General features: G+C 34.8%; 11 protein-coding genes, 2 long non-coding RNA genes and 1 pseudogene across 22 annotated transcripts; 4 read left to right on the forward strand and 10 right to left on the reverse strand.

Annotated features, from left to right (window-relative positions):
- Positions 1-15,550: 15,550 nt before the first annotated feature.
- LOC112728724 (uncharacterized) lies at positions 15,551-18,028 on the reverse strand. Its single transcript, XM_025778995.2, has 4 exons — positions 17,791-18,028; positions 17,033-17,134; positions 16,449-16,609; positions 15,551-15,954 (listed from the first exon to the last, which is right to left on the reverse strand). The coding sequence occupies exons 1-4, from the start codon at positions 17,882-17,884 to the stop codon at positions 15,829-15,831; spliced, it is 483 nt and encodes a 160-aa protein (XP_025634780.1). The 5' UTR covers positions 17,885-18,028; the 3' UTR covers positions 15,551-15,828.
- A 4,390-nt stretch (positions 18,029-22,418) lies between these two features.
- LOC112728726 (RING-H2 finger protein ATL70) lies at positions 22,419-23,286 on the reverse strand. The gene has a single exon (XM_025778997.3). It carries the CDS (start codon positions 23,064-23,066, stop codon positions 22,515-22,517), a length of 552 nt encoding a protein of 183 aa, XP_025634782.1. The 5' UTR covers positions 23,067-23,286; the 3' UTR covers positions 22,419-22,514.
- A 4,166-nt stretch (positions 23,287-27,452) lies between these two features.
- LOC112728725 (uncharacterized) lies at positions 27,453-29,786 on the forward strand. Its single transcript, XM_025778996.3, has 3 exons — positions 27,453-28,335; positions 29,070-29,174; positions 29,281-29,786. Exons 1-3 carry the CDS (start codon positions 28,000-28,002, stop codon positions 29,590-29,592), a joined length of 753 nt encoding a protein of 250 aa, XP_025634781.1. The 5' UTR covers positions 27,453-27,999; the 3' UTR covers positions 29,593-29,786.
- A 9,824-nt stretch (positions 29,787-39,610) lies between these two features.
- LOC112728728 (nuclear transcription factor Y subunit A-10) lies at positions 39,611-45,199 on the forward strand. 6 transcript variants are annotated; one of them, XM_025778998.3, is made up of 7 exons: positions 39,611-39,715; positions 39,839-39,909; positions 40,301-40,671; positions 43,198-43,307; positions 43,400-43,468; positions 43,802-43,942; positions 44,247-45,199. In XM_025778998.3, the coding sequence occupies exons 3-7, from the start codon at positions 40,362-40,364 to the stop codon at positions 44,670-44,672; spliced, it is 1,056 nt and encodes a 351-aa protein (XP_025634783.1). In that variant the 5' UTR covers positions 39,611-39,715; positions 39,839-39,909; positions 40,301-40,361; the 3' UTR covers positions 44,673-45,199. The 6 variants fall into 6 exon arrangements, with proteins under 6 accessions (XP_025634783.1, XP_072066075.1, XP_025634784.1 ...); XM_072209974.1 differs by having other exon boundaries at positions 39,616-39,715; positions 39,839-39,917; positions 40,425-40,671; XM_025778999.3 differs by having other exon boundaries at positions 39,616-39,715; positions 39,839-39,913.
- A 382-nt stretch (positions 45,200-45,581) lies between these two features.
- LOC112728729 (putative disease resistance RPP13-like protein 1) lies at positions 45,582-51,261 on the reverse strand. Of its 3 annotated transcripts, none has more exons than XM_025779004.3 (4): positions 49,750-50,848; positions 46,413-49,630; positions 46,123-46,215; positions 45,582-46,018 (listed from the first exon to the last, which is right to left on the reverse strand). In XM_025779004.3, coding segments are annotated over exons 1-3 (3,297 nt in total). In that variant the 5' UTR covers positions 49,828-50,848; the 3' UTR covers positions 45,582-46,018; positions 46,123-46,214. The 3 variants fall into 3 exon arrangements, with proteins under 3 accessions (XP_025634789.1, XP_025634790.1, XP_072066077.1); XM_025779005.3 differs by having other exon boundaries at positions 46,413-49,556; positions 49,750-50,793; XM_072209976.1 differs by having other exon boundaries at positions 46,413-51,261.
- A 1,503-nt stretch (positions 51,262-52,764) lies between these two features.
- On the reverse strand, positions 52,765-59,117 carry LOC140177159 (uncharacterized). The gene is made up of 2 exons (XR_011868974.1): positions 58,327-59,117; positions 52,765-53,118 (listed from the first exon to the last, which is right to left on the reverse strand). It is a non-coding gene; the product is annotated as an uncharacterized lncRNA (long non-coding RNA).
- A 7,461-nt stretch (positions 59,118-66,578) lies between these two features.
- LOC112728734 (putative disease resistance RPP13-like protein 1) lies at positions 66,579-71,199 on the reverse strand. 2 transcript variants are annotated; one of them, XM_029290960.2, is made up of 3 exons: positions 67,346-71,199; positions 67,035-67,150; positions 66,579-66,947 (listed from the first exon to the last, which is right to left on the reverse strand). In XM_029290960.2, exon 1 carries the CDS (start codon positions 70,962-70,964, stop codon positions 68,097-68,099), a length of 2,868 nt encoding a protein of 955 aa, XP_029146793.2. In that variant the 5' UTR covers positions 70,965-71,199; the 3' UTR covers positions 66,579-66,947; positions 67,035-67,150; positions 67,346-68,096. The 2 variants fall into 2 exon arrangements, with proteins under 2 accessions (XP_029146793.2, XP_072066078.1); XM_072209977.1 differs by having other exon boundaries at positions 67,266-71,199.
- Positions 71,200-72,185: 986 nt separating this feature from the next.
- LOC112730704 (uncharacterized) lies at positions 72,186-74,400 on the forward strand. The gene is made up of 3 exons (XM_072208467.1): positions 72,186-72,230; positions 73,347-73,414; positions 74,037-74,400. Exons 1-3 carry the CDS (start codon positions 72,186-72,188, stop codon positions 74,398-74,400), a joined length of 477 nt encoding a protein of 158 aa, XP_072064568.1.
- Positions 74,401-75,751: 1,351 nt separating this feature from the next.
- LOC112728733 (putative disease resistance RPP13-like protein 1) lies at positions 75,752-80,202 on the reverse strand. The gene is made up of 3 exons (XM_029290959.2): positions 76,456-80,202; positions 76,166-76,237; positions 75,752-76,061 (listed from the first exon to the last, which is right to left on the reverse strand). Coding segments are annotated over exons 1-2 (3,630 nt in total). The 5' UTR covers positions 80,085-80,202; the 3' UTR covers positions 75,752-76,061; positions 76,166-76,236.
- A 211-nt stretch (positions 80,203-80,413) lies between these two features.
- On the reverse strand, positions 80,414-81,767 carry LOC114924883 (uncharacterized). The gene is made up of 3 exons (XR_003812801.2): positions 81,702-81,767; positions 81,441-81,517; positions 80,414-80,702 (listed from the first exon to the last, which is right to left on the reverse strand). It is a non-coding gene; the product is annotated as an uncharacterized lncRNA (long non-coding RNA).
- A 19,602-nt stretch (positions 81,768-101,369) lies between these two features.
- LOC112728731 (putative disease resistance RPP13-like protein 1) lies at positions 101,370-105,062 on the reverse strand. Its single transcript, XM_025779007.2, has one exon. It carries the CDS (start codon positions 105,060-105,062, stop codon positions 101,370-101,372), a length of 3,693 nt encoding a protein of 1,230 aa, XP_025634792.1.
- Positions 105,063-116,551: 11,489 nt separating this feature from the next.
- LOC112730705 (putative disease resistance RPP13-like protein 1) lies at positions 116,552-121,115 on the reverse strand. Of its 2 annotated transcripts, none has more exons than XM_072209978.1 (3): positions 117,309-121,115; positions 116,998-117,113; positions 116,552-116,910 (listed from the first exon to the last, which is right to left on the reverse strand). In XM_072209978.1, coding segments are annotated over exons 1-2 (3,621 nt in total). In that variant the 5' UTR covers positions 120,929-121,115; the 3' UTR covers positions 116,552-116,910; positions 116,998-117,112. The 2 variants fall into 2 exon arrangements, with proteins under 2 accessions (XP_072066079.1, XP_025636552.1); XM_025780767.2 differs by having other exon boundaries at positions 117,229-121,115.
- A 1,189-nt stretch (positions 121,116-122,304) lies between these two features.
- Positions 122,305-124,485, forward strand: LOC112728736 (nuclear transcription factor Y subunit A-10-like; annotated as a pseudogene).
- A 515-nt stretch (positions 124,486-125,000) lies between these two features.
- On the reverse strand, positions 125,001-129,189 carry LOC112728730 (putative disease resistance RPP13-like protein 1). The gene has a single exon (XM_025779006.3). It carries the CDS (start codon positions 128,900-128,902, stop codon positions 125,183-125,185), a length of 3,720 nt encoding a protein of 1,239 aa, XP_025634791.1. The 5' UTR covers positions 128,903-129,189; the 3' UTR covers positions 125,001-125,182.
- Positions 129,190-133,469: the final 4,280 nt, after the last annotated feature.

Genomic DNA, 133,469 nt, shown 5'->3' on the forward strand with positions numbered 1-133,469 from the left:
CAAATTTAATTAATACATTGGAAACATAAGAAAAAGAGAGAAGATTGATTTGATAGCTATTATGACACTACACGCTACTCAACAAAGGGAAGTGGGAAACTTGAATTAACTTTTACATTCTCTCTCTTTGTTCATTGATTATTGTTCAAACCCATTGAATATTTTCTCTTTCTTCTCTCTCACAACTCTTTCTCTCTTCGGTCTTTACTCAGAAAATATTGGCAGCCATGGAAGCAAAAGTAAGCTACCGAGATGAAGAGAAAGCAAGCCTAAAGACCATCACAATGATGGCAAGAAAACATACTAAAATAAAAATGAGCTGTGGCTAAGATATTCACCAAATGTGGTTAGATTTGGTGAGGTTATCTTGAGTCTTTCATGCTCAAAATGGAAGAAGAAGATTCGGCCAGCTGGAGGAGATTCTTGAAGCATGGCTTGTCTTCGATTCTGCTCAACCACCACAGGAAGTAGCTAGAGTGGCGAAGTGATGGTTGAAGGCAGAGATTGAAGCAGATGAAGTCATCATCATCATGAAGCATCAAGGGCCAGAATTCCATCTTGGAGAGCAAGCCAAGGATGGAGAGCTCGGATTGATGAAGGGTGATGATCAAGAAAGGACTAGAGGTAATTGCATGTTGGTTAATGCATGGTTATCTCTTCTCTCTCTATGTGGCCGAACCGGTTTTGTTGAAGGAAGAAGAAGTTGGTTCAGTTTTGGCTTCAATAAGTGGAGGCTCCCCTCTTCTATATTAAGGGTGGACAGCCACTGTTTGAAGCAAGGAGTTAGAAGTAAGCAGTGAGAGTGCAAGGCACAGGATTCTCAGAGCTACCTGAGCTTACAGATGTTCTTCTCCTTCAATGTATTCTATTTTGTATTTTTCTGTTTAATTTTGTCATGTCTTGAGTCTCATGGTAAAAGGCAAACAGTGAGGTTTGTAATGAAAAAGCCATAGAGCGGAAAAAGGCAGAGAGTGCAAAATTAAAAGAAAAAGCCATAGATGTCTTAGAGTTCCTTTGTACATCTGTGTTGTGTTTCATGATTCTGTGGGAATCCCCTTGTAAGTTGGGTTAGCACTTTACAAGTTGTAATCTGTTTGATTATAGTGAAATTCCATCATTGTTGTGATGGAGACTGGATGTAGGCTGCACTGCACTTAGCAGCCGAACCAGGATATATCTTGGTGTAATTTTCTTCCTCTCCTACTCCATTTCTGTTTTCTATTGCACAGGAGCAAAAACCGAAAATGTCTCGTGCCAAGTGACGAGACAAAATGAAAATGTCTCGTGGCTAGGGACGAGCTAAAAACAGAAAAGTCTCCTCTGAATCCAGCAAGTGTTAGCAAGCGAAAAAGGGGCTAAGATTCAACCCCCCCCTTCTCTTAGCCACTGAAACCATCAATTGGTATCAGAGCTTGGTCTCAAAGAGATCAAGCTTTGCAGCTTGGAGTAAAGATCCTCATGGCAGAAAACAGTGGCGCAAATGTGGTGTCTTATAATCTAACTGAAGGACAATCAAGCAACAGACCCCCTCTTTTCAATGGGAAAAACTATACCTATTGGAAGGAGAGGATGAAGATATTCGTACAAGCAGTGGATTACAGACTTTGGAAGATTATCCTCGAAGGGCCTAAATTTCCAACTACCACAAGTGCAGAAGGAGTTGTTTCTATCAAACCAGAAGCAAGATGGACCGAGGAAGATAGGAAGAAGGTGGAGTTAAATGCCAAGGCAATAAATCTGCTCAATTGTGCTATCAGCTTTGAGGAGTACCGACGGGTATCAAGATGCACAACGGCAAAGGAAATCTGGGACAAATTGCAAATCACCCATGAAGGAACCACCATTGTCAAGAAGACTCGGGCAGATATGCTAAACAGAGAATATGAAACGTTTGCAATGAAGGAAGGAGAGTCCATTGATGAACTCTTTGAACGTTTCAATGCTATCATTGTTGGCTTAGATGCTCTGGGAATTACACATTCTGATTCTGTGCTAGTGAGAAGAGTGTTGAGATGTCTCACAAAAGAGTGGGAGACTAAAGCTTTAATTATTTCTGAGAGTAGTAGCCTAGACTCCATAACACTTGATGATTTGAGAGGAAATCTTCTTGCTTTTGAAAATACCTATTTGAAAAAAGATACAAAAAAGAAAGGAATTGCATTTTCTTCTGTGACTAACCCCCTGGATGATGAATCCAGTGATAACTCTTCTGAAAATGAGTTTGTTTTATTTGCAAAAAAATTCAGGAAAATGGCTAAGCTCAGAGGCAAAGGCAGCAGCACAAGGAAAGTGAAGAAAGACCTCAGCAAGGTAACTTGCTACAATTGCAAGGAAATGGGGCATTTCAAATCTGATTGTCCCAAGCTGAAGAAGGAGGAAAAGCCAAAAAGAGGAAAGAAGAAAGGACTGATGGCCACATGGGAAGACTTGGAGAATGATTCTGATGATGATGATGAAGAAACCGAGACCAAGTCACAAACATGTCTCATGGCAGACCACATAGATCAGGTAGTCTTTCATAACCCTAACACTGAAGATCTCCATCTTATGATAGACCACCTTTCTGAAAAAATAAGATGTTTTCTGCTGGAAAATCAAGAACTTGAACAGCAAATTACCATTCTTAAGGCCGAAAACAGTTTTCTAAAAGAAAAAGTGAGAGAGGCCGAAACTGCTTGTGATCTTGTTGAAGAAAATAAGCAGTTAAGAGCCCAAGTTAGGAGCTGTGAAAGTAACCATTGTGTTCTTGCATATGTGGACTGTTTTAAACAAAATGAAGAGTTGCTTAAAAAGGTTAAAAGACTTGAGGAAGACTTAGCCAAATTTACACAAAGTTCTGAAAGTTTAAATCACATCTTGGCTAGTCAAAAACCTCTTTATGATAAGGCTGGGTTGGGGTTTCATAAATCTGAAAATTCACATTTTGAAAATATTGCTTCATCTTCTAATGACATAAGATTTCAAGATCCCACCTACTTTAACAAAAAGGCAACTCCAAGATTTTGTAGACTATGCAATCGGAATGGACACTTTCCCATTCAATGCTTTTTCGGTGAAAGAATGGTTGGTAACAAGGTTTATAAAATTGTTTTTGATTACAATGGCTTAGGACATAGAAGATGGTTTAACGTAAAAGGATCCAAAAAGATTTGGATACCTAAGGTTACTTAAGCATTGTTTTGTAGGTGTGCCTAGCATCCCAAAGGAAAGAAAATGTGTGGTATATGGACAGCGGATGCTCTAGGCATATGACCGGAAAGGCAACCTTCTTCATAAAGCTTGATGACTATGATGGAGGACTTGTCACTTTCGGTGATGATGCAAAAGGAAAAATTGTGGCTGTTGGGAAAGTTGGTAAAAACTTTTCTTCTTGTATAAATGATGTTCTCCTTGTACATGGCTTGAAACATAATTTGCTTAGTGTTAGTCAACTTTGTGATTTGGGTTTTGAAGTTATTTTTAAGAAATCTGTTTGTTTAGTTGTGTGTGAAAAAACTGGGAATGTTCTTTTTGAAGCTAAAAGATGCAACAATGTGTATGGATTAACTCTTGAGGATTTAAAGGAACAAAATGTAACATGCTTCACATCTTTTGAATCTGAAAAATGGCTTTGGCATAGAAAGTTGGGACATGCTAGCATGTATCAAATCTCTAAGCTAGTTAAAAGAAATTTGGTTAGAGGGATTCCAAACATCAAGTTTGATAAGGATCTTACTTGTGACGCTTGTCAATTGGGCAAACAAGTAAAATCCTCTTTTAAATCAAAAGATGGAATATCAACCAAACGGCCATTGGAAATGTTACATATTGATCTTTTTGGTCCTACTAGAACTCAAAGTTTAGGAGGTAAACATTATGGTCTTGTGGTGGTAGATGATTACTCTAGATTTGGTTGGGTACTTTTCCTTGCTCATAAGAATGATGCCTTTTATGCTTTTTCCACCCTTTGTAAGAAAATTCAAAATGAAAAGGATTTGAAAATTGCCCATTTAAGAAGTGATCATGGAAGAGAATTTGAAAATCAAGATTTTGAAAAATTCTGTAATGACTTAGGGATCTCTCACAATTTTTCATGTCCTAGAACCCCCCAACAAAATGGAGTGGTTGAAAGAAGGAATAGAAGCCTTCAAGAAATGACTAGGGCTATGTTGTGTGAGAGTGAAATTCCTAAATTCTTATGGGCTGAAGCTGTGAACACAGCATGTTATATTTTGAATAGAACAATCATTAGAAAAGGGTTAAAGAAAACACCTTATGAGCTATGGAAAGGAACCCCTCCAAATCTTAAGTATTTTCATGTTTTTGGATGCAAATGTTTTGTGCTTAATAATAAAGAAAACCTTGGAAAGTTTGATCCAAAATCCTATGAAGGAATGTTTGTTGGATATTCCACCACAAGCAAGGCCTATAGAGTTTATCTCAAAGAGCATAGGACAATAGAGGAATCCATACATGTTACCTTTTGTGATTCTAACTTAATTCCCAGTATTGTGAAGGATATTGATTCAGATTGTGAAGAGGCTGGAACAAGTAAAGAAAATCCCAAATCTGTTCAAATTGAAGAATCTGTCAGCCCGGTTTTGTCTCGTCAGATTGTAGGAGAAACTTCCAATTTATCTCCTGAGCAGACACGAGAAACTGAAACAGTGAGACCATCAGAAGTTCATCAAAGTTCAACACCTGGCCGAAAACCTAGAGAATGGAAGTCTATGAGGGGTTATCCTCATGACTTCATCATTGGTGATCCCTCTCATGGTGTAACAACAAGATCCTCTACCAAAAGGCAAACCGAACCAAGCAACTTTGCTCTCTTGTCACAAATGGAGCCCAACAATGTCAAACAAGCTCTTGAAGATCCATCATGGGTCAAGGCTATGCAAGAGGAGCTGGCTCAATTCGACAAGAATGAGGTTTGGACACTAGTACCTCATCCGGATGGTAAGAAAGTTACTGGTACTAAGTGGGTATTTAAAAATAAACTTGGTGAGGATGGACAAGTTGTTCGTAACAAGGCTAGATTAGTGGCCCAAGGTTACGATCAAGAAGAGGGTATAGATTTTGATGAGTCTTTTGCTCCGGTAGCTAGAATGGAAGCAATTCGGTTGCTTCTTGCCTATGCCGCCCATAAAGGTTTCAAAATGTTTCAAATGGATGTTAAGTGTGCTTTCCTTAATGGCTTTATTGATAGAGAAGTGTATGTGGCACAACCCCCCGGTTTTGAACATAAAGAGTTTCCAAATCATGTTCTTAAATTATCTAAGGCTCTTTATGGGCTTAGACAAGCTCCAAGAGCTTGGTATGAAAGGCTTAGTGCCTTCTTGTTGGAAAATCAATTTCAAAGGGGTACCACCGACACTACTTTATTTATTAAAGCATCTAATGATGACATACTTCTTGTTCAAGTTTATGTTGATGACATTGTATTTGGATCGGCCAACATTTCCTTGTGTGAAGAGTTTGGAAAACTCATGACTAGTGAGTTTGAAATGAGTTTAATGGGAGAGCTTACCTTCTTTCTTGGCCTCCAAATTAAACAAACTCCTAGTGGTACTTTTATTTACCAAGGAAAGTATGCAAAAGAACTTATCAAAAAGTTTGGCCTAGAAAATTCCAAAGCAATGAGTACACCAATGCATCCCAACACAAAACTTGAAAAGGATGATGATGGTCAAGATGTGGATGAAACAAGGTATAGAGGAATGATAGGTTCACTCATGTACCTTACCTCCTCTAGACCAGATATTGTTCAAAGTATGGGTGTATGTTCAAGATTTCAATCTCACCCAAAAGAATCCCATCTTACGGCTGTTAAACGCATCATTAGATACATTAAGGGAACTTGTGATTATGGCTTGTGGTATCCTAAATCTGATGAATTTTGTGCAGTAGGGTTTTGTGATGCAGATTATGCGGGAGATAGAGTGGATAGAAGAAGCACGTCAGGCATGTGTTGCTTCCTTAGAAGCTCTCTCAACATGTGGTCAAGCAAGAAACAAGCCACAGTGGCTTTATCCACCGCTGAAGCAGAATATATTTCCGCATCTGCATGTTGCACTCAATTAATTTGGTTAAAAACACAATTGGAAGATTACAAATTAAAAATCAATAGTATACCCCTATTTTGTGATAATATGAGTGCAATAAATATTTCAAAAAATCCTGTTTTGCACTCAAGAACTAAGCACATTGAGATAAAATATCATTTTATTAGGGAACATGTGCAAAAGGGTACTATTGATATTCAATTTGTAAAATCAGAAGACCAAATTGCTGATATTTTTACAAAACCCCTCTGTGAAGACAGATTCTGCACCTTGAGAAAAAGATTGGGAATGTTTGATTTAAGTTTTATTGAAAATTTGTGAATATTTGATTCTGTTCAGTTTTGTCTCGTAGGTTTGGACGAGATAAAAAACGCAAGCTTGATGGAGGAGCTCTGTTCAGGGGGAGGCAACACAAATTTAAATTCTTCTGGGCCCCACCTAATAAATTCTGACCCCACCATAGCAGTTTAGTTAGTTATTCCTTCCTTGAAAAAATAAAATCACAAAATTTTTTAGATTGTCTTTTCAAATCTAGTTGGAAGATACATGTTGTCAAATCATATCTTCTCCTTCCAACTAAATCCCTTGATTCAAGGAAAAACTCCCTCTTTATCACTTTTTGAAACTCCCATTTGGATAATAACCGTGCCATTATGGTCATTAACCTCCCATCATCTCTCTCCAATCCTCATTTATTGCACCTCTAACCTCCTTCCATCCTCCTCTCATTCGGCCATCACCCCTTCATATTCAACCCCTCATTCATCCACCATGAAAAAGAAAACCGCTGTTAGGCGAAGTAGCCGAACCCCCATTCCAAAAAACCCACCTTTCTCATCACCTCCAACCCATACACATATCCATCTCCATTCTACCTCATCCTCTTCTCAGTCACCACCCTCCAAGAAAACCGAAACCATGCGCCGAAAGGTTATTGCTCAGAAAACCTCAGGGAGAGGCAAGACAGGGAAGAACAAGCAACCAAGTGTTGAAGAAGATGAAGAAGCATCTCAGACTACTCCACCTCCATCACCACCAAAAAGATCTACCTCTCATGCGAAAAGCTCTCACAAGAAACAGAAAACCTTTACTCTGCATGACACAAGCGAACCTCCCAATCTGGAATCTCTAGAGTTCAAAAACAAATTCCACAAAACTCATTCACATTTTGATCCTTCCCGCTTCCACTCATGTGCCTTCTATGAATTTCACAAAGACGTTCTTCTGCAGCGCAATCTCTGCCCCTCTTACTTGGTGAACCTTCCAAATCTTGCCACCAAAGGAATGAACTTTTCGTCTTTGTTTGATGCTCTGAAATGGACTCCTCTGACTCACATTCAGAAATTGGTATACCCGGGGCTGGTCCGGGAATTTTATGCAAACATGCGCCTGATTGGTGGGTCAATCCACTCTTATGTCAAGCGTGTTTACATAACCCTCACTCCTCAAACCATTGGTGCTGCCCTTGGGTATGAAGATGAGGGACCAAAGGTTTATATGGTTGATAAATGGGATGATCAAGTGGGAGTTACTCAACAAACTGTAATGCAACACATCTGTGCCAACCTGTCCGGGCTTGATGGATTAATCCCAACTCACAAATCCCTCGGCCCAGAGAACTCTCTGTTACACCGTATCATCACTCATATCATCACTCCTCAAAGTGGTTCTCATCATAGAGTAACAGTTTCTGACTCTATCATCCTCTTTGCTCTTATTACTTCCACTCCAATTTCATTTGCTTATATTATGACACGTCATATGTGGGAAGCAGTAAGAAGCACAAAAAAGGCTAATCTTCCTTATGGCATGTTTCTTACATGTATATTTGAATATTTTAAGGTTGATTTGTCTAATGAATCTGTTGAGAACAAAGTGTCACAGATTAAAGGAGGAGGAGTTTCGAACAAGAAAAGCAAGAAATCTGTTGCCTCCGAACCCTCTCTAAGCGATTTGGAAAGCCACCCTGAACCCTCAAAGGTGTCGGCATCCATCAGGGAGACTCTCAGTGAATTCCGCAATATGTCCAAATTAATGCTTAAGTCAAGCAAGGCTGCCCGGAAACTGGCGTATGCAAATGAGAAAGCCTGGAGGAAGTGCTATGAAAGGGTCGGTTTCATGATTCAAACCTTTGATGATGAAATGGGAACAGGAGATTCTGAAGATGATTCTGGTTCTGAGTTCAATGTTTCTGATGATTAGTGACTATTCCTCTACTTTTATTTGATATTGGCAACAATAGGCTCAATCCTTCTTTTGTTTTTTGTAAAGGCATGACTTGATACTCCCTGCCGTATGATACTCTGAACAATTACTGCTTTGTTATAAATATTATGTATTGCTCATGTCTCTTGTTGCAGGTTTTTATGCCCCTTGATGCCAAAAGGGGGAGGAAATTTAGATTCCAAAATTGAAATTGGAATAAAACAGGGGCTGGAAAAACAGGGGACAAGGGTTGAAATTTTCAAATTGAAAATTCATGACTATCCTTGTTCAAAGAATGCATTTGTTCTATTATGATCCTTGATATATGAACTGCATTTGATGTTTGATTTATGGTGATGCCTGGCTAATGGTTCATATTTGACAAACTTGTTGGTTTGAAAATTTATTTTTGGCAGTTCCTTTAAACTGTGTTATCTAACATCTGCCATGCTTTGATGTGCTATTATGTGTTTCAAAAATATTTTCCTTATTTTGAATGACATTGCTCTGATATCTGGACTGGAAAATATTTGGAAATTTTCTGAACAACACTGGTTTGTGTTCTGTTGATATGTGTAAGTTTGAGCAGAAAATCAAATTATTGATAACAAATGAGTTTTGATTATCATCCAACTCTGCTCATAAATCAAGCATTTAGCATCATGTAATAAATATGCTAAATAACATTGTTATTTGAAGCTTGATTAAAATTGTTACAGGTTAATGCTTCCCTTGGTAAAAACAGCATATATTAAGGGGGAGCAATGTGACAATTTGAAAGGGGGAGAAATACAAATTTAAAGGGAGTACTCTTACTCAATTTTAAATTTCTTTCCATTTCAATTTTAATATTGTTTGTCATCAAGGGGGAGATTGATGAGTTTGGAAAACTCTAAATTAATATGTGTGATGACTAAACATTATTAAAATTAATTAATTGCAAAATTATTTGATCTGAATTTTTATTCAATACATTGATGATTATAATTTTGCTGCAGGTTTAATCATGGGCCGGAAATAAATGTATTGTGCTAAGCCCAATTTACACTCAGCCTTGGTTTTAATAACAAAAATAAATGTGGCTGTTTTAATGTTACTTGGGCCCAAATAATTTTCTGATCTAAGCCCAAGTGGGTTACATGCTTTCCACTTGCTTTATGCATGTTCCAAATTTTATCAGGAAAGCAAATGTTATTAATGGGCCAAGATCAAATATTGTTGCTACCAAGCCCAATGTTGATGAATGTTTCCATGCCTTATTCGAATCCATGAAGCAAATGAAATGCCTAAATGCTTCCAACGGATTCCACTTCATTATTTTGAAGGATTTCAAATTTAATTAATACATTGGAAACATAAGAAAAAGAGAGAAGATTGATTTGATAGCTATTATGACACTACACGCTACTCAACAAAGGGAAGTGGGAAACTTGAATTAACTTTTACATTCTCTCTCTTTGTTCATTGATTATTGTTCAAACCCATTGAATATTTTCTCTTTCTTCTCTCTCACAACTCTTTCTCTCTTCGGTCTTTACTCAGAAAATATTGGCAGCCATGGAAGCAAAAGTAAGCTACCGAGATGAAGAGAAAGCAAGCCTAAAGACCATCACAATGATGGCAAGAAAACATACTAAAATAAAAATGAGCTGTGGCTAAGATATTCACCAAATGTGGTTAGATTTGGTGAGGTTATCTTGAGTCTTTCATGCTCAAAATGGAAGAAGAAGATTCGGCCAGCTGGAGGAGATTCTTGAAGCATGGCTTGTCTTCGATTCTGCTCAACCACCACAGGAAGTAGCTAGAGTGGCGAAGTGATGGTTGAAGGCAGAGATTGAAGCAGATGAAGTCATCATCATCATGAAGCATCAAGGGCCAGAATTCCATCTTGGAGAGCAAGCCAAGGATGGAGAGCTCGGATTGATGAAGGGTGATGATCAAGAAAGGACTAGAGGTAATTGCATGTTGGTTAATGCATGGTTATCTCTTCTCTCTCTATGTGGCCGAACCGGTTTTGTTGAAGGAAGAAGAAGTTGGTTCAGTTTTGGCTTCAATAAGTGGAGGCTCCCCTCTTCTATATTAAGGGTGGACAGCCACTGTTTGAAGCAAGGAGTTAGAAGTAAGCAGTGAGAGTGCAAGGCACAGGATTCTCAGAGCTACCTGAGCTTACAGATGTTCTTCTCCTTCAATGTATTCTATTTTGTATTTTTCTGTTTAATTTTGTCATGTCTTGAGTCTCATGGTAAAAGGCAAACAGTGAGGTTTGTAATGAAAAAGCCATAGAGCGGAAAAAGGCAGAGAGTGCAAAATTAAAAGAAAAAGCCATAGATGTCTTAGAGTTCCTTTGTACATCTGTGTTGTGTTTCATGATTCTGTGGGAATCCCCTTGTAAGTTGGGTTAGCACTTTACAAGTTGTAATCTGTTTGATTATAGTGAAATTCCATCATTGTTGTGATGGAGACTGGATGTAGGCTGCACTGCACTTAGCAGCCGAACCAGGATATATCTTGGTGTAATTTTCTTCCTCTCCTACTCCATTTCTGTTTTCTATTGCACAGGAGCAAAAACCGAAAATGTCTCGTGCCAAGTGACGAGACAAAATGAAAATGTCTCGTGGCTAGGGACGAGCTAAAAACAGAAAAGTCTCCTCTGAATCCAGCAAGTGTTAGCAAGCGAAAAAGGGGCTAAGATTCAACCCCCCCTTCTCTTAGCCACTGAAACCATCAGGAATTATTTTAATGAAAAAAAAAAAAAACCACGGATTCACATTATAGATTTTCTTTTACAGCTGTTATTCAAATGAAAAACAGTAAAATGTTTTTCCCTTAGGGGTTAAATTTAATTTCCTTGTCCATTATTTTAACTCTGATGAAAAGATAGACCATGTGGATTTGTTTTGTATGTGCCAATTATTATTTGTCTGCATTATGCAATAATTAACCACTAATTAAATCAGGGTATGGTATTATAAAAATATGCCACTCATTTTGTTTGCATTGGTTAGTAAGTTAGTTTGATATGTCTGATATCCTTTTTGCATCAGAACTTGTTATCAAAATCATTTGGCTAATATTTCCACTTCCTAATATCATTAGGTATTTATCACATTGTTATGATTATTAGTAGGTTCTGAAATCTTCTAAGATTAAGCAATATTACATAAGAGATTTTTAAGGTGGAAATGCTTTCCTAGAATTTAATTAAACTTGTGCTTCTATTCATGTTCAAGATTATTGTTTATCATCTCAACCAACCAGCACTTTAGAGAACAGAACAAAAGCTATATTCTAAAAATGGAGACTCAAATGTAAATTAAACTCAAAAGACATTTCTTTGAAAAGCCCCCACCATTATTTATATATATATGATGATGACCTTTACTTGTACAAATCAATACATATATTTTTTTAAATTTTATTTTTTAAATTCTAAATAAACAAAGGCAAGTAGTGCATGCTGCAGCAATCAGAAGATATAGCTAATTATGGCCACAGAATAATTTCTCTTTGCTTCTGTTTTGATCATCCTTACCTTTTACTCCTTTAGATGACCACATTTTGTGCTTTCACTTTTCAGGCTCCATCTAACTCCTTTTTTCTTTTTGATGTGTACAAGGACAGCAATAATAATAGCTACACAAATTTCTGTTTCAAAATCCATAGATTCTTTTCCTATATTTACAATTTATTTTTCCATTGAAATATTTAGCACAAATTTCCATTTAATATCAATATCCAGAAACAAATCATAACTAACTAACTTCTTGTAGTTCTTACATCTATAGGACTATAGTACAATGTTGATTACTAAAGACTCTATCAAATGATAAATTAGGTTACATTTGAACCAAGACAGAAGAAAATAAATATGTTCCACAAAGAAGAGGGATCATAGAAACTTAGTATTAGAAACTAAAAAAGGACAGCTCAATGCATGAGACATTTGCCTTGTAGTTGCACCAAAGCTTACTACCAGAAACATGCGATATATCGACTTATTTTATGTTTATAAATCTGTCGATAACTTGCGTGTTTCTGGTAGTAACTTATCATTTATAATTGTAATTTGCTCTTGTTTGTTTGGATCAAATTTCTAGCAGCAAATTGGGCATTTGACAAGTCCATTCTCATTGCATTCAGCACATCTAATGAACAATTCACCATTGTTATTGTCCCCATTATTCTTGGTGAAGACCTTGCAACTTCCATTACAATTAGAGCAAATAGCAAACCTCATGCATGCACATCCATTGCAATGACCTTCACCAAACTCAATTGGTGTTCCTTCTAGAAGCTTCCCAAGCCAACCATTCTCATGTAATCCTATAACTTCATCAACTCCTCCTATGTACCTACCCTTAATGAAAAGCTTAGGAGGTAACACTTTTCCACCCAAGATCTTACATAGTTCTTTTCTATATTCAAGGTGTAGGGATACATCCCTTTCATGGTAGATTACCCTAAAGCTTCTCAACAAGAATTTGATTGTGTTGCAATCTCGAAATGTTTTCCTTATACCTCTCAAGCTTGTTGTGTAGAGAATCACTTCTTGGCTTCTTCCATTTGGTGGATTCATCTCTTCAAAATCTGTTAGAGATGGATATTCTTTGTTGCATGCAACTTTTTGCACTCTTTCAAACCCTTTATTCTTTATGTTGGTTGTGACATCCTCCATTTCTTGTTGCTCCTCAAAATGCTGATCATTCTCATCCCCATTATTGAGGTATTGATCACCATAGAGTGGTGGTGGTGGAGTTGAACATTTCTTGATGAAGAATTCATCATCTGAGTGGTGGTTGAGCTGAAGAACTAATAGACTTTCTTTCAAGTTGTTTATGCTTGGAATGGTTTTAAGTTCTCTATGAAGCACTCTTTTCATTGTTGAGTAACTTGTGATATTTTTCTACATACTTATGGATTGAGGAAAAAAAGAGAAGAAATGAATGAATAGAGGACAACAAGGTTTGATTAGGATTTGGGAGAGTTTCTGTTTTCTAAGTTTTACAAGCCTACAAAGTGGAAAATGAAAGCTAAGGTGTGATATGTTGGGGATGCTTTATTACTAATCTATTTTTCTTATACTAAGCGGACATGTATTTCTCAACTATTAAATGAAGTATGAAATTCATATAAAATATGTTATATAATGTTAAATTTAATTTTGATGCTGCCAGTATAACATAGTTTTACGCATGCATCTAATTATTGAATTCATATTAGCAAAAATAACTACAGTTCACATTAACTGCGTGAATGGTCATCTAAAAGAATAGATGTAATTACACGATTATGTAACACGTATTACACTATCAGCGCATTAGCATTGAACTCATTTAACTGTAAATAAGTATATACCAACAAAATGAGATGAACTAATAAAAAAGAATACACAAAGTATTTCTTTAGCAAGATTTGAATGACTACTCCATGTTTTGGGGGATAGGGTTAAGTCCCCACACTCATTATCTGTTTTAGAGTGCACTGACTCATTACCTACCATATAGTGCCTCAATCATGGTATGACTATGAACAATGATGGATATTTATCAGCTACAAGACAATGTAGTGGGCTAAAATTTACATCATTTACTTAGTTGATGTGGAAGTATACCTAATTGCCAGCCTTAATCTCAATTATAACCATATGGTTCACTTGGTTTGGTACCAACATTACTTTTTAGGGGGGCCCTTGACCTAAATATTACCTAGTGAAACCAAGTTGTCCTCATATATTTACACTGAACTCACTAATCACAATCCTTGTACATGATATTTGTCCCCCCCTTTTTTTGGTCCCCTATGGATACCAAACTTAATTTAATGATGAAAAGTAAAAAATTTAAATATAAAAGTGAAAATCACACTAAATTTAATGATGATAGAGTAATATAAACAAAAATGCAAAATTGAGTGTTTACAAATATTTTTGATAATGTTTTGATTTGCAACAAATGAGAAGAGAATACTCATAAACATGCTTATGAAAAGTAGAATTACATCAAATAACTAATCATGTAGCTTAGAATGCATCATTTACAATATTTTTTTCACATACGTTGAAGCCAAGTTTCCAGTTTTGAAGTGATTGAAATGTTGGTACCAATCACCCTAATGTAATATACTTTCTAGTGATTTATTTTCAACTTATGATAGAATAAAGGGTAAAGTATTATTTTGATCCCAATGTTTGGACTAAATCTTAATTTGATCCCTAATGTTTTAATCGTCCTATTTCAATTCTAAAAAGTTTTAAACGTCTTATTTTAATTTTAGAAAATTTCAAACGAGTTTAATATTATCTCACCATTAAATTCAACATAAACAATTAGCATATTGAATCAATAACGTTTGATTTTAGTACGTAAGTGAAAACGACCCACCAATACGTAAAAGCTATTTGGAGCTTATTTACAAGAAAGAGATTGAGAAGAAGTATTTTAAAAAAGTTTTGGTTATATTTTTCTAACAATAATGTTTACATCATTTACCCCGTTAACTATTTGTGTTAAATTTTAACGATAGAACAACGTTGAAGCCATTTGAAACTTTTTGGGATAGAAATAGAACGTTTAAAACGTTAGAAACTAAATTAGAATTTGTTTCAAATGTTGGGGACTAAAATAATACTTTATCCTAAAATAAATTTCAAACTTATCCACATTTTCAAGGTTACTCAGAATTTCCCACTTACATTTAACTTTCCAACTTTTGACTGAAAAATCATTCTCTCCATTTCATCCCCTACATGAGTGATCTTTTTCGCTAGAAACACACCAAACAATCAATCCCAAGCACAATCATATGCACTCACCATGCACATAAAGTTGCCAGACTCAAAAAGATTGTTGCATGCAAAACATCAAAGGAAAAGCACTATATATTGCATCCTATATCATATCTTCATTCTAGAAAGCACATCTTTTGTCTGCCAAGAACATTATACCCCTAAAACAATTGCCACTTTCCCATGGATTTATACTACTACTCCATCCATTTTCTTTTATTTGTTACTGTCATTGTGTTAGTACAAGTTATAAACTATATCTAGACATATTCATCTTGGAATGTACTAAAATATAACAATGATAGTAACTGATAAAAGAGAACGGATGGAGTATAAATTAACCTTAATAATCATACCAAACTACAGGGCCAAGTAGAGTAAATGTATTGTGCAAGTGCTAGCTTCTATAGCACATACAAAAAAAAAAAGGATGAAATGAATGAAGAAGGCACAAGTTGTTAAACTAAATGCATGTGAACGAAAGGGATATACAGTTATACAGCATTAAACTACATTATGATCTTCAAATCATAGGCAGAATAGATATATAGATCCCTTAGCTTGGTCAGAATATACAAAAAGATGAGAGGAAAATAGCGCGATTCGAATCGCATATCTTGGGATATTAATAACAGGTCTCAACCTGTACAAGCATACTTCATGATTGTTAATCCACATTCTACTCATGATGGATTGTAATACAAGAAGCTAACTACTAAGAGGGTATTTTAGAGTTTGTACAAGTAATGCATTTGGATCTAAGCATCAGATTTGACAACCGATGCTTCAGTCCAATTAGCTATCGGCAACAGAGGAAGAGGAAGAGAAAGAGGAACCAACCCCAATATCAAAACCAAATGTTATACAGCTCAGCTCATGTTTTCCTCCATCATAAATCCTCATCTTCAGAGTGTATGAACCCTGCAAATGCAGTACATGCATGATCAACTTCAAAAATAGTTTCAAAGAGAAAAAAAAGAAAAAAAAAAAGATAAAGGAAGAGATAGACTTTTATTAAAACTAAAGGAGGCAGCACCATATAATTACACTATGGATTTCCATATGAAGAAGTCTACATGACATTAACAAAAAAAAATGGTTTTCCACCCAACTTCGAATAGATATAGAAGTTTAGAAAGTAGTTTCTGTTTTCTTTTCTTGTTTTCATTTCAATGTTTTTTAATTTCAGGATTTGGTAAAGGGAAAATTTGGTTTCTATTTTCTTTTGTTTTTATTTCCAAAGTCTTCTAACTTTAAGATTTTGTGGGGGGTAAAAAAAAGATAAAAAATGAAAAATATGAATGCTTTTCAATATTTTCACTCTTTTTTTCATAAAATCTAGAAACAGAAAACATGAAAGAACAAAAGCCTTCTCACAACCTCTTCAAGGAAAGAGAACAAAATATTGAACTTACAGGTGGAGTGTATCCTGGTAAAACCTGCGAATGAGCGATCACAAAATCACCAATCGAGATGGGGCAAGTTGTTTCTCCACAAAGGTCATGAGTCTCACTATGTATGTGCCATCCAAAATATGAGACATCAATGATTATTTTCCCTCCAGATAACTCTTGACCTGAGTCATGAAATGCTTGAATTTGAGAAAACCAAGCTAGCTAACTGTTTTCGATCATCAAACCCACATTTATCCCTACCTAGAATGTGATCACTATACTACACTACCATTCAGATTTCCAAATGATACTATTTACCATTCTCAGATTAAGCATACGAACTACGAAAATAACTCAAAAACACCGAATTGAACTTGGTGTTTGGTGCACCAAGATGATCCAATGGTGTAGGTAAACAATAGAATTATATAAGTTATCCATGCTAAGTTATGTGAAGATCAATATCATTGGATTATCTTAGTTCATCTCACTGCATCACAGCATTGTTCAAAATCATGAATAAATTATAATCAACAAATTTCTAATTATCCTGATCATAGAGAAACACCAAATACATAAGACAAGCATGTAAAATTAAAGAGCACCTGTAGTAGCAGCAATGCTGAATGTAGCAGGTTGGCCTCTAGTAACTGGATTAGGGATTATTTCAACTCCTTTGACCTCAACATCATAGTCAGCTTTCTTATCTGTCAAAACACATAGATAAATATTAAATAATATAATGGTCAATAACATGAATATACAACAAAACATTTCGCATCTTAGAAAACTTAAACAACAAACAAGCTAATCTACATTATGATTATTTTAACATTAAATTGCTAATTCCACTTAGCATAGCTGATTATTCAAGCAACTTGAACTCAATTCAAATTCAACTCTAATTATACATTCAAAAAAATGCTCTTCAACGGTCACCTCTAAGATTAAATAGATTTTTTTTCCTTTATTTATTTTTTTTTTTTTTTGCCTGGTTGATTAGAACCGAAGCCACACAACAGACAAGATAAGCACATATATAATTTATAATATAATATCCAGGCATGATGATCGATGTAACCTAATAATGAATGAATGAATAATAATACTGAAACACTGCTGGAGGGTCATAAATGCTATTTTTCTAGCTGTGTAATAATAATGATAATAATTTCTTTGCACATAAGTCAATTGTTTAATCAACAGAAGCTACAATTTTTTTGGCCAAGTTCAAATTTTGATAGTTGCCCATAAAATATTCAGGCAAGTAGATAACACAAAAACGTTAAAAATCAGAGCTTGACGAGATCAAAGCAGAAAGTAACCGAAAAATTAAAAGAGGGTTTAAGGAGAGAAACCGCACTGCAATATTGAACGTCGGTGGCGGTGGCGAATGCGCAGAGAAGAAACAGCGTTGAAGAGAAAAATATGAACTTTAAGAACATTTGGGTCTCCATTGAATTAAAGGTTGTTGCTTTGAAATGAAGAATGAAGAAGAAGATGAAGATTGGAGAATGATCGTAACAGTGTGTGTTTTATTTCATTGACAAGCTGGGTTTGCTTATTCTAGTTAACCTCTTAAAGGAATCTCTTTTTTCTTTATTTAAACTTTCAAAAAGATAGATATATTTAAAAATAAATTATATTATTATTCAAGGATTTTTTAGAATTTTTTTTTCAGTTTTAGGGAAAAAAATTAATTATAATGTTTCTTTAATTTTTAAAATCTATTTTCTCATTAATTATAAAATAATTTAATTAATAAATAAAAATAAAAAGAATAAAGTATTGATATTGCACAATAAATTATATTATTTATATTTTATTAATAAATAAACTTATAAGTATAATTTACATTAAGAAAACCAATTAAAAATAATAAAAGATTACTTTGATATATATCAATAAAAGATCCAATTACTAATGATAATTTTAAATTAAAATATTAATGGAATTTACATATTCTATATTTCTCTTAGTAGCATTGAATGTAACATGATAACAGTTAAACGTGGCTTTTCTGGATTCACATCACATGATGATAAAAGTTCTAATATTTTGCTAAGAAAGGAAAATGTATTTTAGAAAGAACTTAATGAAGATGTTCAAAAATGCAAAAGAGTTGCACATTTATATTTCATTATATTTGTAAGATTTTTAAGATGGAGATTGGGGTAAAACATTTTTGTTAATTATATGATAACGGATAATACATAATTGAATTATCTTTACTTGTTTAATTAATTATCTTTACTTGTTTAATTTATTTTCCTTCAATAATCAACTTCATCCCTTTTTTTTTTGCTTTATAAATTTATTACTAGTCATTGTTACTTATTTGAAATTCTAATAATCAACAAGCCTGAATTTTTCTTTTCTTTTTCTTAACGGCAGCATGCATTGACCTATAAATATTCGAGAAAATCTCTACGTACAAGTGTTTTGCGATTACAAGTTTTATAAGTTTAAAGAGAACGAAATTCACTAAACGTACTGCTTATGTGTCTTTTAACAGACTTTTAAATCATTTAATGCGCAAATATATAACTTCCATTTTTTCAAAAAAATTCGTTTCTTTTTTCGAGTTTCTTGCCAAATTTATTGGATCTCTTTCATGTGTTCTCTCTTTGCTTCGTTTTTTTTTCGATTTTCATGGTTTTTAAAATCAAGCTTTAAAATCGTTTTGAAGATAATGGAACTTCAGAAATACACCCAAACGGTTACAGAAATATATCCAAAGGATTACATAAATATACCCAGAGGATTTAAGAAATACACCCAAAACAGGGGAACAATATATTTCTTCTTGAAATCTTTTAATGTTTTGCTGGTTAAGGATGAGGCACATGACAGAGACAATCTAGAAAAAAAAGCCTAGAAGAACAGTAAAACAGTACTTTGAATAATGTTTCTTCGTTTTTTTTTTGTGATTTTTGATGGAGATTTGTATCTTTTCTTCTTGATTTCTTCTATTTTTCGCGAGGAGTTGGAACGTTTCTGCAGAATCGTAGTTTGTTTCGAATGTCGCTTGAATCTTGACAGTTTGCGTTTTGATTGAGGAAGAAGAGGAAGAGTGAACATGTTGTGAAAGAGTGATTAAGGCGTGTGCATAGGACGCTTGATTCTAAAAGAGTGATGTACGTATTTTTTTCTTGGACTTGAAACAACTTGTATAGCTTATAAGCCAAAAAGACTTGTATATATAATAGACCTTTAAATATTATCCTTGTAGCTTGTAAAGATAAAATTTGGCATGCTCTACTTATATTCTTTGAGTACACACGATTGTGTCACTTTCTTTTGGCTAATATAATAATGCATAATTTATAGCTAATTTATTATAATAATTAATTAATGTGGCTACATAATGAATTTCTTATGTATGCTTGTAGAGTGCTCAAATTTGTGACAATATATTAGCATTTTTCTAGCTTTATGTGCAAACATGATTACATGTCTTACATTTAACATAGACATCATTTTCTTACTTGTTTGTGGGAAAAAGGTGCATTTTCCTTTATTTTGTACCATTTAGTGTTTGCCTTAACAACAAAGGCATCCTTAGATGTACTACCTATTTTTGTGGTGCACATGTTACAACATTTGTAGAACATATATAATGTGCACATTTTAAGATAAAATGGATAACAAAATAGTTAAATAGTTTTATATGTTTTCAATTTTGTAGCTCATTACAAAAGATAAATTTAATTTTGATACACTGTCAGTATAAAATAGTTTTATACGTATATTTAATTACGTAATATTATATAAGTAAAAATAACTATATTTTACATTTATCGTATAAATAGTCATAAAAAAAATAGATGTGATTACATAATTATATAAAACGTTTTACAGTTCATCAAAATTAAATTCTACAAGAAATTTACTAAGATATCTTTTAATTATTGATTGAAAATAGGTTCTTATCAAAATCTAAATACAATGAAAAAAGATTTTCGATTAAAATATTATCAAAATAGGTTCTTATCAAAATAAAAAACTTATTTATTTTTATATATTGATGATTTTTTTAAAAAGAAATTGATAAGGTATCTCTAAATTTACCCACAATCCTAATTATAATATCACATAATAACATCATTTGATTTATATAGTCGATTTCATCTAAAAATAACATACATAATATTTAGATTTATTCTCCGCCGGCCCATCCAATTTTTCAAAAGTTATTAGATTTAAATTGCAAGAGCAAAATGAAGCACTCTTTTATGCATTTGGAGGTTTCTTTCTTGACATTCTATGTGGGTTGTCTTAATGTGTTGTTTGTGGTCATGAAAGGTATCATAAATGTTGCTCATTATTGTTCAAAACTTTCATTTTCTATATTGCTGTCTTGTCTGGACTTGTTCCATTTTCCTTATTAATTAATAGCCATAAGATTTGGGAAAATGGGTGTCCCATGCACAAACCTCCCATCATCCTCTATCATATGAATATTTTTCTAAACTTTCATTTACTATTAGATTGATTTTGATTTTGTTTTGAGAACCATTTTTCAATTATAAAGTAGACAACCAGTTTTCTTCGGTATATTGTAAATTAAAAATATTATTTGTACATTAAAATCAGCCACTAAAATTAACCACTAAATACTAATGTATTTGTATATAAATATATATATTATTTAATTTATTTTCAATATGTATTTATATTTTAATATGTATTAGTATTTCATACTAGTGGCTAATTTTAGTGATTAACTTTAGTATACATCTAACATGATTGACTATAAAAATATTATGATAAATTACATTAATTTTTTATGTTAAGACAATATTACAATATTATATAGACATTTTTATAAATTTAATTTTGATACATTAACAGTATAAAAGAATTTTATCTAATTATTCAATCAAATATATGTGGTTAAATGACTTTTAAGATAATAAATTTGGAAATTAATTATTTTACTTTTATGACAATACACAATTAGTTGTATCATGTATGTCGTATAACATTCTTTCAAATTATATATATATATATATATATATATATTCATCTTCTCTTTTTAAATTTAGTTTTTTTTTTTTTTTGCTTTCTATAGTATCCTCAAACTTGGCAGGACAAGGACTAATTCGTCGCAGTACTGAACTCCATTTAAGAGTTTGCTACTAGCCAATAAATTACTACATACATTTTTAAATTTAGTTAATACTATAGTCGATACCTTTATAAAGTTGAAATTTAGCAAAACGAAATCTATTAGAATTCAAGTCACCAAACAAAAAAAAAAATCTATTTGAATTGTATGGCTGCTGAAATTAAGAGTAGGCTGCTGAAAATAAATATGGTATTAATTAAGGTATGCATAGCAAGCAAAAGAAAAGAAATGTCTTAGTTTGGCTATCTCTTTTCATTTATTTCTCTTTCCGAGAGTTAGGTAAAATATGTGACTAATTTAACATACATTTCATCATCAATGACATTATTCTTAGACCAGCCATATATTTTGCTGTTTCTTTGTTTAATAACTTAAAGTTTCTATCAAATTTGCCCCAAAAGAAAAGAAAAAAAAAAGTAAGGAATTATTGCAAGAATTTATACACATTGAAAGAAAATGTCAATTCTCAACATTTTCTGTTCTAACTTGAGAGGTACAGAACAAGAGTTTACAATATAGAATCAACAATAAAGTTCTTTAAAAAAATGACAAAAAAAAAAAAAAACAGAGCTACCTATGAATCTCTTTTGGTTTCTAATGGAACAATTTATCTTCAATTTCCAACAATTCTTTATTTTTCTGACTAAAGATATTGCATAAGAAGAATTTACAATATAGAATCGAAAAATTTTCAAGTGTGCCGTCGTACCGGTATTTCACTGATTTTTAATCGTTGATCTTAATTATAAAAAGTATACTTTTTATAATTAAGATCAACGGTACACTTGAAAACCTTCCTATAGAATCAATCAATAAAGTACCATAAAGGAGAAAAAAACACAAAAATAAAAAATACCCTCTAAGAGATAAATGCTTCTTTAGTGATTAGTATGGGCAAATCTGACAATGATGAGAAAAAAAATTAAATTAAAAAAAAAAACTACCTATGATATGAATCAATCTCTTCTTGTTGCTAATGGAACAACCTCAGCAAGAGGAGTAGAAAGTGGTGTTGGAATTGGTGATGTTCTGCAAAGAGGACAAGTTGGATGCAATCTCAACCATGGATCTATGCACTTCAGATGAAAAACATGTTCACAATCTGGTAACACTCTAAGCATATCACTTCCCTTATAATCTCCAAGACAAATTGAGCAACATGTTGATGTTGAATCATCAGATTTCTTGTTGAGTTTCTTTGATTCTGAGTAAAGCATCTTTGGGTACCCAAGAATTGTTGCTTCATCTAGTCCCACATCGACCACCGTGTGTTGCGGTTCGAGGAATACTTGGGTGCTCCTCCTTGAACCTGGAGTAGGATTACTCCTACTCCTACTGTTGTTATTGTTTGGAACTTGTGTTCTTGTGCAAAAGTATGAGGTGAGTGTGATTGTTGTGATGAGTAGAAGAATCCCAATTGAGATTCCAATGCCATAGCCAAATCCACTTATGTCATTGGATCCAAGGAATCCTGAAGAAGAATCACTAGTTGTGTTGTGGTTGCTCATGATCTTGTTCTTCTTGTTCTTGCTGTTGCTCTTGGTTATTATTATGAGGGAAAAGAAGAACTACTAAAAGGTGGTGGGATAATGAAATAATGGGTAGTAATTGAAAATTTTTCTGTGGCTTTGTTTTTGTTAGCCATGTTGGTTATGGTTTGTGGCAAAATGAAGTTATGGCCATTTGGGTGTTGTGTGTGGATGAATGGATGATCATATAAAAAGTCAACGGTTTCATCATGAAAAAGAAGGGGGGGGGGGAGGTTTTATTTGTAAAATAAATAAATAAGTAAATAAAAATAAAATAAAAAGGGCTTGCTTTTGATTCAAGGAAAGATTAATTTGTGATTAAGTAAAGAAAGAATGTACAAATAGTAAGGGACTTGCATGTGAATACATTGCTAATTTTCTCAATGTTTACATTAATATTGTGTTAAAAGATTTGTTAAATGGTATAAAGTTTAATTTTGATATTACTGATAGTGTAAAACATTTTACATAATCGTACAATTATATTTATTTTTTTGAATAATTATTTACGCAATTAATGTGACGTAATTAAATCACGCGTAAATTATTTTATACTAACAATACATTAAAATTAAATTTAATTGTATATTAAGATAGAAATATAAAAATGTTGAAATAAAGATAAGATAGAAATATTATGTATATATGTTTATGTTTAGGGTTTAGTTGAATAAAAAACTAAACAAATTTTATGGTAATATATAGAGATATTTTTATTTATATAATTATTTATATTTGAAAATATTACTAAATAGGATCATAAACTATTAAGTATATGCAAATTAAATCTTATTTAAGCTAGATTCAGAGTTATATATAAAATATAAATTGATAATAATATCCAAAACCGCCACTGTTGATGTAATCATGTACCAGAATTATGTGGGATTATAGATCATCACAAGTTATATGTGTTTCAAGTCAACTCTCTGAATGTTACAATTGTGTGTGCTGATTTAACACCTTTCTCTTGAAAGGACATTAACAAATCTTATCTGTCATAATCAAACGTTGAAAAATGCCACGTTCCATGCATTACTAGGATACTTGTTCATGGAGTTCAATAATTTATTCCTTTATGGCTGGCTGCCTTAGCGAGTTCCATAGATTACTGTGTAGGTTAAACATCTCAATTCATCGAACAATAATGGTGGATACAATAAAACTAAGAGAAAACGATAAATAGGTTTTTGGTTTTTTAATTTAAAGATAAATAAATTATTAATTAATTAAAAATATAAAATATTTAAAATTTTATAAATAATTTATTTGTTTTTATATATTTTAAATAAAATTAAAGAACGATATGTTATATTTTAAAAAATAAATAATATTTTTATATTTTTATTTAATCGGAGACTTGTTTATTTTAGAATTAAGAAGTGAGAAATCTATATATATTTATCTTTTTTTCTAAAACATATATGTTAAACAAAAATATTATATATATAAAAATTTAATTATTAAATTAATTATTATATATTTATGTATATATGTGTTATCTTAGATTTAATGTATATTTTATATACTAATTAATTTTATAACTGATTTTTAGTATATATAATATGATTGATATTAAAATATCAAAATAGAAAAAAAAAGAAAGAAGAACATGATGCTAAGATTTAGTTTCTTTTATTTATTATTATTAATCGTTGAGAAAATGACAAAGTTGTTAAAATTCACTTATGCTTATAGTTATACATTTCTTTATCTCTCTAACTTTTTGCTGTAATTAGTTGTTCCCCTTTTAAACTTTTTGTTTTGTTTTAATAATTTCACTCCACTACTTCTGATAAAAGTGTTCAGTAATAATAATGAAAATGATGCAAAAAGAAGAAAAACTATTTTTTTTTTTTTCATAAAAAACCTCAATAGCTATAGGATTTGAATACAAAGTGTATTCTCTGTCATGTAGAGAGATGGATCCATATAAACTAGTTTGAACAAAAATGCAACGCAAAATAGGCCCAAGTCCAAAGTCCAAAAGACCAAAAAAAAAAAATCAAAAACAAAAAAATAAAGGAGGCACAGGGGGATTGTGGATCGTCCAAGGCACCAGGGAGTGATGGTATAATATAAACTTCATAAAGAAATGTTGGGAAGACATTGGTCCGGAATTCATTGCAGCTGTATTAGAATTTTTCCAAAGTGCTCAGTTACCTACGGATGCGAATGTAACTTGGGTGACACTAGCCCCAAAATTTGAAGGGGCAAAGGAGGTGAAGGACTCTAGGCCGATTAGTATGGTGGACTGTTTGTATAAAGTGATTTCGAAGGTGCTGGTGAGGAGGATGAGATCCGTGATACCGGGGTTGGTAGGATAGACTCAAACGGTGTTTGTAAATGGTAGGAAAATTCATGATAGAGCACTCATAGCTTGTGAAACAGTTCATTGGCTAAAGGCGCGAAAAAAGACAACGGCTATCATCAAGCTGGATTTTCAAGAAGCATATGATAGAGTAAGATGGAGTTTTGTTGATATTGTGCTACAGAAGATGGGTTTCGGCCAAAGGTGGAGGAATTGGGTAAAGGAGTGTGTTACCACGGCTACTATGTCAGTACTGGTAAACGGGACACCGTCAAAGCCGTTCAAGATGGAAAGGGGCTTAAGACAAGGAGACCCCCTATCTCCACTTCTATTTGAACTCGTTGTTGATGTTTTGCATATGATGCTGGGGGAAGCAGTCAGGAACGGGCACATTGCGCCGTTATTGGTAGAGGGAGATCATGTGGAATTGTCGCACCTACAATTCGTAGATGACACAATTTTATTTTGCCCGCCAAAGACGGAAACAATTGTAAACTATAAAAGGTTGTTGCGATATTTTGAGCTGATGTCTGAGATGAGCATTAATTTTGATAAGTCGAATCTGATCCCCGTGAACTGTGAGCAAGGATGGATAGATCGATCATGCGTGTGGCCTACTGGGGTGCCAAAAAGCAGAGTTGCATGTTCGATACCTTGGGGTTTCTTTAGGAGCTATTCCGCGCTTGGTGAAGACTTGAAAACCAATCATAGATAAGGTGGAGCAGAAGCTCAGTTTATGGAAAGCAAAGGTTTTGAATAAAGCAGATAAGCTTGTTCTCATCAAATCGGTACTGAATAGCTTGCCCATTTATTACCTAAGTTTGTATAAGATGCCACGGACGGTGGCGGACAAGCTAATCGCTTTACAAAGAAACTTTATGTGATGCAAGGAGGACAAAACCTATAGTATACCGTTGGTCAAGTGGGAGTTGGTCCAGGCTCCGAAAAAGGCTGGGGGCTTGGGGGTGGGAGATGCAGTGCTTAGGAACACCGCACTATTATTTAAGTGGTGGTGGCGGTTTTCAAAGGAAGAATGCTCGTTGTAGAAAAAGATTGTTTTTTCTTGCAACAAGTTGGCCCCTAATGTAATGCTAGCATCACAGTCTTTACCGGTCAAAGGGGGCCTTGGAAGGACATATGCCAGCTGAATATCAAAGAACAAAGGGTGCGGGATAAAATGGTGAGTGGGCTAGCAATGGAAGTCGGCAATGGTAGGAAAACCCGATTTTGGGAAGATAATTGGGTTCAAGGTGGTCCTCTGAAAGTGAGTTTTCCAAGACTCTTCTCTATTTCAAGCCAACAAGGAGCTGTAATTGGGGACTGTAGGTTTTAGGATGTATTAGAGTGGATATGGAATTTTCAATGGAGGAGGGACTTGTTTCAATGGGAGCTAGAACTTGTCCATCAACTTCATGAGCGGTTAAGGCCAGTGAAGCTGTCATCTGAGAGTGAGGATATTGTTGTGTGAAAATTTGATAATACAGGTGTCTTTTCCACGAAATCCTTTCTGCAGGTAATCCAAACGGAGACGTTGTCGGATGAGATCACGAGCTATAGCTTCACAAGTGCACTATGGAGAGGTCTGGTACCCCCAAGAATTGAGCTTTTTGGATGGTTTGTGCTAGTTGGTAGAATTAATACTAAAGAGAGGTTGACTAGATTAGGAGTTGTCATTAATAGTGATAATATGTGCGTCCTGTGCCACAAGGGGATAGAAACTGTTGAGCATTTATTTCTTCAGTGTGAGGTAACATGGCAGGTGTGGTGCTCTTGGTTGCGATCCTTTGGTAGAGCATGGATTATTCCTGGAACCATGAAAGAACTGTTTGAGAGTTAGATTGGCATGCACAACAGAAGACAAGGGCAGAAGCTGTGGATGACGGCGTTCTTTGCAGTGATTTGAAACATCTGGTTGGAACGTAATGCCAAAATTTTCAATAATAAAAGAGCAAGTATTGACTTCATTCAAATAAGGACGGTGTTGAATTACAAAGAATGGAATGGTGGTGATTCTTTCGGTGGTTAATAGCATTACAGGAGGTGACAGGAGCTTGGTTTATTTGTCTGCAATTTTATGTATTTATGTTTGTTTGTTTGCTCCACTTTAATGTGTTGAGCTGCCTTTGTTTCAAAAAAAAAAAAGTATTTGTTAGGGAAACCAAGGCGAGGAGAGGAGGGAGTCGAGCCCTGTGAAGTCGACGGCGGTGGAGGTGCCGAGACCGAACTGCGGAGAGAACCAGAGACAGCGTGCTCGATGCGGGAGGAGTGGCGCTTCGATTTCTGCAGCAGTAGGGAGGCTAATCATCATTCACCATTCGCAGCCTGAAGCCGGGTCGGGTGGATCTTCTGTGTTGTTTGGGTCTGGGCCTAGCTGTGGGCCCGTTGCCCTGACCGAGAAAAAGAAAAGAAAAATAAGTATTTGTTGTCACTACTCACTAGAGTTAGAGTCGTTTAACCCGAAACGCAAACAACTTCACGTAAACGACATCAATTCTTCAACAGAATGAACAGCAAGTAAGTTTAAACTCAAAACGCGACAAAACCGAACCTTACTCCACGTTCTTCTTGGTTGGCTGGCATAGTCTGTTTTCAGAATCTTCCATGGCGGTTCTTCGAACACTATCTTCAACACGGGCGCCGTCGGTGGTCGCGGCCGCGATCACAGTGGTGGTTCTGGCTGTTGCTGCAGTTCCTGCATTCGCCGGAGACACGAACGGAGCGTACTCTCCCTGTACTGACACGCGCGTGCAGAGAAACGATGGTTTCACTTTGGGAATAGCGTTTTCTTCGAAGGATAAGTTCTTCAATGGAAACGTTCAGTTGTCTCCCTGTGATTCGAGACTTTCTCTTTCGAATTCGAATTCGCAGATCTCTGTGTTCCGACCTAAGGTCGACGAGATCTCGCTGCTCACCGTCAATTCCTCATCCTTCGTTGCGGTTCGTTACTCTTTCAATTTTCCGATTTTGAGTTTTAACTGTGGAACTGTTCGATTTTGGATATTCTGGTTTGTGCTGTAGTAACTGAATTCAATTAGGGCTTGGTTGAAGTTTTAATTTAGGTTAATTTACCTGCTATTGAATTTTATTTCAATATTTGGAGTTTTCAGGCTTTTGAATATGGATAGTGGAATTATTGGTTTAGATTTTTGAGTTTCAAGTTTGTATAATTGGAGATTGAAGTAACTGAATTCCAATCAGGGAAAGTTTTTCCTTTCTTGCAGAATTTTTTGAAAAATTTCCCCTACTTTCATATTATTTTGGATTGTGTTGGCTTTCATAACAATGCAATTGTTGTGTTCTTTTTTTGTGTGCATATTCTGATATGGAGAACTAGAAAATTGTTGAATTGGAGAATTTGGAAGGAAAATTACTGAACATTTGTTTGAGGCAGCAATGGTGTGAGAGTTAGGCTTTGAGAATTTGAGTGAATATGAAAATCGAAATATTTGTTTCACTCCACTTTCAATTAGTTTCTGATTTTAAATTTTCCAGCTTCATGATTTCTGCATTCTCAAACTAGCATTGCTAATGTTACAAGCAAAACATAAATATCTGTGGCTCCTTGATTGATCCCATTTGGTTCATAATACCATGCCCTATTGTGGATTGACCTGTATGGCATTGTTGTTGATTTTGTTGTCTCGGATCTCATACTAGTTTTCTCGGTCCAGGATTCTTATGGCTATATGGTTGCATTTGCTGGCCGGAAATACGCGGCAAGGTCTCCTCCTGCTTTTATTGCAAACAGCTCATTCACCGTGACCAGTTTCACTCTTGTAAGGAGATTCATTTTGAGGCTTATTTTTTCAATATTTGCGTGTTTTATTTGATTTCCATGATCATAGATCCTCACTAAGAACCAATTGAAATGCCATTATGCAGGTCCTTGAGTTTCAGAAAGGCAGGCTGCAAAATTTATATTGGAAAAGAGATGGGTGTGCTAAGTGCTCAGGTAACTCCAAAGCTGTGTGTCTAAACAATCAGGATTGCGCGCTGCAAACTTCAACCTGCAAGAGCCATGGAGGATCCGTGGATTGCAGCATAGGAATACAATTGGCATTCTCCGGCACAGATGAACACCTTAGAGCTCTCAACTCTTGGTATGAAGTGAAAAACCTTCGCCAGTATTCACTCTATGGCCTTTACTCGAATCTCAGAGATTCCCTCACTAGCCAGTATGACAAGTTTTTCTAATTCCCTTCTAGTTCTTTTATTCATTTCGTTTGTAGCAATATATATGTTTAGTTTGGTTCTCTATCAACTGGATACGCTTGCTGATCATTCCCTTCTAAATATATCTGTATGAATCTTGAACAATGGCGTGTAAATTTGTATACCAAAGGTTAAGGTTACTTTCAAATACTGGATAAAGTAAAGTACTTCACTAATATTCCTATACCAGTACTTATGAAGTTAACTGCAGGAAACTATGCTTCACATCCCTATCAAATGTTGGAAGAGAGTTAGCTGGTTTGGTATATATGAGATAAAATGAGTACAATATTCATTTTTGCCAATACTATATTTGAACCTTCAACTCAATTACTCAAATCATGTGGATTTGTTCATAACTTTACATTTGATCAATATACAACCAGATAGCCTTTTAGTTCTAATTGAAAAAAGGGTGATAAAATATTATTTTGCATCTAATCATTGGTAAGGGGCGATTGAATAAGGAATCTTTTAGTCTTAGTTAAAGAGGAGAATTATCCTTGAAGGGGGAAAAAAAAGAAAAACTCAAGAATCAGATGAGTGATGAAGATGGCAAACAATGAGAGAGTAATGGGTTTGCATGATGACAGAAAGAATAATGGAACCTTAACAATTATTTTCAACACAAAATATGATTAACCATTCCATCATCTTTCAACTAGTGATTAGTGTATATGAATGTAATGCTCTTAAATCACTTGTTTAACTACTATGTATCATTATTTTTTGTCGAGTTCTGTGGCAGTTCTTGTACTAATACATAACACAACTTTGAAATGGTTCCATTTTCAGCATGCGAAAAAAAAAATAAACAAACAAAGAAAGCATTTTCCACCATGTCCACTTGGGTGATGCAATCAAACCTTTTACTTTTTAGCAATGGAGGTCTTTTTCTCCACTACCACAAAACCTTTTTATATGTTAAGAGACAAAAGCAATAAAAGCACCATTGACATATCCACATACAATTGAACCCAAAGGGGGTGGTGGTGTCTGCTAAGATCTTTTTACCAAATGCAAAAAGGGTGTAGATTAGTATGATTATTATGATGTGGATTACAAATCTAATAGCCGAAAAGATAAAAATGCATAGGTCTTTTTTTTCCTACGTGCCCTTACGATAGATTTCCACTTGGATATATTGTCCTTGTGCTTTCGGCTATATGGTTCAACAACACGCGGCATAGGGGTTAGATCCCTCTATTCAAGTTTTCTTTAAGTTTCTGCATTGGAGAGTTGGAGTTATATATGTGAGTTTATTTATTTATTTTATTGACCGTCTAATCAAAGGCTTTTTTTTTATTTAAATAAAAAATTTCATAATTTTTAATTTAAATAAGAATTTAATTTTAATGCATTAATAGTGTAAAGCATTTTATTCTGCCGTGCAATTAAATCTATTTTTTTGGATAGCTATTTACGCGATTAATATGAAAAATAGTTATTTTTATTAATATAGTATTATATAATTAAATGCATGTGTAAAACTATTTTATACTAATAATGCATCCAAATTAAATTTTTTAAATAATGGTAAGAGAATTACATTTTTGTACATTATATTTCAACTTCGTAGACAGCATAATTTGACGGTTAGTGTGAGTGAAATGACAAATATATATATATATATATATATATATATATATATATATATATATATATATATCTTAATTTGCCGACAATACTAGTGAAAATTGAGGAAGAAAAAAGTTATATCATAATTTCGCTAACGCTACTAGCGAAATTAAAATAGAAAACATGATATGAACAAATTACATTAGCTCCGAAATGACATTATTTCTTAATTTTGCAAGCTCCTTTTGCTATCATAAATTGGGAAATACAATTTTTTTTTATTTAAATAATCAAATGTTTTTTATTTTTAAGATTTCTTAGTTGGTGATCTTTTTAAATGTGTATTGTCATTATTGTAGGGAAGAAAAAAGAACCCACCCGGGTGGGTTGTTTTGATTTGAGAACGGGTGGTTGTTTTGATTTGAGAATGTGGTGCAATTCTCTAATTATTTTCTTAATAAGAATTACAAAGTGAAATGCTTAGTTTATCAATGGTTTAAGTTTAATGAAAGTTGCAATGCAATTCGCATATAAGCGGAGCTGCTGATTTAGGTTATATATAGGTTCATATCATAATTGGTCTTACAAAACAAAGTACTGTCACATTTTTATAGTAAATTTAATTTCGGCTTTAATAATATCAAATACATCCTTCTCTTTAAATTTACTTTTGTTTATCTTTTAATGTAATTTTAATTTTTTTTAAAAGAGTAATATATGGCGAATAAATATTATCATTTTTAGTGAGTATTTAGTCAGCAATAATTTATACTTAAATTTATAAAAATTTTACATACAAAAATATATAATTTGTATATATATTTATAAGAATTTGCATATATAAATGAATACCGTTTATACTTATATTTTTAAAAATTTATATATATAAATTAATAAAATTTATTTATTAAAGATAATTTAATATTTATATTAATTAAATAATAACAAAAAAATATTAAAAATTACTGACTTTTAAGACTTTTTCTATTTAAAATAAACATTATAAACTATAGGGTAAAGTATTAAATTGGTCCTATACATTTGGGTATAATCCTGTTTTGGTTCTTAAGGTTTAAAGTATCCTATTTGAATACAAAAAAGTTTCATTTAGCTTCAATGTAGTCCCATTGTGAGATCAAAATTAAATAATTAACGAAATGTCCTACATGACAACAATACAAGAACAAGGTCGATAATATAGAGAATAAGCACAAACTCCAGAGGCACAAAATCAACCATGGATGCATCAATACATTTATTTATCATTTTCCTTAATTGTATAGAAAATATTTCATTTAAATTATAAGAAAAATGATAAATAAATGTATTGATGCATCTACGGTTGATTTTGTGCCTCTAGAGCTTGTACTTTTTCTCCAGATTATCGACTATGTTCTTGTACCGCTATCATATAGGACATTTCGTTAATTATTTAATTTTGACCTCATAATAGAATTACATTGAAATTAAATAAAACTTTTTTGAATTTAAATAAGACATTTTAAACCTTAAAGACTAAAACAGAATTACACCTAAACGTAGGACCAATTTAATACTTTATCCTAAACTATAAAACACAAGTATGTCATACTCGATGCAAAACCCAACAAACCTAAAAAATTTTCGGAAATATAAAGGAATCGGACAAGTATATATATAGTTGTTTTTCTTTTTCTTGTTTTTCTTAATACCAACCTATTGATGAATGTGACAAGTAAGTGGGACATATATGTAATGGAGTAAATGATATGGACAATACTGTGTGACATTATTATTATGAGTAGAATTTGGAGATGACAAATGACTAGGTATCAATTTCAATGAAAGACCTAGGATTCTCCTTAAAATTTTAGATAAATTAGAACATAACCTTTCACCCTATAAAAGAATCAACCAAGAGTAGAAAAACAATTCTACATGTACAGTAAGTAGGGGAGTAATATATACCTTCTAAACTATTAACATATATTCGGTGCACTATTAGTATCTTTTTTATATAATAATTGAAAGCAAATTAACACTAAAATATCTATTATTTAATCATACTTGCTCCTATCATTCACCTCATTAATCTTGTTAACGTTAGGGAGATCTAGTAGGTAGGTTTATATTTGATTTTTTAAATAATTTTCTCCAACTTGATTAGTAGTTCCAGTTCATACTTATCTAAAAAGAAAACAAAGTAGAATTTAGCGAGAAAGAGGAAGAATAATTAAGATCCATTCTTATCTCTTTTGACTCATAAGTCATAATAACATTCATGTATAAAGGTTAATTTGGATTGACTTCTAAAAAAATAATTGAATTTTTTATTTTTAAACAAATTTTGTAAATAAAAAATTATTTTATATTTAGATAATTTTTTTTTTAAAAATTGTAATATAAAAAGTACTTATAATTATTTAAATAAAACAAAAAAGTATTTTTTATTTAAATTATATAAAAAAATCAAAACATAAAATATAAAAATGACTTGTAGTATTTTTAAACTTAGTTATCATGTTTTTTTTTAATTTTTTTTATTAGAATATGTATGAGACTTTTTTAGCAATAATTTTCTTCTCACATACAGTAAGAACAATTTTAGTAGTATAATCATTCCATCTAACTTTTTCATTTATATTTCAGTTGAATTTTTTTTATTAACTCTTTTAGAAATTAATTTTGGAGACAAGCTATTTTGTGTAATAATAAAATAAGACAATAACAAAATTATATCTAAAATTTAGAAAATTAAACTTTTTAAAAGAAAGAAATATAATTATATGATTTTGTACAACGTTTTACATTATCAATATATTAAAAATTAAACTCTATTATCTAACAAAATTTTAATTTTCTATATTTTTTCATATATTTATTATGAATTTAATTTTAATATGCGAATAAATAAAAAATTTCATCATCTAATTAGATTTAATATTTATGTATTTAGATAAATTTTTAAATAATAAATATAAAAATCAATAATAATATATATTTTTATATTATTCGGATATTAAAAATTAAATTTGTTTATTATATATTTATAACAGGTATAAGTATAATAAATCCCATAAATTAATTAGAATATTAAAAATAAGAACAGCACAAGAACAAGTTAATAAGAAAGATAAATTCAACACTATAGGACTATAGACCCGAGGATTAAACAATAAATAAATAAAGACCTATGATAAGTCCAATTCATCGATATTAATGAGTGGTCTTTTTATTCTACCTTAGCTTTCTCTCTTTGTTCTCTTTTTAAACTTTTCTCCTTCTTTATTTATTTATATTTCTTCCTTTCTCCTTTACTTTAGGGTTATTTTCTTTCACGATAGTTTTCAACTTAACAAAGTTAATAATTAGTTTATTATTAATTAATAAATTACTACACATACAATATAAAATTTAAATCTCGATACTTATTTAAATAAATAAATAAATTGATCATTCGATTAATTTAAATTGAATTTTTTTTTGTTAGTGGTTAGTTGATTATATTATAGGAAGAGTTTTAAGTGTACCAGAAACACAAGTGTTATAGTTATTTTAACCGTTGATCTGAATTATAAAAAATATATATAATATATATTAATTGAAATTAACAATTAAAACAACTGAACACCGGTGTTTTTTCGGTACACTTGAAATTTTTCTTATATTATATTGTTCTGAGTTTATATACAATGCCATTATTATTAAGTAACAAAAAGGTACATATACACCATATATAAAGCAACCAAGGATGATGGAGAAGCCAATTATGGTTCGATAAAAAAAAGATTTTTTTTTTTGCTAAGTAAAAAAGTTATATTAGCCAAATGCGTATTACGAAATATTTGTGTCACTAAGATTAAAAAGGATTAGCCGGCATATGAAAATAAATGAATCTAAAAAATGTAGGTCTAGCTAAGGCAACACAGAATCTTCATATGAGTGATTAAATTCCAATCACTCGTAGAGCCAACTAAAAATATCTTATAATATATAAATCATTTATTATTTTCTAAGTTGGCATTATTATATATATTTTAATACATAATAATTGTTGTTATGGCCGGCTTCAACAATAAAGCAACCCTAACTTGAAGCCTGAAGGCAAATTAGATTTGCATTCATATATAGTGTAGTTACTTTATAACAAAGGGCTAATTAAAGATTAATTGACTTGTGATTAATCCTATAAGCATATATATACTAGCTTAGACTTAGTTTCTCACCTATATAAATTATTATCTCATTATTAAAAAGTTTAAGTTACTAATAATTATTTAATCAATATATAATCAACAATTTTATATTTGTTCTCACTCTTTCACAAAAATTAAAAAAAAGTAAAGTATTAAATTGATCTTTTATCTTTGGAAGTAATTCTGTTTTGGTCTTTAAAGTTTAAAGTGTCTTATTTGAATAAAAAAAAGTTTCAATGTAGTCCCACCGTGAGGTCAAAGTTAAATAATTTACGAAATGTCCTATATGACAGCAGTACAAGAACAAGGTCGATAATTTGGAGAATAAGTATAAGCTTCAAAGGCACAAAATCAACCGTGGATGCATCAATACATTTATTTATCATTCTCCTTAGTTTCATAGAGAATATTTCATTTAAATGGTAAGAAAAATTATAAATAAATGTATTGATGCATCCACGGTTGATTTTGTGTTTTTAGAGCTTGTACTTGTTCTCGAGATTATTGACTTTGTTCTTAACTGCTGTCACGTAGGACATTTCGTTAATTATTTAATTTTGACCTCACAGTGGGCTAAATTGAAACTAAATAAAACGTTTTTAGATTCAAATAGGACACTTTAAATTTTAAGAACCAAAATAAAATTACGCCCAAATGTAAGGATTAATTTAGTATTTTACCCTAAAAATTTTTTTTTTATTATATTAATTGTATGTTGGATATTCGTATAAAAAAAATTGTTAATTATAAAATTATTAACTATGCAATATGACTCAAGTAAATTTAAAATTCAAAATTCAAATACAAATTGTGAAGTATAAAATATTAACTGAATCTAACTCTTCTTTACCCTAAAATGATTCTATGAATGTGACATAACTAGTTTAACTAGTATAGGCACTTGTGCTGCTGCATCAAAGTTCCTTAGACTAATTAAATGGCCATAAACTTTCCGATTAGTCTCTTCCAAATTAATATAATTACAATCAATTATGTTGGGTTTTAGTTGCATGTCATGAAACACATGCCTATGCGTATAACATTTATTTTATTGTATGTTTTGTATGTGTGTGTATATATATACACATTACGTATTCAGTTATCTAGATCAATCACCAAAAATTTAAATATAATAAATATACATAAAAAAGTAGATATAAATTATCATAGAGAAATGCCAAAAACTAATTATCCATCACTAATATGCTTTGTATAAATCATGTCTCAAATAAAGGGATAAATATGTATTTGAAATAATATATTTTCACTAGATACCAAATATATTGCTAAGATATAAAATAGTAATACATATGCTTGTTGGAAATTAAACTACTATAATAATTAATACTACTACTACTACTACTACTACTCCTACTACTACTACTACTAATAATAATAATAATAATAATAATAATAATAATAATAATAATAATAATGAAACATGAAAAAAAAATGAACGAATTGTGGAGGAAAGAAAAAAAAAAATGAAGAGTAGAAGGAAAAAATGAGAGAAATTAAGGCTGCGTTTGTTTATAAAAATAAGACACTGAGACAGAGATATAGAGATACAAAATCGTGTTTACCAGACATGGATAGAGTCCATGTGTCCAGAGACATTGAATTAGTGTATTTTGTATCTATCCTGACAGGAAAGACACGAAAACACTAACAAGGGACACAATTTATTTTTTATTTTTTCTTTTATTATTTTTGTTAATTTTTTATAATTATATTTTTTATTATCATATTTTTCATCTCAAAATTTTTGAATAAAAAAAAATGAGAATAAATTGAATTTTCATAATTTGTTCTAATTTATCACTAAATAGAATATAAGAATACAAAATTTTGTGTCTCTGTCCATTAGTATCTTGTCCTATCATATTCTTAATATGTTGTCTTATCCTATTCTCAGAAACAAATACAGCCTTAAGCATGTTAACGCCCAAAGTTCTCTCTCATAAAATATAACATGTATACAATAAAAATAAATATTTAAAAATATTATTTATATATTAAAATTAATTATTAAAATTAATTATTATATATTTATATATAAATATATATGTTGTTTATCTTATTTTTAATATATATTTTATATTAGTGATTGATTTTGGTGTATATATATATTACTCATAGATATTATATACAAGTAGTGGAATTTCCGTATGTGAAATTTGATTGTTCATAAGCCGAAAAGGGTAAACACTAAACAGTTATTATATATATGATGTACTTTGTATTGATTTTTAATTTATTATTAATTAGGACGGCTATAAGTATAATTTTCAGTCAAAATCATAAGATATATATGGTAATTAGATCTTTAAATTCTTAATATGTTTGGTTGAATATGATCACTTGATGACATTTTTAGCCACTAGTGTACGATTTTTGAGACTTAACTTTTAAGTGATAAATATAGTCATATCTTCAAATTAATTGTAATTAAACAAAACCATGAAAGCTATATATGATTGATGGTAACACAATCTACTCTAAGAAGTTAACACATGCTTCTTTTCATTTGGAGTCACAAGTTATAATAATAATCACTGCTATGAAAATAGGTAACCGTTAATCACTCCTAGAATTAATATTATATTAAACATATTTATTAAGATTAAATCTATATATAGTAGAAACTAGAAAGAATCTTGAGATTCTTGAAGAACCAAAAGTATAATATATGCTCAATAGAAAAAACGTGTTGGGTGTTCCAAAATAATGCTACTCACCTCTCTCATGAATTGATGGGCCAAAGCCAACTCATTAGACCTATACACTAAGAATGCAAAGATTAAAACTTAGCTTAGGACCACATTTCAAATTAAATATCTACAACTTATAATGAAGATCCCACTTCTTCTTGCACTAGTGTGAATATATTATTATGAAAACAGTTAATGAACACTTGCACAATTAGCTATATATGGATCTTAAAATATTGTATCTTTTAAGCCCAAGTTGGGTTGATTATTGATTGGTTAGTTCATTTTTTTTGGTTAAGTAAGTATTGAGAATTTGAATTTTATTAATTAATAATAAAATTTTAAATAAAATTCGACTTTATGATAGATTAATCTTTAATTTATCATGTTGAGAAATAACGTAACAAATTAAAAAAAATAGTGTTTTAGGCCAATTTCTGATCCTATTTTTATTAGTTTGAAAAAACTTAAAAGAAAAATCAAAGACAAAAGAAGAAAAAATAAAAAGAGTAATATAAATAAAATTATTTATTCTAAAAATTTAAATTAATTAAATAAAGATGAGATATAAATAAGAGAAAAATATCTTACTCTATCTTTGTTTTTCTGTCTCTAAATTCTAAAGAAAAATTAAATAAAATGTATCCAACGTTTTAGATATTTCTATGCGTATCTTTTTAATTATTTCAATAAATTTGTCTCTCTTAATGTACATATTTTCTATCATAAAATTGTTACTAAATAGGAATAAAGACATCACTTTTGAGCAGTCAAATATCATTTTTTTTTTATTTTTAAATCTTTCACTGATCACTTGTAAGCTCTTTCTGTTTCAAACATATAATAATCCAAAATTTGGCACTAATTATTTATGTTATTCATATCCTTGTTGTATTTCTCTTTTTATCCATTTAAATTTTTTTAGATAAATAATTTTATAATATAATATCAAAACTCTTATAATTAAAATTAAAAGTCTAAATTCAATTTTTATTGATCACTAAAAAAAACATAAAATAAATAAAAAAGAAAATTTTACACAAAATATATTCAAATCCAATTTTTTTTTTGTGAAACACATATTAAAAATATAATTATTCATATGTCTACACTAAAATAAGCTAACATATAATAAATAATGCTATACAAGTAAAAAAATTTTGTCAATTAAATTTAATTAAATTAGTTTAATATTAACAAAAGTTATCTTTATCACTCTTATTCACCCGCTATCCAAATTTTATTGTTGAACTTAATTGGATTTGACTAAAAAAATTTATACGTGTAGTGTTTTTCATATATATAAAAAGGTGAAAATTCATACGCAATCGATAGCTAAGAGTCGTTAAATAAAAATTTAGTTAAATCATTTAACAGCCCTCAGCTATCAACTTCACGTGAAGTCGGCTGCATCTGAATTTTCACAAAAGTAGAGTAATTGTTACACTTAAATTCATATATAAACTATATGCTAATTTAGAAGTTCAAAAATGATTTATATCAATATATAAGAAATTAGATTTACATATATAATATATAGTAGCTAGATATAGTACTAAAGGGAGGAAGGGTCCTTGCAATGCATGAAAGCCAATGTCCATTATTGGTGCTTTTTGGCTTCTTCACCTTCCATTCTCACTTGTAAGCCCTTCTTCAATTCATTTTCTCCCTCTCTCTCTCTCTCTCTCTCTCTCTCTAAATTTAATTTAATTTGCTTCCAAGCAAATGGGGTTATTAATAATATACATGCTATTTCTTTTGCAGAAGTTAAAGATGCTTCCATGACACTATCTTTAATTTCTTCTTCATATTCTTCTTCTACCACTAAATTTCAAGTAAGTAAGTGCTCTTTTCTTCTTCTTAAGGGAACTTAATTAAGTAACTTGGTCTAGTCAACTCATCAATCTTATTAATCTTCACTTTTATGCTCTTTTTTGTTCACTTTTTTTTTCTTCCTTCTCATATTACTTTTGTCTCCTTATCCTCACTTTATATTTGTTCCATTTTCTGGAATGACCTAAAATTAAACACTTTTTTTTTTTTTTCATTTTATTTTCCTTTATAGATTTCACATGATAAAGCCATACAGAAATTGAAACTTTATTTAGTGATATATGAATTACTATGATAATCTAGGTTCTCTCTGATTTTCAAGGTACATTATTTAATTATTATTGTTTAATTCTGTTGGTAATTTTAAATTTGAATTATTATTTTTCCTTGCAGGAACTCTGAATTAGGTTGGTTTTACATAAAATCATATATCAATTTAAGAGAATTTAATTATATGGGTATGGAAACTGCATATCTGAAAGAACATGAAGGAATTGTTCACAATTCTGTTGGACAGCTGTCATCAGCAGCAGCAGGTTCTTCATGGTGGAGTATTAGTGCCTTTGGATCTCATCAAAATCAATCATCAGTTTATGGAGACTCTTCTAATTATAATAATAATAATAATAACCAAATTATGAAACCATTTTCATTGGAGCTTCATAATAATAATAATTACATAGACCAACTTGCTTCTTCTTCCACTAATAAGCAACAACAATTCTTGGATAAAGGACCTACAACACAATTTACCATCTTTCCAGGTACTTAATAATTATTTTTTATTTTATAATATAGTAGTATTATTTATCATATTTAATTTGTATCAATTTAGAAATTTTTATATGAATTGTTTGAGTTAACAAGATATAGTTTTGATGACTATTACCATATATAATTAAAAGAATTGATGACATCTTATATATAAATACTAGATTGTCTTAGGATAAATTAAAGGGTAAAATATACTTTTTTTTTTTTTTTCTGAAGTTTGACAAAAGTTTCAAAAATACTCCCTACGTTTTATTTTGTTTTAATTTTGTCTCAAAAATTTTCGATTTGCATCAAATATACTCCCACCGGCTAAATTTTCAAAAAAATTAAGACCAATCTAATAATAATGCATGAAAATTATGCTTGATTGGCTTGTGTTGAGGGTTGTTTTTATAAAATTGTTGTTGAATCGGTCTTAAATTTTTTGAAAAATTAGCCGTTAGGGGTATATTTGATGCAAATCGAAAACTTTTGGGATAAGATTGAAACAAAATAAAACTTAGGAATATTTTTAAAATTTTTGTCAAACTTTAAAGACAAAAAATATACTTTACCCTAAATTAAATAAATATGTTTATATATGTGTTATACAATTCACTTGTTTTGGGGAAATAGTGTGGAGGTGGTTGGCTTCCACTTATTATTTATTTATTTTTTTTAAAGAAAAATTAAAGTACAATAAATAGAAATGAAAATTTCCTTCTGCAAATTTATTTCGAGAGTTAATATAATGTGGATTATATATATAAAGTAATTAAAGATCTCTTATTATGGCTGTGCACAGTTTGGTAGTTATAATAAATCAACAATATTATTCTATGGTGAATTCTTGGATCTTTTAGCAAATAGTATTTTTGTATTATTATGTGTATGCATCTAGCTATAGCAAGCTAAAAAAACACTTGGTGCATTGTTAGGTTAATGTTCAACATATATATCAGCTTTGTGGGTTTTCCACTATAACAATATTTTTAACATAATTGTTGAATTTAGTGAGCACATAACATAAGAGCACTAACTTTTGCAGGTAGGTTTTTATTTTTGTTTTGTTTTGTAAGAAGCACTTAAAAATATTTCAAGAAAGATATACAAATAACGAGCTTGTTTTTCCCCCCTAACCACAAGGAAATTAACTGATTTATATTTATACAAAAAATATCTAAATTATTAACAATGTTAAGTGTATATATACTAAAATTAACTATTAAAATAAGTTATTAGTATAAAATAAATATTAAAATATAAAATACATATTGAAAATGAGTTGAATATGATATGTATTTATATACAAATAAATAATTTTAATGTACACATAATTTTTTTTAAATTATATATCCTTAGCTAAGATACTTGGAGAGGAAGTCACATTAAAAATTTAGAATAAGTAATCTTTCAACGCCAATCAAATGGTATGTAAGATTTAAGAGCATTAGGTGAAATTAATTAGATTTTATTTATAAGGAAATTATTTGAAACATGGTACATAACATTTGGTAATCCTTAGGAGGAAACCATATCACTAAACTAGTGTTTGTTTGCAAAGATTGAAATTAAAATTGAAGGACTAACTCGGTATTATATTTGGTGGTCAAAGATTGGAATTAAAATTTCAGTTTCAGAATATAAAATTTGAATTTCTTTATGCGTTTGAAAAAAAGATAGAGATTAAGAGATTGATAGTGAGAAACAGAGACTGAGAAACAGAGACTGAGAGACTGAAATAAGTATCAGTATTGTGTTTGGTATAAAGTGGGAGACAGAGACTGAAATAAAAATAAAACTCTAATTTAATTTGCATAAAGGGTAAAGTTAGAATTAATTAATTGAAATTGGAGTATTTTAAGTATAAAATGTTATTAAAGTTTCAGTCTCCGTTCTAAAAAATTTCAATCCTTTGTATCTCCACTTTTTGGAGGTATTGAAATATTGAAATTTTGAGGACAGAGACTGAAATTTTAATACTAATTTCTGAACCAACAAATATGATACTGAGTTTCCGTCTCCCAATCTCTGTCTCAGTACCTCAAAACAAACGCTAATTAGTGTCTCTAGAAAATGAGGATAGAAGAGACTGGAGACTGAAATTTTTAATAACATTTCTTTTCAAAAAATACTCTCATCCTTCCATCTTCATATTTATTTTAAACCAAATATAATATTTAGACATAGCTCAATCCAGTACATTTGACACCAAATATAATATAGAGATTTAATTTAGTTTCAGACTCAACTGCTCTTTCAAACACAACCTAAAAGACAGAGAATGAAGAAAAACTTACTTAAATCTTAATTAGGATTTAGGATCATTTAAAATTGAGATTATTATGCATTACTCTACCACAAGTGATAGATTATAAACTAGATACAACTTTTCCTTGTGATTCTAAAGTTATATATGCTCAATCCATAGTAAAATTGTTGATTGAATGAAAATATATTATCAGATATCAGATAAAATGGCCTATGTTATTGTGTTATTATCTTTAGCAGCTAACCAATGAAAAAAACTTCTCCAGAAGATTGCAAAATTTCAGGGGAATCCCAAAAGTCTCAAGCCACATTATCTTTGCAGCCATCAAATGCTGACCCTAGGAACCGTTTTGAGCTTGGATTCACTCAGCCTATGGTACAAAGTTACAAATTCTCAAAAATAAAAGAAATTCATGTTCTTGCCTTCTTGATAACTTAATTATTCATTTCTTGTTTTTTCCTTTCCAGATATGTGCAAAATATCCTTACATGGATCAATTTTATGGACTCTTCTCAGCTTATGCACCTCAAATTTCGGTTTGTATTTTATCTCAAATCTCAAATCTATATGTCTATATATAAATCATATCAGTGTTCTTGTAATGCATGTCTCTGCATACAAGAATCTAAATTATAGTTATGAATGTGGAAGGTAACAATATTAACACAAAAATAATAACATTGTAAATGTAAACCCGTAAATGACTGAAACTTATAGCTTGATATTAAATTATAGTATAAATTACAAGTACCTCTTCTAAAATTAAGTCTGTTGTTGCAGTGTGTGTATGTATGTATGTATAGATATATGTATCTTCCAGTATTTATCAATGGATCTATGTATGGATGTAACATATTTGAATAAAGCAGGGGCGTATAATGCTGCCACTAAACTTGACATCAGATGATGGACCAACTTACGTGAATGCTAAGCAATACCATGGAATCATAAGGCGTAGGCAGTCACGTGCCAAAGCTGTTCTTGCCAATAAACTCATCAAACGTCGCAAGGTTTGAGCATTTATTAAATAAAACAATTCAATTAAACTGAAACTCAGTGTAGTTAACTTCAAGTGAAGTTGATAGTCGAGAGTCGTTAGATGACAACTTAGTCAAATCTATCAAATCAATTAACGATTCTCAACTATCAACTTCACACGAAGTTAGCTGCAACTGAATTTCCATCGTTCAATTAATAAGGCAATTTAAGCCGAGAATGTAAAACATTCTGTATTAGAAAAATAGCTACAGTTTCTTAAACTGATTACTAGAATTTTTAGTATTAGAGTTGTGTTATAATTCCTTTGTGTTGCAGCCATATATGCATGAATCGCGCCATCTCCACGCGATGCGACGGCCAAGAGGATGTGGTGGCAGGTTTTTGAACACAAGAAACTCTGCCACCAACAATGGAAATGGTAAGAGTGGAAGTGAAGCAAACAAAAAAACACTTGGCCATCAACTACATTCTAGTGGTTCTCAGAGTTCTGAAGTCCTACAATCCTCGGCCGGAACCTTGAATTCGTTGAAGGAACCAAATGGAAGCAGTCCAAACATTTCATTAGAGGTGACAAGCATGTACTCATCAAGAGGAGGAATTGATGGATTTGCCATCAATCACATTGGAACTCCTATGCACTCCCTTGCAGATATGATGGACACTGGACATGGACATGGCATGATCATGCCCCCGAAATGGGTTTCAGCTGCGGCCGGAAACTGCTGCAACCTTAATGTTTGATCTGGCAAGGATATTAAGCGAGTTTTGGTGTAGCATTGCACCAAAATCCTCGTATCCTTGTCAGGCCAGATGGAAAATGCTATTTTCTTTTCTGGTGCTCAGGCAACTCATCCTTGGCTCAATTATATTCTCTATCAATTTTAAAAATATTTGTTACTTTAAAAATTTTGCATATTAACAATTCAGTGTATCTGAATACAATTTGCATCAAGATACAATGAGTTATTAATATATCAAACTTCGAAAGTTACAAATTTTTTGAAGTAGATGGAGTATATAATTATAATATTAAAATATAAATAGTAATGTAATTGTCTTTCTGCAGAGGCTTGATATTCTGAAGCAGAAAGACTAATGAATTATGATGTGTGTATTGTGTTTAAATAACAGCGTGAATTTGTAGCATTTTTATGTGTGTGCTTTTTATTATCATGTCTAGGTTTGGTGTTCTATTTATGAATTTTTGACTTTGTCAAGTAATGTATAATGTCTTCTTTGTTAGAAATAAAAATAAGATATTTGACAAATGCATATTATAACAACTGGTTTCTTCTCCGTTGCTACTTTAGTTATACTTTCTGCATAATTAACAAAAACACTTTAAAGTGAATTATAGTATTACACAGAAATTTCTAATTAATTAATCTTACTATAATAGCATACATATCTTCTATATAATTAACAGAAACACTAAGAATTGAAATGGATTGAATATTTGCAATGAAAATCTTGTATTTTTACACAAAGCTAAGGTAATGTTTTGGTTTTTAAATTTTTTTTATACTGATATGTTTATAATAAGTTTTTAATTGTTTATTGTTGTTTAGTTAAAGTGAGATCATTTGATAATTTCAAATTGACATTGTCATGCAAAGACTTTTAGTTTCATGAAAGACTAACAAAAGAATATGAGAAAACAATGTTACTAATTAGAGGCAATTCTTTGTCACCAATACACAATAAAACAGAGAAAAAAGGAAGGGGGAGGGGGGCAAAAATCATAGATCAGAAAGGCTCAATGGTGCAACACAATTAATCACACTCCTCCAATACATAAACGCCAAGGTAAGTCACCAATATAACTGACATGACACATCTAAAGAAAATTTCAAAAATTCCAAAAAGTAAATATATGTCTGCAAAAGAATGTGCTAACATGAATCTTCCAAAACGGAGCATCACCATGAGGTTTCTAGAAAGTAGAAACCAAACCAAAAGTCTCAATCTTCAAAAGGGTAGGTTCCAAAAGAAGATGAAGGAGCTAAGGAATTAAATTTTCCAATGCAATGGTCAGTTTGCTCAATTGTGTCCATGATTATGGGTCTCCCTTGTTGCTCAGTTGCTTTCTGCATGAAAGTTTCAGTCTCACGTGTTACCACCACATATTAGTTATCATATTTTTTGAGTAATCAATGTTATTCGAACATTATAAAGTATATAAAAATCTTACTGTTACTGTCTTATTTGTCAGCAATCATCCCTGGGTATTGCAATGATTGAAATTGTTCATGGAAGAAGTTGGGTTGTTGGGTGGATGGATAATCTGTATGAGAAGGTACAAGTGTTAAGTAAGGAATGGTATAGCACATGTATAAGAATGATTAAAAATGAAGAATAAGAATATTGTAGAGAGAATGAAGAATGAAAAGTCGTGAGTCACTTTATATGCAGAGTATAAATCATGATGAAAAACATAAATATATTGAGGGAATAAGAATAATGTTGAAGTTGTTGGATTACCAAATCCATTTGTGATCAACTTGAATGGCGGGGATGTGGGAGATTTTGGGCCAAAGCTGTGGATCCTTCATCTGACATCGTTTGCCCAGCAAAGGGCTTCCCCAGATGATGTTGAGTTGTATTAGAGAGGCTGGCAGCTTTTCTCCCTCCATATTTTTCAACTTGGGACATTCAGTAATGGCTAAATGTTGGAGGGAGGTGAGGTGGGCAAGTCCCTTGCATTCCAACGTCTCCACACTTTCAATGCGAAACAGTGTGAGAGACTCAATGGAGGCAGGCAGCCAACCTTCTTTTGGCAGGGACTTCACACTCTCGCCGTATTGACCATCAATGATAAGATGAGTAAGCCCACGAAATTGCGAATTCATGAATGCTGCAGAGCTCACCAGTTTCTCGCTGTAGCTGATTTCAAGAGATCTCAGGCTATGGTGTGGATCCCCATCCCCTGTAGGAGACAAATCAACAACCTCTGGGCAACCCAGTAATGTGAGATGCTCTAGTTGACGTGCTGCCACCCATAGCGTTGACACAGATTTCAAACTCCCACAATAGCAGATATATAAATAACGGAGACAAGAAAGAGAGCGTGACACCACAAGAGACTCCATCTTTTCGCAATCGGCGATACGAACACGCACGAGATTTGGAAAGGCATCCAATAACGAGAAGGATGTAAGTGAATCACAGCTGTTCTCTATTGATAGTTTCTGCAGCGAGTGATGTTGCCCATCCATTTGGAATTCTAATTCTCCACAACTCTCGATCGTCAACTTTTGTAGTGATGGGGGAATAGCACTCACTGGAAAGCATATGTGGGAGGAACAATCTGAGATGGATAAAGAAGTGAGGCAAGTCAGTTGCGTGTTGGTAATGGCCTCCACCACAGACCCCACTAGATGCTTTCCTGAAATTGAAAGAGTGGTAATCGCAGGACCACTTGGAACACAACAACTCAGCTGCTTGCAATTCCTAATCTCAAGTGATTGCAAAGATGGAAGTTGATTCGGCAAATCTCCTCTCAACATCGGACACTTCCTTATGGTAAGCTCCCTAAGTCGAGGAAACGCATTGAACTCCAATGAACGCCACTCCTTCCAGCGCCACATTGCCTCAAACATAAGAATTTCAAGCATTGGGAATGGTGGTGTCTCCAAACAAGATTCACCATTCTGGTTAAAGTAAAACTCAGCACCCACACTTTCTAGACTTTCAAAATCTGAAATTTCCAGGTGCTTCAAAGAGGGCAACTGTCCAAGTGAAGGAAGCATACAGCAACTCCTGCAACCATCCAGTGATATCTTGGTGATGTTGTGGTAGGAAGAATGTCCCACCCAATCTGGAAATGTTGTACCCCTGTAACCCTTGATCTGTAACTGTTTCAAATTAGTGTGAGGTCGTAACTTGTCAAGTATATCTCTTTCCATTTTGGAATCAACTGTATCCTCGTCTACTTCATCAAACGACCAACCCAACATCATAGAATCAATGCCATCCTTATCAGACATTCTTGCCATCAAAGCTTCACTGCCGTTCACCACATTCTCCAATTCGCAAATGGAAATTGATTGCTGTAGATTTGCAAGTGCTCCCAGTTCTGTGATCTTGTTCTCTTCACGCTTCCCAACAACATAGTCGCTTAAAAACTGCAAATTTTTCAACTTGCTCATGCCTTTCGGCATCTCACGTAACTGAGTCACTCTAATATCAAGATGGCGCAAATTTACAAGGTCTTTCATGCCAACAGGTAGCATTTTCAGCTTTCTACAGCCAAGCAACTTCAAGGTCTGCAAGTTGTACAGGTTACTCAATGACTCCGGCAATGCCACGATGTCCGTCCAAGAGAGATCCAAATAACGCAGATGAATCAACTCACCTATTGAATCAGGCACTGACTCAAGAGGAAACTTTTTGAACGACAAAGCTCTCAGGTACTTCAACTGTGACAACATGATACAAGGTGCATTTTCCATATTGAATGGAATCCACTCCTTCAAATTGATTTCAAGAAATGTCCTTGTATGTTTTACTCTATCACAAACTCTCAAAAGATTTGACATTGGATAATTGCCTTTGGCGTTATGTGACAAATGACGAGCTTTAATATCAATCTCAACTGCATTCAGAAGCTCTTCAGCTCTGAAATAGAATTCTCCAGCACATGTCATTGCTAAATCATGAACAAGATCATGCATCACAAATTTATTTTCCTCGGTACTATGAGGTTGCAAAAATGATCTCGCAATTAATTCATCAAAATATTCACCACCAACTTCTTCCATAGTCTTTTTTTCTACTGGTTGCAAAAAATCCTCTGCCATCCATAACAGCATCAATTCATCCTTGCTAAATTCATAGTCCTTGGGATACAAGGAACAATAAACAAAGCACTGCTTCAAATATGAAGGAAGAAAATAATAACTTATCCTTAACGCTGGAACAACATTTATTTTGTCATTGGAGAGTTCCCAGATTTCACTCTTCAGTAAATGATTCCAATATCTGACATCAGTATTTCCACGCAATATGCCTCCAAGGGCTTGAGCTGCCAAGGGCAATCCATCACACTTCTTTACGATATCTCTGCCGATTTTTTCCAGGGTTGGATTCTCCACAGAAACAGTTGACAGACGTGCATGCTTTGTAAACACCAACCAACAATCTTCATCGGACAATGATCTTAGTTCATGAGGTGAAGCAGTCTGTACTAAAGAAGCCACATTTTTGTTTCTAGTAGTTATGAGAATTTTACTTCCCTTAACCCCTTTTTGAAAAGGTTTTAGAAGCTTATCCCAATCACTATAATTTTCATTCCATACGTCGTCCAAGACAATGAAGAACTTTAGCCTCGACAACTTTTCCTTTAGATCAAGCTGAAGTAAATTCAAATCTGTCAAGTTACAAGAGCTTGAAGTTATTGCCTCGATTACAGTCTTGGTGACCTTGACAACATCAAATTCTTCTGACACACAAACCCAACCTCGAAAATCAAAACTCTCCTTCACTTTGTCATCGTGGTAAAGCAATTGGGCCAAAGTAGTCTTTCCTATTCCGCCCATGCCCACAATGGGAATGACAGATAAATCACCATCAGCAGCAGCATCATCATCTAACAACAGTTTCAGTAGGGCCTCCTTGTCTTCTTTCCTGCCACATATCTCCGATGGTTCAACAAGACATGTTGATGGAATTCTCCATGACATGTCCACCTTGGCACTCTCCTTCAGACGAAGATAATTTTTGCGTCTTACAACAGACTCTAGTGTGCCAACTATTTTTTCCATGTCACCAGTATCTTCAATATATGAATCAACAAGGCAAGACCAGGAGGAAGAGTTACCTGGATCCCTTTGAGTAGCAGCAATAGCGGCTTTAGTGGAGAGTTCGTCGAGCAAATCATCAGCGAAATAGAGAGCATCTTGGAGATCAAGAAGCCACTTCTTGACTCTCTTGTCAGTGAACTGCTTCAGCTCAGCATCATCAAGAACAGGTCCAACATCATACAGACAATTCTGCAACCTTCCAAGCAAGTTGTTCCTTTCGAGGAAAGAGTCGTCTTCTTCAAGTATTGAAGTCAGGTTGTCCAAAACAGCATCAACAAAGGGAGAGAGGTAAGCTCCACCATAAAGTTTTTCAGCCATGGTTGAATCTCAAGTGAAGCAGATCAGATGGGATCAGAACAAAGAAAGAAAGTCAACGGATGAGGGAAGTGTTTGCTTTGTGTGGTAGGTGAACTGGTGAAGTTGATTTGACGAGGTTTATGGTGTTCGGACAAAATGATGGGATGGTGTTGTGAAAGATAAACAATTGGTTAATGTATTGGTGAGTGTGCTAATCACATGCTTAAGAAAGGAATCACGATACTTAATGCTGCCTTCACATGGCTTCTTTTTTTTTTATTGGACAAACTTCGTTGTTATATTAATTTAGTAATTCAAGAACAAGCTGTAACGCATTACCAATTTGTAAACTAAAAAAAACTAGCTGTGTTTCCAATTTATCACACTCACTGGTCACTTGATGATATAATTAGAGTCAGTTTAAAACTTAACTCACTCAATTTTATTTAGCTTTTTTAATTTTTATTAGCTCTAAGTGATTTATATGATAGAATTTCACTTCATGTATTCTTTCTCTTTTTGTCAACAGATTTAAAAGACTATATCAAATATCAATTACTCTACTGTATTATTAGAAAGGGACAGAGCAATAATGACTTTCAAATATGCATGTAGATAGTATTTTTGGTAATTAAAATGATTGCTAACTAATATTATCTTATTGTCTTAAACCTTATTTGTTACTTATTTGTGCCTTTTTCTTTTACGTAAATTATGGCAAGACAAAGCGTTTTATTATTTACATGTAAATCATTTTATTCCAGGAAGATTTACATAAAAGAAAAGAAAGACAAATATATAACCCGTTTTCCTTTAGCTGACAGAAGTATCTCAGACTAGAACTGAGCTTGGTGGAATCGAAGAAATGATGGAGAAGAGTGGGGACGTGAGTAGAAGAAGCTGAGAGAAAGAGAGGGAAGCAGAGGGAGTATGAAGACAGAGTCTTTTTGTCATGACCCAAAATGAGCCATGACTGGCTGGCGTTCAGGTGAATAATCCTATATCAAGCTTAACATACTCAAATATAAATTGAAAAAAAATGTTACAAATATTTTACAAGTTCTAAAATAAATAATTATACATTTTTAACAAAAAATTAAAATAATTAAAAATAGTTGAATCCTGTCTGTGACATAGGAAGCATATAACATCTAGGAATTTGACAAAGAACAGGAATTCAGTGCAGATCGTTACTCTTGAATAGAAAGTCTCACATAGTCAAGTATTTGTTCCTGAATAATATTTTTAGAAAAACGGGGTGAGTTTTGCAACTCAGTGACTAGACAATACATGAGACCATATAAATATTATTATCAAAGTAATTTTAATTAGAAAATAGTAGTTGATAATCATAAGTGAATCAATAAGGGAGTTCTCATACAGAAATCAAATCAAAAGTCCACACTTGGGCAGCTCCACCTCTATGGCTAGCCCTTTTCTCTAGTGTGTTCGTACAGAATAACAGATCAAACATGTGGCCTACACGTTAGGCTAGCAACGCCCCCTACTAGTTAAGGTCTGAGCCAGATGCATCTAGGTTAACGTCATAACGACCGTTAACTACAATTTTCTAATACGAGCCTCCCAAACCAATTCAAAGCATATAGTTTCTAATACAATAAATCTTTGATCTTTCAAATATAGAATATCGAATCAAATCAAATTAGATAATACTTTCTCGTCAGAAATATTTTCCAATCATAAGAACATATATATAGTCTCATGTAAAATTTTTAAAATATGAGATTCATAAAGATAATTATTCAACTATAATATATCAATCATTCTAATCAAATCAAAGTTCTTTAACAATAGTTTTTCTAAATATAATTAAAAACTCAGAATAGTATAAACCAAAAACTTAAAGGTTATAAATGTAAAGTCTACTCACAAAATGCTCCTAAGGGACCAAAGAGATCAAACTCGGAGTGCCGAATTAAAGGGTGAAGATGGTTAAAGTAGAATGGAACGAAACAACACAAAATTTGGGACCGGGGCAATAGCAACAACAATTCTCACTACAGCAACATCAACAACAGCCCTAGTAGCAACATGGGGAAACCACAGTAATAATAGCAGCAAATCCAATAGCTTACGATGGTTTAAAATTGAGCAAAGAGGGAAAGGACAGAGTCAATAGTAGCTTTATGGCAAGACAAGGCAAAACAAGCTTAGTCTTGCCAAAGGAAACAAGGGGATGGAGCATTAGCAGCTCCGATGACCCTCTCGCAGTGAAGCAGAGTAGAGGCGGAGGTAGCTTCGGGTTGCACCAGCGGTGAGCTTTGGCGACGGCAATGTCTCCCTCAGACGCGGCCCCTTCGACGGCGACGACCGTAACTCCAGCAACGAGTCCCAGTAGCGACGATAGTGGTGCTGCCTTCTCTCTATCCATCTCTCTCCTTGCTCGTCTCTCTCTCTCTCTGCCTCTATAACTCGACGGCGGTGACGGTTTCCCATTGCTTTGCCAGTGCCGTCATCTTCTTCTCTTCTCCCCTCGGTGTCTTTCTCACTCCCTCTTCTCTATTTCTTTCTTTTTCTTTTGTTCAGACTTCAGAGTGTGTGTTTGTGTGAGAGTGAGTAAGTGTGTGGGTTTAATTTAGGAATTAGGGTTAGAATTTGGGAAAAAGAATACGCGTAATGTAGGAATTTCGATAAAATTAGAGGGTAGGGTAGTAATAAAAGGAATTAAATATAAAATGTTTTAAAAAAAGCTTGGGATGTTACATTCTGCCCTCTTTGAAAAAATTTTTGCCTTCTAAAATTGATATAATATAAAAAATGTTACATGGTTTTAGCTTTTAACCAAACATGAGAAAGAAGTATAATCGGGTGTAAAAGTTACAAGATAGGTGTGTGTTAAAACGATACGGTTGACATTCACCGACTCTCGTTCCTCTGACAACTCAGATATACATAGCACTCTTCACTTCGTTCGTCAATCTCTTCAAAATACAATCTGACTTCATAATCTCCTTGGTTCTGTAGTATATATCCATGGAAGCAACCAGTCTTGTGTGAAGTCTTAGAATTACAACTTTCTGAACTTCAGCACCGATAAGCTGTGTCCTAATGAACTAACGTATCGCTTGCTATCCGGGAATTGCATGACATCGAAACAAGCACGAATTTAGTCAAAAGGATTCAAAACTTAAGAAGAGAAGAGCAAATATCACATATGGTGCTCACATGAACGTGAAAGGATGCTTAAGATTGCAATTAAGCAATGGTGTACAGAAATAATGAAGTGTGTCAGAAAGAGAACCAATTATATCTTAACAAAAAAATTTGAATCAACAAACTTTGATAGAAATAATAAAAAAAGGTGTACTAGGCCAAAACAAGTTCAGGTTGAATCAAAGAAGTACAAAGTTCACAAAGAATGTAACCAAAGTCAATGGCAATTTTTACATAGATTTAAGAGAATGATTAGGGACACGATCAGGCAAGAGAAGAATCAAATCAAAGACTTTTTCAAAGAAGATCTAGAACAAGAATTCGAGGAGAATACTAGAAGATATGATGTATCACAGTAAAGCAAGTTCAGATTACATCAAGAAGTTATATAGTTCACGTAAAGGAATGAAACGTCAACACCTGTGTTGTTGAGAATTTATGGGATAGCCAAAAGCATGATCAAATCGAGATATGCATAAGATGTAGGACATGAAACAAAATAATCAAATTTCATTCAACAAGAATTGAAACAAGAAACTCCTGACATGAAATATAGAGGAATGAACGATATGTCAAATCACGCAGCACGATTATAACGCATATTTCAACACAAACTATCCCAAGAAGAACACCTAACATTCCCAAACTTAACGATTACCATTACTAAAAGAAACGAAGGAGTTTAGAACTACTATTTCTCGCCGGTTATAATTTCTAGCCCTCTGTATGCATCATGCTCAACAATCATACCACAAGATGTGACAACACTAGATAGAATATAGAATTTTCTTTTTACAACAAAACTAGAAAGCGAACAAAACAAAACAAAGCCCAGCAGAACAATATCACCATAGCATAAGAGCCTTTAGAGCATAAGTAAATGTTGAAATCACCGAAAAAATTTCACCATTTTCCTTATTCCATAACCATTCCTCACATCATCATCAAGACTCTAAAAAGGCCAAAAATTATGAGAATATTGCAAATAACTGAGATAGCATATTAGAAAAAAGACATAGATGTTGCATCTAAAATTAGAAGCTAGGATATATAAAAATATAGTATTACCTAGAGATTTCTACTTCTAAACATCAACAACAATAACAAAACGAAATATTCAAACACAATCAATCAAAGTATAGTAATAAAGGAAAAATTTAAAACGAGCAAATGCAACATATGAAAAAAAATCCGAAATAAATGAACCAACTAAAAATAGGAAACTCATGAAAAGAAAAGAAAATATTGATAAATTTTACATTTCCAAGATCAAACTATGATCAATTCACACCCATCATTCTCAAATTAACAAGTTATGATGAAACAACTCAAGATTAAATCCAGTGACTCAAAATGAACCCATCGGTTTATTTAGAGTTTAGACATCTCCAATTTTCCTACATTGCAAACAAGAACCAAAGCTGTCCAAAAATTAGGAAAGTCAATTTTATTTTATTTTATATTTTTTTTACAATGCCTACTTTATAATAATCCGTGAATATAATAAGGGAAAAAACTCATATAAAGAATTTGTTCAACTTTAAGGAATTAGATATCCAATCTTTTCCATCTGAAATCGCCAGAAATTTTTTTCAATATCTAAGACCTACAATCTCAATCTCACAAACCCAAAAAACCAATCTCCCCAAATTCTGAGAATAAGGACAATAATTGAGAACAGAAGAATTTTCAAAAAAAAAAAAAAGGTCAAGAAAATCTTCAAGTTTCACATCTTAGCCAAAAAGCACGATTTATCTTTTACTCACCAACAAAAAGCAATCATTCACGATTTATATTTCACCTTCACAGAGTAGACCACGTTCCTTCATAATGAATAAATTGAGATCCACTCAAGCAAATATCTAATTTAAAATTAAATTCAAACAACAAAGTAGTAGTACTACTATCACAGTTACAATTATATATTTGAAATCAGCTAATAAAAAAAATAAAAGACAAACATCACCAAAACAAATAAAATTATAAGAGCTGATTCTAACACACCCTCATTCATACATAAACGAAATTTTTGTCATGATAATACACATAAAATAGGTTGTTTGAGCTGCCCTTTAATAAGTTATTCGCGTCTAAATGTAATCCACTGTTGCAACAATGAAATCAAGCATAGCACAGAATTATTAAAAGACACAGACACATTGGCTGTGGTGTGCACTTCTAAAATCAGACCAACCAAACTATTTCAGTTTCAAAATAATGAACATGATCATAAAAATTCACTTGAAAATATGAAGTCATTTCGACATGGTCAAGAAAAAGTATTTCTTAATCTAACTAATGATAAGCCTAAAGAAAGTATAAAGGTAGTATAATAGAAAACCTTTTGAGCTTTACTTCCATCTAACTAGAATGGAAGGGATCCCTAGTGAATAGATGAAAAGTTGTGTGAACTAATAAAATATTATATTGTAAGCATCTAAAAAAGTTAAACAATTTCTCTCCTTGCTCCTCAATTTAAGTCTCTGCAAAATTGGCTCTCACCTTTTTTTTCAAGTGCATTAACAAAGAACAGTTCATATTTATATATAATCAAAAAGGTAGGAACGTGTATGAATTTAGGGACAATGTTTTTGTTTTCCTGCCCTTACAACCAAAGAGAACTTGAAACACACTATTTTGAAATTGACCGCATTTCTATCAATCTATTTTTCTTTGTTTGTGTATTCAACCATTTTTCTTGAACACATCTCAAATATATAATTCCATGAACATGAAACCAGCAAGGAGAAAACAAAACAATATTCAATCAGGACCATACATAGTAGAAACGTACAATTAGAGACAATCACCTAAAATTCAAATAACCCCTTATTCAATCTAGCCACACAAATAGATTCCTAAAAACCAGTAGTTGCTGAATATACTCCCTAATTTGTTGTCATCATTTCAAAAGCCTTAACCTCTTCATTCAAGTATCATATATCTCTTAAAAATCTCTTGAAATAACTAATTTCTTTCACAAGCATCACATTTCGCAGAAATCATCAGAATTAAGCAACAATAGAAAAATCATAGAACTCACAACAATTTCATGACAAAAAAGTCATGTCCAGCATCACAATACCATAATAGAACCAGATCATCAAACTAGAAAAATTCAAATACACTTCTAGATTAGAAAGACCTTTGATCCATCTAATTAATCACCCAAATAATTCATTATACCTAAGCAAATAAAATCATCAATTTGACAAACAACAATAACACTTCATTCATATGTTCATCGCATAATTCTTTTCCTTGAGCAATTGAATAACAGTTTTCAAGGTTATTGATTCAAAAGAAAGAATCACGAGTGGTTCAAAATTATGTTAGTTTCAAAGATCATCAACATAAGAAGAACAAACTTGTTTTATCGAAATCCAGAACAAAGTATCTCAATCAGCAACTAAGTAAATACACAATCCACATATCTAATTACAGTTCTATAAAAGGAATAAGATAATAATTCACAGCAAAAACATATAAAATCTTTTAGATCATGGATGAAATCTTGAAATCGGAAACCATATAAAACAACATAAAGATGAAGAAAACTAAAGCATATATTCACAAAAGCGAGGATGAGTAGAACCAGCTAGAAGATAGAGAATTGAAACCGAAACCATTGTACCAACGCGTTCAAAATAACCTACTAAAGCATAGGTTAAGATTGGGAATAAGAAAATGATAGGAGTAGCAAGAAGTGGCAGAGGACGCAAGATCACAATAACCAAAAGACAACAATGACATAGAGAGGACAAAGATGACATTCCTATAGGCCTCTGATAGTATCACAATTCGTACAAATAGGCGCGCTTCTATTCATACAATTTTGATCCTACTGTAGGACACTTGCTCCATATTTCACAGGTTAACCTAAAGCTTTAATACCACTTTGTCACGACTCAAAATGAGCCATGACCGGCGCTCAGTAGAATATTCTCATAGCAAGTCTAACATACTCGGTGCATATCATTACTCTTGAATTCTCACCTAGTCAAGTATTTGTTCTTGAAAAATATTTAGAAAAAATGGGAAGTTTTGCATCTCAGTGATTAGACAATACATCTATAATCAATATGAGACCATATAAACATTATTATCAAAGTAATTTTAATTAGAAAATAATAGTTAATAATCATAAGTGAATCAATAAGGAATTTCTCATACAGAAATCAAATCAAAAGTCCACACTTGGGCGGCTCCACCTCTATGGGTAGCCCTTTCCTCTAGTGTGTCCGTACGGAATAACAGATCCAACGTGTGGCCTATACGTTAGGCTAGCAACGTCCCTACTAGTTGAGGTCTGAGCCAGATGCATCTAGGTTAATGTCATAATCGCCGTTAACTACGATTTTTTAATACGAGCCTCTCAAACCAAATCAAAACATATAGTTTCAAATACAATAAATCTCTAATCTTTCAAATATATAGGGTATCAAATCAAATCGAATTAGATAATACTTTTTCATAAGAAATTTTTTTAATCATATTTTTTCAATCATAAAAACATATTTCACAATTTCGAAGTACATGAATGACAATAAATACTTCAATACTTCAAACGTATATATTCGAATAAAATCAAATATGATAAAATAATATAAAATTTTATCCAACATATATATAGTCTCATGTAAAATTTTTAAGGTATGAGATTTATAAAAATAATTATTCAATTATAATAAATCAATCACTCTAATCAGATCAAAGTTTTTTTAACAGTAGTTTTTTTAAACATAATTAGAAACTCAAAATAGTATAAACCAAACACTTACCTATTATAAATATAAATCCTACTCACAACGTGTTCTTAAGAGATCAAAAGACCAAATTCGAAGTGTCAAATTAAAAGGTAAAAATGGTTAACATAGAATGAACCGAAAGAACACAAAATTTAGAATAGCAACAACAATTCTCAGTTTTTAACTGTAGCAACATCAACAACATCCCTAGTAGCAACATGGGAAAAGCACGGTAATAATAGCAGCAAATCCAACCGTTTATGATGATTTAAAACTGAGCAAAGACAGAAAGAGAAATCAAGTAGGATAGGACACAGTTAATAGTGGAGCTTTATGGTAAGACAAGGCAAAACAAGCTTAGTCTTATGGTCTTACCAAAGGAAACAAGGGATGGAGCATTAGCAGCTCCGGTGACCCTGTCCAGCGTCAACGGTGAAGGACACGGCAGAATAACGATGGCGGCGGTTCCTCTCCTTTGGCAGTGACTCCCGCAGCAGCACTACAAGCTCTGACAAACAGGGAGACGCAGGGGTCAACCGCAGTGAAGCAGAGTAGAGGCGGAGGTAGCTTCGAGTTGCACCAGCGGTGAGCTTCGGCGACGGCAATGTCTCCTTCCGACGCGGCCCCTTCGACGGCGACGACCGTAACTCCAGCGACGAGTCCCAGCAGCGACGATAGTGGTGCTGCCTTCTCTCTATCCATCTCTCTCCTTGTTCATCTCTCTCTCTCTCTCTGCCTCTATAACTCGACGGCGGCGACGGCTTCCCTTTGCTTCGCCAGTGCCGTCATCTGCTTCTCTTCTCCTCTCGATGTCTTTCCCACTCCCTCTTCTTTATTTCTTTCTTTTTCTTTTGTTCGGACTTCAGAGTGTGTGTTTGTGTGTGAGTGAGTAAGTGTGACCGAGTTTAATTTTGGAATTAGGGTTAGGATTTGGTAAAAACAATAAGTATAGGATAGGAATTTTGATAAAATTAGAGGGTATGATAGCAATTAAAAAAATCAAATATAAAATATTTCAGAAAAAGCTTGGAAGAACGTTACACTTTTGGGAGAAATTAGAAGAGTGAATCCCTTCATTCTCTTCTCCCTTCCTATTTTCTATATATAAAGTATAAACATTCATCATATGCACACCGATTTGCAATGCAATGATTATGTGGCAGCATATGTTGATGGCTCTTGAGAAGGTTTTGAACTAGGCCAATTTGTTGATAGGCACCAAACAGTATCCCATTAACTAAGCAAAAATAAATTTATCTGCAAAACTTTAGTTCATGTGTCCGAAATTTATTATCAAATGGTAAATTATATTTTTTCCATTAATTAATTTGGATGTCAAGACTCATGCAATCAATTTTTCTTAGAACAATAAGAAGGACTGTGATACAATATGAAAATGGTGAATATTATAATTGAAGTGTTTGAATGTATTATATTATAAAATGTACAGGGAATCAGCCTCTTTATAGAGGAATTACAGAAATAGAAATAACTAGAAAATAGGAAAAAAGGAAAAAATACTAGCCTAAAATAAAGGAAAGATTTCTAATCATAAAATCCCTAAAATTAAGCTAAACCCAAAAAGGAAAAGATTTATAATTAATTCTATTTACATAAGATTCATAAAAGGAATTAGGAATCTGATTTTGATTTGATTTAGTCAACACTCCCCCTCAAGCTGGCTTGAAGATATCATTCATTGACAGCTTGCTTATTATGCTATCAAAAGTCTTCTTGAGTAATCCTTTAGTTAGAATATCTGCTAATTGTTCCGTGGTTGGAACATATGAGATGCAAATCTGTCCTCTCTCAATCTTTTCCCTGATAAAATGCTTGTCAACTTCAACATGTTTAGTTCTATCATGCAACACTAGATTATGAGAAATGGAAATTGCAGATTTGTTGTCACAATACAACCGCATTGGTGGAGAAATGGAAACTTTTAGTTCTCGTAGGATTTTCTCTACCCATATTGCTTCACATATTCCATGAGCCACTGCTCTAAACTCAGCTTCTGCACTACTTCGTGCCACAACACTCTGTTTTTTACTCCTCCAACTAACCAGGTTTCCGCCAACAAAAGTACAATACCCAGATGTTGACCTTCTATCCATGACATTCCCAGCCCAATCTGCATCTGTATAAGCTTCTACTTGAAGGTGTCCATGCTTTTTATAGAGTAACCCTTTCCCAGGCGACCCTTTCAAGTACCTTAGGATTCTAAAGACAGCATCCATGTGTTCTTGACCAGGTGAATGCATAAACTGGCTTACCATGCTCACAGCAAAGGCTATATCCGGACGTGTATGGGATAAATAGATTAGCCTCCCTACCAACCGCTGATATCTCCCTTTGTCCATTACATTTTCTGGTTCAGCTGGCTTCAATTTTAAGTTAGGCTCTATAGGTGTTTCAGCAGCTTTACAACCAAGTAATCCCGTCTCTTTTAAAAGATCTAGGATGTACTTTCGTTGGTTCATAAAAATGCCTTCCTTAGACCTTGCAAATTCAATTCCAAGGAAGTATTTTAATGAGCCAAGTTCTTTGATTTCAAATGCTTTGGCAAGCTTCTCCTTCAAGTCTTTTAGCTCCAAAAAGTCATCACCTGTCAGAATAATGTCATCCACATATACAATTAAGATGGCAGTTTTATTAGCTGCTGAATGCTTATAGAAAAATGTATGGTCAGCTTGGCTTTGAGTATAACCAAGTCCCTTCACCACCATTCCAAGTCGTTCAAACCAAGCTCTTGGGGATTGTTTCAATCCATAGAGAGATTTCTTTAGTTTGCACACTTTATTCCTCCCTAGTTCAGCTTCAAATCCAGGTGGAAGTTTCATGAACACCTCTTCCTCTAGTTCCCCATTCAGGAAAGCATTCTTTATATCCAATTGGTATAAAGGCCAATTGTAATTCGCAGCAAGAAATAAGAGAATCCGCACAGAACTGAGTTTGGCAACTGGAGCAAAAGTCTCTCGATAGTCTACTCCATAGGTTTGTGTATATCCCCTAGCTACTAACCTAGCCTTATACCTCTCTATGCTTCCATCAGCATTGCATTTGATGGTAAAAACCCACCTGCAGCCAACCAATTTTGTATTCTGTGGCAGATCTACAATCTCCCAAGTTTCATTTTTCTTGAGTGCATGCCACTCTTCCATCACTGCTAATTTCCAGTTGGGATCATCTAGTGCTTCCTCTATGTTCCTAGGCTCAAACAGATTTGTAATTTTAGAAGTAAAAGCTCGATGTTTTTGAGAGAGATTTTGGTAAGAGACATAATTGGAAATAGGATGGTTGGTGCTGGTTTTAAGTACCTTTTTGGTGCAGGTTCTGGTTTCTTTCCTAAGGGCTATTGGCAAATTATTATTAGAAGTGACAATTTCAGATTTACCTGGAAGTTCCTGAAGTACTACAGTTGAGCCGTCTTCCGGGTTTTCAGATTGGGTTGGTACAGAGATGATGGGCTGGTCTCTAGTCTTCTTGGGATATTTCCGAACATAACACCGAAGCTCCTTTTCTTGTGGTATTTCTTTTCCTGTTTGGATTCCAACTAATTCTGGCACAATTTCAGAATTGGTTTTCATATCTTGTTTTGCAATTGTTTCAGAATTTACTTGATTAGTGAAAGTTGTATCCTCAATATGTAAGATAGGAGTAGGTAAAGGTTCATGCAAAAAATTTTCTTCCCTTAGACTCTCCCCTTGAAGAGAATTTTTTTGAAAAAAGGTTTCATGTTCCAAAAAAGTAACATCCATACTTACATGAAATTTCTTGGTGTGTGGATTGAAACATTTATAACCCTTTTGACTTGGGGAATAGCCAATAAAAATGCATTTTTCTGCCCTTGGATCAAGTTTACTTCGATATGAAGGTGTATGTAAAAACACAGTGCAACCAAATACTTTTAAAGGTGAGTCAGAATGCAATCTACATGCTGGAAAATTCTTTTTGAAAGTATCCAACGGTGTGCAGTAATTTAACACACGTGTGGGCATTCGATTTATGAGATAGGCTGCTGTTAGAACAGCATCTCCCCATAAATACTTTGGAACATTACCCTCAAACATAATGGCACGTGCTACTTCAAGAAGGTGTTTATTCTTCCTTTCAGCAATGCCATTTTGTTGGGGTGTATTGGGGCATGTAGATTGATGTTGAATACCTTTCTTTTGAAGAAATTCACCAAGATTTTTATTAAAGTATTCAGTGCCATTATCACTTCTTAATATTGAAATTTTTGTGTCAAATTGTGTTTCTACCATTGTTGAAAAATACTGAAAAATTTTAGAAACCTCAGATTTTTCATGCATGAGATAGATCCAACATAGTCGTGTGTGGTCATCAATAAAAGTTACAAACCATTTTTTTCCAAATTGAGTTGTTATTTTCGATGGACCCCATACATCACTATGAATCAAGTGGAAAGGTTTAGATGCATGATAAGGTTGAGAGTAATAAGGAACTCTATGACTCTTTGAACGAATACAACTTTCACATTTAAGTAAGGAAGAATCAATATTTTTAAACAAACTTGGAAACAAGTGTTTGAGATATGGAAAACTAGGGTGTCCTAGTCTATTGTGCCAGAGAATTATTTGGTTCTTTATAGGCATAGAACTTATACCACTAAATCCTTGAGCTATTTTATCCTCCGAAATATCCTCAAAGTGATAAAGCCCATCCATCATCTTAGCACTGCCAATCATCTTCCCCGAAGTCCGGTCCTGAAAAATACCATGAGTGTCAAAGAATGTCACAGCACAATTGGAATCCTTGCAGATTTTACTAATAGAGAGAAGATTACAAGAAAGCTTTGGTACATGTAGGACATTTCTTAGGTCAATGTTTTTGGACAGTTTAATTGTACCTTTTCCAGCAATAGATGAAAAACTACCATCAGCAACTCTAATTTTTTCATTTTCAAAGCAAGGAGAATAAGTTTTAAATAAAGGGGAGAGGCTGGTCATATGGTCAGATGCACCTGAATCGACAATCCATGGTGCATTCAAGTTTGAGGTGCAGTTAAGGGACATAGGAATACTAAAATTACCTGTTTGAGCCAAAGAACCACTAGGAGTACTAGACACAGAACTGGAATTTAACAGCCTTATGAGCTGCTCAACCTGTTCCTTACTCAATGATGATTTTTCAGCCTCATGAGCAGTTGGGGTAGAGCGTATTTTGAGACCAGGTTTGCTGCCTTTAAGGTGTGCTGGTTTTCCATGAATCTTCCAGCAGGTTTCTCGGGTGTGACGAGGTTTATTGCAGTGGTCACACCAAAGATTGGAGGGGTGCTTCTGATTTGATGAACTTTTAAGTGCAGCAGGTGCCACTAAAAGTGCATTAGACTCCAAAGAGGTCTGTTCAGTCTTGCCTTTTCCTATCATCACAGCTCTACGAGTTTCCTCTCTTCTAACTTCAGCAAATACTTCTCCAATTGAGGGTAGGATTGCTCTTCCAATAATTCTGCCACGAACTTCATCTAGCTCCACGTTGAGGCCTGCAAGAAACTGGAATATCCTCCCTTCTTCCACTGTTTGTTGGTGGTGTTTGGCATCAGCGGCTGAATTCCACTTGTAGTTATTAAAGTGGTCAAGATCCTGCCACACCCGCTTCAATGTGTGGAAATATTTGGTGACATTGTCACCCCCTTGTTGAATTTCTCTAGCTTTTAGAGTAAGTTCATAAATTTGGGATTTATTCCCAAGATCAGAGTACATCTCCTTGACACTATCCCACAATTCTTTGGCTGTGGTATAGTACATATAGTTACTGCTGATATCCTCCTCCATTGAGTTCACCAGCCATGTCATCACCATGGAATTTTCGGTATCCCACACATGATATTGTGAGTCAGTGATGTTAGGCTGGCTTCGCTCACCGGTGAGATATCTAATCTTCCCTCTTCCACGGATATACATCTGAACTGATTGAGACCACCTAAGGTAGTTTGACCCATTGAGTCGAAATGTGGTGATCTGAACTGAATGGGAGTCACCACTAACTAGTATCCGTTGCTCAGATTTTAAATCTGATGGAGTAGGAGTGGTGTTCTCCTTCTGTTCAGGATTAATGACTGAGGAACTGTCAGCCATAGCTATAAATCAGAGGCACAGTGCAGAGATCCTGCTCTGATACCAAATTGAAGTGTTTGAATGTATTATATTATAAAATGTACAGGGAATCAGCCTCTTTATAGAGGAATTACAGAAATAGAAATAACTAGAAAATAGGAAAAAAGGAAAAAATACTAGCCTAAAATAAAGGAAAGATTTCTAATCATAAAATCCCTAAAATTAAGCTAAACCCAAAAAGGAAAAGATTTATAATTAATTCTATTTACATAAGATTCATAAAAGGAATTAGGAATCTGATTTTGATTTGATTTAGTCAACAATTATGATGGCAATGAAGGTGCATTTCCTGTTCCTGGTATTCTTGTGGCGCTTCCATGCAAGGTGGAGCTGCTGGACCAAAGCAGCCATGTCCAAGAACACTTGATGAATCTTATTGAGACTCCTCTGTATATTAATCACTGTGTTATGCCTCTCTTCAATCTCTTGGATTGTGTCCATGATTGTTGTTCTCCCTTGTTTCTCAATTTCTTTCTGCAACAAAGTTTAACCTTCCCACCACATATATTCCAACATTATAATAACCAAATAATGAAACAATTTTCATTCGAGCTTCCGAATAATGATTACATAGACCAACTTGCTTCTTCCACTAATAAGCAACAACAATTCTTGGATAAACAATTTACCATCTTTCCAGGTACTTGTTATTTTTTATTTATAATATTATTGTTCTTTACAATTTTTGTATATCAATTTAGAAATTTATATGAATTGTTAAAGTTAAGAAGATATAGTTGTGATTAGTAATTGACGATTTCATGTATACAAGTAGTAGTTATGCTTCATCTTTTTGGCACAACAAATTTGGGAGATAGATATAATAATGATGCTAGATTGCATTATGATAAATGAAATAAACATGTAAATATGTGTTATACAATTCACTTATTTTGGGAAATTAGTGTAGAGGTGGTTGTTTTCCATTTATTAATCCTTAGGAGGAAGCCGTATCAGTAAAAGAGACAGAAAATGAAGAAAAATGTACTTAAATTTTAATTAGGGTTGAGGATCATTTAAAATTGGGATTATTATGCATTATGATGCCACAAGTGATAGATTATAAAGTAGAAACAACTTTTCCTTGTGATTCTAAAGTTATATATACTCAGCCGTCGGTGAAATTCTTGATTGAATGAAATTATATTATCAGATAAACATGTCCTGTGATATATTGTAAATTATTTTTGGCTAACCAATGAAAAACTCTTCTGCAGAAGATTGCAAAATTTCAGGTGAAGCACAGAAGCCTCAAGCAACATTATCTTTACAGCCATCAATGGCTGACCCTTGGAACCGCTTGGATTCACTCAGCCTATGATACAAAACTACAAAATTCTCAAAAAATAAAAGAAATTCATTCTTGGTAACTTAATTATTCATGGATACATAAGTTTCATTTCTTGTTCTTTCCTTTCTAGATATGTGCAGAATATCCTTACATGGATCAATTTTATGGACTCTTCTCAGCTTATGCACCTCAAATTTCGGTTTGTATTTTATCTCAAATCTCAAATCTATATATCTATATATTAATCATATCAGTGTTCTTGTAATGCATGTCTCTGCATACAAGAATCTAAATTATAGTTATGAATGTGGAAGGTAACACTATTAACACAAAAAAAAATAACATTGTAAATGTAAATCAGTAATTTTTAAAAATATTTGTTACTTTAAAAATTTTGCATATTAACAATTCAGTGTATCTGAATACAATTTGCATCAAGATACAATGAGTTATTAATATATCAAACTTCTAAAGTTACAGATTTTTTGAAGTAGATGGAGTATATAATTATAATATTAAAATATAAATAGTAATGTAATTGTCTTTTTGCAGAGGCTTAATATTCTGAAGCAGAAAGACTAATGAATTATGATGTGTGCGTATTGTGTTTAAATAACAGCATGAATTTGTAGCATTTTTATGTGTGTGCTTTTTATTATCATGTCTAGGTTTGGTGTTCTATTTATGAATTTTTGACTTTGTCAAGTAATGTATAATACTATAATGTCTTCTTTGTTAGAAATAAAAATAAGATATTTGACAAATGCATATTACAACAATTGGTTTCTTCTCCGTTGCGACTTTAGTTATACTTATAATTAACAAAAACACTTTGAAAGTGAATTACAATATTACACAGAAATTTCTAATTAATTAATCTTACTATAATAGCATGCATATCTTCTGCATAATTAACAGAAACACTAAGAATTGAAATGGATTGAATATTTGCAATAAAAATCTTGTAATTTTACACAAAAAGCTAAGGTAATGTTTTGCTTTTTAATTTTTTTATACTGATATGTTTATAATAAGTTGGTAATTGTTTATTGTTGTTTAGTTAAAGTGACATCATTTGATAATTTCAAATTGGCATTGTCAAGAAAAGATTTTTAATTTCATGAAATACTAACAAAAGAATATGGAAAAACAATGTTACTAATTAGAGGCAATTCTTTGTCACCAATACACAATAAAACAGAGAAAAAGGGGGGCGAAAATCATAGATTAGAAAGGCTCAATGGTGCAACATAATTAATCACACTCCTCCAATACATAAACGCCAAGGTAAGTCACCAATATAACTGACATGATACATCTAAAAAAAATTTCAAAAATGCCAAAAAGTAAATATATGTCTGCAAAAGAATGTGCTAACATGAATCTTCCAAAAAGGAGCATCACCATGAGGTTTGTAGAAAGTAGAAACCAAACCAAAAGTCTCCATCTTCAAAAGGGTAGGTTCCAAAAGAAAATAAAGAATCTAAGGAATTAAATTTTCCAATGCAATGGTCACTTTGCTCAAATGTGTCCATGATTATGGGTCTCCCTTGTTGCTAGGTTGCTTTCTGCATGAAAGTTTCAGTCTCACTTGTTATCATATTTTTTGAGTAATCAATGTTATTGGAACATTATAAAGTATATAAAAATCTTACTATTACTGGCTTATTTCTCAGCAATCAGCCCTGTGTAGTGCAAGGATTGAATATTGTTCATCCAGCGAAAGCAAAAGCAAAGGTGGCGAAGTTGTGTTGTTGGGTGGATGGATAATCTGTATGAGAAGGTACAAGTATTAAGTAAGGAATGGTATAACAGATTAATAAGAATGAGCGAATGAAGAATAAGAATATTGTAGAGAGAATGAAGAATGAAAACTCGTGACTCACTTTATATGCATGAAAAACATAAATATATTGAGGGAATAAGAATAATGTTGTGTGTGTGCCTGTTGAAGTTGTTGGATTACCAAATCCATCTGTAATCAACTTGAATGGCGGGGATGTGGGAGATTTTGGGCCAAAGCTGTGGATCCTTCTCCTGACATCGTTTGCCCAGCAAAGGGCTTCCACAGATGTTGAGTTGTATTAGAGAGGCAGGCAGCTTTTCTCCGTCAATGTTCTCCAACTTGCGACATTTAGAAATGTATAAATGTTGGAGGGAGGTGAGGTGGGCAAGTCCCTTGCATTCCAACGTCTCCACATTTTTAATGTCATACAATGTGAGAGACTCAAGCGAGGGAGGCAACCAACCTTCCTTTGGGAGGCACTTCACACTCTCACATTCACGCCCAATACAAAGATGAGTAAGCCCGTGAAATTGGGAATTCATGAATGCTGCACTGCTCACTAGTTTCTCGCTGTGGCTGATCTCAAGAGATCTCAGGCTACGCTGTGGATCCCCTGTTGCTGACAACTCGATCTCTGGGCATTTCAGTAATGTGAGAACCTCTAGCTGAGGTGCTGCCATCCATAGCGTCGACACGGACTTCAAACTCCTACACTCGTTGATATGCAAAGAACGGAGAGATGAAAGAGAGCGTGACACCACAATACACTCCATGATTCCACAGTAGCTGATTTCAACACGCACGAGATTTGGAAAGGCATCCAACAACGAGAAGGATGTAACTGAATCACAGCTGTTCTCTATTGATAGTTCCTGCAGCGAGTGATGTTGCCCATCCATTTCGAATTCTAATTTTCTGCAATGCTGTATCGTCAACTTTTGTAGTGATGGGGAATAGCACTCACAGGAAACCAAATGTGGGAGGAACAATCTGAGATGCATAAAGAAGTGAGGCAACTCAGTTGCGTGTTCGTAATGGCCTCCACCACGGACCCCACTAGACGCTTTCCTTGAATTGAAAGACTGGTAATCGCAGGTGCCCTTGGAACACAACAACTCAGCTGCTTGCAATGGCTAATCTGAAGTGATTGCAAAGATGGTAGATGAATGGGCAAATCTCCTCTCAACATCGGACAGCCAAATATGGTAAGCTCCCTAAGTCTCGGAAACCCATTGAACTCTAATGAACGCCACTCCTTCCAGCAAGGCATTAAATAAAACGAAAGAGTTTCAAGCATTGGGAATGGTGGTGTCTCCAAACAAGATTCACCATTCTGGTTAAAGTAAAACTCAGCACCCACACTTTCCAGACTTTTAAAATGTGAAATTGATAGGTGCTTCAACGAGGGCAACTGTCCAAATGAAGGAAGCATACAGCAACTCCTGCAACGAATAAGTGTTATTTTGGTGATGTTGTGGTAGGAAGAATGTCCCACCCAATCTGGAAATGTTGTACCCCTGTAACCATTGATCTCTAACTCTTTCAAATTAGTGTGAGGTTGTAACTTGTCAAGTATGTCTCTTTCCATTTGGGAATCAACTGTATTCTCGTCTTTATTCCTCGACCAACTTAACGTCATAAAATCAATGCCATCCTTATCAAACATTCCTGCCATCGAAGCTTCATTGCTGTTGACCACATTCTCCAACTCTTTAATGGAAATAGATTGGTGTAGATCTACGAGTGCTCCCAATTCTTTAATCTTGTTTTCTTCATGCTTTCCAACAAAATAATTACTTAAAAACTGCAAACTTCTTAATTTGCTCATGCCTTTCGGCATCTCACGTAACTTAGTCCCTCTAATATCAAGATGGCGCAAATTTACAAGATCTTTCATGCCAACAGGTAGCATTTTCAGATTGCTACAGGAATACAACTTCAAAGTCTGCAAATTGTAAAGGTTACCCAATGACTCTGGCAATGCCACAATGTTGGTCTTGGACAGATCCAAGTAACGCAGATGAATCAACTCACCTATTGAATCAGGTACTGACTCAAGAGGAAAGCTTTCAAATGACAAAGCTCTCAGGTACTTCAACTGTGACAACATGATGCAAGGTGCATTTTCCATGTTAAATGGGATCTCTGACCCCAAATTGATTTCAAGAAATGTCCTTGTATGTTTTATTGCATCGCAAACTCCCAAAACTTTTGACATTGGGTAATTGCCTTTGGCATTATGTGACAAATGACGAGCTTTAATATCAACCTCAACTGCATTCCGAACCTCTTCAGCTCTGAAATAGAATTCTCCAGCACATGTCATTGCTAAATCATGAACAAGATCATGCATCACAAATTTATTTCGCCAAGTACTATGAGGTTGCAAAAATGATCTCGCAATTAATTCATCAAAATATTCACCACCAACTTCTTCCATAGTCTTTTTTTCTACTGGTTGCAAAAAATTCTCTGCCATCCATAACAGCATCAATTCATCCTTGCTAAATTCATAGTCCTTGGGATACAAGGAACAATAAACAAAGCACTGTTTCAAATATGAAGGAAGAAAATAATAACTTATCTTTAACGCTGGAACAACATTTATTCTGTCATTGGAGAGTTCCCAGATTTCACTCTTCAGTAAATGATTCCAATTTCTGATATCAGAATTTCCACGCAATATGCCTCCAAGGGCTTGAGCTGCCAAGGGCAATCCATCACACTTCTTTACGATATCTCTGCCGATTTTTTCCAGGGTTGGATTATCCACAGAAACAGTTGACAGACGTGCATGCTTTGTAAACACCAACCAACAATCTTCATCGGACAATGATCTTAGTTCATGAGGTGAAACAGTCTGCACTAAAGAAGCTACTTTTTTGTTTCTAGTGGTTATTAGAATTTTACTTCCCTTAACCCCTTTTTGAAAAGGTTTTAGAAGCTTATCCCAATCACTATAATTTTCATTCCATACGTCGTCCAAGACAATGAAGAACTTTTGCCTCGACAACTTTTCCTTTAAATCAAGCTGAAGTAAATTCAAATCTGTCAAGTTACAAGAACTCGAAGTTATTACCTCGATTATAGTCTTGGTGACCTTGACAATATCAAACTCTTCTGACACACAAACCCATCCTCGTAAATCAAAATTCTCCTTCACTTTGTCATCGTGGTAAAGCAATTGGGCCAAAGTAGTCTTTCCTATTCCGCCCATGCCCACAATGGGAATGACAGATAAATCACCATCAGCAGCATCATCATCATCCAACAACAGTTTGAGTATGGCCTCCTTGTCTTCTTTCCTGCCACATATCTCCGATGGTTCAACAAGACATGTGGATGGAATTCTCCATGACATGTCCACCTTGGCACTCTCCTTCAGACGAAGATAATTCTTGCGTGCTACAACAGACTCTAGTCTTCGAACTATGTTTTCGATGTCACCAGTATCTTCTATATATGAATCAACAAGGCAAGACCAGGAGGAAGAGTTACTTGGATCCCTTTGAGCGGCAGCAATAGCGGCTTTAGTGGAGAGTTCGTCGAGCAAGTCATCAGCCATAAAGAGAGCATCTTGAAGATCAACAAGCCACTTCTTGACTTTCTTGTCACTGAACTGCTTCAGCTCAGCATCATCAAGAACAGGTGCAACATCATACAGATAATTCTGCAACCTTCCAAGCAAGTTGTTCCTTTTGAGGAAAGAGTCGTCTTCTTCAAGTATTGAAGTCAGGTTGTCCAAAACAGCATCAACAAAGGGAGAGAGGTAAGCTCCACCATAAAGTTTTTCAGCCATGGTTGAATCTCAAGTGAAGCAGATCAGATGGGATCAGAACAAAGAAAGAAAGTCAACGGATGAGGGAAGTGTTTGCTTTGTGTGGTAGGTGAAGTTGATTTGACGAGGTTTATGGTGTTCGGACAAAATGATGGGATGGTGTTGTGAAAGATAAACAATTGGTTAATGTATTGGTGAGTGTGCTAATCACATGCTTAAAAAAGGTATGTAACTCTCCATGAATTATGATACTTTATGCTGCCTTCCCATGGCTTCTTATTTTTTTATTGGACAAACTTTGTTGTTATATTAATTTAGTAATTTAAGAACAAGCTGTAACGCATTACCAATTTGTAAACTAAAAACTAGCTGTGGTTGCTCTTTATCAAACTCACTCAATTTTATTTAGCTTTTTCAATTTTTATTATCTCCAAGGAATTTATATGATAGAATTTCTCTTCATGTATTCTTTCTCTTTTTGTCAACAGATTTAAAAGACTATCAAATATCAATGATTCTACTGTATTATTAGAAAGGAACAGAGCAATAATGACTTTTAAATATGCATGTAGATAGTATTTTTGGTAATTAAAATGATTGCTAACTAATACTATTTTATTGTCTTAACTCTTAAACCTTATTTGTTACTTATTTGTCACTTTTTCTTTTATGTAAATTATGGTTAGACAAAGCGTTTTATTATTTATATGTAAATTATTTTATTTTAGGAAGATTTACATAAAAGAAAAGAAAGACATATATAACCCGTTTTCCTTTAGCTGACAAAAATATTCTCAGACCAGAACTGAGCTTGGTGGAGGCGAAGAAATGATGGAGAAGAGTGGGGATGTGAGTAGAAGAAGCAGAGAGAAAGAGAGAGAAGCAGAGGGAGTATGAAGACAGAGCCTTTTGGGAGAAATTAGAAGAGTGAAACCCTTCATTCTCTTCTCCCTTCACATTTTCTATATATAAACATTCATCATATGCACAGCCAATGGTTATGTGGCAGCATATGTTGATTGCTCTTGATAAGGTTTTGAACTAGTCCAATTTGTTGATAGGCACCAAACAGTATCCCATTAACTAAGCAAAAATAAATTTATCTGCAAAACTTTAGTTCAGGTGTCTGAAATTTATTATCAAATGGTAAATTATATTTTTTCCATTAATTAATTTGGATGTCACGACTCATGCAATCAATTTTTCTTAGAACAATAAGAAGGACTGTAATACAATATGAAAATGGTGAATATTATGATGGCAATGAAGGTGCATTTCCTGTTCCTGGTATTCTTGCAAGCTGGAGCTGCTGGACCAAAACAGCCATGTCCAAGAACACTTGATGAATCTTATTGAGACTCCTCTCTATATTAATCACTGTGTTATGCCTCTCTTCAATCTCTTGGATTGTGTCCATGATTGTTGTTCTCCCTTGTTTCTCAATTTCTTTCTGCAACAAAGTTTAACCTTCCCAGTTCCCACCACATATAAGTTATCATATTGTTTCTATTCCAACATTATAATAACTAAATAATGAAACAATTTTCATTCGAGCTTCCGAATAATGATTACATAGACCAACTTGCTTCTTCCACTAATAAGCGACAACAATTCTTGGATAAACAATTTACCATCTTTCCAGGTACTTGTTATTTTTTATTTATAATATTATTGTTCTTTACAATCTTTGTATATCAATTTAGTAATTTATATGAATTGTTAAAGTTAATAAGATACAGTTGTGATTAGTAATTGACGATTTCATCTTTTTGGCACAAAAAATTTGGGAGATAGATATAATAATCATGCTAGATTGCGTTATGATAAATTAAATAAACATGTAAATATGTGTTAAACAATTCACTTGTTTTGGGGAATTAGTGCAGGGGTGGTTGTCTTCCATTTATTAATCCTTAGGAGGAAGCCATATCAGTAAAAGGACAGAAAATGAAGAAAAATGTACTTAAATTTTAATTAGGGTTTAGGATAATTTAAAATTGGGATTATTATGCATTATTATGCCACAAGTGATAGATTATAAAGTAGAAACAACTTTTCCTTGTGATTCTAAAGTTATATATACTCAGCCATAGGTGAAATTCTTGATTGAATGAAATTATATTATCAGATAAAATTGGTTCCCTAGCATTATTGTATTGTAAATTATTTTTGGCTAACCAATGAAAAACTCTTCTGCAGAAGATTGCAAAATTTCAGGTGAAGCACAGAAGCCTCAAGCAACATTATCTTTACAGCCATCAATGGCTGACCCTTCGAACCGCTTGGATTCACTCAGCCTATGATACAAAACTACAAAATTCTCAAAAAATAAAAGAAATTCATTCTTGGTAACTTAATTATTCATGGATACATAAGTTTCATTTCTTGTTCTTTCCTTTCTAGGTATGTGCAGAATATCCTTACATGGATCAATTTTATGGACTCTTCTCAGCTTATGCACCTCAAATTCGGTTTGTATTTTATCTCAAATCTCAAATCTATATATCTATATATAAATCATATCAGTGTTCTTGTAATGCATGTCTCTGCATACAAGAATCTAAATTATAGTTATGAATGTGGAAGGTAACACTATTAACACAAAAATAATAACATTGTAAATGTAAATCAGTAAATGACGGAAACTTTTCGCTTGATGTTAAATTATAGTATAAGTTACAAGTACATCTTCTAAAATTAAGTCTGTTGTTGTAGTGTGTGTATGTATAGATATACGTATCTTCCAGTATTTATCAATGGATCTATGCATGTATGTAACATATATGAATAAAGCAGGGGCTTATGATGCTGCCACTAAACAAGACATCAGATGATGGACCAACTTACGTGAATGCTAAGCAATACCATGGAATCATAAGGCGTAGGCAGTCACGTGCTAAAGCTGTTCTTGCCAATAAACTCATAAAACGTTGCAAGCTTTGAGCATTCATCAAATAAAACAATTCAATTAATAAGCCAATTTAAGCCGAGAATGCAAAACTTTCTGTATTAGAAAAATAGCTGCAGTTTCTTAAACTGGATTAGTTGAATTTTTTAGTAATAGAGTTATGTTATAAGTTGTTTGTGTTGCAGCCATATATGCATGAATCGCGCCATCTCCAACAATGGAAATGGCAACAGTGGAAGTGAAGCAAACAAAAAAGGACTTGGCCATCAACTACATTCCAGTGGTTCTCAGAATTCTGAAGTCCTACGATCCTCGGCCGGAACCTCGAATTCGTTGAAGGAAACAAATGGAAGCAGTCCAAACATTTCATCAGAGGTGACAAGCATGTACTCATCAAGAAGAGGAATTGATGGATTTGCCATCAATCACATTGGAACTCCTATGCACTCCCTTACAGATATGATGGACACTGGACATGGACATAGCATGATCATGCCCGCGAAATGGGTTTCGGCTGTGGTCGGAAACTGCTGCAACCTTAATGTTTGATCTGGCAAGGATATTAAGCGAGTTTTGGTGTAGCATTGCACCAAAATCTTCGTATCCTTGTCAGGCCAGATGGAAAATGCTATTTTCCTTTCTGGTGCTCAGGCAACTCATCCTTGGCTCAATTATATTCTCTATCAATTTTAAAAATATTTGTTACTTTAAAAATTTTGCATATTAACAATTCAGTGTTTCTGAATACAATTTGCATCAAGATACAATGAGTTATTAATATATCAAACTTAAAGTTACAGATTTTTTGAAGTAGATGGAGTATATAATTATAATATTAAAATATAAATAGTAATGTAATTGTCTTTTTGCAGAGGCTTGATATTCTGAAGCAGAAAGACTAATGAATTATGATGTGTGTGTATTGTGTTTAAATAACAGCATGAATTTGTAGCATTTTTATGTGTGTGCTTTTTATTATCATATCTAGGTTTGGTGTTCTATTTATGAATTTTTGACTTTGTCAAGTAATGTATAATGTCTTCTTTGTTAGAAATAAAAATAAGATATTTGACTAATGCATATTACAATAACTGGTTTCTTATCCGTTGCTACTTTAGTTATACTTTCTGCATAATTAACAAAAACATTTTGAAAGTAAATTACAATATTACACAGAAATTTCTAATTAATTAATCTTACTATAATAGCATACATATCTTCTATATAATTAACAGAAACACTAAGAATTGAAATGGATTGAATATTTGCAATAAAAATCTTGTATTTTTACACAAAAAGCTAAGGTAATGTTTTGCTTTTTAATTTTTTTTTAATACTGATATGTTTATAATAAGTTGTTAATTGTTTATTGTTGTTTAGTTAAAGTGACATCATTTGGTAATTTCAAATCGACATTGTCAAGCAAAGACTTCTAGGGCTTGTTTGGGTGAGCTTTTAAGAAAAGATCTTTTTTCGAGTTATCTTTTTTTTAAAAGATCTTATAAAGAAGTAAAAGTAATTTTATGTTTGGATATCTCATGTAAAAAGGTCTTTTTATCAATCAATTATGTTTGGGTATAATAATATAAAAGTACTTTTTTGTTTATTTATTATATGAAAAACATCTTTTTTTAAGAAAAAAAGATTTTTTAAAAAAAGATGTAAATTACAGCTTCTCAAAAAAGATCTTTTTTTTATTTTACTAGTACTTTTACTTTTACTATTAGAAATTTGCCAAACACGTTAAAAAATAAAAAAAGATATTTTTTATTGAAAAAAGATTTTTTCTAGTTTCATGAAATACTAACAAAAGAATATGGAAAAACAATGTTACTAATTAGAGGCAATTCTTTGTCACCAATACACAATAAAACAGAGAAAAAGGGGGGCAAAAATCATAGATCAGAAAGGCTCAATGGTGCAACACAATTAATCACACTCCTCCAATACATAAACGCCAAGGTAAGTCACCAATATAACTGACATGATACATCTAAAGAAAATTTCAAAAATCCCAAAAAGTAAATATATGTCTGCAAAAGGAGCATGACCATGAGGTTTGTAGAAAGTAGAAACCAAACCAAAAGTCTCAATCTTCAAAAGGTTCCAAAAGAAAATAAAGAAGCTAAGGAATTAAATTTTCCAATGCAATGGTCACGTTGCTCAATTGTGGCCATGATTATGGGTCTCCCTTGTTGCTCAGTTGCTTTCTGCATGAAAGTTTCAGTCTCACGTGTTACCACGACATATAAGTTATCATATTTTTTGAGTAATCAATGTTATTGGAACATTGTAAAGTATATAAAAATCTTACTGTTACTGTCTTATTTCTCAGAAATCAGCCCTGTGTATTGCAATGATTGAAATTGTTGGGTGGATGGATAATCTGTATAAGGTACAAGTGTTAAGTAAGGAAAGGTATAGCACATGTATAAGAATGATTAAAAATGAAGAATAAGAATATTGTAGAGAGAATGAAGAATGAAAACTCGTGAGTCACTGTATATGCAGAGTATAAAATATAAATGATGATGAATAACATAAATATATATTGAGGGAATAAGAATAATGTTGTGTGCGTATCTGTTGTAGTTGTTGGATTACCAAATCCATCTGCCATCAACTTGAATGGCGGGGATGTGGGAGATTTTGGGCCAAAGCTGTGGATCCTTCTTCTGACATTGTTTGACCAGCAAAGGGCTGCCATAGATGCTGAGTTGTATTAAAGAGGCAGGCAGCTTATCTCCCTCGATATAATCCAACTTGTCACAATACAGAATAGTTAGTTTCTGGAGGGAGGTGAGGTGGGCAAGTCCCTTGCATTCCAATGTCTCCACACTTTCAATGCGATCCAGTGTGAGAGACTCAAGGGAGGCAGGCAACCAACCTTCTTTTGGCAGGGACTTCACACACTCGCCGTATTGACCATCAATGTTAAGATGAGTAAGCCCATGAAATTGCGAATTCATGAATGCTGCAGAGCTCACCAGTTCCTCGCTGTAGCTGATTTCAAGAGATCTCAGGCTATGGTGTGAATCCCCATCCCCTGTAGGAGACAAATCAACAACCTCTGTGCAACCCAGTAATGTGAGATGCTGTAGCTGAGGTGCTGCCATCCATAGCGTTGACACAGATTTCAAACTCCGACAAAAGAAGATATATAAAGAAAGGAGACAAGAAAGAGAGCGTGACACCACAAGAGACTCCATCTTTTCGCAACCGGTGATACGAACACTCACGAGATTCGGAAAGGCATCCAATAACGAGAAGGATGTATGTGAATCACAGCTGTTCTGTATTGATAGTTTCTGCAGCGAGTGATGTTGCCCATCCATTTCGAATTCTAATTCTCCACAACTCTCGATCGACAAGTCTTGTAGTGATGGGGGAATAGCACTCATTGGAAACAATATTTGGGAGGAACAATCTGAGATGCATAAAGAAGTGAGGCAAGTCAGTTGCATGTGCGTAATGGCCTCCACCACAGACCCCACTAGATTCTTTCCCGAAATTGAAAGAGTGGTAATCGCAGGAGCCCTTGGAACACAACAACTCAGCTCATCGCAATTCTGAATCTGAAGTGATTGCAAAGATGGAAGTTGATTTGGCAAATCTCCTCTCAACATCGGACAGAAACCTATGGTAAGCTCCCTAAGTCGAGGAAATGCATTCAACTCCATTGAATGCCACTCCTTCCAGCAAGGCATTGACCAAAACGAAAGAATTTCGAGCTTTGGAAATGGAGTCTCCAAACAAGATTCATCGTTCTGGTAAAAGTAAAACTCAGCACCCACAGTTGCCAGACTTGCAAAATCTGAAATTGATAGGTGCTTCAAAGAGGGCAACTGTCCAAGTGAAGGAAGCATACAGCAACTCCAGCAACCATCCAGTGTTATTGTGGTGATGTTGTGGTAGGAAGAATGTCCCACCCAATCTGGAAATCTTGTACCCCTGTAACCATAAATATATAACTCTTTCAAATTAGCGTGAGGTCGTAACTTGTCAAGTATATCTCTTTCCATTTCGGAATCAACTGTATTCTCGTCTTTATTCCACGACCAACGTAACGTCATAGAATCAATGCCATCCTTATCAAACATTCTTGCCATCGAAGCTTCATTGCTGTTGACCACATTCTCCAACTTGTCAATGGAAATAGATTGGTGTAGATCTACAAGTGCTCCCAATTCTTTAATCTTGTTTTCTTCATGCTTTCCAACAATATAATCACTTAAAAATTGCAAACTTTTTAATTTGCTCAAGCCTTTTGTCATCTCATGCAACTGAGTCCCTCTAATATCAAGATGGCGCAAATTTACAAGGTCTTTCATGCCAACAGGTAGCATTTTCAGATTTCTACAGCCAAACAACTTCAAGGTCTGCAAGTTGTATAGGTTACCCATTGACTCCGGCAATGCCACAATGTCAGTCCAAGAGAGATCCAAGTAACGCAGATGAATCAACTCCCCTATTGAATCAGACACTGACTCAAGAGGAAACCATTTGAACGACAATGCTCTCAGGTACTTCAACTGTGACAACATGATACAAGGTGCATTTTCCATATTGAATGGAATCCGCTTGTTCAAATTGATTTCAAGAAATGTCCTTGTATGTTTTACTCTATCACAAACTCCCAAAAGATTTGACATTGGACAATTGCCTTTGGCGTTATGTGACAAATGACGAGCTTTAATATCAACCTCAACTGCATTCAGAAGCTCTTCAGCTCTGAAATAAAACACTCCAGCACATGTCATTGCTAAATCATGAACAAGATCATGCATCACAAATTTATTTTCCTCGATACTATGAGGTTGCAAAAATGATCTCGCAATTAATTCATCAAAATATTCACCACCAACTTCTTCTATAGTCTTTTTTTCTACTGGTTGCAAAAAATTCTCTGCCTTCCATAACAGCATCAATTCATCCTTGCTAAATTCATAGTCCTTGGGATACAAGGAACAATAAACAAAGCACTGCTTCAAATATGAAGGAAGAAAGTAATAACTTATCATTAACGCTGGAAGAACATTTATTCTGTCATTGGAGAGTTCCCAGATTTCACTCTTCAATAAAAGATTCCAATATCTGATATCAGAATTTCCACGCAATATGCCTCCAAGGGCTAGAGCTGCCAAGGGCAATCCATCACACTTCTTTACGATATCTCTGCCGATTTTTTCCAGGGTTGGATTATCCACGGAAACAGTTGACAGACGTGCATGCTTTGTAAACACCAACCAACAATCTTCATCGGACAATGATCTTAGTTCATGAGGTGAAACAGTCTGCACTAAAGAAGCCACATTTTTGTTTCTAGTAGTTATGAGAATTTTACTTCCCTTAACCCCTTTTTGAAAAGGTTTTAGAAGCTTATCCCAATCACTATAATTTTCATTCCATACGTCGTCCAAGACAATGAAGAACTTTTGCCTCGACAACTTTTCCTTTAAATCAAGCTGAAGTAAATTCAAATCTGTCAAGTTACAAGAACTTGAAGTTATTGCCTCGATTACAGTCTTGGTGACCTTGACAACATCAAATTCTTCTGACACACAAACCCAACCTCGAAAATCAAAATTGTCCTTCACTTTGTCATCGTGGTAAAGCAATTGGGCCAAGGTAGTCTTTCCTATTCCGCCCATGCCCACAATGGGAATGACAGATAAATCACCATCAGCAGCATCATCATCATCCAACAACAGTTTCAGTATGGCCTCCTTGTCTTCTTTCCTGCCACATATCTCCGATGGTTCAACAAGACATGTGGATGGAATTCTCCATGACATGTCCACCTTGGCACTCTCCTTCAGACGAAGATAATTTTTGCGTCTTACAACAGACTCTAGTGTGCCAACTATTTTTTCCATGTCACCAGTATCTTCAATAGGTGAATCAACGGCACGAGACCAGTAAGAAGAGTTACCTGGATCCTTTTGAGTGGCAGCAATAGCGGCTTTAGTGGAGAGTTCGTCGAGCAAGTCATCAGCCATATAGAGAGCATCTTGAAGATCAACAAGCCACTTCTTCACTTTCTTGTCACTGAACTGCTTCAGCTCAGCATCATCAAGAACAGGTCCAACATCATACAGACAATTCTGCAACCTAACAAGCAAGTTGTTCCTTTCGAGGAAAGAGTCGTCTTCTTCAAGTATTGAAGTCAGGTTGTCCAAAACAGCATCAACAAAGGGGGAGAGGTAAGCTCCACCATAAAGTTTTTCAGCCATGGTTGAATCTCAAGTGAAGCAGATCAGATGGGATCAGAACCAAGAAAGAAAGTCAATGGATGAGGGAAGTGTTTGCTTTGTGTGGTAGGTGAAGTTGATTTGTCGAGGTTTATGGTCTTCCGATGTCATGACCCGAATCAAGCCATGACTGGCGCTCAAGGGACAAGTCCCTCAGCAAGCCAAACGACCAAATTTTCAGAAAAACGGACAGAATCTCCTCTGTTTCTAGGACCTTACCAACATAAATGTTAACTCCCTGTATTAATAATAAACCTCCATTTCCAAGACAACAACAATAATATACTCCAAATTATATCCACAACCAAATATATCCAAAATACGCATCATATATATATTGAGTTGATAACTAGAGTATATAGTTAAAACCATAAGTCCTACATAACCAAATCATAATCACTACCTAAACAGTTCAAGGTTCAAAATAACATAACCCACACGAGGATCCTGCCTGTGACATATGGAGCATTGACATAATCTAGATTTTGAGCAAAGGTTCCATTACATAATTACTTAGCCCTTGGAAAGAAGAAGGGCTCACCAAAATGACTAAGATCTACTGAGGGGCAGGTGGAATGGAACCTGGAATGACTCCTGTATCTGAAAAACATGAGAATATAATAGGGTGAGTTTTGCAACTCAGTGAGCAACATTACATCTATAAGCCACACGAGACAATACAGAGTTTACCTTGAAAATTATATTTCATTTCAGAGATGAGAAATTCATATTAATTAATTATACAAACATTAGATAAATAGTTAAGCGGATGAACTGAAATGGGAGTTCTCATTCCAGAAGTCAAATCAAATCAAATATTACACACTTAGGGCGGCTCCACCTCTAAGGGTAGCCCTTTCCTCTAGTGTGCCCGTACGGTATAACAGATCCAACGTGTGGCCTACACGTTAGGCTAGCAACGCCCCTGCTAGCTGAGGTCTGAGCCAGATGCATCTAGGTTAACGTCATAACCGCCGTTAACTACGGTTTTCTAGTCAGAGTCTCCCAAACCAATCCAAACCAAATCACTTATTAAAATCTCTAGTGCTTATAACATGCTACTAAATTCCATAGCAAATCAATATATATAGGATTGCATACTAAAATTTAGTTAAAATTTACATAAGGTCAAATAAGAAAACATTTATACTTTACAAAATATATAAATATCGTCTCGTGTGTATTTTTATAAAATTGTAAGTTTCACAAATCGATATTTATTTTCAAAAAATTCAGAAATCACAATAATAAAATATTTTCAAACTCCAAAATTAATGATTCAACATAGATATTGATAATAATATATTTAAAACAATTATAGATATAATATCCACTCACAACTTGATTCAAAAGAACCGGAAGCAACTCTGAGCGCGTCAACGAGCTACCAAATGATGTCCAATAATTCTACAACTCTAGAAATATGACAATAATGACATTTGTGAGCTACTAATATTGTCAATTAACATAATCTTACTCACCTTGACAAAAGCCCCAAATTTTCTAACCCTAATAACCCTAATTCGGATTTATACATACCCATAAATATATAGATGACAAAAATTGGGAATATGGCTAATTATTGAGTCAAAGAGTTACCTTGAAGCCTCAATAATAATTGGAACTCAAAGTTGAATGCTTCCTTCACTCATTAGTATGAGCTTCTTGATTTGGGGTTGTGAAAAATAAAAATTTACTTTAGATATAGATGATATATTAAAATAGAGATAAAATAAAAGGGTAAAATTAAATCTGGTGTGTTGTGGTTGGGTGAAGATTTTGAAATGAAGAAGATGGAATGGAAGAGGAGATGAAGGAAAAGAGAGGGTTTGGTTTTGATTTGTATGAAGGAAATGAAAATAAAAGAGAGAGGGAGGGATCAAGGAAGGCTCGAGAGAATAAGGAGGGGGAAGGGGTTTAAGTGGGGGCATGTGCCACCCACGTGACTATGCACTTCTGTTTCCTTTTTTTTTTTTTTTTTTTTTCGTGGGTATAACATTCTCTCCCCCTTAAAAAAATTCGGTCCCCGAATTTTGAACTTATATACTACGATAGATGTAATTATTACCTTCAGACTCAAATAAATATGGATATTTGTCGCGCATGGTATCCTCCACTTCCCAAGTTGCTTCTTCTACCGAATGATTCTTCCAAACGACTTTCACAGATGCTATCTCTTTAGAACGTAGTTTCTTTACTTGGCGATCAACTATAGCCACTGGTTCCTCTTCAAATGATAAGTCCTCCTGTAGCTCTATGGCTTGTGGTGCAAGCACATGAGATGGGTCGGGAAGGTATTTGCGCAACATTGATACATGAAAGACTGGATGAATCATAGACAACTCAGGCGGCAATGCCAAGCGGTAAGCAACTGCACCTATTCTGTCCAGTATCTCAAATGGACCAATGTATCGAGGACTAAGCTTGCCTCTTTTCCCAAACCTTATCACTCCCTTCATAGGCGACACTTTCAGAAATACCTGATCACCCACTGAAAACTCTAAGTTACGCCTTCTGTTATCAACATAAGCCTTCTGCCTACTCTGAGCTGCTAATAAACGTTCTCTTATTATGCGAACCTTCTCAACCGCATCTTGTACCAAATTTGGCCCCAAAAGCTTAACCTCACCAACCTCAAACCACTCAATAGGTGACCTGCATCTTCTCCCATAAAGAGCCTCAAATGGTGCCATTTGAATGCTGGCTTGATAACTATTATTATAAGAGAACTCGATCAAAGGTAGATAGCTGTCCCAATTCCCACCAAAATCTAGAACACAACACCTTAACATGTCTTCCAATATCTGGATCGTCCTCTCTGATTGCCCATCGGTTTGAGGGTGAAAAGCTGTGCTAAGATCTAGACGAGTTCCTAACGCTTTTTGAAAAGATTTCCAAAAATGAGAGGTGAACTGGGGCCCGCGATCTGAAATAATGGACACTGGAATTCCATGTAGCTTAACTATCTCATCAACATAAAGTTGAGCATACCGAGCTGCACTGAAAGTTGTTTTCACCGGAAGAAAGTGAGCTGACTTCGTCATTCTATCCACGATTACCCAAATTGAATCAAAACCTTTAAAACTACGAGGTAAACCTGTTACAAAATCCATTGTAATCCTTTCCCACTTCCATTCAGGTATCTCAATCTGTTGTAATAACCCAGCAGGTCTTTGATGTTCAGCTTTAACTTGTTGGCAAGTTAAGCAATGAGAAATAAAAACTCCTATGTCTTTCTTCATGCCTTCCCACCAAAACAATTGTTTCAAATCTTGATACATCTTATTGGAGCCTGGATGAACGGTATACTTAGAATTGTGAGCCTCCTCCAAAATAGCTTTCTTCAAGTCGGGGTTATCTGGCACACATAAGCGTTGACCACAACGCAAAACATCTTGATCAAGAGAAAAGTCTGAGTTTCTCCCATTGCGAACATCTTCCATAAGCTTTCTTAGTTTCGGATCATCACTTTGTGCAACCTTGATCTGTTCTATCAGGGAAGATTGGGTTCGAACATGTGCTAAGAAAACTCCTGATTCTCCAAGATCAAATTGAATTCCACTGGCCTCCAATTGATGGACTTCTTCAACAATTGGTCTCCTTTCAAGAGTGATATGGGCCAAGCTACCCATAGATTTCCTACTGAGAGCATCTGCTACAACATTTGCCTTTCCAGGATGATACAAAATGGTACAATCATAATCTTTCAGCAACTCCATCCATCTCCGTTGCCTTAAATTTAAATCCTTTTGTTGGAATATATACTTCAAACTCTTGTGATCCGTATAGATCTCACAGGTCTCACCATAAAGGTAGTGTCTCCAAATCTTTAAAGCAAAGACGACCGCTGCCATCTCCAGGTCATGAGTTGGATAATTCTGCTCATGCTTCTTGAGTTGTCGCGAGGCATAGGCAATAACGCGGCCATGCTGCATTAATACACAACCAAGTCCTATCCGAGATGCATCGCAAAAGACTGAGAATCCCCCAGACCCAGAAGGTAAAACAAGAACTGGTGCTGAGGTTAGACAAGCCTTAAGTGTCTGGAAACTTTCCTCACAAGCTTTTGACCATTGAAACTTTACATTTTTCTGAGTTAACTTGGTTAATGGTGCCGAAATTCTCGAGAAGTCCTTGATGAATCGCCGATAGTAGCCGGCCAACCCTAGAAAGCTACGAATTTCTGTCACTGTAGTAGGCCTTGGCCACTTCTGAACGGCTTCAACCTTCTTTGGATCCACCATGATTCCATCTTTTGATACCACATGCCCCAAGAATGTCACTCGATCAAGCCAAAACTCACATTTAGAAAACTTAGCATAGAGCTTGTGATCCCTTAAGGTTTGTAACACAATCCTCAAATGATACTCATGCTCCGTAACACTTTTCGAATACACCAAGATATCATCGATGAAGACGATAACAAATCGATCTAAGAAAGGTTTGAAGACTCGATTCATTAAGTCCATGAAAGCTGCAGGCGCATTCGTCAGACCAAAGGACATTACTAAGAACTCATAGTGCCCATAGCGAGTACGAAAAGCAGTTTTTGGAATGTCTTCCTCTTTTATCTTCAATTGATGGTACCCTGAACGCAGGTCGATTTTTGAGAAACAGGTAGCTCCTTGAAGTTGATCAAACAAATCGTCAATCCTTGGCAATGGATACTTGTTGCGAATAGTTATCTTATTGAGCTGACGATAATCTACACATAGTCGCATCGTTCCATCCTTCTTCTTTACGAATAGAACAGGAGCTCCCCACGGAGAAGTGCTAGGACGAATGAATCCTTTCTCTAGCATATCTTCCAATTGAACTTTTAATTCTCGTAACTCAGTTGGAGCCATACGATAGGGAGGAATGGACACAGGTTGGACTCCCGGAGCCAATTCTATAGAAAACTCAACTTCACGGTCAGGCGGCATCCCCGGTAGCTCATCAGGGAACACGTCAGGGAATTCTCTAACAATAGGAACCTGATCAAGACTAGGCACTTCGGCATCAACATCTCTAACAGCTGCCAGAAATCCTTGGTTTCCCTTATCCATCAATTGCATAGCACTCATAGATGAGATGATGCTAGCTAAAGTGGGACAGTCATCACCCTTAAAAACAAAAGGTGAGATACCCGGTATGTCAAACTTCACAGTTTTGGAGTAACAGCCCACATCAGCATGACAAGATGCTAACCAATCCATGCCTAAGATGACATCAATATCTTCCATTGGTTCTAAAAGGATCAAATCAGCTAAGGTTTCAACGGTATTAATTCTAACAACACAAGACCGAAATACGACTCGAACTATCGTGGAGACTCCAAGCGGAGTGCCAACATGAAATGGGTGGGATAACAGTTCAGGTTGTTTATCGAAACGAGATGCAAGATGTGGAGATACATATGAATAATGAGAACCCGTATCAAATAACACTCGAGCATCTAAAGAACAAACTTGTAAAGTACCTGCCACCACAGCATGAGAAGCTTGAGCATCTTGACGTGTTAAGGCATACACACGTGCCTGACCTCTTCCTCTTTGGCTCCCTCCTCTGTTATAAGTCTGACCCCTGCCACCTGCTCCTCTGCCACTAGGACCAGAAGAATTTCCAATAGACATAGCTGAAGATGATGGCATTGGTGTTGTAGGACGTGCAATACCTGAAGCAAAGCCTCCTCTAGGATTTGGACAATCCCTCCTAAGATGACCAGATTGACCACAACCAAAACATGCACCAGTAGCCTTGAAACATATACCGGAATGGTAACTCCCACACTGAAGGCAATAGGGCTGAGCTGGCCTTGTCTGATTTGAACCCTGTGCACTAGATTGAGAGGTGCCCTTAACAAAAGGTCTGGAATTTGAAACACTCATGGGAGCAGATCCAGAAGAAGCAACCCCACCAAAAGATGCTTGAGGACGAGCTCGATACCCCGAATAACCTTGCTGATTAGTTTGACCATGATGAGACTGAAATCCTCCTAAACTAGATCCACCAGAAAATTGTCCCTTCATCTTGGGCTTCTTACCAACATCCCTAAAAGCATTTCTCTCCGCTATCCCAGCTTCAATTCCATAGGCAGAGTTTAGGACATCCTTAAAAGACATGCGTCCGACTTCAGGCATAAGAGTAGTGAACATAGGTTCTGCCAATCCACGAACGAAACGACGAACTTTCATCTCTTCTGAATTCACCAAGTACGGAGCACTCTTAGAAAGTCTAGTAAACTCCTTAGCATACTCAGTCACTGTCATATTCTCTTGCCTTAATCTTTCAAAGGCAATTGCATCTTCTGCTTGCTTGTTAGCTGGATAGAATCGAGCAAGAAACTCTTCAGTAAACTCTTCCCAAGAAGGAGGAGGAAGTCCAGCTGCTTCTTTGCTCTCAAGAAGAGACTCATACCAATATCTTGCTGAACCACGCAAGTTGTAGGATACTAACTCAACAGCCCATTCTTTGGTGCACTTGAGAGCTCGAATAGCTTTCTTTGCATCCTCCAGATATTGTTGTGGATCTTCATCCAATGAATCTCCATTGAAAGTGGATGAATTCAACTTCAAATACTTTTCAATTGGCGGCTCTTGATCCCCAAACAATTGATGAACCCTATGAGGCTGAGGATTTGGCGCATTAGGAAGTCTCGCTTCACCCCTATTTTGATTTGTTAGAACCTGTAACACCGCATTAAGAGTTTGATTCATTCCCCTCAATTCAGCTGCTAAGTCCGGTTGAGCCTCTCTTACTGCGGGGTTCTCTTGAACTCTCTCGCGGGGTATCTCTCCTTTGCGCCTATCAGCTATCCTTTGGCTCCTTGGCCTTTGTCGAAGTGCTCCAAGTGGCGGAGAAACTGCCCTATTGGATTCAGCAGTATCAGGAGCACCAACAGTTCCACCACGTCTTTTCTTAGGTGGCATCTTCCACCTATCGAGTAAGTAGAGCGATTGAATCACCAACGACATATGTATATAGAGTTCGAAGACAATAGGACAGACAGAAAGAATTATGAGACCAAAAGATTGAGGACAACTTCCTATAGGCCTCTAGTAACATCACACTTTGTGAAAATGGGCCGGCTTCCATTTGCACAATTGTGATCTTACTAAAGGACACTTGCTCCATATTACACAGAAAAACCTAAAGCTCTGATACCACTTTGTCATGACCCGAATCAAGCCATGACTGGCGCTCAAGGGACAAGTCCCTCAGCAAGCCAAACGACCAAATTTTCAGAAAAACGGACAGAATCTCCTCTGTTTCTAGGACCTTACCAACATAAATGTTAACTCCCTGTATTAATAATAAACCTCCATTTCCAAGACAACAACAATAATATACTCCAAATTATATCCACAACCAAATATATCCAAAATACGCATCATATATATATTGAGTTGATAACTAGAGTATATAGTTAAAACCATAAGTCCTACATAACCAAATCATAATCACTACCTAAACAGTTCAAGGTTCAAAATAACATAACCCACACGAGGATCCTGCCTGTGACATATGGAGCATTGACATAATCTAGATTTTGAGCAAAGGTTCCATTACATAATTACTTAGCCCTTGGAAAGAAGAAGGGCTCACCAAAATGACTAAGATCTACTGAGGGGCAGGTGGAATGGAACCTGGAATGACTCCTGTATCTGAAAAACATGAGAATATAATAGGGTGAGTTTTGCAACTCAGTGAGCAACATTACATCTATAAGCCACACGAGACAATACAGAGTTTACCTTGAAAATTATATTTCATTTCAGAGATGAGAAATTCATATTAATTAATTATACAAACATTAGATAAATAGTTAAGCGGATGAACTGAAATGGGAGTTCTCATTCCAGAAGTCAAATCAAATCAAATATTACACACTTAGGGCGGCTCCACCTCTAAGGGTAGCCCTTTCCTCTAGTGTGCCCGTACGGTATAACAGATCCAACGTGTGGCCTACACGTTAGGCTAGCAACGCCCCTGCTAGCTGAGGTCTGAGCCAGATGCATCTAGGTTAACGTCATAACCGCCGTTAACTACGGTTTTCTAGTCAGAGTCTCCCAAACCAATCCAAACCAAATCACTTATTAAAATCTCTAGTGCTTATAACATGCTACTAAATTCCATAGCAAATCAATATATATAGGATTGCATACTAAAATTTAGTTAAAATTTACATAAGGTCAAATAAGAAAACATTTATACTTTACAAAATATATAAATATCGTCTCGTGTGTATTTTTATAAAATTGTAAGTTTCACAAATCGATATTTATTTTCAAAAAATTCAGAAATCACAATAATAAAATATTTTCAAACTCCAAAATTAATGATTCAACATAGATATTGATAATAATATATTTAAAACAATTATAGATATAATATCCACTCACAACTTGATTCAAAAGAACCGGAAGCAACTCTGAGCGCGTCAACGAGCTACCAAATGATGTCCAATAATTCTACAACTCTAGAAATATGACAATAATGACATTTGTGAGCTACTAATATTGTCAATTAACATAATCTTACTCACCTTGACAAAAGCCCCAAATTTTCTAACCCTAATAACCCTAATTCGGATTTATACATACCCATAAATATATAGATGACAAAAATTGGGAATATGGCTAATTATTGAGTCAAAGAGTTACCTTGAAGCCTCAATAATAATTGGAACTCAAAGTTGAATGCTTCCTTCACTCATTAGTATGAGCTTCTTGATTTGGGGTTGTGAAAAATAAAAATTTACTTTGGATATAGATGATATATTAAAATAGAGATAAAATAAAAGGGTAAAATTAAATCTGGTGTGTTGTGGTTGGGTGAAGATTTTGAAATGAAGAAGATGGAATGGAAGAGGAGATGAAGGAAAAGAGAGGGTTTGGTTTTGATTTGTATGAAGGAAATGAAAATAAAAGAGAGAGGGAGGGATCAAGGAAGGCTCGAGAGAATAAGGAGGGGGAAGGGGTTTAAGTGGGGGCATGTGCCACCCACGTGACTATGCACTTCTGTTTCCTTTTTTTTTTTTTTTCGTGGGTATAACATCCGACAAAACGATGGGATGGTGTAATGAAAGATAAACAATTGGTTAATATATTGGTGTGTGTGCTAATCACATGCTTAACTCACTAAATTTTATTTAGCTTTTTTAATTTTTATTATCTTTAAGTGATTTATATGATAGAATTTCTCTTCATTTATTCTTTCTCTTTTTGTCAACAGATTTAAAAGACTATATCAAATATCAATGATTCTACTGTATTATTGGAAAGGAACAGAGCAATAAATAATAATGACATTTAAATATGCATGTAGATAGTATTTTTGGTAATTAAATATTATCTTATTGTCTTAAACCTTATTTGTTACTTATTTGTCCGTTTTTCTTTTATGTAAATTATGGTAAGAGAAAGCGTTTTATTATTTACATGTAAATCATTTTATTTTAGGAAGATTTACATAAAAGAAAAGAAAGACAAATATATAACCCGTTTTCCTTTAACTGACAGAAGTATCTCAGACTAGAACTGAGCTTGGTGGAAGCAAAGAAATGATGGAGACGAATGGGGATGTGAGTAGAAGAAGCAGAGAGAAAGAGAGAGAAGCAGAGGGAGTATGAAGACAGAGCCTTTTGGGAGAAATTAGAAGAGTGAATCCCTTCATTCTCTTCTCCCTTCACATTTTCTATATATAAACATTCATCATATGCACACCCATTTACAATGCAATGGTTATGTGGCAGCATATGTTGATGGCTCTTGATAAGGTTTTGAACTAGTCCAATTTGTTCATAGGCACCAAGCAGTATCCCATTTACTGAGCAAAAATAAATTTATCTGCAAAACTTTAGTTCATGTGTCTGAAATTTATTATCAAATGGTAAATTATACTTTTTCCATTAATTAATTTGGATGTCACGACTCATGCAATCAATTTTTCTTAGATCAATAAGAATGACTCTAATACAATATGAAAATGGTGAATATTGCGACAATTGTCACACCCGACTCGGCTATGACTGACGCTTAGAAATGTCATTCCCAGCAAGTCTCAAAAGCAGATTTCACATTAAAAGAATCAAATACAATTTGCTAAATACTATCAACACATACTTAGATATTAGATTTAACTCAAATTCAACATAAGTATAAGAAATTTTAGTTTAAGATTTACAATAAAATATAATCTAATAATTCCATATAACTTTTAAGTTGGTAGAACTATATATACAAATATTTATAAAACAAACCATCTCAAATCATTATGGTCAGACCTTCCTGTGACATATAGAGCACCTTATAAATCTAAAGATTTATCAAGATATATACGCAATACATCATGTCTGTGAACAATAAAAACCCACCAAATCAAGAAAAAGCTAGAGTGAAACTGATGGAACAAAGTTAGGATCAAGGCTCTTATCTAAAAAAAGAAAGAACAGAGTAAGTTTTGCAACTCAGTGGTAAACAAAGCATCCATGGTCCACACCAGACAATGATACAACTATAACGCACTTGACTAAAATAAATCTATTATAGCATTAGTGAATAAAATATATTCAAACACAAACAAATCCACTATAATAATAGGGATAGAAATATATTCCATGTTAGAAACAAGAGACTGAGAGAATAATATGAAAAGTGTATTATTGAGTTGTATTCTGAGGTACAATATACAAGGGGTATTTATAGGTGCTAAATGAATCATAGAAATAAAGACATAGAATCCTACAATTAATGTACAGATATGCTATATAAATATAGACGATGCTAATTGATCTAAATTGATTTATATTGATTTATATTGATTCTCTAACATCCCCCCTCAAACTCAAGTGGGAGCTAAGGATACTAACTTGAGTTTGGATAACAAAGTCCGAAAGCGAGTCAGGTGATGAGCTTTCGTGAAGATATCAGCAGTCTGATCCAGTGTCCCAACAGCAATGAGACGAACAGCATCAATAAGGATACGTTGCTGAACAAAGTGACAATCAATCTCAATGTGTTTGGTGCGTTCATGAAACACATCATTATGGGCAATCTGAATAGCACTGCGATTTTCACAAAAAACATCAGTAGGGGACGACTGAGGAGCACCAAGATCTTCGAGAAGCCAACGAACCGAGATAACCTCAGCAGTGGTGTTAGCGAGGGCACGGTACTCAGCTTCTGTGCTTGAGCGAGCAGTGAACGTTTGCTTCTTAGCACGCCAAGAGATGAGAGCGTCGCCAAGAAACAAACAGTAACCAGTAGTAGAACGACGATCAGTGGGATCACCAGCCCAATCAGCATCAGAGTATGCCTGAAGGGTCAAAGGGGAATGGGCAGAAAAATATAGGCCATGAAATAGAGTGCCTTTGACATACCGAAGAATGCGAAGAACTGCCGCATAGTGAGTAGTACGAGGAGCTGACAAGAACTGGCTGAGGACATGAACTGGATAGGCAATGTCTGGTCGGGTGACAGTCAAGTAGACAAGACCTCCAACTAACTGGCGATAAAGTGTCGGATTATCCAAAACAATGCCATCCATAGGGGTAAATCAAACATTAGGCTCAAGAGGAGTAGACTCAGTGCGACTATCTGTAATTCCAGCGCGAGCAAGAAGATCTGAAGCATACTTAGCCTGAGAGAGATAAATGCCATCATCTGTGGAGATGACCTCGAGACCAAGAAAATAGCTGAGAGAACCAAGATCCTTCATCTCAAAGGTACGGTGAAGTGAGGCCTTGAGATCAGAGATACCATCAACATCATCTCCAGTAATGATCATGTCATCAACATACAAAAGTAGAAGAACAACTCCACGTTCGCTTTTACGAATGAAAAGCGCATTGTCATGAGGACTAGAAATAAAACCAAGACTGCATATGGTAGTGCTGAACTTGTCAAACCATTCACGAGGAGCTTGCTTGAGTCCATAAAGTGCCTTGCGAAGGAGACAAACCTTACTGGAAGGACAAGGATATCCTGGAGGTGGTTTCATATAGACTTTCTTTTTCAAATCCCCATTAAGAAATGCATTCTTCACATCCATCTGACTGAGAGTCCATCTCTTAACCACAGCAATGGCAAGGAGAGCTCTAACAGACGTAAGGCGAGCAACAGGAGCAAAAGTCTCTTCATAATCAATACCATACTCTTGCGTACAACCTTGAGCAACCAAGCGTGCCTTATAACGGTCAATAGAGCCATCAGAGCGAGTCTTGATCTTGTATACCCATCTACTGCCCACAACTTCCTGATCAGAAGGAGGATCAACCAAATCCCAAGTGTGTGCTTTTTCAAGTGCCTGTATTTCTTCCTGCATTGCTTGTTGCCAATTTGGATTTGTGGAGGCTTCTCTGAATGAATTAGGTTCATGTTGATGAAGAATAGTAGAAAAGCAATGATAATCAAGAAGATGAGGAGGTGGATTCCTTACCCTAGAAGAACGAGTGGGAGGAGGAGGCATGACGCTAGGAGCGGGATCGCCGTCCGGACTGGAATCATCGGGAGATGGAGAAGGCGGAGGATCAGGAGCCTCGAGGGGTGGACTTGGGGTAGACCCTGTAGTATCATCACTAGGAAAGAGATCAACATTTGGGTTAGTAAAAAACGGTGACGGAGTAGAAGGAATGGACTCAAAAGAGGAAAAACTAGAGAACATGTGATGCTCCCAGAAGACAACATGACGAGATATACGAATACGGCGAGAGATAGGATCCCAACAACGATAACCCTTATGTTCAGAGGCATAACCAAGAAAACAACACATGCGGGCCCGAGGTTCAAGCTTATTATGTTCATGAGGCTGAAGAAGGACAAAACAGACACAACAAAAAACACGGAGAGAACTGTAATCGGGAGAAGTACGATAAAGACGCTCAAAGGGAGTAGTGTTACCAAGAACAGAAGAAGGGAGTCTATTGATAGCATGAACAGCAGTGAGGACAGCTTCACCCCAAGCATGCTCAGGACAGGAAGAGGAAATAAGCATCGCACGGACAGAGTCAAGAATATGACGGTGTTTACGCTCAGCTCTGCCATTTTGTTGAGAGGTACCAGGACAAGAAAACTCGGACAAAGTACCCTGTTCAGTGAGAAAATTTAAAAGTTTGGAGTCACGATATTCCATAGCATTATCACGTCTGAAAATTTTAATGACCTTTGAAAACTGAGTTCGAACCATAGTGGCAAAGTTAATATAAATCTGAGGCAACTTGCAACGATTAGTCATCAAATAGACCCAAGTGAAACGGGAATAATCATCAATAAAGAGGATAAAATATTGAGCCCCTCCCATAGAAGCGGTGGGAGCGGGTCCCCAAACATCAGAATGAATAAGATCAAAAGGAGAGCATGCAATAGAGGAATTATTATTAAATGATAAGGCAGGTTGTTTTGCAGTGCGACAAGAAATGCAATCTAAAGACTCATTTTGAACTTGACCTAAAACACCCGTAGATATAAGAGGACGTAATTTGCCTAAGGAGCTATGGGCAAGACGACGGTTCCACAAGTGAAGAGTAGATGAAGAGGAAGCAGCACAGAGATTTGTAGAGGGAACATGAAGGTTCTCGAGCTCAAATAAGCGTCCAACCTTACATCCAGTCCCGATGATCTTTCCTGTCCGACGATCCTGCACACGACATCCAGAATTTGAAAAAATGACATCAAAACCAAGTTCAACAAGCTGACCGGCAGAGATAAGATTAAAATTCAATTTTGGAATAAATAAACATCAGAGAGATGAATATTGGACTGTGAAATAACCCCGTGATGTGTTGCATGCAAGAGGGAACCATTAGCAGTGTTAACAGAAGGTGCATTTGTAGTGGGAGACAACGACGAAAAAAGATGACGCAAAGGAGACATATGATTGAAACAACCAGAATCAAATACCATTTTGAATTACCTGGAGGGGTGGAAAGAGTAGCGGGGGTATTACCAGAAAAAGAGAGAAGTTGCCGAAGAAGGGTTTCAACATCTGATGGAGAGATAGAAGGTGTGTTGAGAGATGTGGAAGAGGTGGACTCAGTAGCAGCAGCAGTAGTAGAGGCAGGCACATGCGAAGAGTTGTTGGGACGAGGTTGATACTTGTTCTGATCTGAGCGTGGTGGTCGAGTAGGACAGGTAGCAATCAAGTGACCCGAGAGCTTACAATAATGGCAGAACAGTTTCGGGCAGTTGGAGCCAATGTGGCCTTTTTGTTTGCACTTACGACATTCAATAGAAGGACAGTCGGAGAAGGAATGCCCATGCCGATTACAATTGCGACAGATTTTTCCCTTTCTGTCGGTGGCAGCAAAGACAGTTTCACTTTTAGAACGAAGCAATCCCAAGCGCGTTTCTTCAGACTTAAGACGAGGAAGAGCATCTTCAAGACTAGGCAAGGGATTCTGATGAAGAAGAGAAGCCCTGACCGGCTCATAGTCATCAGTAAGTGCCATCAGAAATTGGATGAGACGTGTCCGGTTCGGATAATCCTCATATGCCTTAGCATAAGTGGGATCTTTAAGAACAGGCTCACAGGAGGTCAACTGATCCCAAATAATCTCCATCTGAGCAAGAAAATCAAAAACTGTTTGGCCGCGTTCTTGCTTAAGACTATGAAGTTCCTTAAGCAGTTGGTACTGATGAGAGAGATCAGAGATAGTATAACGTTTCGCCAAATGATCCCATACCTCTTTAGCAGTTTCAAAACGCCCAAACTGTAAATGAATGCCAGGAGTAGAAGTGTTGCAGAACCAGGTGATAATCTGATGATTTTTACTATCCCAATCTTTCAATTTCTCTGCATAGTCCTTCTCCTTCTCAGCATCCTCCTTGGATTTGGAGGCAGCATCTTTGGATACAGTTGGCTTAACAGGACAAGCAATATCACCAGTCACATATCGCCATAATTTCCTCCCTTTAAGAAATCCTCGCATGGCTTCAACCCAATGTGCATAGTTGGAGCCATTAAGAATAACAGGGATAGGCTGAAAGACATCCGATTTTTCTATAGTAATAGAAGAAATAGCAAAAGGAAGAAGAAAACTGCAAATTCGGGGTAGAAAACGAGAAAACAGAGCGCGGAATCGGAAAGAGCTCACCAAAAAACCTTAGGGAGGGTCCACTTGGCAGCCACGTCAGCGCCACGTCAGCGGTGAAGTCAGTGCCACGTCAGCGAGTGACGACACGTGGCAGCACCTGATACGCGGAAGGAGGCACGCTGGCGACAGGTGGCACGCGGGTCGAAGGGCAGGTCGGGTCGGGTCGTCGCGGGTCAGGGTTGTCCAACCAGCTTGCGTGTGACACGTGGACGCTCCAGGAACGTCCGATCTGCACGAAGATCCAACGGCTGCTGAAGCCTCTGGATGAGAAAAGAATGGTGGTGGACAGCAACGTTCTGGAGGCGCGTGAGGGCGCGTGCGGCGGTCTCTGGAGGCGATCTTGGCGGCGTTTGAAAGCTGACGGAGAGAAGAACACGATGATGCCGGAGGTGATGAACCAAAGCGTCGGAAACAGCTCGAAAATTGCGAGCAAAGAGGCACGGGTGGAGGCTGGAAAGAAGATCAACCTGGTTGTGGCAGCGTCTTTCGGCGGCGCGTGGAGGCGCGTCCGGAGGCGGATGGCGACGGTTCTTTTTGCGTTGGAATCACGGCGACAAGACGAACAAGATGGTTATGGGGGTGACGAACCAAAGCGTCAAAAAGGGAACGAAAAAGGAGGCCAAAGAACACTGCCGACAAGGAAAAACAAAGGGGCTATGAACTAATATTCATCGGAAAAAAAAAAAAAAAACCTAAGCTCTTGATACCATGTTAGAAACAAGAGACTGAGAGAATAATATGAAAAGTGTATTATTGAGTTGTATTCTGAGGTACAATATACAAGGGGTATTTATAGGTGCTAAATGAATCATAGAAATAAAGACACAGAATCCTACAATTAATGTACAGATATACTATATAAATATAGACGATGCTAATTGATCTAAATTGATTTATATTGATTTATATTGATTCTCTAACATTCCAGATCATAGATGATTAACTTTAGATATCAAACATTCAAGCTTTCAATATTCTTTTATGTAAAAATAAGCAGAAGATTATCTAATTCAAAAAAATTCTTAGAACAACAGACAGAAATCACACTTAGGAAGCTTTTTCTTATCATTTTATCTCATATGGTCCCGAAAATATAATTATATTCAATCAAGGTGCACCAAATCCTTACTGTTGCCGCTAGCTGCGATTTCTATCACAAAACCTTCTAAAATCTCTCTTATACATACAAAATATAATTAGGCTAAGGGCGGTCAACAATTTAAAATTGCGGTATCAACCAAGTATTTGTATATATATATATACAATCTTGTCCAAATTCAATCTAAAACTTCATCCAAAATACAATTACAGCAGAAAGTATTTACTTGTAACTAAATATTTCATTGTCAAATTCGATTAATTTCAAAGCAAAATATTATGTTTTATGTGGGAAGTTTATTCTATAAAAATAACTATTGTAATATTGTTCTAATAATTAATTATTTAAATAATTAGTTTTCAAATTAACTTTTATAATCACAAGAACTATACGATATTAAAATTTAACTACATATATAGAGTTTACTCACAATTTGGTTCCAAAAAATCGAAGAGGTCGAACCCGGAGTGCCAAATTATTAAAAGTTGAAATTCCGTGATTGTTGTGGGGATTTTATGGCGAGAACATTAATGCTATGTTTGTTTGAGTGGAAAATGGAAGGAAAGAAAAGGGAGGAAAGAAAATAGGAAGGAAAATGATTATTTTTCATTGTTTGGTTGGAGAAGAAAATTGAGGGAAAAGAAAATGGATGGAAAAAAAAGTGGTGGGGCCCACCAATTTTTTTTCTCTCCAACATTGGAAAGAAAATGGAGAGAAAACTAATGTTTCTCTCTCTACTTCCAATACTACCCCTTCACTTTTTTCAATATATATTATAATATAGGGATAAGATTGTCTTTTTATAACATTTCTTTCCTTCTTATTTTCCTTCCAACCAAACACATCTAAAAAAAATAAAAATCCACTCAATTTCTTTCCTTTCTTTTCTTTCCTTTCTATTTCTTTCCTCTCTATTTCTTTCCTTTCAACCAAACATAGCCTAAACAAAGAAAACAATGATCATCATAGAAGGCGACGATAGCACCACGGTAGTGTTGGACCTTAATGGCTCCACCAGCGGTGTGCAGTTTGGCGGCGAGCTCCAGTTCCGGGAAACAAGGGAGACCAAAGCGTGACAGTGACGGAGCAAAGCAGGAGCAGCCCCACCAGCAGCTCCGACGAGCCTCCTCCCTTCAACCCAACGGCAACACAGCTCTAGTTGGCACCAGCGGCAGCCTCCTTCCACGGCAATGGCAGCAGAGGCGTCAACAGTGGTGGCCGTTGCTTCCTCCTCCTCGAGCTCCAGTGAGACTAGACATCGAGCTCACCCCCTCTCTCCCTTCGTAGCTTTCTCTCTCTCTCTCTATGCTGACGGCAACGGCAACACTCAACCCGCCGGTGTCATCCCCACTTCATCCTCTCTTTTTTTTTTCATTTTTCTTTCTTTCTCTCCTCCGTTCTCCGTCTCATTCTCTTCTCTTTTCTTTCTTTTCCGAGTGTGTGGCGGGAGAGAGAGAGGGGTTTGTGCGCGTGTGGATAGAATCAAGAGAAGGGAGAAAAATATCATGGAGTAGGTCCCACCATTTAATTTACTTATTTATTATTTATTGTTATTATGATTTTTTTTAGTTAGGGTAAAGTACTAAATTAGCCCCTACGTTTGGACGTAATTCTGTTTTGGTCCTTAAGGTACAAGTTCCAGAGGTACAAAATCAACCGTGGATGCTTCAATACATTTATTTATCATTTTTCTTATAATTAAAATGAAATATTTTCTATAAAACTAAAAAAAATGTTAAATACATGTATTGATGCATCCACAGTTGATTTTGTACCTCTAGAGCTTATACCTATTCTCCAAATTATCGATCTTGTTCTTATACGGCTGTCATGTAGAATATTTCTTTAATTATTTATCTTTAACCTCACGCTGGGACTAAGTTGAAGCTAAATGAAACTTTTTTGGATTCAAATAGGACACTTTAAACCTTAAGGACCAAAACAGAATTACGTCCAAACGTAGGGGACTAATTTAGTACTTTACCCTTTTAGTTATTACAGCAATGAAGGTGCATTTCCTGTTCCTGGTATTCTTGTAGAGCTTCCTTGCAAGCTGGAGCTGCTGGACCAAAACAGCCATGTCCAAGAACACTTAATGAATCTTATTGAGACTCCTCTCTATATTAATCACTGTGTTATGCCTCTCTTGAATCTCTTGGATTGTGTCCATGATTGTTGTTCTCTCCCTTGTTTCTCAATTTCTTTCTGCAACAAAGTTTAACCTTCCCACCACATATAAGTTATCATATTGTTTCTATTCCAACATCATAATAACCGAATAATGAAACAATTTTCATTCGAGCTTCTGAATAATGATTACATAGACCAACTTGCTTCTTCCACTAATAAGCAACAACAATTCTTGGACAAACAATTTACCATCTTTCCAGGTACTTGTTATTTTTTATTTATAATATTATTGTTCTTTACAATCTTTGTATATCAATTTAGTAATTTATATGAATTGTTAAAGTTAATAAGATATAGTTGTGATTACTAGTTGACGATTTCATATATACAAGTGCTAGTTATGCTTCATCTTTTTGTCACAAAAAATTTGGGAGATAGATATAATAATCATGCTAGATTGCGTTATGATAAATTAAATAAACATGTAAATATGTGTTATACAATTCACTTGTTTTGGGGAATTAGTGCAGAGGTGGTTGTCTTCCATTTATTAATCCTTAGGAGGAAGCCATATCAGTGAAAGAGACCGAGAATGAAGAAAAGTGTACTTAAATCTTAATTAGGATTTAGGATCATTTAAAATTGGGATTATTATGCATTATTATGCCACAAGTGATAGATTATAAAGTAGAAACAATTTTTCCTTGTGATTCTAAAGTTATATATACTCAGTCATCGGTGAAATTCTTGATTGAATGAAATTATATTATCAGATAAACATGTCCTGTCATATATTGTAAATTATAAGTTGTTTGTGTTGCAGCCATATATGCATGAATCGCGCCATTTCCAAGCGATACAACGGCTAAGAGGATGTGGTGGCCGGTTGAACACAAGAAACTCTGCTATCAACAATGGAAATGGCAAGGGTGGAAGTGAAGCAAACAAAAAAGGACTTGGCCATCAACTACATTCTAGTGGTTCTCAGAATTCTGAAGTCCTACAATCCTCGGCCGGAACCTTGAATTCGTTGAAGGAAATACGTGGAAGCAGTCCAAACATTTCATTAGAGGTGACAAGCATGTACTCATCCAGAGGAATTGATGAATTTGCCATCAATCATATTGGAACTCCTAGCACTCCTTTGCAGATAGGATGGACACTGGACATGGACATCGCATGATCATGCCCCCGAAATGGGTTGGCAGGAAACTGCTGCAACCTTAATGTTTGATCTAGCAAGGATATTAAGCGAGTTTTGGTGTAGCATTGCACCAAAATCCTTGTATCCTTGTCAGGCCAGATGGAAAATGCTATTTTCCTTTCTGGTGCTCAGGCAACTCATCCTTGGCTCAATTATATTCTCTATCAATTTTAAAAATATTTGTTACTTTGAAAATTTTGCATATTAACAATTCAGTGTATCTGAATACAATTTGCATCAAGATACAATGAGTTATTAATATATCAAACTTCTAAAGTTACAGATTTTTTGAAGTAGATGGAGTATATAGTTATAATATTAAAATATAAATAGTAATGCAATTGTCTTTTTGCAGAGGCTTGATATTCTGAAGCAGAAAGACTAATGAATTATGTTGTGTGTATATTGTGTTTAAATAACAGCATGAATTTGTAGATTTTTATGTGTGCGCTTTTTATTATCATGTCTAGTTTTGGTGTTCTATTTATGAATTTTTGACTTTGTCAAGTAATGTATAATGTCTTCTTTGTTAGAAATAAAAATAAGATATTTGACAAATGCATATTACAACAACTGGTTTCTTCTCCGTTGCTACTTTAGTTATACTTTCTGCATAATTAACAAAAACACTTTAAAGTGAATTACAGTATTACACAGAAATTTCTAATTAATTAATCTTACTATAATAGCATACATATCTTGTATATAATTAACAGAAACACTAAGAATTGAAATGGATTGAATATTTGCAATAAAAATCTTGTATTTCTACACAAAAAACTAAGGTAATGTTTTGCTTTTTAATTTTTTTTATACTGATATGTTTATAATAAGTTGTTAATTGTTTATTGTTGTTTAGTTAGAGTGACATCGTTTGATAATTTCAAACTGACATTGTCAAAGCAAAGACTTTTAGTTTCATGAAATACTAACAAAAGAATATGGGAAAAAACAATGTTACTAATTAGAGGCAATTCTTGGTCACGAATACACAATAAAGCAGAGAAAAAGGGGGCAAAAATCACAGATCACAAAGGCTCAATGGTGCAGCACAATTAATCACACTCCTCCAATACATAAACGCCAAGGTAAGTCACCAATATAACTGACATGATACATCTAAAGAAAATTTCAAAAATCCCAAAAAGTAAATACATGTCTGCAAAAGAATGTGCTAACATGAATCTTCCAAAACGGAGCATAACCATGAGGTTTGTAGAAAGTAGAAACGAAACCAAAAGTCTCAATCTTCAAAAGGGTAGGTTCCAAAAGAAAATAAAGAAGCTAAGGAATTAAATTTTCCAATGCAATGGTCACGTTGCTCAATTGTGTCCATGATTATGGATCTCCCTTGTTGCTCGATTGCTTTCTGCATGAAAGTTTTAGTCTCACGTGTTACCACCACATATAAGTTATCATATTTTTTGAGTAATCAATGTTATTGGAACATTGTAAAGTATATAAAAATGTTACTATTACTGTCTTATTTCTCAGCAATCAGCCCTGTGTATTGCATTGATTGAAATTGTTCATGGAAGAAGTTGTGTTGTTGGGTGGATGGATAATCTGTATGAGAAGGTACAAGTGTTAAGTAAGGAATGGTATAGCACATGTATAAGAATGATTAAAAATGAAGAATAAGAATATTGTAGAGAGAATGAAGAATGAAAAGTCGTGAGTCACTTTATATGCAGAGTATAACTCATGATGAAAAACTTAAATAAGAATAATGTTGTGTGTGTATGTGTTGAAGTTGTTGGATTACGAAATCCATGTGCCATCAACTTGAATGGCGGGGATGTGGGAGATTTTGGGCCAAAGCTGTGGATCCTTCTTCTGACATGGTTCGGACAGCAAAGGGCTTCCATCGATGCTGAGTTGTATTAGAGAGGCAGGCAGCTTATCTCCCTCGATATACTCCAGATTCCAACAATCAGTGATAGTTACACGTTGGAGGGAGGTGAGGTGGGCAAGTCCCTTGCATTCCAACGTCTCCAGACTCTCAATGCTTCTCAGTGTGAGAGACTCAAGTGAGGCAGGCAACCATCCTTCCCTTGGGAGGGACTTCACACTCTCGTCGTATTGACCAAGAATGGTAAGATGAGTAAGCCCATGAAATTGCGAATTCATGAATGCTGCAGAGCTCACCAGTTTCTCGATGTAGCTGATTTCAAGAGATCTGAGGCTACGGTGTGGATCCCCATTCCCTGTAGGAGACAAATCAACCTCTGGGCAACCCACTAATGTGAGATCCTCGAGCTGAGGTGCTGCCATTAATAGCTTTGACACAGATTTCAAACTCCCGTACCAGTAGATACGTAAAGAACGGATACATGGAAGAGAGCGTAACACCACAATACACTTCATGTTTCCACAGCCATTGATATGAACATGCATGAGATTCGGAAAGGAATCCAACAACGAGAAGGATGTAACTGAATCACAGCAGTTCTCTATTGATAGTTCCTGCAGCGAGTGATGTTGGCCATCCATTTGGAATTCTAGTTTTCTGCAACACCGTATAGTCAACTGTTGTAGTGATGCGGGAATACCACTCACTGGAAACCATATGTGGGAGGAACAATCTGAGATGCATAAAGACGTCAGGCAACTCAGTTGCATGTGCATTATGGCCTCTACCGCCGACTCCACGTGATAGTTTCCTGCAATTGATACCTCACGCAGTAAAGGAGGTAGCTCCCCAATTCTCACTTCATTCCCGCCTTCTATCCTTAAAGAGGTCAATTCAGGAGATCTTGGAACACAACAACTCAGCTGCTCGCAATTCCAAATCTGAAGGGATTGCAAAGATGGTAGATGATTGGGCAAATCTCCTCTCAACATGGGACAGTTATTTATGGAAAGCTCTCGGAGTCTCCGAAATGCATTGAACTCCAGTGAACGCCACTCCTTCCAGCAAGGCATTTTCTCAAACGAAAGAGTTTCAAGCATTGGGAATGGTGGTGTCTCCAAACAAGATTCACCATTCTGGTTAAAGTAAAACTCAGCACCCACACTTTCCAGACTTCCAAAATCTGAAATTTCCAGGTGCTTCAAAGAGGGCAACTGTCCAAGTGAAGGAAGCATACAGCAATTCCGGCAATCATCCAGTGTTATTGTGGTGATGTTGTGGTAGGAAGAATGTCCCACCCAATCTGGAAATGTTGTACCCCTGTAACCATAGATATATAACTCTTTCAAATTAGTGTGAGGTCGTAACTTGTCAAGTATATCTCTTGTCATTTGGGAGTCAACTGTATTCTCCTCTTTATTCAATGACCAACTCAGCGTCATAGAATCAATGCCATCCTTATCAAACATTCTTGCCATCGAAGCTTCATTGCTGTTGACCACATTCTCCAACTTGTCAATGGAAATAGATTGCTGTAGATCTACGAGTGCTCCCAATTCTTTAATCTTGTTTTCTTCATGCTTTCCAACAACATAATCACTTAAAAATTGCAAATTTTTTAATTGGCTCATGCCTTTCGGCATCTCACGTAACTGAGTCCCTCTAATATCAAGATGGCGCAAATTTACAAGGTCTTTCATGCCAACAGGTAGCATTTTCAGATAACTACAGGAATACAACTTCAAGGTCTGCAAGTTGTACAGGTTACCCAACGACTCTGGCAATGTCACAATGTTGGTGAAAGAGAGATCCAAGTAACGCAAATGAATCAATTCACCTATTGAATCAGGCACTGACTTAAGAGGAAAGCTTTTTAACGACCAAGCTCTCAGGTACTTCAACTGTGACAACATGATACAAGGTGCATTTTCCATATTGAATGGAATCCACTCGTCCAAATTGATTTCAAGAAATGTCCTTGTATGTTTTACTCTATCACAATCTCCCAAAAGATTTGACATTGGATAATTGCCTTTGGGATTATGTGACAAATGACGAGCTTTAATATCAACCTCAACTGCATTCAGAAGCTCTTCAGCTCTGAAATAGAATTCTCCAGCACATGTCATTGCTAAATCATGAACAAGATCATGCATCACGAATTTATTTTCCTTGGTACTATGAGGTTGCAAAAATGATCTCGCAATTAATTCATCAAAATATTCACCACCAACTTCTTCTATAGTCTTTTTTTCTACTGGTTGCAAAAAATTCTCTGCCATCCATAACAGCATCAATTCATCCTTAGTAAATTCATAGTCCTTGGGATACAAGGAACAATAAACAAAGCACTGCTTCAAATATGAAGGAAGAAAATAATAACTTATCATTAACGCTGGAACAACATTTATTCTGTCATTGGAGAGTTTCCAGATTTCACTCTTCAGTAAATGATTCCAATATCTGATATCAGAATTTCCACGCAATATGCCTCCAAGGGCTTGAGCTGCCAAGGGCAATCCATCACACTTCTTTACGATATCTCTGCCGATTTTTTCCAGGGTTGGATTCTCCACAGAAACAGTTGACAGACGTGCATGCTTTGTAAACACCAACCGACAATCTTCATCGGACAATGATCTTAGTTCATGAGGTGAAACAGTCTGCACTAAAGAAGCCACATTTTTATTTCTAGTAGTTATGAGAATTTTACTTCCCTTAACCCCTTTTTGAAAAGGTTTTAGAAGCTTATCCCAATCACTATAATTTTCATTCCATACGTCGTCCAAGACAATGAAGAACTTTTGCCTCGACAACTTTTCCTTTAAATCAAGCTGAAGTAAATTCAAATCTGTCAAGTTACAAGAACTTGAAGTTATTGCCTCGATTACAGTCTTGGTGACCTTGACAACATCAAACTCTTCTGACACACAAACCCAACCTCGGAAATCAAAATTCTCCTTCACTTTGTTATCGTGGTAAAGCAATTGGGCCAAAGTAGTCTTTCCTATTCCGCCCATGCCCACAATGGGAATGACAGATAAATCACCATCAGCAGCATCATCATCATCCAACAACAGTTTCAGTATGGCCTCCTTGTCTTCTTTCCTGCCACATATCTCCGATGGTTCAACAAGACATGTGGATGGAATTCTCCATGACATGTCCACCTTGGCACTCTCCTTCAGACGAAGATAATTTTTGCGTCTTACAACAGACTCTAGTGTGCCAACTATTTTTTCCATGTCATCAGTATCTTCAATATGTGAATCAACAGCACGAGACCAGTAAGAAGAGTTACCTGGATCTTTTTGAGTGGCAGCAATAGCGGCTTTAGTGGAGAGTTCGTCGAGCAAGTCATCAGCCATATAGAGAGCATCTTGAAGATCAACAAGCCACTTCTTCACTTTCTTGTCAGTGAACTGCTTCAGCTCAGCATCATCAAGAACAGGTCCAACATCATACAGACAATTCTGCAACCTAACAAGCAAGTTGCTCCTTTCGAGGAAAGAGTCGTCTTCTTCAAGTATTGAAGTCAGGTTGTCCAAAACAGCATCAACAAAGGGAGAGAGGTAAGCTCCACCATAAAGTTTTTCGGCCATGGTTGAATCTCAAGTGAAGCAGATCAGATGGGATCAGAACAAAGAAAGAAAGTCAATGGATGAGGGAAGTGTTTGCTTTGTGTGGTAGGTGAAGTTGATTTGACGAGGTTTATGGTCTTCGGACAAAATGATGGGATGGTGTTATGGAAGATAAACAATTGGTTAATGTATTGGTGAGTGTTATAAGAAAGTCTTATTTTTTTATTGGACAAACATTGTTGTTATATTAATTTAGTAATTTAAGAACAAGCTGTAACGCATTACCAATTTGTAAACTAAAGTAAAAACTATCTGTGGTTGCACTTTATCAAACTCACTGGTCACTAGATGATAGAGTTAGAGTCAGTTAAAACTTAACTCACTCAATTTTATTTAGCTTTTTTAATTTTTATTATCTCTAAGTGATTTATATGATAGAATTTCACTTCATGTATTCTTTCTCTTTTTGTCAACAGATTTAAAAGACTATATCAAATATCAATTACTCTACTGTATTATTAGAAAGGGACAGAGCAATAATGACTTTCAAATATGCATGTAGATAGTATTTTTGGTAATTAAAATGATTGCTAACTAATATTATCTTATTGTCTTAAACCTTATTTGTTACTTTTTTGTGCCTTTTTCTTTTACGTAAATTATGGCAAGACAAAGCGTTTTATTATTTACATGTAAATCATTTTATTCCAGGAAGATTTACATAAAAGAAAAGAAAGACAAATATATAACCCGTTTTCCTTTAGCTGACAGAAGTATCTCAGACTAGAACTGAGCTTGGTGGAATCGAAGAAATGATGGAGAAGAGTGGGGACGTGAGTAGAAGAAGCAGAGAGAAAGAGAGGGAAGCAGAGGGAGTACGAAGACAGAGTCTTTTTGTCATGACCCAAAATGAGCCATGACTGGCTGGCGTTCAGGTGAATAATCCTATATCAAGCTTAACATACTCAAATATAAATTTCAAAAAAATGTTACAAATATTTTACAAGTTTTAAAATAAATAATTATACATTTTTAACAAAAAATTAAAATAATTAAAAATAGTTGAATCCTGTCTGTGACATAGGAAGCATATAACATCTAGGAATTTGACAAAGAACAGGAATTCAGTGCAGATCGTTACTCTTGAATAGAAAGTCTCACATAGTCAAGTATTTGTTCCTGAATAATATTTTTAGAAAAACGGGGTGAGTTTTGCAACTCAGTAACTAGACAATACATCTATAATCGACATGAGACCATATAAATATTATTATCAAAGTAATTTTAATTAGAAAATAGTAGTTGATAATCATAAGTGAATCAATAAGGGAGTTCTCATACAGAAATCAAATCAAAAGTCCACACTTGGGCAGCTCCACCTCTATGGCTAGCCCTTTTCTCTAGTGTGTTCGTACAGAATAACAGATCAAACATGTGGCCTACACGTTAGGCTAGCAACGCCCCCTACTAGTTAAGGTCTGAGCCAGATGCATCTAGGTTAACGTCATAACGACCGTTAACTACAATTTTCTAATACGAGCCTCCCAAACCAATTCAAAGCATATAGTTTCAAATACAATAAATCTTTGATCTTTCAAATATATAGAATATCGAATCAAATCAAATTAGATAATACTTTCTCGTCAGAAATATTTTCCAATCATAAGAACATATATATAGTCTCATGTAAAATTTTTAAAGTATGAGATTCATAAAGATAATTATTCAACTATAATATATCAATCATTCTAATCAAATCAAAGTTCTTTAACAATAGTTTTTCTAAATATAATTAAAAACTCAGAATAGTATAAACCAAAAACTTAAAGGTTATAAATGTAAAGTCTACTCACAAAATGCTCCTAAGGGACCAAAGAGATCAAACTCGGAGTGCCGGATTAAAGGGTGAAGATGGTTAAAGTAGAATGGAACGAAACAACACAAAATTTGGGACCGGGGCAATAGCAACAACAATTCTCACTACAGCAACATCAACAACAGCCCTAGTAGCAACATGGGGAAACCACAGTAACAATAGCAGCAAATCCAATAGCTTACGATGGTTTAAAATTGAGCAAAGAGGGAAAGGACAGAGTCAATAGTAGCTTTACGGCAAGACAAGGCAAAACAAGCTTAGTCTTGCCAAAGGAAACAAGGGGATGGAGCATTAGCAGCTCCGATGACCCTCTCGCAGTGAAGCAGAGTAGAGGCGGAGGTAGCTTCGGGTTGCACCAGCGGTGAGCTTTGGCGACGGCAATGTCTCCCTCAGACGCGGCCCCTTCGACGGCGACGACCGTAACTCCAGCAACGAGTCCCAGTAGCGACGATAGTGGTGCTGCCTTCTCTCTATCCATCTCTCTCCTTGTTCGTCTCTCTCTCTCTGCCTCTATAACTCGACGGCGGTGACGGTTTCCCATTGCTTTGCCAGTGCCGTCATCTTCTTCTCTTCTCCCCTCAGTGTCTTTCTCACTCCCTCTTCTCTATTTCTTTCTTTTTCTTTTGTTCAGACTTCAGAGTGTGTGTTTGTGTGAGAGTGAGTAAGTGTGTGGGTTTAATTTAGGAATTAGGGTTAGAATTTGGGAAAAAGAATACGCGTAGTGTAGGAATTTTGATAAAATTAGAGGGTAGGGTAGTAATAAAAGGAATTAAATATAAAATGTTTTAAAAAAAGCTTGGGATGTTACATTCTGCCCTCTTTGAAAAAATTTTCGCCTTCTAAAATTGATATAATATAAAAAATGTTACATGGTTTTAGCTTTTAACCAAACATGAGAAAGAAGTATAATCGGGTGTAAAAGTTACAAGATAGGTGTGTGTTAAAACGATACGGTTGACATTCACCGACTCTCGTTCCTCTGACAACTCAGATATACATAGCACTCTTCACTTCGTTCGTCAATCTCTTCAAAATACAATCTGACTTCATAATCTCCTTGGTTCTGTAGTATATATCCATGGAAGCAACCAGTCTTATGTGAAGTCTTAGAATTACAACTTTCTGAACTTCAGCACCGATAAGCTGTGTCCTAATGAACTAACGTATCGCTTGCTATCCGGGAATTGCACGACATCGAAACAAGCACGAATTTAGTCAAAAGGATTCAAAACTTAAGAAGAGAAGAGCAAATATCACATATGGTGCTCACATGAACGTGAAAGGATGCTTAAGATTGCAATTAAGCAATGGTGTACAGAAATAATGAAGTGTGTCAGAAAGAGAACCAATTATATCTTAACAAAAAAATTTGAATCAACAAACTTTGATAGAAATAATAAAAAAAGGTGTACTAGGCCAAAACAAGTTCAGGTTGAATCAAAGAAGTACAAAGTTCACAAAGAATGTAACCAAAGTCAATGGCAATTTTTACATAGATTTAAGAAAATGATTAGGGACACGATCAGGCAAGAGAAGAATCAAATCAAAGACTTTTTCAAAGAAGATCTAGAACAAGAATTCGAGGAGAATACTAGAAGATATGATGTATCACAGTAAAGCAAGTTCAGATTACATCAAGAAGTTATATAGTTCACGTAAAGGAATGCAACGTCAACACCTGTGTTGTTGAGAATTTATGGGATAGCCAAAAGCATGATCAAATCGAGATATGCATAAGATGTAGGACATGAAACAAAATAATCAAATTTCATTCAACAAGAATTGAAACAAGAAACTCCTGACATGAAATATAGAGGAATGAACGATACGTCAAATCACGCAGCACGATTATAACGCATATTTCAACACAAACTATCCCAAGAAGAACACCTAACATTCCCAAACTTAACGATTACCATTACTAAAAGAAACGAAGGAGTTTAGAACTACTATTTCTCGCCGGTTATAATTTCTAGCCCTCTGTACGCATCATGCTCAACAATCATACCACAAGATGTGACAACACTAGATAGAATATAGAATTTTCTTTTTACAACAAAACTAGAAAGCGAACAAAACAAAACAAAGCCCAGCAGAACAATATCACCATAGAATAAGAGCCTTTAGAGCATAAGTAAATGTTGAAATCACCGAAAAAATTTCACCATTTCCCTTATTCCATAACCATTCCTCACATCATCATCAAGACTCTAAAAAGGCCAAAAATTATGAGAATATTGCAAATAACTGAGATAGCATATTAGAAAAAAGACATAGATGTTGCATCTAAAATTAGAAGCTAGGATATATAAAAATATAGTATTACCTAGAGATTTCTACTTCTAAACATCAACAACAATAACAAAACGAAATATTCAAACACAATCAATCAAAGCATAGTAATAAAGGAAAAATTTAAAACGAGCAAATGCAACATATGAAAAAAAATCCGAAATAAATGAACCAACTAAAAATAGGAAACTCATGAAAAGAAAAGAAAATATTGATAAATTTTACATTTCCAAGATCAAACTATGATCAATTCACACCCATCATTCTTAGATTAACAAGTTATGATGAAACAACTCAAGATTAAATCCAGTGACTCAAAATGAACCCATCGGTTTATTTAGAGTTTAGACATCTCCAATTTTCCTACATTGCAAACAAGAACCAAAGCTGTCCAAAAATTAGGAAAGTCAATTTTATTTTATTTTTTATTTTTTTTACAATGCCTACTTTATAATAATCCGTGAATATAATAAGGGAAAAAACTCATATAAAGAATTTGTTCAACTTTAAGGAATTAGATATCCAATCTTTTCCATCTGAAATCGCCAGAAATTTTTTTCAATATCTAAGACCTACAATCTCAATCTCACAAACCCAAAAAACCAATCTCCCCAAATTCTGAGAATAAGGACAATAATTGAGAACAGAAGAATTTTCAAAAAAAAAAAAAGGTCAAGAAAATCTTCAAGTTTCAAATCTTAGCCAAAAAGCACGATTTATCTTTTACTCACCAACAAAAAGCAATCATTCACGATTTATATTTCACCTTCACAGAGTAGACCACGTTCCTTCATAATGAATAAATTGAGATCCACTCAAGCAAATATCTAATTTAAAATTAAATTCAAACAACAAAGTAGTAGTACTACTATCACAGTTACAATTATATATTTGAAATCAGCTAATAAAAAAAATAAAAGACAAACATCACCAAAACAAATAAAATTATAAGAGCTGATTCTAACACACCCTCATTCATACATAAACGAAATTTTTGTCATGATAATACACATAAAATAGGTTGTTTGAGCTGCCCTTTAATAAGTTATTCGCGTCTAAATGTAATCCACTGTTGCAACAATGAAATCAAGCATAGCACAGAATTATTAAAAGACACAGACATATTGGCTGTGGTGTGCACTTCTAAAATCAGACCAACCAAACTATTTCAGTTTCAAAATAATGAACATGATCATAAAAATTCACTTGAAAATATGAAGTCATTTCGACATGGTCAAGAAAAAGTATTTCTTAATCTAACTAATGATAAGCCTAAAGAAAGTATAAAGGTAGTATAATAGAAAACCTTTTGAGCTTTACTTCCATCTAACTAGAATGGAAGGGATCCCTAGTGAATAGATGAAAAGTTGTGTGAACTAATAAAATATTATATTGTAAGCATCTAAAAAAGTTAAACAATTTTTCTCCTTGCTCCTCAATTTAAGTCTCTGCAAAATTGGCTATCACCTTTTTTTTCAAGTGCATTAACAAAGAACAGTTCATATTTATATATAATCAAAAAGGTAGGAACGTGTATGAATTTAGGGACAATGTTTTTGTTTTCCTGCCCTTACAACCAAAGAGAACTTGAAACACACTATTTTGAAATTGACCGCATTTCTATCAATCTATTTTTCTTTGTTTGTGTATTCAACCTTTTTTCTTGAACACATCTCAAATATATAATTCCATGAACATGAAACCAGCAAGGAGAAAACAAAACAATATTCAATCAGGACCATACATAGTAGAAACGTACAATTAGAGACAATCACCTAAAATTCAAATAACCCCTTATTCAATCTAGCCACACAAATAGATTCCTAAAAACCAGTAGTTGCTGAATATACTCCCTAATTTGTTGTCATCATTTCAAAAGCCTTAACCTCTTCATTCAAGTATCATATATCTCTTAAAAATCTCTTGAAATAACTAATTTCTTTCACAAGCATCACACTTCGCAGAAATCATCAGAATTAGGCAACAATAGAAAAATCATAGAACTCACAACAATTTCATGACAAAAAAGTCATGTCCAGCATCACAATACCATAATAGAACCAGATCATCAAACTAGAAAAATTCAAATACACTTCTAGATTAGAAAGACCTTCGATCCATCTAATTAATCACCCAAATAATTCATTATAGCTAAGCAAATAAAATCATCAATTTGACAAACAACAATAACACTTCATTCATATGTTCATCGCATAATTCTTTTCCTTGAGCAATTGAATAACAGTTTTCAAGGTTATTGATTCAAAAGAAAGAATCACGAGTGGTTCAAAATTATGTTAGTTTCAAAGATCATCAACATAAGAAGAACAAACTTGTTTTATCGAAATCCAGAACAAAGTATCTCAATCAGCAACTAAGTAAATACACAATCCACATATCTAATTACAGTTCTATAAAAGGAATAAGATAATAATTCACAGCAAAAACATATAAAATCTTTTAGATCATGGATGAAATCTTGAAATCGGAAACCATATAAAACAACATAAAGATAAAGAAAACTAAAGCATATATTCACAAAAGCGAGGATGAGTAGAACCAGCTAGAAGATAGAGAATTGAAACCGAAACCATTGTACCAACGCGTTCAAAATAACCTACTAAAGCATAGGTTAAGATTGGGAATAAGAAAATGATAGGAGTAGCAAGAAGTGGCAGAGGACGCAAGATCACAATAACCAAAAGACAACAATGACATAGAGAGGACAAAGATGACATTCCTATAGGCCTCTGATAGTATCACAATTCGTACAAATAGGCGCGCTTCTATTCATACAATTTTGATCCTATCATAGGACACTTGCTCCATATTTCACAGGTTAACCTAAAGCTTTAATACCACTTTGTCACGACTCAAAATGAGCCATGACCGGCGCTCAGTAGAATATTCTCATAGCAAGTCTAACATACTCGGTGCATATCATTACTCTTGAATTCTCACCTAGTCAAGTATTTGTTCTTGAAAAATATTTAGAAAAAATGGGAAGTTTTGCATCTCAGTGATTAGACAATACATCTATAATCAATATGAGACCATATAAACATTATTATCAAAGTAATTTTAATTAGAAAATAATAGTTGATAATCATAAGTGAATCAATAAGGAATTTCTCATACAGAAATCAAATCAAAAGTCCACACTTGGGCGGCTCCACCTCTATGGGTAGCCCTTTCCTCTAGTGTGTCCGTACGGAATAACAGATCCAACGTGTGGCCTATACGTTAGGCTAGCAACGTCCCTACTAGTTGAGGTCTGAGCCAGATGCATCTAGGTTAATGTCATAACCGCCGTTAACTACGATTTTTTAATACGAGCCTCCCAAACCAAATCAAAACATATAGTTTCAAATACAATAAATCTCTAATCTTTCAAATATATAGGGTATCAAATCAAATCGAATTAGATAATACTTTTTCATAAGAAATTTTTTTAATCATATTTTTTCAATCATAAAAACATATTTCACAATTTCGAAGTACATGAATGACAATAAATACTTCAATACTTCAAACGTATATATTCGAATAAAATCAAATATGATAAAATAATATAAAATTTTATCCAACATATATATAGTCTCATGTAAAATTTCTAAGGTATGAGATTTATAAAAATAATTATTCAACTATAATAAATCAATCACTCTAATCAGATCAAAGTTTTTTTAACAGTAGTTTTTTTAAACATAATTAGAAACTCAAAATAGTATAAACCAAAAACTTACCTATTATAAATATAAATCCTACTCATAACGTGTTCTTAAGAGATCAAAAGACCAAATTCGAAGTGTCAAATTAAAAGGTAAAAATGGTTAACATAGAATGAACCGAAAGAACACAAAATTTAGAATAGCAACAACAATTCTCAGTTTTTAACTGTAGCAACATCAACAACATCCCTAGTAGCAACATGGGAAAAGCACGGTAATAATAGCAGCAAATCCAACCGTTTATGATGATTTAAAACTGAGCAAAGACAGAAAGAGAGATCAAGTAGGATAGGACACAGTTAATAGTGGAGCTTTATGGTAAGACAAGGCAAAACAAGCTTAGTCTTATGGTCTTACCAAAGGAAACAAGGGATGGAGCATTAGCAGCTCCGGTGACCCTGTCCAGCGTCAACGGTGAAGGACACGGCAGAATAACGATGGCGGCGGTTCCTCTCCTTTGGCAGTGACTCCCGCAGCAGCACTACAAGCTCTGACAAACAGGGAGACGCAGGGGTCAACCGCAGTGAAGCAGAGTAGAGGCGGAGGTAGCTTCGAGTTGCACCAGCGGTGAGCTTCGGCGACGGCAATGTCTCCTTCCGACGCGGCCCCTTCGACGGCGACGACCGTAACTCCAGCGACGAGTCCCAGCAGCGACGATAGTGGTGCTGCCTTCTCTCTATCCATCTCTCTCCTTGTTCATCTCTCTCTCTCTGCCTCTATAACTCGACGGCGGCGACGGCTTCCCTTTGCTTCGCCAGTGCCGTCATCTGCTTCTCTTCTCCCCTCGATGTCTTTCCCACTCCCTCTTCTTTATTTCTTTCTTTTTCTTTTGTTCAGATTTCAGAGTGTGTGTGTGAGTGAGTAAGTGTGTCCGAGTTTAATTTTGGAATTAGGGTTAGGATTTGGTAAAAACAATAAGTATAGTATAGGAATTTTGATAAAATTAGAGGGTAGGATAGCAATTAAAAAAATCAAATATAAAATATTTCAGAAAAAGCTTGGAAGAACGTTACACTTTTGGGAGAAATTAGAAGAGTGAATCCCTTCATTCTCTTCTCCCTTCCTATTTTCTATATATAAAGTATAAACATTCATCATATGCACACCGATTTGCAATGCAATGATTATGTGGCAGCATATGTTGATGGCTCTTGAGAAGGTTTTGAACTAGGCCAATTTGTTGATAGGCACCAAACAGTATCCCATTAACTAAGCAAAAATAAATTTATCTGCAAAACTTTAGTTCATGTGTCCGAAATTTATTATCAAATGGTAAATTATATTTTTTCCATTAATTAATTTGGATGTCAAGACTCATGCAATCAATTTTTCTTAGAACAATAAGAAGGACTGTGATACAATATGAAAATGGTGAATATTATGATGGCAATGAAGGTGCATTTCCTGTTCCTGGTATTCTTGTGGCGCTTCCATGCAAGGTGGAGCTGCTGGACCAAAGCAGCCATGTCCAAGAACACTTGATGAATCTTATTGAGACTCCTCTCTATATTAATCACTGTGTTATGCCTCTCTTCAATCTCTTGGATTGTGTCCATGATTGTTGTTCTCCCTTGTTTCTCAATTTCTTTCTGCAACAAAGTTTAACCTTCCCACCACATATATTCCAACATTATAATAACCAAATAATGAAACAATTTTCATTCGAGCTTCCGAATAATGATTACATAGACCAACTTGCTTCTTCCACTAATAAGCAACAACAATTCTTGGATAAACAATTTACCATCTTTCCAGGTACTTGTTATTTTTTATTTATAATATTATTGTTCTTTACAATTTTTGTATATCAATTTAGAAATTTATATGAATTGTTAAAGTTAAGAAGATATAGTTGTGATTAGTAATTGACGATTTCATGTATACAAGTAGTAGTTATGCTTCATCTTTTTGGCACAACAAATTTGGGAGATAGATATAATAATCATGCTAGATTGCATTATGATAAATGAAATAAACATGTAAATATGTGTTATACAATTCACTTATTTTGGGAAATTAGTGTAGAGGTGGTTGTCTTCCATTTATTAATCCTTAGGAGGAAGCCATATCAGTAAAAGAGACAGAAAATGAAGAAAAATGTACTTAAATTTTAATTAGGGTTGAGGATCATTTAAAATTGGGATTATTATGCATTATGATGCCACAAGTGATAGATTATAAAGTAGAAACAACTTTTCCTTGTGATTCTAAAGTTATATATACTCAGCCGTCGGTGAAATTCTTGATTGAATGAAATTATATTATCAGATAAACATGTCCTGTGATATATTGTAAATTATTTTTGGCTAACCAATGAAAAACTCTTCTGCAGAAGATTGCAAAATTTCAGGTGAAGCACAGAAGCCTCAAGCAACATTATCTTTACAACCATCAATTGCTGACCCTTGGATTCACTCAGCCTATGATACAAAACTACAAAATTCTCAAAAAATAAAAGAAATTCATTCTTGGTAACTTAATTATTCATGGATACATAAGTTTAATTTCTTGTTCTTTCCTTTCTAGGTATGTGCAGAATATCCTTACATGGATCAATTTTATGGACTCTTCTCAGCTTATGCACCTCAAATTTCGGTTTGTATTTTATCTCAAATCTCAAATCTCAAATCTATATATCTATATATTAATCATATCAGTGTTCTTGTAATGCATGTCTCTCCATACAAGAATCTAAATTATAGTTATGAATGTGGAAGGTAACACTATTAACACAAAAAAAATAACATTGTAAATGTAAATCAGTAATTTTTAAAAATATTTGTTACTTTAAAAATTTTGCATATTAACAATTCAGTGTATCTGAATACAATTTGCATCAAGATACAATGAGTTATTAATATATCAAACTTCTAAAGTTACAGATTTTTTGAAGTAGATGGAGTATATAATTATAATATTAAAATATAAATAGTAATGTAATTGTCTTTTTGCAGAGGCTTAATATTCTGAAGCAGAAAGACTAATGAATTATGATGTGTGCGTATTGTGTTTAAATAACAGCATGAATTTGTAGCATTTTTATGTGTGTGCTTTTTATTATCATGTCTAGGTTTGGTGTTCTATTTATGAATTTTTGACTTTGTCAAGTAATGTATAATACTATAATGTCTTCTTTGTTAGAAATAAAAATAAGATATTTGACAAATGCATATTACAACAATTGGTTTCTTCTCCGTTGCGACTTTAGTTATACTTATAATTAACAAAAACACTTTGAAAGTGAATTACAATATTACACAGAAATTTCTAATTAATTAATCTTACTATAATAGCATGCATATCTTCTGCATAATTAACAGAAACACTAAGAATTGAAATGGATTGAATATTTGCAATAAAAATCTTGTAATTTTACACAAAAAGCTAAGGTAATGTTTTGCTTTTTAATTTTTTTATACTGATATGTTTATAATAAGTTGGTAATTGTTTATTGTTGTTTAGTTAAAGTGACATCATTTGATAATTTCAAATTGGCATTGTCAAGAAAAGATTTTTAATTTCATGAAATACTAACAAAAGAATATGGAAAAACAATGTTACTAATTAGAGGCAATTCTTTGTCACCAATACACAATAAAACAGAGAAAAAGGGGGGCGAAAATCATAGATTAGAAAGGCTCAATGGTGCAACATAATTAATCACACTCCTCCAATACATAAACGCCAAGGTAAGTCACCAATATAACTGACATGATACATCTAAAAAAAATTTCAAAAATGCCAAAAAGTAAATATATGTCTGCAAAAGAATGTGCTAACATGAATCTTCCAAAAAGGAGCATCACCATGAGGTTTGTAGAAAGTAGAAACCAAACCAAAAGTCTCCATCTTCAAAAGGGTAGGTTCCAAAAGAAAATAAAGAATCTAAGGAATTAAATTTTCCAATGCAATGGTCACTTTGCTCAAATGTGTCCATGATTATGGGTCTCCCTTGTTGCTAGGTTGCTTTCTGCATGAAAGTTTCAGTCTCACTTGTTATCATATTTTTTGAGTAATCAATGTTATTGGAACATTATAAAGTATATAAAAATCTTACTATTACTGGCTTATTTCTCAGCAATCAGCCCTGTGTAGTGCAAGGATTGAATATTGTTCATCCAGCGAAAGCAAAAGCAAAGGTGGCGAAGTTGTGTTGTTGGGTGGATGGATAATCTGTATGAGAAGGTACAAGTATTAAGTAAGGAATGGTATAACAGATTAATAAGAATGAGCGAATGAAGAATAAGAATATTGTAGAGAGAATGAAGAATGAAAACTCGTGACTCACTTTATATGCATGAAAAACATAAATATATTGAGGGAATAAGAATAATGTTGTGTGTGTGCCTGTTGAAGTTGTTGGATTACCAAATCCATCTGTAATCAACTTGAATGGCGGGGATGTGGGAGATTTTGGGCCAAAGCTGTGGATCCTTCTCCTGACATCGTTTGCCCAGCAAAGGGCTTCCACAGATGTTGAGTTGTATTAGAGAGGCAGGCAGCTTTTCTCCGTCAATGTTCTCCAACTTGCGACATTTAGAAATGTATAAATGTTGGAGGGAGGTGAGGTGGGCAAGTCCCTTGCATTCCAACGTCTCCACATTTTTAATGTCATACAATGTGAGAGACTCAAGCGAGGGAGGCAACCAACCTTCCTTTGGGAGGCACTTCACACTCTCACATTCACGCCCAATACAAAGATGAGTAAGCCCGTGAAATTGGGAATTCATGAATGCTGCACTGCTCACTAGTTTCTCGCTGTGGCTGATCTCAAGAGATCTCAGGCTACGCTGTGGATCCCCTGTTGCTGACAACTCGATCTCTGGGCATTTCAGTAATGTGAGAACCTCTAGCTGAGGTGCTGCCATCCATAGCGTCGACACGGACTTCAAACTCCTACACTCGTTGATATGCAAAGAACGGAGAGATGAAAGAGAGCGTGACACCACAATACACTCCATGATTCCACAGTAGCTGATTTCAACACGCACGAGATTTGGAAAGGCATCCAACAACGAGAAGGATGTAACTGAATCACAGCTGTTCTCTATTGATAGTTCCTGCAGCGAGTGATGTTGCCCATCCATTTCGAATTCTAATTTTCTGCAATGCTGTATCGTCAACTTTTGTAGTGATGGGGGAATAGCACTCACAGGAAACCAAATGTGGGAGGAACAATCTGAGATGCATAAAGAAGTGAGGCAACTCAGTTGCGTGTTCGTAATGGCCTCCACCACGGACCCCACTAGACGCTTTCCTTGAATTGAAAGACTGGTAATCGCAGGTGCCCTTGGAACACAACAACTCAGCTGCTTGCAATGGCTAATCTGAAGTGATTGCAAAGATGGTAGATGAATGGGCAAATCTCCTCTCAACATCGGACAGCCAAATATGGTAAGCTCCCTAAGTCTCGGAAACCCATTGAACTCTAATGAACGCCACTCCTTCCAGCAAGGCATTAAATAAAACGAAAGAGTTTCAAGCATTGGGAATGGTGGTGTCTCCAAACAAGATTCACCATTCTGGTTAAAGTAAAACTCAGCACCCACACTTTCCAGACTTTTAAAATGTGAAATTGATAGGTGCTTCAACGAGGGCAACTGTCCAAATGAAGGAAGCATACAGCAACTCCTGCAACGAATAAGTGTTATTTTGGTGATGTTGTGGTAGGAAGAATGTCCCACCCAATCTGGAAATGTTGTACCCCTGTAACCATTGATCTCTAACTCTTTCAAATTAGTGTGAGGTTGTAACTTGTCAAGTATGTCTCTTTCCATTTGGGAATCAACTGTATTCTCGTCTTTATTCCTCGACCAACTTAACGTCATAAAATCAATGCCATCCTTATCAAACATTCCTGCCATCGAAGCTTCATTGCTGTTGACCACATTCTCCAACTCTTTAATGGAAATAGATTGGTGTAGATCTACGAGTGCTCCCAATTCTTTAATCTTGTTTTCTTCATGCTTTCCAACAAAATAATTACTTAAAAACTGCAAACTTCTTAATTTGCTCATGCCTTTCGGCATCTCACGTAACTTAGTCCCTCTAATATCAAGATGGCGCAAATTTACAAGATCTTTCATGCCAACAGGTAGCATTTTCAGATTGCTACAGGAATACAACTTCAAAGTCTGCAAATTGTAAAGGTTACCCAATGACTCTGGCAATGCCACAATGTTGGTCTTGGACAGATCCAAGTAACGCAGATGAATCAACTCACCTATTGAATCAGGTACTGACTCAAGAGGAAAGCTTTCAAATGACAAAGCTCTCAGGTACTTCAACTGTGACAACATGATGCAAGGTGCATTTTCCATGTTAAATGGGATCTCTGACCCCAAATTGATTTCAAGAAATGTCCTTGTATGTTTTATTGCATCGCAAACTCCCAAAACTTTTGACATTGGGTAATTGCCTTTGGCATTATGTGACAAATGACGAGCTTTAATATCAACCTCAACTGCATTCCGAACCTCTTCAGCTCTGAAATAGAATTCTCCAGCACATGTCATTGCTAAATCATGAACAAGATCATGCATCACAAATTTATTTCGCCAAGTACTATGAGGTTGCAAAAATGATCTCGCAATTAATTCATCAAAATATTCACCACCAACTTCTTCCATAGTCTTTTTTTCTACTGGTTGCAAAAAATTCTCTGCCATCCATAACAGCATCAATTCATCCTTGCTAAATTCATAGTCCTTGGGATACAAGGAACAATAAACAAAGCACTGTTTCAAATATGAAGGAAGAAAATAATAACTTATCTTTAACGCTGGAACAACATTTATTCTGTCATTGGAGAGTTCCCAGATTTCACTCTTCAGTAAATGATTCCAATTTCTGATATCAGAATTTCCACGCAATAAGCCTCCAAGGGCTTGAGCTGCCAAGGGCAATCCATCACACTTCTTTACGATATCTCTGCCGATTTTTTCCAGGGTTGGATTATCCACGGAAACAGTTGACAGACGTGCATGCTTTGTAAACACCAACCAACAATCTTCATCGGACAATGATCTTAATTCATGAGGTGAAACAGTCTGCACTAAAGAAGCTACATTTTTGTTTCTAGTGGTTATTAGAATTTTACTTCCCTTAACCCCTTTTTGAAAAGGTTTTAGAAGCTTATCCCAATCACTATAATTTTCATTCCATACGTCGTCCAAGACAATGAAGAACTTTTGCCTCGACAACTTTTCCTTTAAATCAAGCTGAAGTAAATTCAAATCTGTCAAATTACAAGAACTTGAAGTTATTACCTCGATTATAGTCTTGGTGACCTTGACAATATCAAACTCTTCTGACACACAAACCCATCCTCGTAAATCAAAATTCTCCTTCACTTGGTCATCGTGGTAAAGCAATTGGGCCAAAGTAGTCTTTCCTATGCCGCCCATGCCCACAATGGGAATGACAGATAAATCACCATCAGCAGCATCATCATCATCCAACAACAGTTTGAGTATGGCCTCCTTGTCTTCTTTCCTGCCACATATCTCCGATGGTTCAACAAGACATGTGGATGGAATTCTCCATGACATGTCCACCTTGGCACTCTCCTTCAGACGAAGATAATTCTTGCGTGCTACAACAGACTCTAGTCTTCGAACTATGTTTTCGATGTCACCAGTATCTTCTATATATGAATCAACAAGGCAAGACCAGGAGGAAGAGTTACTTGGATCCCTTTGAGCGGCAGCAATAGCGGCTTTAGTGGAGAGTTCGTCGAGCAAGTCATCAGCCATAAAGAGAGCATCTTGAAGATCAACAAGCCACTTCTTCACTTTCTTGTCACTGAACTGCTTCAGCTCAGCATCATCAAGAACAGGTGCAACATCATACAGACAATTCTGCAACCTTCCAAGCAAGTTGTTCCTTTCGAGGAAAGAGTCGTATTCTTCAAGTATTGAAGTCAGGTTGTCCAAAACAGCATCAACAAAGGGAGAGAGGTAAGCTCCACCATAAAGTTTTTCAGCCATGGTTGAATCTCAAGTGAAGTAGATCAGATGGGATCAGAACAAAGAAAGAAAGTCAACGGATGAGGGAAGTGTTTGCTTTGTGTGGTAGGTGAAGTTGATTTGACGAGGTTTATGGTCTTCGGACTAAATGATGGGATGGTGTTATGGAAGATAAACAATTGGTTAATGTATTGGTTAAAAAAGGTATGTAACTCTCCATGAATTATGATACTTTATGCTGCCTTCCCATGGCTTCTTATTTTTTTATTGGACAAACTTTGTTGTTATATTAATTTAGTAATTTAAGAACAAGCTGTAACGCATTACCAATTTGTAAACTAAAAACTAGCTGTGGTTGCTCTTTATCAAACTCACTCAATTTTATTTAGCTTTTTCAATTTTTATTATCTCCAAGGAATTTATATGATAGAATTTCTCTTCATGTATTCTTTCTCTTTTTGTCAACAGATTTAAAAGACTATCAAATATCAATGATTCTACTGTATTATTAGAAAGGAACAGAGCAATAATGACTTTTAAATATGCATGTAGATAGTATTTTTGGTAATTAAAATGATTGCTAACTAATACTATTTTATTGTCTTAACTCTTAAACCTTATTTGTTACTTATTTGTCACTTTTTCTTTTATGTAAATTATGGTTAGACAAAGCGTTTTATTATTTATATGTAAATTATTTTATTTTAGGAAGATTTACATAAAAGAAAAGAAAGACATATATAACCCGTTTTCCTTTAGCTGACAAAAATATACTCAGACCAGAACTGAGCTTGGTGGAGGCGAAGAAATGATGGAGAAGAGTGGGGATGTGAGTAGAAGAAGCAGAGAGAAAGAGAGAGAAGCAGAGGGAGTATGAAGACAGAGCCTTTTGGGAGAAATTAGAAGAGTGAAACCCTTCATTCTCTTCTCCCTTCACATTTTCTATATATAAACATTCATCATATGCACAGCCAATGGTTATGTGGCAGCATATGTTGATTGCTCTTGATAAGGTTTTGAACTAGTCCAATTTGTTGATAGGCACCAAACAGTATCCCATTAACTAAGCAAAAATAAATTTATCTGCAAAACTTTAGTTCAGGTGTCTGAAATTTATTATCAAATGGTAAATTATATTTTTTCCATTAATTAATTTGGATGTCACGACTCATGCAATCAATTTTTCTTAGAACAATAAGAAGGACTGTAATACAATATGAAAATGGTGAATATTATGATGGCAATGAAGGTGCATTTCCTGTTCCTGGTATTCTTGCAAGCTGGAGCTGCTGGACCAAAACAGCTATGTCCAAGAACACTTGATGAATCTTATTGAGACTCCTCTGTATATTAATCACTGTGTTATGCCTCTCTTCAATCTCTTGGATTGTGTCCATGATTGTTGTTCTCCCTTGTTTCTCAATTTCTTTCTGCAACAAAGTTTAACCTTCCCAGTTCCCACCACATATAAGTTATCATATTGTTTCTATTCCAACATTATAATAACTAAATAATGAAACAATTTTCATTCGAGCTTCCGAATAATGATTACATAGACCAACTTGCTTCTTCCACTAATAAGCGACAACAATTCTTGGATAAACAATTTACCATCTTTCCAGGTACTTGTTATTTTTTATTTATAATATTATTGTTCTTTACAATCTTTGTATATCAATTAGTAATTTATATGAATTGTTAAAGTTAATAAGATATAGTTTTGATTAGTAATTGACGATTTCATATATACAAGTGCTAGTTATGCTTCATATTTTTGGCACAAAAAAATTGGGAGATAGATATAATAATCATGTTAGATTGCATTATGATAAATTAAATAAACATGTAAATATGTGTTATACAATTCACTTATTTTGGGGAATTAGTGTAGAGGTGGTTGTCTTCCATTTATTAATCCTTAGGAGGAAGCCATATCAGTGAAAGAGACCGAGAATGAAGAAAAATGTACTTAAATCTTAATTAGGATTTAGGATAATTTAAAATTGGGATTATTATGCATTATTCTACCACAAGTGATAGATTATAAAGTAGAAACAACTTTTCCTTGTGATTCTAAAGTTATATATTCTCAAGCCATACTAGATTGTTGATGGAAGGAAATTATATCATCAGATAAAACGCCCTATGTTATTGTAAATTATCTTTAGCAGCTAACCAATGAAAAACTCTTCTGCAGAAGATTGCAAAATTTCAGGTGAAGCACAGAAGCCTCAAGCAACATTATCTTTGCAGCCATCAATTGCTGACCCTCGGAACCCTTTTGAGCTTGGATTCACTCAGCCTATGATACAAAACTACAAAATTCTCAAAAACTAAAAGAAATTCGTTCTTGGTAACTTAATTATTCATGGAAACATAAGTTTCATTTCTTGTTCTTTCCTTTCTAGGTATGTGCAGAATATCCTTACATGGATCAATTTTATGGACTCTTCTCAGCTTATGCACCTCAAATTTGGTTTGTATTTTATCTCAAATCTCAAATCTATATATCTATATATAAATCATATCAGTGTTCTTGTAATGCATGTCTCTACATACAAGAATCTAAATTATAGTTATGAATGTGGAAGGTAACAATATTAACACAAAAGTAATAACATTGTAAATGTAAATCAGTAAATGACGGAAACTTTTCGCTTGATATTAAATTATAGTATAAGTTGCAAGTACATCTTCTAAAATTAAGTCTGTTGTTGTAGTGCGTGTATGTATAGATATACGTATCTTCCAGTATTTAACAATGGATCTATGCATGTATGTAACATATTTGAATAAAGCAGGGGCTTATGATGCTGCCACTAAACAAGACATCAGATGATGGACCAACTTACGTGAATGCTAAGCAATACCATGGAATCATAAGGCGTAGGCAGTCATGTGCTAAAGCTGTTCTTGCCAATAAACTCATAAAACGTTGCAAGCTTTGAGCATTCATCAAATAAAACAATTCAATTAATAAGCCAATTTAAGCCGAGAATGCAAAACTTTCTGTATTAGAAAAATAGCTGCAGTTTCTTAAACTGGATTAGTTGAATTTTTTAGTAATAGAGTTATGTTATAAGTTGTTTGTGTTGCAGCCATATATGCATGAATTGCGCCATCTCCAACAATGGAAATGGCAAGAGTGGAAGTGAAGCAAACAAAAAAGGACTTGGCCATCAACTACATTCGAGTGGTTCTCAGAATTCTGAAGTCCTACAATCCTCGGCCGGAACCTTGAATTCGTTAAAGGAAATAAATGGAAGCAGTCCAAACATTTCATCAGAGGTGACAAGCATGTACTCATCAAGAGGAGGAATTGATGGATTTGCCATCAATCATATTGGAACTCCTATGCACTCCTTTGCAGATATGATGGACACTGGACATGGACATGGCATGATCATGCCCCCGAAGAAATGGGTTTCGGCTGAGGCCGGAAACTGCTGCAACCTTAATGTTTGATCTGGCAAGGATATTAAGCGAGTTTTGGTGTAGCATTGCACCAAAATCCTCGTATCCTTGTCAGGCCAGATGGAAAATGCTATTTTCCTTTCTGGTGCTCAGGCAACTCATCCTTGGCTCAGTTATATCAATTTTAAAAATATTTGTTACTTTAAAAATTTTGCATATTAACAATTCAGTGTATCTGAATACAATTTGCAACAAGATACAATGAGTTATTAATATATAAAACTTCTAAAGTTACAGATTTTTTAAAGTAGATGGAGTATATAGTTATAATATTAAAATATAAATAGTTGTCTTTTTGCAGAGGCTTGATATTCTGAAGCAGAAAGACTAATGAATTATGATGTCTGTGTATTGTGTTTAAATAACGGCATGAATTTGTAGCATTTTTATGTGTGTGCTTTTTATTATCATGTCTAGTTTTGGTGTTCTATTTATGAATTTTTGACTTTGTCAAGTAATGTATAAAGTCTTCTTTGTTAGAAATAAAAATAAGATATTTGACAAATGCATATTACAACAACTGGTTTCTTCTCCGTTGCTACTTTAGTTATACTTTCTGCATAATTAACAAAAACACTTTGTCGATGGATAATCTGTATGAGAAGGTACAAGTGTAAAGTAAGGAATGGAACAGCACATGTATAAGAATGATAAAAAATGAAGAATAAGAATATTGTAGAGAGAATGAAGAATGAAAATTCGTAAGTCACTTTATATGCAGAGTATAAAGCATGATGAAAAACATAAATATATTGAGGGAATAAGAATAATGTTGTGTATGTATGTGTTGAAGTTGTTGGATTACCAAATCCATCTGTAATCAACTTGAATGGCGGGGATGTGGGAGATTTTGGGCCAAAGCTGTGGATCCTTCTTCTGACATTGTTTGGCCAGCAAAGGGCTTCCTAAGATGATGAGTTGTATTAGAGAGGCAGGCAGCTTTTCTCCCTCCATATTCTCCAACTTGGGACATCCCAGAATAGTTAAACTTTGGAGGGAGGTGAGGTGGGCAAGTCCCTTGCATTCCAACGTCTCCACACTTTCAATGACAAACAGTGTGAGAGACTCAAGCGAGGCAGGCAACCAACCTTTCTTTGGGAGCGACTTCACACTCTTGCCGTATTCACCATGAATGGAAAGATGAGTAAGCCCATGAAATTGCGAATTCATGAATGCTGCAGAGCTCACCAGTTTCTCGCTGTAGCTGATTTCAAGAGATCTGAGGCTACGGTGTGGATCCCCATCCCCTGTAGGAGACAAATCAACCTCTGGGCAACCCAGTAATGTGAGAACCTCTAGCTGAGGTGCTGCCATCCATAGCGTTGACACAGATTTCAAACTCCCACAATGCGTGATTCTTAAATCGCGGAGAGATGAAAGAGAGCGTGACACCACAATACACTCCATGTTTCCACAGTAGCTGATATCAACACGCACGAGATTTGGAAAGGAATCCAACAACGAAAAGGATGTAACTGAATCACAGCTGTTCTGTATTGATAGTTCGTGCAGCGAGTGATGTTGCCCATCCATTTCAAATTCTAATTCTCTGCAATAGAATATCGTCAAGTTCTGTAGTGATGGGGGAATAGCACTCACTGGAAACCATATGTGGGAGGAACAATCTGCAATGTATAAAGACGTCAGGCAATTCAGTTGCATGTGCTTTATGGCCTCTACCGCCGACTCCACGTGATGGTTTCCTGCAATTGATAGCTCACGCAGTAAAGGAGGTAGCTCCCCAACTCTCACTTCATTCCTGCCTTCTATCCTTAAAGAGGTCATGGCAGGAGATGTTGGAACACACCAACTCAGCTGCTTGCAATTAGTAATCTCAAGTGATTGCAAAGATGGTAGATGATTGGGCAAATCTCTTCTCAACATGGGACAGCTATTTATTGAAAGCTCCCGGAGTCTCGGAAACGCATTGAACTCCAGTGAACGCCACTCCTTCCAGCAAGGCATTGAATAAAACGAAAGAGTTTCAAGCATTGGGAATGGTGGTGTCTCCAAACAAGATTCACCATTCTGGTTAAAGTAAAACTCAGCACCCACACTTTCCAGACTTTTAAAATGTGAAATTGATAGGTGCTTCAACGACGGCAATTGTCCAAGTGAAGGAAGCATACAACAATTCCGACAACAACCCAAAAAGGAATCACCCAGTGTTATTTTGGTGATGTTGTAATAGGAAGAATGTCCCAACCAATCTGGAAATGTTGTACCCCTGTAACCATAGATATATAACTCTTTCAAATTAGTGTGAGGTCGTAACTTGTCAAGTATATCTCTTTCCATTTCGGAATCAACTGTATTCTCCTCTTCATTCCACGACCAAGTTAACTTTATAGATTCAATGCCATCCTTATCGGACATTCTTGCCTCCAAAGCTTCACTGCTGTTCACCACATTCTCCAATTTGCCAATGGAAATTGATTCGTGTAGATTTGCAAGTGCTCCCAATTCTGTGATCTTGTTCTCTTCACGCTTCCCAACAACATAGTCGCTTAAAAACTGCAAGTTTTTCAACTTGCTCATGCCTTTCGGCATCTCATGCAATGACCGAGTCCCTCTAATATCAAGATGGCGCAAATTTACAAGGTCTTCCATGCGAACAGGTAGCATTTTCAGATTATAGCAGGAATACAACTTCAAGGTCTGCAAGTTGTACAGGTTACCCAACGACTCTGGCAATGTCACAATGTTGGTGAAAGAGAGATCCAAGTAACGCAAGTGAATCAACTCACCTATTGAAACAGGCACTGACAGAAGAGGAAAGTTTTTCAACGACAAAGCCCTCATGTACTTTAACTGTGACAACAAAATACAAGGTGCATTTTCCATGTTAAATGGGATCCGTAACTCTAAATTGATTTCAAGAAATGTCCTTGTATGTTTTACTCTATCACAAAGTCCCAAAAGATTTGACATTGGATAATTGCCTTTGGCGTTATGTGACAAATGACGAGCTTTAATATCAACCTCAACTGCATTCCGAAGCTCTTCAGCTCTGAAATAGAATTCTCCACCACATGTCATTGCTAAATCATGAACAAGATCATGCATCACAAATTTATTTTCCTCGGTACTATGAGGTTGCAAAAATGATCTCGCAATTAATTCATCAAAATATTCACCACCAACTTCTTCCATGGCCTTTTTTCCTACTGGTTGTAAAAAATTCTCTGCCATCCATAACAACAACAATTCATCTTTGCTAAATTCATAGTCCTTGGGATACAGGGAACAATAAACAAAGCACTGCTTCAAATATGAAGGAAGAAAATAATAACTTATCCTTAACGCTGGAACAACATTTATTCTGTCATTGGAGAGTTCCCAGATTTCACTCTTCAATAAATGATTCCAATATCTGATATCAGAATTTCCACGCAATATGCCTCCAAGGGCTTGAGCTGCCAATGGCAATCCATCACACTTCTTTACGATATCTCTGCCGATTTTTTCCAGGGTTGGATTCTCCACAGAAACAGGTGAAAGACGTGCATGCTTTGAAAACACTAACCAACAATCTTCGTCAGACAATAAACTTAGTTCATGAGGTGAAACAGTTTGCACTACAGAAGCCACATTTTTATTTCTAGTAGTTATAAGAATTTTACTTCCCTTAACCCCTCTCTGAAAAGGTTTTAGAAGTGTATTCCAATCATCATAGTTTTCATTCCAGACATCGTCCAAAACAATAAAGAACTTTTGCCTGGACAACTTTTCTTTTAAATCATGCTGAAGTAAATTCAAATCTGTCAAGTTACAAGAACTTGAAGTTATTGCCTCGATTATAGTCTTGGTGACCTTGACAACATCAAACTCTTCTGACACACAAACCCAACCTCGAAAATCAAAATTCTCCTTCACTTTGTCATCGTGGTAAAGCAATTGGGCCAAAGTAGTCTTTCCTATTCCGCCCATGCCCACAATGGGAATGACAGATAAATCACCATCAGCAGCATCATCATCATCCAACAACAGTTTCAGTATAGCCTCCTTGTCTTCTTTCCGGCCACATATCTCCGATGGTTCAAGGAGAGATGTGGATGGAATTCTCCATGACATGTCCACCTTGGCACTCTCCTTCAGACGAAGATAATTTTTGCGTCTTACAACGGACTCTAGTGTGCCAACTATTTTTTCCATGTCACCGGTATCTTCAATATACGAATCAACAAGACGAGACCAGGAGGAAGAGTTACCTGGATCCCTTTGAGTGGCAGCAATAGCGGCTTTGGTGGAGAGTTCGTCGAGCAAATCATCAGCGAAATAGAGAGCATCTTGGAGATCAACAAGCCACTTCTTGACTCTCTTGTCAGTGAACTGCTTCAGCTCAGCATCATCAAGAACAGGTCCAACATCATACAGACAATTCTGCAACCTTCCAAGCAACTCAAGGGAAGAGTAGTTTCCATTGAGGACCGAGTCATCTTCAAGTATTGAAGTCAGGTTGTCCAAAACAGCATCAACAAAGGGAGAGAGGTAAGCTCCACCATAAAGTTTGTCAGCCATGGTTGAATCTCAAGTGCAGCAGATCAGATGGGATCAGAACAAAGAAAGAAAGGCAATGGATAAGGGAAGTGTTTACTTTGTGTGGTAGGTGAAGTTGATTTGATGAGGTTTATGGTCTTCGGACAAAATCATGGGATGGTGTTATGAAAGATAAACAATTGGTTAATGTATTGATGAGTGTGCTAATCACATGCTTAAGAAAGGAATCTATGTAACTCTCCATGAATCATGATACTTACTGCTGTCTTCACATGGCTTCTCAATTTTTATTGGACAAACTTTGTTGTATTAATTTAGTAATTCAAGAACAAGCTGTAAGGCATTGCCAATTTGTAAACTAATAACTGGTTGTAGTTCCACTTTATCACACTCACTGGTCACTAGATGATATAATTATAGAGTCAGTTTAAAACTTAACTCACTCAATTTTATTTAGCTTTTTTATTATCTCTAAGTGATTTATATGATAGAATTTCTCTTCATGTATTCTTTCTCTTTTTGTCATCAGATTTAAAAGACTATATCAAATATCAATGATTCTACTGTATTATTAGAAAGGAACAGAGCAAATATGACTTTTAAATATGCATGTAGATAGTATTTTTGGTAATTAAAATGATTTCTAACTAATATTATCTTATTGCCTTAAACTATATTTGTTATATCTTTGTCCTTTTTTCTTTCATGTAAATTATAGTAGGATAAGAAAGTTCCACTAAATCTTAATTAATATTTAGGATGAATTAAAATTGAGATTATTATGCATTATTCTACCACAAGTGATAGATTATAAACTAGAAACAACTTTTTATTGTGATGCTAAAGTTATATATGCTGAAGCCACAGTGAAATTGTTGATTGAATAAAATCGAATAAATGACCATTTGTATCCATAAAAGATGAAAACACTGACATATGTATCCACACTAGATCGAAATTAAACTTGTACCCATGCAAGATGACCCTCCGTGTGACAAAAATACCCTACGTGGCATTCCAACCCTCCAAAGACAGGGTACTTTTGTCACACGGAGATCATCTTGCGTGGGTACTAGTTTAGTTTCGATTTAGTGTGGGTACATCCGTACATATGTCAGCGTTTCTATCTTTCATGTGTACAAATGGTTATTTATTCAATTATATTATCAGATAAAAATGTCCTATATATGCTATTGTAGATTATCTTTAGCTAACCAATGAAAAAATTTTCTCCAGAAGATTGCAAATTTCAGGTGAATCCCAAAAGTCGTAAGCAACATTATCTTTGCAGCCATCAATTGCTGACCCTCGAAACCGTTTTGAGCTTGGATTCACTCAGCCTATGGTACAGAAACTCAAAAAAATAAAAGAAATTGATGTTCTTGGTAACTTAATTATTCATGGACATAATAAGTTTCATTTCTTGTTTTTCCTTTTTAGATATGTGCAAAGTATCCTTACATGGATCAATTTTATGGACTCTTCTCAGCTTATGCACCTCAAATTTCGGTTTGTATTTTATCTCAAATCTATATATCTGTATATAAATCATGTCCATGTTCTTGTAATATTACTGTTTTTTGTAATGCATGCCTCTGCATAACAAGAATCTGAATTATAGTTATGAATGTGGAAGGTGACAATACTAACACAAAATTAGTAACAACATTGTAAATAGAAATCAGTAAATGGCTGAAACTTATAGCTTGTATTATTGAGTGGAGATGTGTGAAGTGAATGTTGATTTATATAGTAAACAAAAGAGTGGGTATGAAAGAAGAGGATGAATTATGTTTTATTACTCAATTTATACCTATTAAAGAAAAATAACATTAACATTGAAGCCATATAGTATAGAGAATATGAAAAGTTTAGAGTAACCTAAAGAAAAATAAATACCATAAAGAGTGAGAAAGAAAATGAAAAAGAATCGTACGTTATAATCCAATATAATAAACATAGAAAGGATTGAGTATAAAAGAAGAGGATGAATTATGTTTATACTTATTAAAGAGGAATAATAATAACATTGAAAATATATAGTATCTTACTATCTTGTATAAAAGTAAAGAGAAGAGAATATGAACATTATAAAATAACCTAAATAAAAATAAATAATTGAAGTGTTTGAATGTATTGTATTATAAAATGTACAGGGAATCAGCCTCTTTATAGAGGAATTACAGAAATAGAAATAACTAGAAAATAGGAAAGAAGGAAAAAATACTAGCCTAAAATAAAGGAAAGATTTCTAATCATAAAATCCCTAAAATTAAGCTAAACCCAAAAAGGAAAAGATTTATAATTAATTCTATTTACATAAGATTCATAAAAGGAATTAGGAATCTGATTTTGATTTGATTTAGTCAACACTCCCCCTCAAGCTGGCTTGAAGATATCATTCATTGACAGCTTGCTTATTATGCTATCAAAAGTCTTCTTGGGTAATCCTTTAGTTAGAATATCTGCTAATTGTTCCGTGGTTGGAACATATGAGATGCAAATCTGTCATCTCTCAATCTTTTCCCTGATAAAATGCTTGTCAACTTCAACATGTTTAGTTCTATCATGCAACACTGGATTATGAGAAATGGAAATTGCAGATTTGTTGTCACAATACAACCGCATTGGTGGAGAAATGGAAACTTTTAGTTCTCGTAGGATTTTCTCTACCCATATTGCTTCACATATTCCATGAGCCACTGCTCTAAACTCAGCTTCTACACTACTTCGTGCCACAACACTCTGTTTTTTACTCCTCCAACTAACCAGGTTTCCGCCAACAAAAGTACAATACCCAGATGTTGACCTTCTATCCATGACATTCCCAGCCCAATCTGCATCTGTATAAGCTTCTACTTGAAGATGTCCATGCTTTTTATAGAGTAACCCTTTCCCAGGCGACCCTTTCAAGTACCTTAGGATTCTAAAGACAACATCCATGTGTTCTTGACCAGGTGAATGCATAAACTGGCTTACCATGCTCACAGCAAAGGCTATATCCGGACGTGTATAGGATAAATAGATTAGCCTCCCTACCAACCGCTGATATCTCCCTTTGTCCATTACATTTTCTGGTTCAGCTGGCTTCAATTTTAAGTTAGGCTCTATAGGTATTTCAGCAGCTTTACAACCAAGTAATCCCGTCTCTTTTAAAAGATCTAGGATGTACTTTCGTTGGTTCATAAAAATGCCTTCCTTAGACCTTGCAAATTCAATTCCAAGGAAGTATTTTAATGAGCCAAGTTCTTTGATTTCAAATGCTTTGGCAAGCTTCTCCTTCAAGTCTTTTAGCTCCAAAAAGTCATCACCTGTCAGAATAATGTCATCCACATATACAATTAAGATGGCAGTTTTATTAGCTGCTGAATGCTTATAGAAAAGTGTATGGTCAGCTTGGCTTTGAGTATAACCAAGTCCCTTCACCACCATTCCAAGTCGTTCAAACCAAGCTCTTGGGGATTGTTTCAATCCATAGAGAGATTTCTTTAGTTTGCACACTTTATTCCTCCCTAGTTCAGCTTCAAATCCAGGTGGAAGTTTCATGAACACCTCTTCCTCTAGTTCCCCATTCAGGAAAGCATTCTTTATATCCAATTGGTGTAAAGGCCAATTGTAATTCGCAGCAAGAGATAAGAGAATCCGCACAGAACTGAGTTTGGCAACTGGAGCAAAAGTCTCTCGATAGTCTACTCCATAGGTTTGTGTATATCCCCTAGCTACTAACCTAGCCTTATACCTCTCTATGCTTCCATCAGCATTGCATTTGATGGTAAAAACCCACCTGCAGCCAACCAATTTTGTATTCTGTGGCAGATCTACAATCTCCCAAGTTTCATTTTTCTTGAGTGCATGCCACTCTTCCATCACTGCTAATTTCCAGTTGGGATCATCTAGTGCTTCCTCTATGTTCCTAGGCTCAAACAGATTTGTAATTTTAGAAGTAAAAGCTCGATGTTTTTGAGAGAGATTTTGGTAAGAGACATAATTGGAAATAGGATGGTTGGTGCTGGTTTTAAGTACCTTTTTGGTGCAGGTTCTGGTTTCTTTCCTAAGGGCTATTGGCAAATTATTATTAGAAGTGACAATTTCAGATTTACCTGGAAGTTCCTGAAGTACTACAGTTGGGCCGTCTTCCGGGTTTTCAGATTGGGTTGGTACAGAGATGATGGGCTGGTCTCTAGTCTTCTTGGGATATTTCCGAACATAACACCGAAGCTCCTTTTCTTGTGGTATTTCTTTTCCTGTTTGGATTCCAACTAATTCTGGCACAATTTCAGAATTGGTTTTCACATCTTGTTTTGCAATTGTTTCAGAATTTACTTGATTAGTGAAAGTTGTATCCTCAATATGTAAGATAGGAGTAGGTAAAGGTTCATGCAAAAAATTTTCTTCCCTTAGACTCTCCCCTTGAAGAGAATTTTTTTGAAAAAAGGTTTCATGTTCCAAAAAAGTAACATCCATACTTACATGAAATTTCTTGATGTGTGGATTGAAACATTTATAACCCTTTTGACTTGGGGAATAGCCAATAAAAATGCATTTTTCTGCCCTTGGATCAAGTTTACTTCGATATGAAGGTGTATGT

This window comes from Arachis hypogaea, chromosome 12 (assembly GCF_003086295.3).
Source record: "Arachis hypogaea cultivar Tifrunner chromosome 12, arahy.Tifrunner.gnm2.J5K5, whole genome shotgun sequence".
Taxonomy (NCBI): domain Eukaryota; kingdom Viridiplantae; phylum Streptophyta; class Magnoliopsida; order Fabales; family Fabaceae; genus Arachis; species Arachis hypogaea.

Bases quoted from the DNA above. Each gene is read 5' to 3' on its own strand.
- LOC112728724 (XM_025778995.2), bottom strand. From the start codon at position 17,884: ATGGAGACCCAAATGTTCTTAAAGTTCATATTTTTCTCTTCAACGCTG. The intron at 17,135-17,790 runs GTGCGGTTTCTC...GTGTTTTGACAG, and splicing joins CACCGACGTTCAATATTGCA to ATAAGAAAGCTGACTATGAT. The intron at 16,610-17,032 runs GTGCTCTTTAAT...TTCATGACTCAG, and splicing joins CAGCATTGCTGCTACTACAG to GTCAAGAGTTATCTGGAGGG.
- LOC112728726 (XM_025778997.3), bottom strand. From the start codon at position 23,066: ATGAGCAACCACAACACAACTAGTGATTCTTCTTCAGGATTCCTTGGA.
- LOC112728725 (XM_025778996.3), top strand. From the start codon at position 28,000: ATGGCGGTTCTTCGAACACTATCTTCAACACGGGCGCCGTCGGTGGTC. The intron at 28,336-29,069 runs GTTCGTTACTCT...TTCTCGGTCCAG, and splicing joins ATTCCTCATCCTTCGTTGCG to GATTCTTATGGCTATATGGT. The intron at 29,175-29,280 runs GTAAGGAGATTC...GCCATTATGCAG, and splicing joins CCGTGACCAGTTTCACTCTT to GTCCTTGAGTTTCAGAAAGG.
- LOC112728728 (XM_025778998.3), top strand. From the start codon at position 40,362: ATGGGTATGGAAACTGCATATCTGAAAGAACATGAAGGAATTGTTCAC. The intron at 43,469-43,801 runs GTTTGTATTTTA...TGAATAAAGCAG, and splicing joins CTTATGCACCTCAAATTTCG to GGGCGTATAATGCTGCCACT. The intron at 43,943-44,246 runs GTTTGAGCATTT...TTTGTGTTGCAG, and splicing joins AACTCATCAAACGTCGCAAG to CCATATATGCATGAATCGCG.
- LOC112728729 (XM_072209976.1), bottom strand. From the start codon at position 50,050: ATGGCTGAAAAACTTTATGGTGGAGCTTACCTCTCTCCCTTTGTTGAT.
- LOC112728734 (XM_029290960.2), bottom strand. From the start codon at position 70,964: ATGGCTGAAAAACTTTATGGTGGAGCTTACCTCTCTCCCTTTGTTGAT.
- LOC112730704 (XM_072208467.1), top strand. From the start codon at position 72,186: ATGGTGAATATTATGATGGCAATGAAGGTGCATTTCCTGTTCCTG. The intron at 72,231-73,346 runs GTATTCTTGCAA...TTTCCTTTCTAG, and splicing joins AGGTGCATTTCCTGTTCCTG to GTATGTGCAGAATATCCTTA. The intron at 73,415-74,036 runs GTTTGTATTTTA...TTTGTGTTGCAG, and splicing joins GCTTATGCACCTCAAATTCG to CCATATATGCATGAATCGCG.
- LOC112728733 (XM_029290959.2), bottom strand. From the start codon at position 80,084: ATGGCTGAAAAACTTTATGGTGGAGCTTACCTCTCCCCCTTTGTTGAT.
- LOC112728731 (XM_025779007.2), bottom strand. From the start codon at position 105,062: ATGGCCGAAAAACTTTATGGTGGAGCTTACCTCTCTCCCTTTGTTGAT.
- LOC112730705 (XM_025780767.2), bottom strand. From the start codon at position 120,928: ATGGCTGAAAAACTTTATGGTGGAGCTTACCTCTCTCCCTTTGTTGAT.
- LOC112728730 (XM_025779006.3), bottom strand. From the start codon at position 128,902: ATGGCTGACAAACTTTATGGTGGAGCTTACCTCTCTCCCTTTGTTGAT.